Genomic DNA, 144,179 nt, shown 5'->3' on the forward strand with positions numbered 1-144,179 from the left:
CACCTAAAATCACTTATTGTACCTCTGAGAAAGATCATATTAGTTGCTTTAGGTGCTGGTAGTAAAATATCATTAACATCTTACTGGTCAGCTGTAATATAAATTAACTATTAAAAATCTTTAAATGGGTGAATTTTTTTCCCCACAAATGTTATATTTCAGGTATCAGCATAGGAAGCTCTTAAGCTTAGGTGTGTCTGTAGATTTTAAAATTTTTTTAAAAACTAAATTATAAACCATAAGGATGACTAGATGGATATCCATAGGACAGAGGGCAGGGCCTTCATGGCATAGACACTAAATGAAAGTCAGTGTCTCAAAGAATGTTTGCAGTTTCTAGGAGAATGACCTTCTTTCTTTAAATTTGTACTTTTATCAATCTAGCAAATCTTGGGACAACCAAGTTAAAGATTTTTCTGCTGAACAATATTAAATTGCTATTTGCTCTTATTTTTTTACCTACAAAATTGATGTTTTAGTCAGCTTTTTGCTGCCATCACCAAAAGACATGACAAGAACAAGAGGAGGAAAAGTGTATTTGGGGGCTTATGGTTTCAGGGGTGTCAGTCCACAGATGGTTGACCTCACCGTTCTGGGTCCAAGGTGAGGCAGAACATCATGGTGAAAGAGTGTGGCAGATAAAACTGGCTCAGGACATCACACCAGGGAGCAGAGTAAAAACTCCCCTCACCACTGACAAAATATAAACCCTATGAGCATGCCCCTACTGACCCTCCTCCAGGGACACACGAACATCCAGTTGATCCCTATCAGAGGATTAATGCACCAATTAGGTCAAGGCTCTCATAACCCAATCATTTCACCTCTAAACTTTCATACATTGTCTCACAGAGGAGGTTTTGGGGGACACCTTATATCTAAACCATAACAGACAGTTTCATATGTTCCAACCTAATAGCTTCTCTTGCTTAAAAAAAAAAGAAGAAAAGAAACTTGATTCATTACCTGAAGAGTTGGTATTAACAACTATTTCAAATATTGTAAATCTTAACTTTGGTTATATTTAGGATAGTTTCAAAGATTGACAAAAACTTATGACATCCATTTTTGAAAAGCACTTTTAAATATTTTTCTTTTAACAAAATTCCTTCTAGTATCTTATAGAAATAGAAATAGAAAATTTTCTTAAAAGGTACATTAATAAAGTAGTAGTATGAAAGGCAATTTTTTTCAAAAGTTGAGAGCATTATAAGCTATAAAACAGATTAGAAATAATTTATCTAGGGGCTGGGGATGTGGCTTAAGCGGTAGCGAGCTTGCCTGGCATCCGTGCAGCCCGGGTTCGATCCTCAGCACCACATACAAACAAAGATGTTGTGTCTGCCGCACACTAATAAATAAATATTTTTTTAAAAATAAATAAATAAATAAATTGCTGGGGGGTCTCACTACTTGCTGAGGCTGGCCTTGAATTCTTGATGCTCTTGCATCAGCCTAAAAAAAAAAAAAAGAAAGAATTTATCTAAATCCTATTTATAATATAATTTTAAAATATTCTGGAGAATAAAAATGAAATAGAGCAACATTTTAAAAGGTATTGGTTACCCAGAAGTTGTTTTTATCTTTTGTAATTCATAATCTCCATACGTAAAGATAATTATAATTTTGTTAATTTTCAGCTTTTTGTATTAGCTTTTATATCATTGATATCTAGTAGTAACTATTAAAACACATTTAAAAGAATTTTCTAATGAAAATTGCTAAAAAATATTGTTCTCATAAAAATATTGGATTTTTTCTCTCTCTTTTTTTTTCTAATTCTAGAACTATCACAGGTTGGTAACTTGTAATCTCCAATGACAATAATAAAGCCAGTTCTTAGCTAATGGCCAACACTCTCCATATTATCACCTATCTCTTCTTAATAAGAATATCAGCTCACCATAGACAATACTGCTTTTCCCCTTCTTAGTTTTCACTCTTTTTATCTGCCTAAATCAATCTGATTTTTAAAAATATTTTTTAGTTGTAGATGAGCACAATATCTATTTATTTAAATATTTATTTTTATGTGGTGCTGAGGATCAACCCAGTGCCTCATGCATGCAAGGCAAGTACTCTACCACTGAGCTACAACCCCAGCCCAAATCCAACTTATTTTTAAAAGTTGAATTTAAACTTTGTTTACATAATCAGCTTTTTTGCTGCTGTGTCTAAAAGACCCAACCAACACTATTGTAGAAGAGGAAGTTTATTTGGGGGCTCACAGTTACAGAGGTCTTAGAAGACAGCCAGCTCCATTCCTTGGGACTCCAGGTGAGGCGGAACACCATGGAGGAAGAGTGTGGTGGAGGGAAATGGCTCACATGGCGATCAGAAAGCAGAGAGAAGGATCTCCACTTGCCAGATACAAATATGAACCCCCAAAGCCACATACCTAATGCCCCACCTCCAGCTAAATCCCATCTGCCTCCAGTTACCATTCAGTTAATCCCATCAGATAATTGATTCACTGATTGGGTTAAGGCTCTCTCATATCCCAGTCATTTATTCACTGAACCTTCTTGCATTGTCTTACGTGAGCTTTTAGGAGACTCCTCACATCCAAACAATAACAAACTTCATCTCTGTGAAACCAAGTACTGAATCATCTTTTAAACTATTCTAACATTAATCATCTGGTCCCTTATTTTGTCCTATCTTCCATTCCTTAAGTAAGGTTGCAACTCCAGGGTAAAGATAGTATGGACACAGTAAGGTGCTGTCCACAAAGTAAATATAGAAAGAAAGCTTTGACAGTGAACTAAGAAGTTCTGAATTCATTTTTCCCATCTTAAAAACAAAATTCCTCTTTGCCCCTTGTGTTCCCAAAGGAATGCTGTTTTCAAGATCAACATTGAGAACGTACATTGCTAAATCCAACAATCATTTCTAGTTGTTATGCTACTTGACTCATGAGCAGTATTTAACAGTTGATGTATTGCCTCCTATTCCAAGCATTTCTTTGCCATGCTTCCATGACAACCCCATTTTTATTTATTTCTGCCCTGATAGGAGATAGCCATTCCTTCAGTCTCTTCATACCCCCTATCTCCAAACTGGAATTCCCAAGGCTCAGTCCTCAGATTTCTACCCATACCCATTCCTTAAGTGATGTCAACTAATCAGGTGACTTTAAATATCATCTCTGTGCTTATGACTACCAATTCTATATAACCTGAATCTTTTCCCCAAAATTCAGCCTCACCTCCACCTGCTTACTTTATCCCATCTGAATAGCTAAAGGACATCTCATGTGTAAGAAGCCTGAATACAAACCCCTAATATTCCTATTACTGTCCCCACAAAAACAGACAAATAAAAGCTCCCACAGTCTTTCCCATCTTAGCAAATAGCAACTACATAGTTTAGACAAAAGATTGAAGGATCATTTTTATGCCTTTTTTTGCACACCCCATGCCTTGGGCTAAATAGTCTTTCCAGCTTCCTTTTCACAGTGTATCCATATTTAGCAACATTTCATTACCTCCAATGTGATCATTTTGTTCCAAAACAGTATCAACTGTTGTTTCTTGGATTAATGTCCATAGCTGACATACCTAACAGTTGGTTTGATTTTTAATTTTCCATCTCCCTCCTTTACAATGTGTATTTCTAAGGACAAGAATCTTTCTGTTTCATTCTACTATAGTATCCCTGGCTGCTTTAACAATGCTTCTCTCAGTTACCATTTCCTGAATTAGTGAATTGATGAATGCTGTAAAACCATTCCACTTACTAACCCCAGTTTTTGAAGCTGCTAGACAGCCCTGCATTTGATGAGACATTTGGAAAAAAAAAATTCTTTTGGGATATGGACAAAAGGCTAAAGATATATTCTATTTGGCTGTCATAAAAATATAATTTAATATATAATATTATATAATTTAATATATAATATAACCCCAATAAAGTGGGGTCTTTCTACTCAATGGCAAATGCCTGTCATAGCAAAGCACCAGCCATACCAGGTAGAGCATAACTCGCCCTCACTATGGTTCCTGACATTTCCTTTTTTCTCACTTTCTATTGGGGTCAAATGTGAGGTGTCATTTGTTATTGTACTTCACTAATTTTTTTCTTGTAGTAGTGAATTATTTCTTTGACTCAATTATCTGTTAAAGTAAGAAGATGAAAAAGTAAATCAAGAAAGCCATGAGAGGTAGGGTTGTGGCTCACCTAGCATGTGAGGCCCTGGGTTCGATCCTCAGCACCACATACATACATACATACATACATACATACATACATACGTACATACATAAATGTTTAAAAATTAAAAAGAAAGCCATGAATTTAAAAGAGAGATTACATTTGTGTGTGTGTGTGGGGGGGGGGGGTAAGTAAAAAGTTATTGCTCTATGCAACCAATTCTTTGACAGGACATCATTGTGTCTCTTAGCAAAGTGCCTATGCATAAATAGTAGGTACTCAGAATATTTGTTGAATGAATGAATAAAGTGTGTTTTCCTTCTGGGCAAGATCACAATATAAATAAAACATGATTCTTACAATTAAAAAAATTCTCCTGACAAAGGAAGGCCCAGGGCTGGATGGTTTCTCCACTGTGTTCTACCTAAGTTTTAAAGAACACCAATTCTTCTCAAATAATTCCAAAAAACTGAAAGGTAGGGAACTACCATACTCATTCTAGGAGGCAAGCATTACCATGACACCAAAACCAGATGACAACAAAAAAGGAAAACTATGACCAATATTCCTGATGAACACAGACACAAAAATTCTCAAAAAACTACTAGTAAATCAAATCCAACAGCATATCAAAAAGATCATTCACCATGGTATTTATCCAAGGGATGCAAGGATTGGTCAATATATACATATCAGTAAAGGTAATAAATAATATCAACAGAATGATGGATAAAAATCATATTTCAAAAGATGCAGAAAAAGCATTTGATAAAATTCAAAACTTCTTCATGATAAAACCCTGACCAAATTATATATATGAAATACTTCAAAATATTAGCTACAATTAGGCAAGAGAAAGAAAAAAAGGCATACAAGCAGAATAGGGGAGAAGTAAAATTATCACTGTTTGCATATATGATTATATAATTGAAAAATTAAGGACTCACTCCACCAAAAAAACTGGTAAACAAATTTAGTAAACTTGCAGGATGTAAAATCAAGCTATAATTAGTATCATTTTTATATAATAATGAATTGGCTGAGAAAGAAATTATTAAATCCAACCTGAACACAATAGCTATTAAATAAATAAATAAATAAATACCTAAGAATAAACTTAACCAAGGAAATGATTCTTACAATAAAAATTACAAAACACTGATGAAAGAAATTGCACATACACTTATAAAGAAAAGACATCTCACATTCATTTATTAGAAGAATACCAAATGTCTACATAACTCAAAGTGATTTACAGATTCAATGCAATTCTCAAAATACCAATGATATTCTTCATAGAAGTAGCAAAAACAATCCCAAGGTTCGTATGAAAGCAAAAAAGACCCCCCAAAATAGCCCAAATAATCTTAAGCAAAAAGAACTAAACTGGAGGCTGGCAATTCTAGATTTCAAGACATTCTACAGATCTACAGTGATCAAAACTGCATGGTACTGGTAATAAAAAGTAGATACAGTTCCTAGGAATGATATAACTGGATGGTTCTTGAGAACATATATAAACTAAAAAATTCTACATTTAGTGGAAAGAAACCCAACTTTATAGTGTCTAGAAATTTGCCCATTTATTCTACGTTTTCCAACTTGTGAACATATGGTTGTCCATAAAGGCCCAATGATCCTTTGTATTCTTGTGTTATCAAGTGTGATATCTGTTTTCATCTCTGATTTTATTTGTTTAGGTCTTCTCTGTTTTTTCCTGGTTTGTCTAAGTTTTGGGTTGTCAATTTTTGTTTATCTTTTAAAAACCTAACTCATTTGTTTATTTGTATCTTGACTTTCTTCATTTCTGCTCTGATCTTTTTTATTGCTTTCACTAATTTAGGGGTTGGTTTGCATTTTTCTTGTTCCTTGATTTGCATCATTAAGCTGTTTATTTATTTATTTATTTATTTATTTATTCAATATAAGAGCTTATTACCAAGAACTGCCCTCTTAGTACTGCTTTTGCTGTATTCCATAAGTTTTGGTATGTTGTGTTTCCATTTTCATTTGTTTTAAGAAATTTTCTAATTTTTCTTTTAATTGATGACTCATTGATTGTTCTACAACTTGTTGTTTAGTCTTCATGTATTTGTGTAATTTCTTAAGTTTCTTTAGTTGTTGGTTTCTAGTTTTATTTCATTGTATTCTAGAAAGATACATGCTATGACTCAAGTATTCAAATTTGTTGAGACTGTTTTGTGGCCTAAATACACAGTCTATTCTAAGACTGTTCTTTGTGTTAATGAGAAGGATGTGTATTACAGCTGTTGAATCAAATGTTTTGTAAATGTTTAGGTCCATTTGGTGTATAGTATTGTTTAACCCTGAATTTCTGTATTGATTTATTTTTGTCTGAATGAACTGTTCATTGATGAAAGTGGGTTTTGAAGTCCCATTATTGTCGTATTGAAGCCTTTCTCTCCATTTGATCTAATGTTTCCTTTATAAAATTTGGTGCTTCATCATTAGGTACATACACATTAATAATCATATCTTCTTATTAAACGAATCCTTTGATCATTATATAGTGATCTTCTCTGTCTCTTTTTATAGTTTTTGTCTTAAAATTTATTTTGATAGAAGTGTATCTATCCTGCTCACTTTTGTTTTCTATTTGCGTGTGCTGTTTTTTTTTTTTGTTGTTGTTTTTCCAATTTTGCGCTTACAGTCTGTGTGTGAAGTGAGTTTCTTACAAGGAACATTTCTCTGGGTCTTAGTTTTCTAATCCATTCAGCCAGCCTGTATTTTTTCAGTTGGGGAACTTAGTCCATTTACATTCCAGTTTATTATTGATTAAAAGACTCTTATTATTTTATTAATTTTCTCTAGTTTTTTTTTTTTTAACATCTTGTGTTGTTTTTTCCTCTTGCTCATTTTTTTCTGGTTTGGTTTTACTGTATTGATAAGATTTGATTCTTTTTTTTTTTCTCTTTAGTGTGTCTGCTCTTCTTGTGCATTTTATACTTTTGTTTTCATGATGGTAGTTATCTTTCTTTCATTTTTGAATGTAGAACTCCCTGAAGCATCTTTTGTAGGGCTGTCTGGTGGTTATGAATCCTCTCAGTTTTACTTCAATTCTATAGTGTTCTGCTGTGAGAATGTTTTCTGGTCAAGTACCATATGGACCTCTTAGGTCTGGACCTGGACCATATCTTTCCCAAGTTGGGAAAGTTTTCAGATATTAATTTATTGAAAGATTTTCTAACTCTTTTCTCATCAGATTCTGGAACTCCCCAAATTTGACCATTTGTTTAATGGCATCCCATAACTGAGTCTCAGAGGCTGCCTTCACTTTTTTATTTAATTTTTTTTTTTTTTTTTTTTTGTTTGACTGGGATATTTCAAAAGACTTGTTTCCAACTTCTGATAGTTTTTTTTTTTTTTTCTGCTCAATTTAGTCTGTCATTGAAGCTTTTAGCTGTATTTTTTTAATATCACTTATTGAGTTCATTTCCATGATTTCTGTTTGGTTCTTGTTCACAATCTCTGTGCTAAATTTCTCATTCATATCATAAATTTTTCTCCTACTTCATTGAACTGTCTCTTATCTCTCATTGAATTTTCTTATCATTCTTGTCAATTTCTAATCAAGCATTTCCTCAATCCCCTTTTCTTTGGGGTCTTTTGCTAAAAAGTTATTATGTTCCTTGGAGCCATCATGTTATCTTGATTTTCATACCTCTTGTATCCCCACGTTGATACTTGTGCATTGGTGGGTTTGTTGTTTCTATCACTTTTAAGGGGTAGCTATTGTAGTAAAAGCCTTTTCTTCTGAATATGCATCTTTGGATGTCAATTGGGCAGGCCACTTTACTTTTTACTTTTGCTTCCAGTTAGACACCATGATATGGTCTCCCTGTAGTTTCTTCAGCTGTAGCTGATGATGGCAGAAACAGGGATTTTAAATGCATGCTCCCAATTCCATTGCTGATGTACAGACCAGCAGCACCCAGCAACAGGGGCAGGGTGCAGGCACAGGGGCACTCACCCTCAATTCCAGCATCCAATCACAGGCCAGAAATGAGGCTGTTGGGTTTTTTGTTTGTTTGGGATTGGGTTTTAATTAATTAATAAAATTTCTTCATTTTATTTTCTTTCTGCCTCCATAAGTTCTTGATTTTTTACTCAATTTTTTTTCATAAAATCAAGTAAAACAAGCCAGTACTTGTTTTATTTTGTTTAATAAGCCATCCAAAGAAGGAATGTGTCCTTTTTGTGAGATAAGACTAGAAGATAATTAATATTCTGAGTAGCAAGAGATTTGGGGGGTGGGGTTGTTTTGTCTTTCAGGGGGTGGGTAACTCAGGAGAAAATAGTGGGTTATTTCTAGTATAGAGAGAAAACAGGAACTAAATTAGAACTAAGAATTTGCCATTGATTTTCTTGCCTCCTTGCATCTTGTGCCCACCTTAAGACGCTGGCATTAGAAAAAGTGATAGAAGAAGCATTTTGTTGAAGTTTGAGGGATTCATCACTTCCAAAGTGCATGCATGTGCAAAGGAAATGGAAGAGAAGCTTTTTCTCAGAGACTGTAAAATTTAAAGTGGAAACTCTGAAGAGGTGATATATGGGTAAGAATATTCTGGGAGAGGTTTAATGGAGTAATGGGAATGGTAGACATACAATTGGATATTTACACACATTATTAAGTTACAGTCATATCAAGATGAAATGGATACAAGAATACACACACACACACACTCAGAGAAAGAAAGGAAGCCTGGGAATGGATTTTATTATAAAAGATATTAAAATAAGGTAACAGCTTTGTTTTACATTATAGGGGAAAGATAGAAATATTCTTTAAATAGTCCCGGGACAATTGCTTAATTATGGGGGTAAGAAGATTAGATTCCCATTGTTATTCTTTATATCAAAAGAAATGAAAATGATTAATGGGTTTGAAGATATGTAAAATAAGACATAGAAAATGTAAGTGAATATCTCATTTCTAGATGAGAAATAGTCCATTAAGAACAAATCAAAAGGTAAAAACAGAATTGCTACATTCCATTACATGAAAGCATGCCAGGAGACATAAATAGAAAAAAAAATACAACCTGGAAAATTTTATCATATGGATATTTAACAAAAAATTAATATCCTGAGTATATAGAGAGATCTTATGATTCAGAAATACCAGGATGTTTTCCAAATTTCAGTTGGTTCCTAATTTTATACAAAAAGGTCACTTCATTCAGATACCTTGATGTATATTTCGCAAATAATTTAACTTGGAAGAACGTCAAGAAACCAGAGTATCAAAGCTAGGCTTTCTAAGGATAATTTTTGGGAATCAGGAAAAAGGGGACAAATTTTCTTAATGGCCACTATGTTATGCCTTCCTAAACATTTTCCAGTCTAAAATCAATTAAGAGTGGGTTTTACTGAGTAGGAATTTGGAAACTAAATGGCCCATCTGTCTGTGTAAGAGCATGAATTCAATTTTTTTCCCCCTAAAGAGAATTTTGGCCTAACTGTAGAGAGTTATATTCTTAAGTTTCCCCAAAAGATGTCACTCCTACACCATCCAGTGTCCCGCTGAGACCACTCTTTCTTTAGAACCCCAAGATACTTGAACTCTAGCTATAAGACATCCATTACTGAACCACAGCTAGCTAATATTTATCATCAATGAGATTAATTGTGTCAAAAACTTTATAATGGACTGTTAAAAATTTGCTTTTTATTACTTCCTCAGATTCTTTAAAATATACCCCAGAATTAAACACCTAGCAAAGATCACCTGGACAATAATTTCCCTCCTTACCCCTGAATTCTCTTGAATTTGAAGTCATTGATCAGAATTGGAGGACATTCTACAAGAGTTCTATGAAATTAGTCATTGTGTCAACTGTAAGAATATTGTTGGTTATGTTACACAATGAGCTCTTTTTGTGGACTTCCCATTATTTCATTCTGGCCATATTGGAGTATTTGTGCTTCTTCTGAGTTTGCTACCATGTTCTGGACACTGTGACTTGGCTTTTTATTTTTGCTGATAAAAACTTAAGATAAATTTGTGCTTTATCCCCAAATCCAGGACACTTTGGTATTCATTATTTATATTAGCATTGTTCTCAGTTTTTTTTTTCCTTTCCTACTTCAGATGATGTTGTCTGATTATAGTTTGCCTTGACCTATAAACTGCTTTACATCCTTTCTTGAAATTAAATGTCTTCAGACCACACCAGCCAGGATGAGTAATAGAGTCATATTATACAAATAGTACTAATTTCACCTTAGTGCTCATGCTTAGACACTTAGTAACTTATCTCCCCATTATTCTTCCTGCTGGCTCCTAAAATGTCTCCATAGCAGATATTCAGCTTTCTGCAATTCTCTTTATAAAAATAAGGCTGTTCATTTCATGTATTCCTTCCTTCTCAGCCAATTTTATTTTCCTTTTTTTTCTTAAGATTATCAAAAATTCTAGTAGTATCTATTCCTATTTCTCCCCAAATTGCCAATTCTGTTTCACTTTTTTAAGGTTGCTGCTCTGAGGACCCAGTGCCAGGCTACAGCCTCAAGATGGTGGTACACACTTGCCCTCAGTACAAAGCTGTAACCTCCTCTGAGGATATTTGCTTCTTACTGCCACTTTGTCATGCTACTGCCCGGGAAGTGGCTCACTTTAGACCATGAGTCAGATGCGCTCTCTCCACTGGAATGTCTTCTCAGTTGCCTGTATTTCTTGTATGCCAGGGGATGCCAGAGGATTGAGGGAAAATGCTGTTTCTTGTGGCTTAGTTTTCCAGGCCCTTCAGAAAAATAGGAGACACTGTAACAACCCGATGTGATGGTGTGATGGTACTTAGAAGGAGGAAGGTCTTCCTCTCATTTAAGCCTTACCCTATACATGGCAACCTTTGGAGAAATGGCAATATTACTTATAGGGGAGCTCAAATTTATAAATTTCCAATCTATGATCTGTGGCAAAATGGGCAGCTACCAATGGCAGCGAAGGGAAGAGTAAGAAGTAACGTGGAACTCAAAGGTGTTGAGTAGACCACTCAAAAGGGTAGACTATTTCTCTCCTTATCCCCTTTTCCAAGTACACTAAAAAGAAGCAATATTAAAGAGGCCTCTTCTATGCATAGGTCAAGAAAGAATACAGTACTGAATATAATATTGAAGCTCAGGGACATTCATATATTGGAAAGCAATTTTTTGAAGAAAAACAATTTTAGTTTTGGTACCAATGGGAGAATCAAACTTAAGTTATTTGCAGTTTTTTAATTGTTTTTCTTAGTACAATGCCTGTTCGTTTCCTTTATCTTTTTGTACTATAAAGGCTTATCTTGGTGATCTATAACCATTCTTTGTATAATAAGTATGACAACCTTTAGTCTGATTTTGCACATAACATTTCATTTCCCAGTTGCTGTTTCTTATCTCTTATCATGAATAATTTTAACTTCTTACATAAATTTTAATTTTTAAAAATCAAATCCATACATGTTTTCTGTTTTTGTACAGCCCTTTCCTACTTAAGGCCCTTCTAAAAGCTGGCTTCTTTTTTTAGCCCTTGGTGTATAGCCAGAGAAGTTTCCTGAGGTGTGGATGGTGTTGCTTCCAGAATTTGAAGCAGATTCCCATGCTCTAGGCGCTTCCTTCTTTGTAGTAGATGATACAAGTTGCAGCAATGTGGGGTTGGTTGGCTTTGCTTGTTGTTATTATTGTTTTTGTGCACATGTCTGTGCACACTCCTGACTGCTGAATTCCTAAAATGTTTACTTAGAGCTGGGTGCCATGGCACAGGCCTGTAATGCCAGCAACTAGGGTGGCTGAGGCAGGAGGCTTGAAAGTTCAAGTCCAGCCAGGGTTATTTAGCAAAACTTGTTTCAGAATAAAATACTAAAATGGCTGGGGATGTAGCAGAGTGATAAATCACCCCTGAGCTCAATCCCCAGTATCAGAAAACATAACAGAGTTTATTTAAGAGCCAGGTTATTAATAGTTTAATGGCATATTTTCCTCACTCTAGAGTGCATATGTTTTACCAAGACCTCCAGTATGGTACCAGCATGATGTTTTCAACACATCAGTGCAATATTTTGTGAGATGTCTGAAGAGTCCAGAATTTCTTCAGAATACCTTATGACAGTGATGCGAGTTACTATAGCCCAGATGCAAATGAATATTGTTTCTTTTATGTGAGTGCAAACTTTTTCTGGTTGAAATAGAAGGAGCACATTTATTAAACCAGGTTACATGTACCCGAAGCCTCACATGTCTGCTCTAGCAGTGAAACCATGTCTGGGTTTCACTAATTTCACAAATGTGATTGGGTTCCCACTTGGTTGTAGTATACTGTTAATCCACATGATCCATCTGGTTTCTGCAGGACCAGACTGGTGAATTAACTAGAGTTCTGAAAGGTCAGCTCTGCACCTTTTGGAACTTGAATGGTTGTGCTAAAAACTACCACCACCCCTGAGATAGGAAATTTTTTGAAATTTACCATCATTTCCAGTGGAGGAGTGGTATCAAAATCTTCCACTGGGCCTTATCCTCTGTGATAGCTCTCACCTTCTAGGCAAAGGACCCAACTGGGACTAACTCTTGCTTCCAAGTATGTAAATTCCAGTTATGCACTCAGAGAAATAAGCACTGGGTGGATCCATGGGTCTATGAACTCACTTTAGCCAGGACCCTATTTACCACTTAACCCGTGGGTCCTCCCTACTGCCCTGGGTCTCAGCATGTCAATGTCAAATAGGCCTCAAATGTCTGGTTATCCCACTTTTCACAGCAAAGATCACATGAGTAAATGTCCATATATACTCTATGGTATATAGTTTTACAGCTTCAGAGGGCCCTTTCTCTTGGACAACTCTTTAGTTACTGGGTTCCAGATCTGAACAAAGTCTTAAGTTTGGAAACTAAACAAGAGATTTCAATGGTGACATTTTACCAGGCTGCTTCTCTCAACCTTCTTCTTCTCCATTCTTACCTTCTGGTTGTAGATGTTAAGTAGCATAGCAGTACCTGCCCATATATTTCCCCCTGGTATATCATATTATCTAGCTATACTACTACTTGTCACCAATACTCCTTTGACTTTTCCTAAGACTTCAATGGTACAGTTGTTCTGACAATATGTGCCACCGTCTATATTGTTTGAAGGCCAATGAACTTTATCATGAATAATAAGCCTAGGTCTTCATATGTCCCCATCTGTGTTGTAGAGTCCCAGGTTTCACATATGGGATACTCACCTAGCATCACAGACCTGCCTTGGCTGAGCATTTAAAGCTTTCTGGGGCTCCATCACTCAAGTTATTAATCCTGAACTTCATCCTCAGCTTGTCTGTTTTCTCACTGCCAAATAGAAATCTCTCTTTGTGAGTTAATTTTTGGTAACTCTGTGGCTAGAAAACTTAGCCTATGTCTGTTAACTGTCCTCAGTTTCCTCATTATTCATCTGCAGAATATACATTCAACTGATTTAAAAACCTACTATTTCCACTGTTCTTGTAGTCATTGTTCTTCCCCAAAGCTTCAAGTTCCTCAGTGGTCACATTTATGAGAGTTCTCTCCTCCACGAGGACATTGCACCAAATCATCACCAGTGAAAACTTCAGCAATTAAGCCATCATTTTATGCGAAGGACTCCACAGTCTACATTCTACTTACTAAGGGATCCTCATTGCCAGCTGAGCATGAGTGAGCCAGTTACCAAGTTTCATTTTACCATCTACATCTCACACCAGCTACATCCAGGCACCAGTGATGTTGATTTAGGTCCCCTGGAAGCAGATAGAATTAGACGTGCAATAGTTTTGCCAAGGGAAATACCTGTGGAGAGTAAAGGAGAAGTACCAGGCCTCATCAGAGAAAGTCATTAGCTCACAATTCAGATCTGACCTTTGCATTTGGATGCCAATGCAGGCCTGACACTTAAAGAAAAGTGAGGTAAGATGTCCCTCACAGTGCCGGGCAGCTTTAGGAAAGTTGACTAGAATGATGGAACCCCAGATCTAACATTGTCTATCTGAGGTGTCAAAGGTTGAGCAGCAATGTACTGGCTCTGGTACCCCCCTGCCATGTCCAGTCAGGCTTGGGATCAGCAGCCCAGGGAAAGTCAGCACTTCTCACAAAGTCCAGCAGTTGGAGGTCCACCTACTACCCTCCTCCTAGTGTCATGTTTAAAGGAAAATCTGAGCAGTGTGTTTCCATGGCAATCACAAAGAATAATGAGGGAAAGATTTGTTGTTAAGAACCCCAAAATTCACAATTAAGTTCATATGCCACCTCTAAGAAAAACTGGGAATAGAGTCATTCATATATGTGTATATATACATATATCTCAATATCATAGTACAGTGGACATAGAATTTTTAATAAGCAAGAAAGAAAATATAGTATGTGTCTTATGTATGACAGAGAAAGTATATCTTAAGCATAGAAACAACAGAAAGCAAAATGTATACGATAATACTAGTTTATAAGAGAAATGTTTCTCTTAGTTGAAAAAAATGCCATAAACAAAATTTAAAATCAAAATTGAAGAAAATGTTAAAAAAAGAATAGACCTACTTTTCCCATCCTTACATAAAGGACCCTTATAATTTTTTTAAAGAAGGTTTTCTCCAGCTTATGGCCGGTCTGTAGTTTATGATCCCACATAGTACCTTGCTTCATTCCAGGGCTTTGGTCTCCATTACATACATAGTTTAACTTGGAGGGTATATCAGGAAGCAGCACCACTCAAAGCTAGTTCTTCTATGGAAGCTTTATGGAGTTCTGTCTCTGTTTGAAATGTTCTGCAGTGGACTTTTGGTTACAACGTCCTTAAACATTTTATGGAAAAAAATTATTGAGTCTGTGCTATATGGAGCAGAAATTTGGACCTTCAATGCCCCATCTGTCTCTGAATAGAAAAAAATTCAAAGTTTTTTTTTTTTCTTGAGGAAAATCTTGGCCAGATCTTACCCATCGCCTCAGCTTATCATAGTGTAGCTGTGTAACTACTCTGGTTAGGATTTCAATATGCAAAGGAAACCTTCCTCCTAACCCTATCTCCCTAAGTAGATAATTCCTGAATTTACACTCTCAGCCAACTTAACATAATAACTATGCCCCAGATATTTGTCAGGGGTTTTACACTTTTAAATTTATTCTGAAAAATATATTTTTTAGTCTTACTACTTGCATCTTATTTATGATTTTTTTTATTTGTTTATTGCTCTTTAGTGCTGTGACTTATTTTTCTTTTCTAATGTTGTAACAGTCTGGTTTTCTTTTCTATAGATTTGAACCTTTCGCGCTGCTTCTACCATACCAGTGGTTATTATTCATTCTTGCCTTCAAGTTCTAATAGTATTTGAGTGGAGTCACATATAAGGAACAAATATATTATGGGAACAGAAATTAAAATTGTAGCAAGTACATCATTTTCCACATGAAGCATGTGTGACTTCATTTTTGGCAAGGTGCTAGCTTTGAAAATACCAATGGAGTTATAAGAGGAGATCTGAAAGAAGACACCAGAGGATTGCCAGGCTCCTCTCTCTTAGCATTCTGGTCATTAAAATACCAGGGGAGCTATGTGGAGAGAGCAGAAATAGGAATGTATACTGCCACCAGCCTTGCCCTCTAGGGCTTCTTCCAAGGGCAAGTCCTCCATTACTTCTTTTGACACGTTTATTTTTGAACAGGTAATGTATTTAGATAGTTCAAAAGGCAAAAATATTAAGGGCAAAAAGTGGAAAGCTAATTCTGCCTAATTCTCATGACTACTGCTTATCAACTCCATATAGCCACACCGAGTGGCTTCTTCTGTATTCTTATAAAGTTCCTTTGTATACTACAAGGAAATAGGAACATATACTCCCTATTTTTCCTCTCTTTAGCATAAACTGTACCAGATTCTATACTTTCTTTTCATCTAACAATATTCCTTTGAATCTTTTCCCATCAATGCATAATTTGCCCATTCTCTGTTCCTGATGCATGGTGTGGATGGTATGGGTGTTATATTCATCAGTCCAAGTTCCCTACTGATGGCTCGTTCCAACCAAGTACTATTAAATATAATACTGCATTGAATATCCTTATTTACATATTATTTTCCACTCATAGAAGTTTCCAGCTGTGGAACTACTGGATCATAGGGTACATGCATTTTTAATTTTTATATACTATAAAGTTAGATTGCTTTCCTTAGGGACCCTAGGAATTTATACTTCCAGCAATAACACATCAGTGCTGTCTCCACCAAAACAACAGCTCCCCTCACCTACCCCACCCGAAGAGCCAAAAAAACAGTGATACTTGAAGCCATGAAGTTTTGGGGTAGTTTGTTACGTATCAGAATTGTAGCAGTGGATAACTGACACATTAAGAAATAAGGTATATGGCATATTCTGTTTGAAGGATACCTCCCCATCCCATTTTTCAATTTTTATCGTACTTGGAATTTCTCACAAAATAGGCTTTGTAGGAATGTGAGTCATTCCATTGCAGAGTTGGTGGACACATTATGTCTTGTTAGGAATTGCATGGATAATCAAAAAAGAACTCTTCCATCTCAATGACCCTGCTTTTCTTGGCCTGGAAGCTCATGGTCTCAATATTCAGATATCTGAACATAAGAATGAGCAATTTTAATTATTCATTTCAATGTTCCAATAATTTTCAGACACAAGAGATCACCAGAGATAAATCAGGTCATAACTCTATTTGCTTTTGAAATGTGTTTGCTCTTCTTCAGGTTTGTCTAAGATAGCCTTGTGTTACACATTCACCTGGAACAAGACCCCTGGACTTCATTATCTTCATCCATGGATCTCACACAGAACCTTTGAACACTTCCCACTGACATAGACATTACCAAGTATTAGCATACATGGCTTGTTAATGTTTCACTATCTGTTGTATCCCATAAAATTTGTTTCAGAGGATTACTACAAACTTATATACACAAAAATTTGGCAGATAGATGACATTGAAAACTTCTGAGATGGCACATCAAACCTGCTCTTTGCCTTAATAAGAGATGGCCTTTATAGCTAGGAAAAAATGTTCAAAACTGAACTCCTGATTTTATCCTTGAATATCTATTCTTTTCCCAGCCTTTACAAACTCAGTTAATTAATTAAAAATGTATATATACCTGAGAAGTAAGGTCATAATTCCAGAAGTCATCTTGATTCATCCTTTCCCGACATTTCTTTAATCCTGACATCAGAAAATTCTATCAATTCTACGTTCAAATTATTTCTCAATGAGAAGCACTTCTATTCACTTCTTCTTCCATCTTAAGCACAAGAACAGTTTCTCTTTCCCTTTTGCATTAATTTCTTGCTGTTTCATTCTTGTGGTTTTAAGAATTTTCATTGTGAGATAATTTCAGATTTGCAAAAAGTTCTAAGTGTAGTATAGCTATTCCCAAACATTAATATTTACTAAATATGAATATTTTACTGTACTTGCTTTATTCCTTTCTATCTATAATTCATCCATGCATGCTCACAGTTTTCTATAATAGCTGACAATAAGTTGCAGACATGATTCACCCTTTTACCTTTGGTCTTAAAATTAGCATTCCATTATGTGATCTCAGTTTAATCATCAAAACCAGGAATGTTAGGAATCTAACATTCATATAATCCTATTATCTAATCCACATACCTTATTCACATTTTAAAAATTGTCCCAATAAGGTAACTTTTCTGATTCAGGATTCACTTTGAGCTCACACATTGTAAGTAACTAACATAACCAAATGTTAGTCTCCTTTAATCTGGATTATCAGATGGAGATCAATTTTGGTCTCCATGAGCTGGATAGTTTTGAAGAGTAAGACTCATTATTTTATAGAACATCCTTAAATTTGGTACTGTGGGATTTCTTCTTATTTGGATTTATGTTAGGCATTATTGACAGGACTACCGCAGAAATGGTGTTGTGTTGCCTTCATTGCATCATATCAAGAGACACATGGTACCAATGTGTCCCATTGTTGGTCATGCTAACTTTGAACACTTGGTTAAAATAGTGTTTATTCAATTTTCTTCACAGTAAATTGACTGTTTTATCCTTTGTAATTGCTTGAGTTGAATTGTGTTCACCCAAAAGATGTAGATCAAAGTAAGATCTCACACAGATATTTGCACACCTGTGTTCACTTCAGCACTATTCACAATAGCCAAAGGGTGAAAGCAACCATGTGTCTATAGACAAATGAATAGATAAAGAAAATACACGAGATACATACAATGGAGTATTATGCAGACATTCTATACATGCTATAATATGGATGAGCCTAGTGAAATAAGGCAAACATGAAAGAACAAATACTTTATTATTCCACTTATATGAAGACTGAAGTGATAAAGTAGAGAGGTGGTTACCAGATGGGGGACAATTAGTGCTTAATGGTATGAATTTCAGATTTTCAAGATGAAAAGGTTTTATCTGTTGCACAATGATGTGAACGTACTTAACACTACTAAAGTGGGGCCGCAACTATTGAACTGTACGTCAGAATGTTTAACACAGTAAATGTGTTAAATAATGTTATGTGTTTTTTTTTAACCATTATGAAAAAAGAAAAAGGTCAGAATGCTAAGACAAAAGTGCTCATTCTAAGTGGTAATCAAAGAAATATTGATTGAAACCAATACCATCAGTAGATGTTATTAATTTTGTCATTTTTGCCAACCCATCTTTGTACAAGTAAGGGTGTAAAATGGCTTTACTTTTTAAAAAGCATTTGGCAATTAATTTATTAAATGTGAAAAAAATATGAAGTCCTAACCCCCACTACCTAAAAATATGAATTTCTTTGGAAATAGGATCATAGATGTAATTAGTTAAAGATGTGGTCATTCTGGAGCATGGTTGGCTCTCAACCCAATTTGACTGGTATCTCAGTAAAAAGAGGAGAATGGATTGGGATTGTAGCTCAGTGGTAGAGCACTTGCCTAGCATGTGCGAGGCACTGATTTCGATCCTCAGCACTACACACACACAAAAAAAAATAAAGTAAAAGTATTGTGTTTATCTAAAAACTAAAAAAAAAAAAAAAAGGAGAAAAGACACAGAGACACAGACAGAAACAAGAGAATGTCTTTTTCTGACAGAGACAGAGATGCAAGCACTGCAACCTCAAGCTAAGGCACAGTAAAGATTGCCACAGATCAGCAGAAGTTAGGAAGAGGCAAGGAAAGATTCTCCCTGACAGATTCCAGAGGGAACAAGACTCCTCTGGCACCTCGATTCCATTCCAGTTTTCCAGCCTCCATAACTGCAAGACAATGCATTTATGTTATTTTAAACCAAGTCTGTGGTATTTTGGTACAGCTGCCCTAGAAAATTAATGGGAGATCATTTTAGGCTAGGAGATGAATCTGTTTTCCACATGTATAATTTCCACATGTATAATGATTGAAGGGGTGTGTGTGTGTGTGTGTGTGTGTGTACATGTATTTGTTTTCTAGCTCTGTCCAGTAGGATGGCTTGAAAGCAATAATATCCTACAACACTTCACATCCAAATCTTGGTTTCTAGATCCAGGACTCTTGGAAGAAATGAATAATTTCAGGACTGTAGTAGGAAAGTACTAGATGAACCCAAAATATCTACTTGTTCTAGAGAAGGAGAAGATGCTCAAAGAATAATGAAGATTTGTCAAAAGAATTCAGATGTCAGCAAGGCATTCACCATGGCCAATTACAAGCCAACTTGATTAATGAAATAAATACAATAAAGTGCTATGGACTAGGGATGAATCCCAGCAACTAGATAGATGTATGTATGCACACATGTGTGCCAACACACACACACACAACTTCTATGAGTTTATTAAAAGCTATGGGATTCATGACGATGACTTCCAATACCAGTCCAATACTGCAGAGTTTAACATTTCCCCTTTCCTTATTGTAACTCCCTTTACCAAAGACAAGAAAGGTAACTCTGACTCTCCATAAAATCCTTCCTTGTGTACACAATCTGAAAGAAAAATAGCTTTCAGAATCATGAACCCACACTGCCATTAAAAAGTAAAACTACATAAATGCATATAACACTACTAGAGTGTTATATGTTTACAGTTCTTTTCATTTTTGTGTTGATAGTCAAAACACTGTATTCCAGTTAAATAAAGTTAGTTCTAACCCCATCACTTGAGTATGGTTAAGTTATTCATTTTAAGTGTCTTGAATTCATTGGTGATTGTTTCTTATTGTGGATGTTCATATCCTTGGGACATTTATTTACTTATTTTATTTGAGTATGTGAAACATTAATATGAGTCTAAATATAAGACAAACACCAAAATATAAAACAAACACTCAAAGAGGAGTTATCCTTCACCTTTCACCCTTTCTTCTCCATTTCCATCCCCACCCTCCTTAGGCAGCCAATCTTGGTTTGGGGTTTAATCCTTCCTGTGGGGATGCCCTCCGCCCCCTCCCCTCACCCCCGCCAACAAGCAGAGTCATCATGAATATTTTTCTTATTTCCCATTGTTTTTCTTCTTTCTTTCTTTTTTTTTTTTGTATAAAATACTATAGGAACTTTTCTACTTTGCATGTATTTAACAATGTAGCTTGGAAATCACTTTGTAAAGCAATTACTAGAGATAGTCTTCTTTTTTACTTTATTATATAGATATTCATTATATAGATTTCTAGATATGGGCCTTTAAGTTGTTTCCAAAATACAATTGCTACAATGAACAACTGTGCAAACCTATTTCAATACTGTTGGAAATGTGTATTACTGCAAGTGGGACTTCTGGGTCAAGACACACACACACATGTAGTTTTCTTAGCTATTTCCAAATTCTCTGAAGCTGTTGCATCAATTTCCTTTTTCACTACCAATATCTGAAAATATTTGTTTCCTTACAACGTAAGCGATAGAAAGTTTTGTCATCCTTTTTGAGTTTTTACTGATCTGAAAAGTAGGAAATAGCATCCGAATGCAACTTTAAATTGAATTTTCCTAATTATGAGTGGATTTGAACATTTCCACGTTTGACCATTTATAGAGCTTTAATAATTTGTTCATGTCATTTGTCCATTTTTTGGAATAAACTATAAATATGTAGTTTCTGAGTACTGTGAGTTCTTCTAGTGAATCATTGAAGTTTTCATTGCAGTTATTTTCCTGTTTACTTCAGAATTTATTTGTTTCTTATCATTTGTCTCTCTTTATTTGGGTGAGAGATTGTTCTCATTCTTTTCCTTTGGATGTATTTAAAATAACTGTGTTAAAAGCCTTGGTCTAGTAGGTGCAACCTCTGTGCTTTCTGGAACAGTTTCTTTTCCTTTTTCTTTTTAGTGATTCTGGGGCTTAAATATAGGGCCTTGAGCATGCTGGGCAAGTGTTTTTCCACTGGTTTCTTGACAGTTCCTGTTGACTGCTTTATTTACTGTGTATTGGCCAGACTTTATTTCTTTGTTTTGTTTTTGTTGTTTTTGTTTTGTTGTGTGTGTGTGTGTGTGTGTGTGTGTGTGTGTGTGTGAAAACTGGATATTTTAAATAATATAACACGGCAACCCTGGAAATCAGATTCTCCTCCTTGCTTCTGTCCTCCACAGAGTTTATTGCTTGTTTTGTGAATTTTCCAAACTAATCCCATAAAGTCTGTGTTCTGTCGTGTGTGGCTACTTAGTCTTTGCTTAGTTATTTTAGTGGTCAGCTAATATTTAGATTTCCTTAACTGCTTTTGCCAAGGGGCTTTGTGTGCATGCTTGCAAATCCTTTAAAGACTCAAATAAGCCGGTGGTAACTCTGCTTAGTGTTCACCACCTGATTGCACAGAGCCTCCAAGTCATGAGCATGCATACAGCCCTCTGCATGCCTGTGGCCATATAGATTCCAGGACCATATTAAAACTTTCCAAACCCTCTATGGACATTTCATTTCCCCCAGGTTTTCCTTTTAAGCTCTTTGGTTACTCTATTGTTTTCCTCAACTACCTCTGGTACCTGGAAATTTTTTGCCACATGTCCCAAGGAAAAAGTTTTCCTACTGAGAGAACTTTTGAGTCAGTGTCAAAGGCAGCTTGTAAGTAGTTCATTCAGGGATCCACCAGATGGGTAAAATAAAACACATGTCCTCAGCAGAAGTTCTAAAGGCACTCTGGCCTCATTTTGTCCTGTTTGGTGGCTAGCTCCTTGCTAGCTTCCACCGTGATTGCCTGCTGTGTAGTTTGCAAAGCTACTGTGTGGAGCTACAGAGGGAAGAATGGGAGTGCAGTAAAGTGACATGAATCTTGCTGTTCTTAACAAGCTCTCTTAAATAAACCCTCCCTAGGTTGCTGCAAGGATTTGATTAATTTCCAGAGTTTTGAAAATTTTAACTCTCACAATTCTGGCCAGTTTTCTCCTTTGCTAAGGAGAGAATTTTCAGCAATCTTTACCATCTTGGTGGACCCAGTGCAATTTTTAAATATAAATTGGATCATGTTACTTTTCAACTTCAAATGGTTTCCAATGCTCTTAGAATAAAATCCAAACTCCTTGATCCATGAGTATAAAACTAATAGAATTCTGTTTGCATTTCCAGAATTATCCCTAGTCCACTTCCCCTCTTTCAATATACTTCAACTTTATAGAGCTCCTTCATGTTCTTAGGACTGAAGTGTCCCCCAACCCAATGGCCTATCATACATAGAGAATTGGCTTCTGGCCATTTTGCTAGTCCTCCCCCACCCCCCAGTTGGCCTTATTTTCACCCAAGATTCAACTACATCAGAGAAGAGCCCATTCCCCTGTCAGCCATCATAGGAAAACTGAATTTTATCTCAGAGGCTCTCTGCTCTGAGAGGTCTAAACCCTGTCCATCAGGATGCAGGGTTCTGATTAGCCAGACCTGAGCACCCGTACCAGGTCTCTTGCCAAGGCAAATGGAAGCACCATATTGCAAGTATGGCAGGGAATGATGGCCAAGAGAAAGACATGCACATATGGTTGCCAAAGAAGGGTGAATCAATCCTGGGCAGAAACTGCCACCTCCTGCTTCCACTACATTACCTTTGGGTTTGGACTCAAGCTATTTCCTCTGATGAGGGTGCTAAGCACAACTGGCACATGCTCATGTTTTCTCTTCAGATAGACCTATTCTGATCATTCAATCTAAGTAGTTCCCTTTCCTCATTCTTTATTACAATCCTCTTTTTAAATCTTCATAACCTTGAGATCAGACATCAGATTAATTCCCTCAACAAATATTTATTTAGCACCAACTAGTGTCAGATAGTGTACTAGACTTTGTTTATGGTCTTTCATAACACTCTGTTTTATTAACCACTGCATGATTCAATGCCTAGAGCATAAACAAATATTCACTCAATGAATGAATGAATGAAATGGCCCTGATAGTTAAATTGATTCAGTAAGATTTTGAAATATTTAAAATAGAAATAGGAATCTATTATTCTGCCAAACCAGTGTATCTCAATCTTTCCTCATCATCTCACCACTTATTTCAGAAACACTTGGGGACCCCCAATTAAGGTAACCAGGAGAATCTTAATCACCTAAAATCAAACATAAAAACTACATGATACACTAAGAGGAACTGTGAGATGAATGGAAAGTGAGACAATCTCACCACAGAAATTGTTGTAGCATATGAACAAACTTTAAACATGTAAGATTTATTAACAAAGGAATAAAATTTCTACAAAATAATAAGCAATATTACATTTTAATTTGTGAAATGTTAATTCAAATACCATTCCTGACTTTCTCTGACCATTAGATTCTGGCAATTATGTAGCCTCACATGACTTGTCCTATCATAGGACTCACTGCAACACATTTCAGCTACCTGGGGATACTCAGGGGACTCATCAACTCCCATGGCTTCAATGACTACCGATGCTCAGGTGACTCATCAGTCACAGCACCAGCCCACACCTCTATTCCAAACTTCAAATTCATATCTCGACTTTCCTACTTCTCTTATTTTTTTTTCAAAGGTACCTAAAGTTCACCTTGCATAAAATTGAACTCATATAGTTTTCTTCAGTCCTGGTTCTAACTCAGCAGTGTCTATCACAACTATAGCACCACTGTTTGACCAAGAAAACCTAGGCATCAGAATTGATCCCTTTTTGTTCCTTGACACCATTTCCAAAGTATCAATGTATAAGCAACCACTATTTTACCTCTTAAATAGTTCTCAAATCTCCTACCACTATCATTTCTCCACTTATATCTATGATAACCTTGGTCTATCCATACCCCGTCGCTCACCTAATTCATCTATTCTCTACACTACTGTTGGATTACTCACATAAAAATGCAAAATATATGTGACAGAATCTCTACAATTTTTTTAACCAATAAGTTAAGGATTATCAGGCTAAGCAACAATCAAGGGGACATTATTTGAAATTTTCCTCTTCATCAAAATATTAAGTCAGAGGAAAGATCACTTTTTAGGGGGATTTATAGAGACTAAAGTTATTATCAGTGATTTGTAAGATGCAAGCCAATGGTTTCATCCCCAATTCCTCAATATGGCCATTAAAAACCAATGATAACTCCAATTGCATTTTCTAATCCTCAGCACAGCACTTTACTAGAATAGGTGAGTAAAGTTCTTGATTCTCGATCCACAGCTCCTTGTTTGTTGATGGTGCATTACCTTATTCCTGCTCACTTGGGCAACCAGAGCACTGATTTCACCTGGCAGGGGCAACAGTTTGTTAAAGCTGTCTCTGTGTCACAGTGGAGTCCTCTGGAGCCTTGATGACCTAGAATGTGACCCTGACACAATACATTTACAACCTACAGCTGATTGCTCCTGGAGAATAGTGAGTGACAATGCCCTAGTTATCTTAGAAAGAAATGAGTTAGAGATCCCTCTTTAAGAAACAAAAGAACCAACATTCTCTGGTAAGTCCCAGAAAGAAGTGGGGGTTCCACTACCAATGACATGACAAAGTATTCTTCTCAACAGAAGGCAAGCTGCTGCACAAAATAAAAACAGTGAATCTTTTTGGATTTTGGAATCAGGTTGAGATCACATTTGTGTGACTTCTGACCAATTAACAGGTAACACAGAAATGTGCCCAGAGCAGAAAAAAAGGAGGTTTTCCTGATGGTCAAGTTTGCAATAAAAGCTTCCCTGCTAGCTGGCCTGATGGCCATATCAAACAAACAGTGTCCAAGATGCATGCAAGAGACCAACATGGTATGAGGAAGCTCTGTAAAACTATGAACATCAAAGTTACCAGGGGAGACCCTGTGGCACTTAACCATATCACTATCAGTAACTCTTCTTTCTGTGCAAATACCTCCTGGGCTGTTTCTAAAACCAAATATCTGATTATGAACTCAGGTAAGTATGTACCCTGGGCTATCCTGCTTGAAGCAGATGTTATCAGTTCCATAATCTACATTAACACTGGGTTTCCTTTAGAACACTCTAAGAAGTATGATATAAAACAACAAGAGCAAGAACAAGAATATAGGTGAGATTATATCCACACCTATAATCCCAGCTACTTTGCAGGTAAAGGCAAAGCAAGTTCAAGGCCAATCTGGGCAACGTAGTTGTCAGACTCTGTCTCAATGTGAATTTTTTAAATAAAAGAGTGGAGGATAGAGTTCAGTGTTAGAGTGCTTGGTTACCATCATGAGACCCTGGGTTCAATTCCCAGTACCAGGAAAACACAGATACACACACACACACACACACACAAAAAAAAAAAAAAAAACAAGCTTTTCAGTCTACAAGAGTTAAAGCACTATTTAAATAGGTTGCTCAGTTAGAGTACAGAAGCATAGCCTTATATAGTCATAAGAATTACTTAATAAAATCTTGTTCAGTGAAGATGAATACATGAACCTCTTCCGAAGTAAATTTGACCAGACATTAGGCTCCATTAATGTTTATTTTAAAGATCACTTTTTATTGTAACAAATATAAAGTCATCAATGTCTTACAAATTGTCAAAAATGATTTAAGTACAAAAAAAATACATTAGTAAAACCAAAGTTATATTGTATTATTTGGTACATAATTAATACTGTCAACATGCACACCATATGCCAGAAAAGCTCATGCATTATTGGAAGAAAAGACAAATAAGATGCAACTGCTATAACTGTGTGATTATAAATTCATTGCTTCAGTCAGTTTTCTTTCTTCAGGGATACCATTTACCTGCAAGGTGCAAGAATGAATATGAGCATGAGTTAGGCAAGATACAGACACTTTTAGATTCGGGGCAGTGTGAATTATGGCAAGAAGAAATTTTCTATCTTCTTAACATAATTTAAAGTAATTACATTGCATTATTTCTTTGCATTTCATTAAAGAACAATTTCTAAATTAGCCGTCCCCTCCCCTTCTTGGACCAAAGCTGAAATGTTCTGTATTTCTCAAAAGGTATGGCCTGAAAATTCCTCCCACAATAAACAAACAGAAAGAGGTTGCCTGCGGGATGTATGACTGTACCTTTTAATCGTGGCTTTTAAAAAATACCATGTGGGTTGGAAGGGCAAGAGAAAATGAGAAAACCTGAAGGGACATCAAACCTAATGGCCTGGGCCTGGGCCAGAAGGCAGTGCTATTGTCAGCTTCTAACTGCTCTATTATCCCAGTTAGTGCTCAAGTCTAGGAATACAACGCCAGCAGCTACTTCACTTCTTAAACTTTAGATGAGAATTTGAAAGAAAACAACAAATTACATGAAACAAGCTTCAAAATCTACTCTCCCCTGATAACTTCCATTTGGTAGCTACAAATAAAATTACTTGCTATCCAAGAGACAAATTTGTGCCTAAATTACCTTCATGGCATAGTGCTTAGAGGTACTTGGAAAAAGACAGTTATTGTTTCATGATAATCATGTACAAATGTAGCTGCCTCATTATGGTAGGATAACCAGGATGAAAGAACAGAAAGACTCAACCACCGTACTCATGAAAGTACATAAACAGCACCGCATCCATGCATTTGCAGACAGAACAGAATAATTTAGAAATAGAAAAACATTTTTTTTTTCATTTTTATAATGAACAGAATGGGAACAAGGAATGTAACTGTGCCCACTTAGCTCCCCTCTCCAGGAGGCCTGACTCCACTTAGTTACCAATGTGTCAGAGGTAGAAACACAACAATTTTTCATAATTATGCAAAATGCTAAGGTGGCCTCTCTTCTGAAACAGACACTGGAGCCTCATTGATAAAACAAGAAAACAACCAAGAGGAGACAGTGCATTTCAGTCAATAACATGATCCAAATCGCAGAAAAACATAAGGAAACAAGAAGGTAATTGGTCATGGTGCTAACTGAAAATGAGATCCATGCTTTCTTCACTCAAGCAAAATGCCTGCTCCCCAAAACCTGCTTTAGAAAAATAATTTTGAAAATTAACTTGAACATCCTGAACTCCCCTAGGGCAAAGGCTTTGGCTCTTACCACATTGGCTCTGGCATAAATTCTCCTTGTATTTGGAAAAGTTCCCTATTACTAAAAAGCTAACAAGTCTACTTGCTAAAAATCTATTGTGATTATCAAACTCGTAACGTCTGTGAAAATCATCCCTAATATTATCTACGTAAGCTTTCTACTTCTCCTCATGAGTAAGTAAAATATGGATCTTTAAGATATTTTTATATACTTTTTTTTTCTAGTAATTATCTCCCTTTTCCTCACCTGTCTCTGAAATAATCAAGAATCAGAAGACAAATATTTCAGGAGTCATAAAAGTCTATGAGATTAATGAGGAAGAGGTTCTCTTATTCCTATTATAGAAATATTCCTTTAATTTTTTTCTGCTTTTAAAATATAGCCATGAAATTAATGGTAGTAAGGATTCATTTTTTCTCTATTTAGGTGACATACATTTATAACCAAGTTTGTTTCTTCATCAATCTCCTGAATGCTTACAAAGTAAGTACCACCACATCAATATATTGAACAGTCTTGTTGGAACATATTAGCATTTAATTAAAACAAGTATCAAAATTGTGGGGAAAAATTCTGATAAACATAATATCATAATTAAAATCTGATGAAAATTTTTATTATACTTGCCTCAAATCTTTGAAAAGTTGTCAAACGAAAATCTCCTTAAATTCCCGAAAGCAGTAATAATAGAGAAGATAATTTCTGAATGAAAACATCCAATACATTTCTACATGTGCTTGAAGTTTTTGAGACTAACTTAATAGTTTCCCTACCACAAAGCCACTATTCATACTTAGAATTCCACACCCAACTTACATTTTTAAAACTTTTCTTGCTTTTCCAAAAGAGCTACAAAGGCATTACTGGTTGCCTGGCAATTAGAACTAGGAATCAACCACTAATTAGAAGACAATCATGAATAAGTTATCTACTTGGTACTGAAATGAATGAAATAATTGGCTGTGGAAAATTTTTAGGGACACTTGAAAGACATAAACTTAAAGAAAGCAAGTCTTAGGGAAATAGAATAGTTTAGGGAGAATTGTCCGCCATCTTGTCGTCACTGGTCATGTTATAACAGCTTTCTAAAGCAGCTTTAAAACCAGGACAACCATTTTTCACTTATCCCCCTGAAGCCTCAGTGATTAGTCACAAAGGTTTCCTTTTGTAAGAATCAGTTTCAAGCTGCTCACTTACTGAGACAAATCCTGGATGCATCCAAGCTAAAAATCTTTCATACCAAGGGGAAGAATAGGGTGCTTGGCTGAAGGAAGGGGATTTTATTCAGTCTTCCTTAATTAGACAGGACCTCCATGGATGCTTTTGCTGTAAGATCATTTACTCTGTGTTTATCATTCTGATGCCAATCTATGCAATAATCTAAGCTATTATTCTGAGGTTCTAAGTCTGATTAAGAAATGATACAAGTGTTTTGCCTTACTTGGTGAAGCAAAACCTTCATAAATTATATAGTGCTACAATTATCTTTTAATCTATTAGCTTCATCCACAAACATCTACTTAGTATTTTTAGTACTCACCTGTAGTCTGCTGCTGGGGAATCTGAGTCTGGTGTGGCAAGTTCCTAGAAATGATTAACATTATTGAGTAAAACAGTGTTTGCACACATGTAAATAGAGAGCAGACATATTAGGACAAAAATCTGCAGGAGATAAATTCCCATGTCCTGTAATCCAACATAACTCCTCTCCCACTTCAAGAGTTTATGGATGAGGAAACAGGCCTAAGATGGATAAATGATAGCAATGTTTGATAATATTCATGGAATTTTTACTACATGCTCTAATTTATCTCCTAACAACCCTAAGAGGTAGGTATTGTTATTTTTTTCCATTTTACAAATGAAGAAATAGGCTCAGAGGCTCAAGGCCACGTGGCTAGAAAGCAGTGGATAAAGATGTGAACACAGTAATTCCAGAAATTGTGTTCTTAACTTTCATTCTTTCAGATCTAGATCTAGAAACACACACACACACACACATTCATACATTCATACATCATCCCTGGTCATGTCACAACAGCTTTTTAAAAGCATATTACCACCTTCAATCACTTTTCCCAAAACTGTGCTTTTTTATCCTCATGCCAGGGAATGGCCACACACCCAAACATGTTATTCGAAATGCAGAAGTCATCCTCAACCCTCCCTCTCGTTCAGTTCCTACATTCAATCACTTGGGATCTTAATACCTTTCTCCTGATCTCAGCTGAATCTCTCCCCTGCTTCCCTATGGCCACTACCAAATTGGTTGAAATCATCACCATTGCTCATGTAAATTCTCACAATCTGTCTGACTTATTTCATTGTTCACATTCCTGCTCCCTATAATCCACTCTGTGTATTGCTGTCAGAATGATCTTCTAAAACACAAATCTGATTTTGTCATTCAAATAACACACATCTCATATTCCTTATATCTACCTGCAAATTGAGTTTCAGGTTTCTTAGTGCAGCCATCAATATTCTGGTCTCTATGAAAAATACTTCATCAGCTTGAAACAGAACAACTAACCACCACAGCCACTACCATGCCCTACATCCAACTAAGTGCACTGATTTGTCTTTGCAAAGTCAACTCAAAATTGGTTACAGCAGACATGTATTACTCTTATGAGTGAAAAATTTCCATAAGGAATGTTATCCAAATATTTATCATATTTTTTTCAATTAAAAAATAACATGCCTCCTCTTCTCTAAGCACCCCGCCCCTAATTAGGTTACCATTTAGTAAGCATTCATACACAGGTTTTCATGGTATTTCTCTACATATTTCATCGCCCCAAAGTGCCTAATAAATAAGGATCATTCTATGTAATATCTCCAATAGGAATACGCAAAGTTTTAGTGAAGATGCTTACAAAGACTCACACAATACACGTATTTGTGAGCATGCAGATATATCCACTTGATGTTTCAAATTCGGTTATTTCTACTAGTTTAGGAAAATGTGCAATTTGAGTTCTATGTGGAAGAAACTCCAGGAGCCTGCTCTTGCTGCAGAGTAAGGTTTGATCTAAGCCAGAGAATTTCAGGTTTTTGTTTCTCTTCAGCAGTGGAATTCCTTTTAATTAAAATCCTAAGCAGAACTCTGATGTACAAAGGAGATAAATGTGAGGTTTCTCTGGGCTGAAACAAGGGAGCCAGAATTCCTGCCTGCTTTGTTTCCTTTGCCCTATATGTTGGCCCCTAAAGCCTGTCTAAGAAACCTCCAAGAAACAAAGTTTGCAAATCATTGATCTGAAGCATTTCAGCCAGGCAAATATTATGTTCCAAATATAATGATCTAAAGTGAAAAACGGTGCATGCCAATTAAATAGTGTTTAAACTCTTAATCTAAGTTAATGCCTTTGAGTGATTTTTTTAAAAAATTCGGTTTCATTTTAAATATATTGTTTAAGGAAAAAACAAAATCAATGCTAATTTAAGGAAATTATTTAATAATCTATTCTAATGATGACATTCTTTTTTGCTGTTGTGTATTAACCACACTTATGTTCATGTGGTCTATGGGAGTATTTCTTTTGCTTTGTTCTTCAATATACCACACAATGTATATCGGTTTGGGTCACAAAAGTAAAAAAGATGAAGTTAGAAGCCACAAAAAGGAACTAAGTTCAGATTTAAAGACGGAAAAGCAACCACCTTTACTACCAAAATCACAGTGCAATTACATGAGCATTGGGGGTTGGGGAGGAGATTCGTAATTGACTGGGCTTATTCTACATTCTAAACTGATCCCTCTGCACACCTACACACACCACATATAAGCACTTCTTCACTATCATCTTTAATTCTACCTTGTCCATTAAAGAATTAAACCAACACATTTTTGACAAAGAGGACCAGGAAAGCATAGAACACAGCTATCGAACACAGCTGTGGTTGGTAAACAAAGACACAGGTTTCTTGAAAGCCTAGATTAAGCACACTCCAAACTCAAAATCAGTATTGGAATGACTGGTTGGATCCCCTCTTGTTGGCCCTCCCAAAGTCCTCTTCTGTGGAATTCTGCTTGGAAATCACTCATCAGTCAATCCACGCCCTGTCATTTCTTCTCTAGCTTCCACATTTTCCTCTTCCACAAAACTGCTAAACTTTCTAAATCACAATGGGCTTAGCTAGGTGACAATAAATGGTTGGTTAAGAAAGTGTCATACACAAACTAGCAAGAAATTCAGAAAAGATACCTGAGAAAGTGATTGTGTGTACTACCTTGGTTTGGGGATTTAAAAATATCTGCAGTGTGTGTCACAGTTGGCTATGTTTGCATGATGCACATGCACTCTGAAATTGCAACTGAAACGATAGATGAGTTATATAGCAAAAGTGCTTATGTGTGCAAAAAGGTGCTCAACCAAAAAAATGTTGAGATTCAACTTCCCCGGTCTAAGGTGTGTACATCTAGCTATTTTTGTGGCTGCCCAAACTTGTGACTGCCTGTGAGTCTGAGTGTCAGAGTGTTAATGTATCTATGATGGACATATTCAAAGTGGTGTATTCCACTAAAGAACTGAAGGGAGGTACCTCCAAAGAGCATTGCTTCAGGCATACTGGAAAAATGCCTACGACTAACTCTACTGGAGTTAAGACGCAGAGAATGCAGGAAGAGAGTGGGAGTGTTTCCATCCTTGCTGAAAGCAGGCTGCTACAGTCAATTATACTGGAGAGTGGGGGTTGACTTCAAATAGAGGCCCTATAATCCTTCGAAGAAAAGACCTTTATACAGTCATAAAACTACTTAGAATAATTAAGTTATTAATGGACAAACTGAAAGGTTATAATGTGTAAACCGCAGCATTACGCAGAAAGTTAAGAAAACTAATTCTCGGAATTATTAGCATTAATTATTTTCTAATTTTATTGCCATAATTACATGCATTTAAACAGAAAATTGTGTAAATTAGTCATTGCAAAAAGTTCATTCTTTAAGAAAGCAAAGGTAATAACTTGCAAATTAAGAAATAAGTGATTTGGAGGGAGTACACAATTATTTGTTATTTGTACAATTGTTTCAAGGTAATTTGACATTCTTGGATACCCTGTAGAGTAATTCTATGAGTAAGGTGGATGATTATCAACCAATTACATTGCTACTTGCTCAAAGACTCAAAAGCAAAGTAATTTGCATAAAGCCATAGAATCTATGCCAGACTTGAAAGAAAACGACATTAGTTATGTAGAATACAAAACATTTCTCGTTTGAAATCTTATGAAGACATTTAAAAATGAAAATAGTAATATATTTTAAGAATTTCCCACTATTTAAGGAAAACTTATATTCCTCAAACCTTGATTTTGCCACACACACACACACCAAAAAAAAAAAAAATCTGTAAAAAAGGTGATAAAAAGGTGACTTAGGTCTACAACTACTTTTGTTAAGGAATCAGGTTATTACCTGGAAGATGGAAGGGAGGGAGGAAGATCACAAAGAAACTGTAAACATAATTCTTAATTTCCTTGATTTTAGTTAAAATTAATGTAGTATTCTATATGACATATAAAGGAGAAAGAGACATTCATCTGTTTCTTTTAACTTTCCTCCTGCTTGTATAAAGACAAGCATAAACCTATCACAGCTTTAAATTGAAGCAGTACAAACCTATAGACTCAAAATCCATCAAAGAACATTGCATCTATCCCTTTTAGGGTTTACTCACTGAATTAAAAAAAAAAAATTAAAATCAATGCCTCTGAAACATCCCTGGTTGCTTGATAATTTTTGTCAACAGGAAATCATTATCTTGCTCCCCTGAAACAGTCTCTCCAACTGATCTCAACTTTTAGTTAAACTTAATTTTTTATTTATGGAATTTTACCATGAATAAAATGTTGGTTCTCATTACCACCAAGGGAAGACATAATGATACAATACTTCAGTAAAAACTAAAATGATTAATTACTACCTGTAATTAAAAGGCATAATTCTACCTTTATACTTGTTAATTTGCAAAAGATTAGGCACAATCTACCTCCTGTTTTCGAGGGACACCCAATTATCCTGGATTAGGTATTTAATGAATAAGGATGATTTTTGTACAGTCAATTAAAATCTTCCTGGAAAATGTGGGGCACTTTCCCATAATATTCCCATAATATTCACTCACTACATAAGTGTACTCTATGAAGACACCTCCCACTCAGGAAAAATCTGTTGGTAATGAAGTGGTTAAAAGAAAATAATAATAAGGAGGCAGATTTCCCCCCTAAAAGGCAACATAATTCCTCACATATTTAACAATATCTTATTTTTTAGAATACTGAATATTTGGGATTCTCCACTAATGTCTTTTTCCAAAAGCATAAAATTGCCAACTGACTATACTTCCAGAGTAGTTTTTAGGTTTTCAGGGGATAGCATTTTTTTCTGTCCCATTCAGACACTGTTTTCTAATCAGGGCTAATCTCTCACTTGCTCACGATGTTTAGTTCAAGCAATTTAAGGAGGTGTGGAAAAGTCTAGAGACTGATATGCTTAAATCTACAAACAGCCTAAACTTTCTGGACAAAACCTACTGCCCTGCTTCTTGTTCATCCTTCCACACATAGTCCTCAGGGGCATTTAGAAAAAAAAAAAAAAAAAAAGTTCCTCCTTTAAAACTCCAGGTGGAGGTCTGTGAGAAAACAAACACTTCTTCCCACTCTCCCTATACCCCCACCAGAAACACCGGAGGCTCTGGATTTCCAAATCCTAAACTTAAGTCCTTTAAATCAGGGATTCTCTACCTTTTTCCTGTTCTTCCATAACATATACCTCCACTAGATTCCAAATCTCCAGACTCAGGCCCCTGAGATCTGCACTATAGAAGTTTTACAGCAACTGACTTGCAATGGTGGTTTGGGAACAACTACATTAGACTTTCAACTTAAAGATATAAATTTCTATGAGTTGAAATATTTTTTCATTTAAATATTTACAAAAGTTTATCTTGAGGGATATCAAGCAAATCTGTAATAGATTTTTGATGTTAAGCCTTTGGTCACAAACATAATCCGTATCCACAACAATGATTCTTTGGGCAAAGGCAATGTACACTTAAGAATTACTTTACAATGTGATTTCCAGAAATGAATTGTAAATAAGGAGACTGCCAGTGGGGATAAAAAATTTTTTCTACTATCCATAGTAACATTTATTTACTACAAAGATAGCTGCAAAGACAACTTAGTACAGGTGATGCAGAAAGTCTGACCGGATAAGAGGATGCGGACATTCTACAGAACAGCCGGCTGGAGCCTCTAACCACAATCGAGGCCACTGGATACAAGGAAGGTCTAACAAACTGCCCAGACCAGAGAAAAGTAGGGAGATATGATGACTGCTGTGTCCTAGAGAGTATCTTGGAAAAGAAAAATAACAGTAGTGGAAAAACTAGTGAAATCTCAAAAGAAAAGTCTGAATCTAGGTAAGAGTAAAGTACCAATAACAAGTTCTTCGTGGTGATTATCTATGTGCCATGATCTACAAGGTGTTCACAATGGGAGAAACTAGCTGATAGTATTTGAGAAATGTTTGTATTGTCTTTGCAGCTTTCTTGTACCTCTAAAATTAAAAATATATATTAAAGAATAAGTACATTAGCAAAGTAAATTGACCTTATATTTCTAAGACTATGTGATAATTTATAGCCTGTTCATAATTCTTCTGTGATTTGAGAAGCAAAAGGAACACTACAAAATGAAAGCTCTCCTTTCTATGTGCTACATTTTCCAATTCTACCCTAGCTTCCCTTTCTACCACCTCTTTACTCTAAGCTAGATCCGAGATCCCTGAAGTCAATGACCATACTATCTATCCCTGAGTAGAGATCAGGATAGGTAAATAATCTAATCTCAGCACTGACCTAATTTAGTTTTGTCTCTTATCACTGTCTCAAATAAATCATCTACAAATGATTAAACACTTTTTTTTTGCTGGATAATTCACAGTGCCAATCTGGAGCCCTGTAAAGCATTTTATCAAAAAGGAAAATATTATTATGTAATTGACAACAGTGGCAGCCCCTCATTACACAGCTGTCATGAATTCTCTATACCTCTGATGTGAATCAACTTGTTCAAAATACCAAGCTAACATCTATGTATATTTTATTTTTCCTTTCTTTTTTGCAGTGGTGGGAATTGAACTCAGAGGCCACTGAGATATATTCCTAACTCTTTTTATTTTTTCGTTTTCTGAGACAGCATCTTATTGTGTTGCTCAGGCTGACCTTGAACTTGTGATCCTTCTGCCTCAGCCTCCTGAGTAGTGGGATTAACAGGCATGTACCAACTTGTCCAGCTATACTCAACTTTGAATGTTCTTGAGTCTTGCTTAGACACCCACATAAATATTTAGCCATATCCTTACACCAGAATGTTTCTGGTGTCAAGTCTGAAGAATAAACACACAACATCCAGTAGCTGGCCAAGTTATTTAATAATGATAAATTCAGAACACTTAGTATGACTATGTGAATATGTAAAGATGAAACTCATGCCCTTTTGAGAAAGGGTTAATTAGTAAATACAAGGTAGCATTATCCAAGCACATACCTAGTTATCAGGTACTGTAATGCCTCATCAAATACAATATCTCATTTTAGTTCTGAGAATTCAGTTCCATCCAAATGACCAAAATATTTATATGTCTATTTGATGCTGAAATAAAACTTTTAGAAAAACAGTTATGTTTTTCAGTTGAAGAGTAAAAGTTGAATTTGTGTAAAGGACAGCTATGATGAACCTGATACAATGAGTCCCCTATTATCTGGCATGGTTGGAAAATGAGGTTAATCACATATTCTGGCTTATAGGGAGTTACCATAGAGACCATGCACATATTATCCATTTCCAAGAATAAAAGAAAGATAATATACACTCAAAACTGAAACGACACCGAATGTAATTTAATTTTCCTCTGATGAGTCAGACACACTTGATGATCCTGCAGTACCTCAGAATAATCATTGTGAACATCATCAATTATCTATGTACCCTATTTATATAGAAGTGCTAGTTAATGGAGCTTTTCCATTAGCAGAAATTTGAATAATACAAAGGTTTTCAGAACTTAAAAACACATGTAGGTTGAAATTGTTGCAAATTCAATATAATAACCTATCGCATGTGCAAATAGATCTGATCGACATAATGACAGTATTGATGGGGTTATGGAAGGACCAGGAAGATTCGTTTGGTCTTAAACCAGACAGAAAATTTTGCTTGTATATTACAGTAAAACATTGCAAAATTCTAGTCACAGGAATCAAAATAATTTTGATGGAACTATTCTTATTCTCATATATATGGTTAAAAAGGGTAAAATGGTAAAAGTCTTAAATGATACAAGTCTTAAAAAAACGACAAAAGTCTTTTTTCTCCTCCCTTAGAACTTAATTAGCAGTAGAGTTTTAATTATTTACAAACATTTTCAATTCCCCTGCTCATTATAGTAGTTTTGTATTCTATAATTTTAGAGCAATGTTAGCTTAATACCAACCTTGTTTCATGGGTTCACAAAACACACACAAAACCTGGTTTCCAAGTATATTTGACTGTTTCATTTCCTTTTTTTTTTCTGGTACTGGGGTTTGAACCCAGGGGCATTCAACCACTGAGCCACATCCCCAGCCACCCCACCCTTTTTAAAATTTATTACAGACTGGAATTACAGGTGTGTGCCACCATGTCCAACTGGCCATTTCAATTTTAAAGACTACCTATTAGTATTTCACTGACACTCTAAACAATGTAAGAAATATTAGTCAAAAAAAAAAAAATAAGGAAAGCTAGTCTCAGCAACTCAGTGAGGTCCTAAGAAACTTAGCAAGACCCTATCTCAAAATAAAAAATGAAAATGGCTGGGGATGTGGCTTAGTGGGTTGGATCCCTGGTATCAAAAAAAAAAAAAAAAAAAAAGAACATATTCCTTTCATTTTAAAAATTAATGATAAAGTCATTCCCAATTTTCATTTCAAAAAGGCATAAGATATGGCTAAGTTGTGCATTATTACAATGTTCTTGAAATTTTACTAATGATAATCCGTGACTGATCTTTAGAGAGCATAGAAATCTCTCTCATTCATTCACCACACCTAAATTCTGTGGAACTGAAATACTTAGTTCAACCTGGCATAATGTTTCCAAAAATCCCAGATTTTCTATGTCTAATTTTCCTCCATCGTTGAAAAAAAAAAGACTTGAAGTAATTATTCTCTCTCTCTCTGTCACACACACACACACACACACACACACACACACACACACATCTATCCTTTGCTTATATGACCCCAAGTAAATGATGTTAGAGAACTTTAGGAAGGTATTTATAACATATTTGAATTTCCAAAGTATTTTGAACAAGTTCATCTAGACTGACGGTTTACACTATCCATCTCCATCATTGTTTAATCTTTAAATATTACGTGCATTTTACCTGATTACAAAATAAGCACTCTTGATGGAAAAGGTACCCAGCCTGGTTTCCAGACACATTTTTAAACCATGTTTATTTTCATATTATAATCTAAGGTGTGTGGGTAGTGGGGAGAAAGAGAGAAAGGGAGATCTTTTTTTGCATATACATTCCATTTACCTTGAAAAATAAGGAGGACCTCATAAGTCACCTTTGTGACTTTCAGCACTTTGGGCAATTGAATTCAAGTAATTTAACATATGATTTAAAAAAAATATTCTTAAAAATAAATGATAGCTTGTGCTAGGGTTGTGGCTCAGCAGTAGAGCGCTCACCTAGCACGTGAGAGGCACTGGGTTCAATCCTCAGCACCACATAAAAATAAATAACTAAAATAAAGGTATTGTATCCAACAACAACTAAAAAATAAAAACTTTTAAAATATGATAGCTTTACCCACTATTTTATGTATCAAACTCCAGCTCTGAGACACAGAAAATTCCTCAGCCTCCCTTCCCATATACAGTCCTTTTCACAGTCCTCCGGCAGGTTCTCTGACCAGATCTTCCAAAAGAAGAAAAGGTTTAAGATACTAAAATATGTTTATAGTTCATACTGAAACTGCTCATTTTGATATACAAGCAGACCACACACAAAAAAAAAAGAAAAAAGAAAAAAAAAAACCTAAAATCCCTGTATCCTGAAAAAAAAATGTAGATGACATAGGGCTATGATAATAAAAAGAATAAAAAAGATTAACAAAACCAAATAGTTCCAACATTCTAAAAATCCATCAGTTTGCAATGCTTTCATACATGGTTCTCTTTTCATAATTAACTAATTTTTAAGCAAACATATATAATGGTTTATTATCAGTATTAATGTCTTAAACATTAAGGTGAATGTAGTCTTGTTTGGATTACTGAAGAAGAAAAAGAATTTCCTGGAAGTATTTCTACTCTGTTTGTTTCAGGCTAGTAAGAATGCTAGCTACATTATCAATGAACTTTTTGTATTGTCTCTTCCAATTATAAACAAAAGCAAAATCAAGGAAAGCTCTGGTCTTTATAGACATTAGTAAGTATATATGGGCACTTTAGTGGCTCTGGTCTGAGGCAATACTTACTGCTGTGTTTGCATCAGGGGCATATTCGTGCTATCGTAGCTGTCTGTGTGTAGAGGAGGAATGATCTCCCCAGTTACGGGGTGAAACACAGGAAGTGTCGACAGGGGCCATGCTATCTCTCTGTTCTTGGACATATCTCGTAGCTCCTTTGTAGATTTCTGAATAGCACTATGATGGACCAATTGGATGCTATGTCAAAAGAAAAGAAAAACAAACAACAACATATATTTAAAATCACATATTAGCCTGCTACTTCATCAATTTAAAAAAGTTATAAAAATGATTTTTCTTCTAAAATAACAAGACATTATTGTACTTTGGGCATTTTATACATCTCACAAACTTTTAACAGAGCAGAACTGAAAATCACAAACTGATTCTGAAGTAATCTCAAATTAAACTAATCTATGAAGCACTGTGTTCATATTACAGCCCTTAGTAACAAACTAGTTTTCTATTTAGTTTCTACGATTAAGATACAACTACAATAACTTTTATTTTGTGGCTTCTGGTGGGGCATTTATAAATACTCACAGGAGTTTCATTTTATAGTAGGTTATTATTGTAGATTCAGGAAAACTTGTATGAAAGGTCTTTTCGTCTGTTCTCTGGTTTATAGAAATGCAGATTGGGAAATCACATAATATAAATGGCAAGTTAATATTCTGAATCTGAAGTATTTTAGGTTTAACTTTTTATCTAGGTAAGCTTAGTTTTCAAACCCTTTTTATGTTTAGTTTCTACCCCTCCTAAATATCTCTATTTAGAAAGCAGCTTTCACATTCATAACATAAACCATAAAAGATGATGAATGAAAAAAAAAGCATGACACACATGTATGGAGCATGATGAGCAATGGAGAAGTGGAAAAAATGATAAAGAACAGGAAAGAAGACACTTACTCTGGTGTTTGCATGTTTCTCTTTTCCCTAGAAACAAAACAAAATTTATGAATTAAATAATAGCATTGATATTTGGAACATTAAGACTATATGCTCATGGAATCTTGCATGATGTGGAAATGCTGACAGTGTTACTTTTAAATGCAACCAGGCAGCGTTTGCCACCAGGTTTATGATATTACTTGGATGAATACACACACAGCGATGGAATACTGATGAGAAACACACAGAAAATGAAAAAAAAAATGGAGATTAAGAATCAAGCTCTTGATTGAAATAAATTCTATGACATAATGAAATCAGGCTATATGTAAAAAATGGAATAACTTGTTACTTGCTGCTTTATTAATTTTTTATCCTTTGCTTTGTTACCCTGACTTCCAGATAATCTCAGGAGGTTACCTTAATTGACATAGATGTCCTGAAAGTACTAACTATTCATGAAGACTCATTACTCAAATTTTAGCTTATTTTTCTTAATTAACTCCTAAACTGTTTTTTTAAAAGATATTTTAAACATTTAGATTGTGACACCCTGTTTGACAGCAGAATGATTTCAAGAATGCTGACCATCACTCTGATCAAACTAAGACAATTCGTTTATTTAAAGTGCAATTACCATGTCAATAGATTCCACAGTCTCTGCTCACAAAAGATGGCTTGTGTAACCAAAGTATCTAGTCTCAATTATTCTTGGGACTGTTTTGCCAGCATGAATTTATATCTAGCCTTAATAATTTTTGAATAAAGTAATTATGGACCCTAATTTGGTTTACTAGACTCAAAACTATTTTAATTCATTTTAAAGGAATAAAGTACTACAGTTTGACTTGAACACAATTTCAATTCATTTATAAAGTATCATATGAATTAAATGAAACTTTGCTCTTAATGGAATCATCTAGGTTGCTATCTTAGCAGGCTCTCTAATTTTTTTATTAGTGTTTTAAAGTACTCACACGCCTTCCCGTCGGCAGCACATGATATAAGCAAGTATTAGAAAAAGGACCAGTGCTACTGCCGAGGGCACAGCCAGTGTAATTAGGAAATCCGTGTAATAGTCTCTGCTTTTCAAAGAATCAGAAGGGGGTTTGTACTCTCCACCATCAGGCAAAATCCCCTCTCCACGAATCACTTCCTGATAAGTGGACACTTGCTTTGTTTTATCAACCTGATACAAAAGAAGACAATTATATACCAAATTAATAGCTGCAAACATTAATGAGATTTTTAAGATCTAGACACACCAAAACATTCTTTGACAAATTACCTTAAAAAGCCATCTTTTCCAATTATGTTATCACCTTGAATTTCCAATTATTTATTGGAGTCAGGGAGAGATAATGAATGAAAGTAATAAAGGCTTTATCTTGGCCTATTTTCTGCATAATTCTCTCAACATATATACATTTGCCTCACGTGTAGACATACATAATAAGTGTATGTACATGTGTGTGTAATTTTCTGTTTCCTCCAAAGCAGAAGTTCTTTACAGTACTGTGTAAATTTCTTGTTTTCTAGTGACAAACCTCAGTGCAGATGTTAACAAACCACAAAATGGCTGATGAACTGGTATGAAGGTTTAGTTTCTAAGGTCAATCAGTGAAAGAGAGGAAAAGAAAAACAAAAAGGATAGTTTCCCAAACTGTTCTTGATCTTTCTGCAACCCAGCTAACACGTTTTTAGAAAAGATAGTTATGGAATATGAAACCCTTCCAATGCTATAGTTTTACTAAATTCTATCCCAGGATCCAAGAAATGCAGACTTGCATTATGTTAATTTACCTCCATGTTAATGAAACTGCTCTCACAACAGAGTTGTATTTAATGATAGTATGGTTTTTAGTAAAGGATGCTAAAAAGGTACCTGTGTAAAATCTGTTGCAGCATTTTCTACCAGAAAAAAAAAGTGTTGGGGAGAATTATTTATGGCATTACTTAATATCCTCTCCCAAAAGACTCCACTTGAAGAATTTTGTTAATAATGCAATGCTTTATTTCTGCCAAGGAATTGATGTTCTGTGTCCTTCTTAAGAATGGGAACTAAATAACTGATGAATTTCCTTTTTAAAAAAATATTTTTAGTTATACATGGACACAGTATCTTTATTTTTTTAAAATTTATTTTTATGTGGTGCTTATGATCGAACCCAGTGCCTCACATGTAAGAGGCAAGTGCTCTGCCACTGAGCCACAACCCCAGCCCTGAATTTCCTTTTTTTATCCTGGACATTAGTATACTTGTTTTCAAACATGACTTTACTATCTATTATAAAGTTTAGGTCCCAATATTATCATTTTTTAAATTCTCTATTATATTTATTATATGACTTTTATTTAAGCCTTCTGAAGTCTTTTGTGGCATATAAACAACTACATGTAAAATTAAAAAATGAAAATTCCCAACCTTTCCATTATCGTAAAAACTAAAATCTTCAGCATAAGTCATTTTTAAGCTTTCAGAAATCAGATAATATTCCTACACAAAGGCTCATGTTACAACCCCAAGTAAAATAGCATTGCTAGGGTCTGCCTCTGACTCTGTTGAGAGGAATCTATTTAAGTTATGATAGCAGCTGCTCAGTCCTTCACACCCTTGTATGTTTAGTACCATGACTGAGTTTTTCAAACTCAATATTTGCCTCTAATGCACATAAACCATAGCAAGAGAACAATTTAATTTGATTTAAGAAGGTAAAGGGCATTATTTCTCTAAGATGCCAAAGACATGAGAAGAGTAGTTCAGGGCAATAGGCCACAGGGAGTGCTAAGTATTGCAACGTGAGTAACATGTTCTCCAGTACTGGAGCCTGGCAAGCTGCCTGCAGTGGGCTCTCTAAGACATGAAGTGACAGTTGTGTTTATGTGTCAATAACTTTGTTCAAATGTCAACTTTAAACTTAGATCTAATTCATTCGCTGCCAATCATAAAGAGCTGACAAAAGTTAAATCTAAAGGTCACAAACAAATTAAGACAACTTTGGTACCTCTCAGCAGGATCACAATATTATATAGAGATATACAAAAAATACAACTAGTATACACATATAAAAGTATTTTATATATATAATAATATATATAGATATATATTTATATATATAAAACTTAACATTTTTCTAAATCTTACAGCATGCAAATTAAAAAGTGGTATAAAATATAAAAATATTTGATGTTTATGAATTTATTCTTAAGAATGTAAGTAAGACACTAACTTTCCTCACTTGGAATTGTTTCTTGAACCTTAAACTTTTCACACAATTTGTGTTTCCAGGACATTGATAGCATAATATTGGCTTATTTTCAGATTTATTATAGTACTCCATTCTCTCCCTCCAAAGTAAGATAGTGGGAGCAAATTTCAGAAGAGACTTTTACACAAACCATGCTGACTCCATAAGCTGTGCTGATTAACAGCAACCTGCAAGTCCAACAGGTTCATTTGGACCACCTGTCAAGCTAATCCAACCTCAGCAACTATTCAAAGGTAAAGTGAGAACAATAGTGGAGATACTCTTTCCTAAATGGAGGCAGTGTCAATGAATTTACCAAATCCTTAAAGTCAAGCAAGTCCATTGCAGTTAACAAAGTAAACACAGGATTTGTTTCTAAAAGCTATTCAGGTTTTAGTCAAACATTATGTCCAGCCACATCCCTCCTAACTAAATTTGCAAAAATAAAAGTAAGCAAAAACTCACCAATGAAATTTTGCACCAGTCAATGTAAAATTGAGTACGAAATTTTTTATCACATGTTATTACAGGCTCCATTTCTTGACTGCATCTCAATTGATTCTGTGGATTTTCAACTTCTCGTAAACAAGAAGAAAATGGGACATCGGCACCAACCATGACATAAACACTGTAAAAATGTGAAACTCTCAAGTTATCCTTTAAGAAAATTGAAAACACTGAAAAACAATCTCCCCTGAAAGCAGGATTTATCCTTTTGAATTGAGGGATTAACTAGAATCATCCCTAAGGTAAGAGCCTAGGCTTTAAAAGCAGTGATTCATGTAGGGGCTTCCTTTCAGTCATTCCTCCATTCAACCAATATTTACTGAATGCCTTAGTACCAGATACTCTCTGCATTCTACATTAATTTCCAGAAATTGTATTTCATCCTTTTTATTTCATTCAAAATAGTCATGGTCATATTCTGACTACTATATTTCATAGACTACTTACATTAAAAAATATTCTTAAACTGAATTGTTTAGAAAATTAACTATCACTAAAATAATAAATAATTATAAGTAAAACATTTTTACTTGATTTCACTATATATAGTAAGATTGTGAAATGGCATCCCTGGAGATATTAGGCTCCAATCATGCTTTGTTATTCTACGCAACCATCCTGTCCACTTTTACAGTACACAAACCCCTAACACTTGGTCTCTTGTTATGAGACATTCTCTAAATCATTTATCTAAAAACTTAAGAACTGTTGTTTGGTAATCACAAACAAGAAAAACAAAGTTTATATTTTTGGTGTGTATCTTAGAAATGATGACCAAAGAACTCTACTTAAATGACATGATTTCATAATAAAACAGAACGTAGTTAGCAGTAGCATTCAAATAATCTTGGAACAGTTTGAGAATATGGAATCTCACTTGCCATTCAAAGGAAAGAAAAAAAACAAGAAATTACTCTAAATAAATATTATTTATTTTCTTAATGTTTATAGCTAATTATAAAATGAAATAAAACTATTAAAATTGCAGCTATCCTTTTTGCAGAAATTTACAAACTTACCCTAAAATTCACATGAAAATTTCAAGAAACCCAGAGTAGGCAAAAAAAAAAAAAAATGTGACTAAGAAAAATAAATTTAGAGGACTCATAATTGATAATTTTAAAATTTACACAAAGCTACAATAATCAAGACAGTATGGCACTGACATAGAGACAGACATGATCAATGGACTAGAATTCAGAGTCTAGAAATAAACTCTAGTATTTAGTAAACCAATTATCATCACAGATACCAAAACAATTCAATGGGGAAAAATTTTTTACAACTAATGGTGCTAGAAAAACTACATATTCATGTACAAAAGAATGAAGTTTGATTCCCTATCTCACACCACATATACAAAAATAAATCAAAATAGATCAAAGAAGACCTCTGGTTTCTGATCCAGTAAATAAAAAGCTTGGAAGGTACTACACCATACTAACAACAAGTTTTTAAAAACTGAACAAATTGAGAAATAAACAATTATTTTTAGATCTGTAGGAGAAGAGAGTTCACAAGGCAAATGGCTGCCCCTAAATTTGGAGAGACCAATAGGCAAATACAGAGAATCACACTTTACTGTAGAAGAATCTTGCAAGTTAAAACCTCTGGAGAACCAGTGCTGGGGTAGGAAAACCTGAACTATAATTGATAGAGGCTCATTGTAGAAAAGTCTGACAGTTAAAACTCCAGAGGAATCCAGTTATTGGAAGCCCCTCTCCCTCAGCGACACGTACACACACCTATGTGAGTTTTATCTCCAGGAGCTCTACCAGGTTCTTATACTAATATTCACAGTCTGCTTTTGCTTTCAGCAGGAGGAGAGAAAAAATGTATTATGTATTAAAATACATAAAATCATTCTGTTCTTCTTAACAAGACTTGTCTTTAAGAGAAACTTACCAGAGACTAACCTGCTAGGGATATATTAGAGCCTAACTGACTGGGGAAGGGAAATAACCAACTATGACCAGCTCTATCCTTCCACAAAGAGAAAGGTAAATGCCCAATTCCAGGCTACTTCAGCCATTGTGTCCAACATAAAGTGTAGTTCACATGAGAGGCACGGGTGATAGTCACAGTTCAGAGACATAAGCTCATTAAAAGACAAAGAAATAATCCATGACTATAGAATGGTTCCCTGCCACCACATCTCATAACTAAAGGCCGTAATTTATTTCTATTTACCCAACATTAGTCCAGTTATCAAGAAAAAAATTACAAAATTTACTAAATGCATAGCTTGATGGGACTGAATAAGCATCAGAAACACACTCTCGAAGATATCAGGAATGCTGAAGTCATCAATATGAAATCAGAACAACTACTACTAATATGCAAAGAACTCTAATGAATAAAGTGGACCGGCCTTGTAAGAAATGTTAAAAGAAGTTGGTTAGAGCGACAGAAAATGATATAGGTCAGAAACTCAGATGCTTATAAAGAAAAGTGGGGCATCAGAGAAGGAATAAGTGAAGCTAAAATGAAAACTTTTGTTTTTATTATTCTTAATTGATACAATAGACAATAACTTGTTCAAAATAATAATAGCAACAATAACACTTATATATAGCTAAGTGTGTATGGGTGCTTATATATAAGCAAAATGGTTGAAAGCTATGTTACAAGAGATGTGAGGGAGGAACAGGGACTATTTTATTATTGCAAAATATTTGTACTATCATGAAGTTTTACAGTGTTACCTGAAAGTGGACTTGGATTAGTTGTACATACATATTGCAAGTTCTAAGGCAACCACTAAAAAAGGGAGAAAAAGAAGTATAATATGTAGGAGGAGAAAAAATGGCTCAGGAGGCTAAGACTGGAGGATTGTGAGTTCAAAGCCAGCCTCATGCTAAGCAACTCATTGAGACCCTGTCTCAAAAAAAAAAAAAAAAAAAAAAAATAGGGCTGGGGATGTTGCTCAGTGCTTGAGTGGCCCTGAGTTCAATCCCCAGTACCAAAAAAGAAAAAGAAAAATCCCAATTAAAATTAAAAAAGTAGAAAACAAAAATATGAAAACGAACAAGGGCAACTAATAGAAATATAGTAGATAGTAATTTAATTAATAGTTATTTTAAATAGCAATGGTCAAATTCACCATTTGAGACAGATTGCCAGAGATTTTAAAAACAAAATACAATTATATGTTTTCTATAAGAAATCTATTTTAACTATAAAAACACACCAATGAAAGTACACGGGTGGAGAAAGATATGGCATGCTAGCACTAATCAAAAGAAAGTGGGAATGAGGCTGGGAATATAACTTCGTAGTAGAACATGCACTTATTATGCACTGGGTTTAATTCTAAGCACAAAACCAACACAATAGTAGGAATAGCTATAGCAAGGAAAGTTGTCATGGGGGAAAAATGGGTATTACCTACTAAAAAAGGCATCAATTCTCCAATAACATAAAACAATCCTTAATGCATTTTGTTAAATAATAGACCGTCAACATACATGAGTCAAAAACTGATAAAAACTGCAAGGAGAAATGGATGAATTCACTATGATAGAGATTTCCATATTCTTCTATCAGAAAGAATACTGCTGGACACAGCCAGCAGATGGAAAATCAGTACACACATAGTTAAGCTCAACATCATCTATTAGATTAACTAGATATCCATAGAGTATGCCATCCAATAACAACAGCAACAAACATTCTTCCCTAGGTCACATGGAACATTCACCAACATTCTGGGCCATAAACACACCTAAAAAAATTGAAAAGTATAGATAGCATGCAATATCATGCTCTCAGATCCCGGTAGAATTAATTAGACATTAAGATAAAAAAAAAAAAACTAGAAAATTCTAAAGTACTTGGAGATTAAGCAAACACACTTCTAAATACGCATGTATCAAAGAAGAATCTTAAGAGAAATTTTTAAATATTTTGAATTAAATGAATTGAATGAAAATATATCAAAATTTGTGGAATGCAGCAAAAGCAATACTTGGCAATGAATTACGGCATAGAAAGTATATATCAGAAAAAAGAGAGACCTAAAATCAATTAGCTAAGCTTTTAGCTTAGGGAACTAGGAAAAGAACAAAAGGTTAAATCCAAAGTACAGAGAAGAAACAATAAAATTATAGAAGAAAGTTGGGCATAGTGGCACACGCCCATAATCCTAGAGACTTGGAAGGCTGAGACAGGAGTATTGCAAATTCAAGGCCAGCCTCAGCAATTTAGCAAGGTCCTAAGCAATATAGTGAGACACTATATCAAAATACAAAATACAAAAGGCTGGGGATGTGGCTCAGTGGTAAACTGCCTCTGGGTTCAATTTCACTATCAAAAAGAGAGAGAAGGAGAGAAATAAAACGGGGTGGGGGGGATTAATTAAACTGAAACAGCTAGTTCTTTGGGGGGGGGCAATAAAACTGATAAACCAGGAAAACTGGAAAGAGAGAATTTCTAATACCAAAAATAAAGGACAGACATCATTAGAGATATTATGGGTATAAAATAATAATCAAAGAATATCACGAACAACTCTATATCCACAAAGTTGATAATTCAGATGAAATAGAAAAATTCCTTGGTAGAGACAACCTGTCAAAAAACTCATACAAGGAGAAATAGACAATATTTACAGGTTTTATCAAGTAAACAAATTGAATTAATAAATAATAAATAAAGCTAAAAAATGAGCTTCCAAATAAAAAAGAACCAGGCCTAGAGGGGTTCATTATTGCATTCTTCCACATGTTTAAGGAAGAAACTGCACAAATTCTCTAAAATCTCCCAGAAGATTGAAGTCAAAAGAATATTTTCTACACCATTTTTTTTTTTTTTTTGCTTAAACAACATAAATTTATTTCTCATAGATCTAGAGTCTGGAAAATGTGAGACGAGGGTTCTACACCATTTTTTAAGGCCTACATTTTAATACTAAAATCAGACAAAGACATTATAAGAAAACAAAAGACCAATACCTCTCATGAAAATAGATACCAAATTTTCAACAAAATATTAGCAAATTGAGTCCAATTTTGTATAAAAGAAATTATAAACAATGACCAAGGAGTTATGCAAGGTTAGTTCAATAATTGAAAATAGATCAATATGATTTATCAGATTAATGGAATAAAGAAGGAAAAACACATAATCTTATTAGTAAATAAAAAGAATTATCTATTAATTAAGCATTATCTATTATTAAGCATGATCCTATTAATAGAAAAAACATTTTAAAAAATCCAATATCCATGCATGATAAAAACTCTCAGTAAACTAGGAATACAGGGGGAACTTCCTTAATTTAGTACAGATTATTTACAACAAACAAACAAACAAGAAGAAGAACAAAAAGCCTTACAGCTAACATTACACCAAATGGTGAGAAACTGAGATCTTTCCTATTAATATCAAGAACAAATCAAGATGTCACGTCTCACTACTAGTTTTGAATGTCATAATGGAAGTCCTAACTAATGCAATAAAAAAAGGAAATTAGGGGCTACGGTTGTAGCTCAGTGGTAGAGGGCTTGCCTACCATGCATGAGGCACTGGGTTCAATCCCCCCACCACATAGAAAAAAAAACAAATAAAATAAAGGTATTGTGTCCATCTACAACTAAAATATATGTATATATTAAAACAAAGAAAAGGAAATTAAAAGTATACAGATTTGGAAGGAAGAAATAAAACAGTCTTTGTTCAATAAATGATATGATACAAAAGAACAGATTTAAAAACCCCTAATAGGTCTGTAAGATTGTAGAATACAAAGGTTAATATACAAAAGTGAATTATTTCCCTACATATCAGGATGAATAGGTGGAATTTGAAATTAAAACACCATTCCACTTACATTAGCATTCAACAAAAGTAAATACTTAAATAAAACAAAATGTGTACAAGATACAGATGAGTAAAATTATAAAACTCCAATAAAAGAAATCACAGAACTAAATAAATGGAGAGACATTTATTCTCATGTTCTCTTCCATGGATAGGAAGACTCACCACTATCAAGATATCATTCTTCCCTAATTAATCTACAGAGCCGATATAGTTCCAATAAAAATCCCAGCAAATCATTTTGTGGATACAGACAAACTTATTCTAAAGTTCACATGGAGAGACAAAAGACAAAGAATGTCCAACAGGATACTGAAACAGAAGAACAAGTTGGAGAACTTATACTACCACAACTCAAAAATTCCTGAAAGCTACAATAATCAGAGTGGTATTGTACTAACAAATAATAGGAGATATATATATATATATATATATATACACACATACATACATACACACACACACACACACACACACATATATATATATATATAAATTATTTTGTGTATATATATGCACAAAATGTATATGTATACATATACACATATGTATATATACACAAAATTAAAAATAATAAAATAAATATAAATAAATAAAATTAAAATAATAGGAGAATAGTTAATGGAACAGAACAGAGACCCCAGAAACAGACTCACATAAAATTGATCTTTGACAAAGGAGTCAAGAAAACATATTGGAAGAAATTAAGTCTTTTAAATAAATGATTCTAAGCATCTGGACATATACCTGAAAAAAAATAAAACTAGACACAAACCTTATACCCTTCACACATATTAATTCAAAATGGATTATAAATCTAAGTACAAAATGAAAAACTATAAAACTACTAGAAGATAACAGAAAAAATCGGTATAACCATGAGTTTAGTGATAATTTTTTAGATATAACAGCCAAAGCATGATTCATGAAAAACAAAGAACTGATAAGATGGACTTCATTAAAATTAAAATTTCTGCCCTGCAAAATACATGTCAAGAAAATGAGAAGACAAGCCACAGCCTGGGAGAAATATTTGCAAAACACATAACTGGTTTTCAGAAAAACCTGTTATTCAAGATACACAAAGAACTCTAAAACAATAAATGAAAAACCTGATGTAAAAAATGAACCAAAGATCTTAACAGACCCCTCACTTAAGACATATGATGGCAAATAAGCATATGAAAAGATGCTTCCCACACATGTCATCAGGGAAATTCAAACTAAAATAACAACGAAATATAACCATGTATTCAAATCCAGAACATTGTCAACACCAAATGCTGGTGAGGATACAGAGTAACAGGTGCTTTCTTTCACTGCTGATGGAAATAAAATATGGTACAGCCACTTTGGAAGATAGTTTGGTTGCTACTTACCAAACTAAATATACTCTTCCCTATGATCCAGTTATCCCTCTCCTTAGTATTTTACCCACAGGAGCTGAAACTTAGGTCCATACAAAAACCTGAACACAGATATCTACAGCAACTTTTTAAAATTTGTTCTAATTATTTATACATCATAACAGTAGAATGCATTTTGACATCATACATATATGGAGTATAACTTCTCATTCTTGTAATGTCTGGGAACTATGTAATAATGTCCAATTCATTCTACTATCCTTCCTACCTCATGTTCCCTCCCCTACCTTCACTCCCCTCTGCTATTCTAAAATACCTCTATCCCCCCAACACCCTAACTGTGAATTAGCATCTGCATATCAGAGAAAACATTTGGCCTTTGGTTTTTTGGTATTGGCTTATTTTTCTTAGCAAGATATCCTCCAGCTCCATTCATTTACCTGCAAATGCCATAATTTCATTCTTCTTTAAGGCCGAGCGAGTAATATTACACTGTGTATATATACCACATTTTCTTTATCTATTCATTTGCTGAAGGGCACCTAGGTTGTTTCCAAAGGTTAGCTACTGCGAATTGAGCTGCTATAAACATTCATCTGACTGCATCACTATAGTATGCTGATTTTAAGTCCTTTGGGTATATACTAAGGAATAGGATAGCTTGGTCAAATGGTGGTTCTGTTCCAAGTTTTCTGAGGAATCTCCATACTAATTTCCATAATGGTTGCACTAATTTTCAGTCTCACCAGCAATGTATGAGTGTAACTTTTCCCCCACATCCTTTCAAACATGGCTGCATTCTGCCTGGAGTGAGATGAAATCTTAGAGTAGTTTTGATTTGCATTTCTCCAATTGCTAGAGATGTTGAACATTTTTCAAATATTTGTTGATTAATTGTATTTTCTCCATCTTGGGACATCAGCCAGGGTCTATTGAAACTTTATTCATAATTGTCAAAACTAAGGGGCAAAAAAAAAAAAAAAAAAAAAAAAACCTAAGGGGCAACCAAGATGTCCTTTAGTTGGTGAATAAAGTGTGGTATATATCCAGAATATGAACTACTATTCAGTGCTAAAAAAGAATGAGCAATCAAGCCATGAAAAGACATGGAAGAAACTTAAATGCATATATAAAAGAAGCTAATCTGAAAGAGCTAAATATTGTATGATTCTGACTATATGACATTATGAAGAAAGCAAACTATGGAAACATTAAAAAGATTAACAGACCCCTCACTTAAGACATATGATGGCAAATAAGCATATGAAAAGATGTTTCCTACACATGTCAGGGGGTAGGGGAGAAAAAAGGGATGAAGAGATGAAGCATAGATGATTTTTAGGGCAGTGAAATTATTCTGTATGATATTATAAAAGTGTATATAGGCTGTTATATGTGTCCAAAACCTACAATGTATACCACCCAAAGTGAAAACTAATGTAAACTATGCACTTGGGATGATGATGTGTCAATTGAAGATTCATCAGTTACAACAAATAGACCATTCTGGTGGAGGATGTTGATACTGGGGAAGGCTATGCATGTGTTAGGACAGTGTTTTATATGGGAAATCTCTGTATCTCTGTTAAATTTTTCTGTAAACCTAGAAATCTTCTAAAAATAGTCTACTTAAAAATAGGTATCAAAGACTAAAATTAAAAGTGAAAACTATGAAATTCTGAGAAGACAACAGGCATAAATCTTTGTGACGTTGGATCAGGCAATAGTTTCTTAGATGTGACATCAAAAACTCCAGAAATAACTGAAAAAAATATATATATATAAGTAAACTTTATCAAAATTAAAATATTTTATGTTTCAAAAAATATCAAGAAAGTAAATACAACTCACAGAATGGGAGAAAATACTTGCAAATCATCATTTATCTGATAAGAGACCTGTATCTAGAATACATAAAGGATTCTCATAACTTAAAAGAGACAAATAATCCTATTAAAGTGGCAAAGAATCTGAACAGACACATCTCTAAAGAAGACATATGGAAAGATGCTCAACACTGGCTATTAGTAAGGTAGAAATTGAAACACAATGAGATACCTACCACTTCATTCCCACTAGGAGAGCTATAATGAGACCCTGTCTCAAAACAAAAATAAAAAGGATTGTGAATGTATTTAAGTAACATAGTTTCCCTGGGTTCAATCAGCAGTGTTGAAAGTACAAAAACAAAGAAACAAACAACAATAACAACAACAAAGTGATAAAAGCCAGCACTGGTGAGGATGTGAAGGAATTGGAATCCTCCTACTCTGCTGTTGAGAATGTAAAATTGTATAACTGCTTTGGAAAAACAGTCTGGCCATTCCTCCAAAGGCGAAATACAAGTTACTGTATCACCCAGCAATTCTATTCCTAAGGATATACCTAAAAGAAATGAAAATAATGTCTATGCAAAAACTTGCACATAAATGTTCAAAGCAATATTATTAATGATGGTCAAAAAGTGTAAACAATCCAATAGTTCACCAATTTTTAAATGGATAAACAAAACATAGAATAGCCATACAAGAGAATAAATTCAGCAATAAAGAGAAATAAAATCCTGATCTACAACATAAATTAAACTTGAAAACAACAGTAAATGAGAAAAAGCCAGTTACAAGGACCATATATAATGCATGATTCCATTCATCTGGGATGTCCAAAATATACAAGTTTATAAAACAACAAGTAAATTTGTAGCAGCCAAGGGCTGGTGGGGGTGGTGGGGCATTAAGTTACTGCTTATGAGTATGCAAATGAAGATGAGGGATTTTGAGATGACAAAAATGTTCTGAAATTATTACAAAAATGTGTGTATTTACTAAAAACCACAAAATTGTATGTGTTAAATAGGTGAAGAGCTTAATATGTGAATTGTATCTTAATAAGCTGTTGTTTTAAAAAAGAAATGAAATAAAAATGTACCACAAAAATTAAAAGCTAGTAAGAAATAACTATGAAGTCATGGCTGACCCTGAGATGACAACTGTGTTCCAGGATACAATAACAAAAATTCATTTGCTCTTTATGTCAAATTTATATTAGGACTTAAATTTTATTTAAAAGAACATTTTTTAAAACTATGGCACCTTTGGGAAACAAATATTAAACAAAGGACTGAAATTAATGATCAAATTTAAAATGCAGAAAAAAAACTGAGGCGAGAAACTAGTGGAAAAGTTTTTAGATGATCACTGAATATAAACACATTCCATTTAAACAAGTTAATACTTTTAAGCTTCACATAAAGCCAATTTCTATCTTATTACCTGCTTGGCCAACACCATATTTTTTCTTTGTTAATTGTGAAATATGTTTGTAAACAGAGACAAATGGATGTTTCTTGCAACTGTTAACAGCCCTCTTGCTTGAACATGACAGTAATTTGCATTTATAATAAGATTTTTAATTAATTTATTTAAAGACAACATAAATGGGCATAAGAGTTTTTGGTGCTGTGCAATGTTTTTTTTCTCTTAAATTATAAAAGCAATATAATAATATTACAGAAAACTTAGGATATAAAAACAAAACTCATTTATATTACCAAGCTAACTATTTTCATTTTCCAATGTACCTTGCAGAATATTTTTCAAATGCTTATATTTTAACATAATTGCAATCATTTCTAAAATATAATTTTGTATCTGCTTTTTTGCTTAATGCATCATAAGCATTTTCCATATTGTAGTCTTCATAATTATAGCTTTATGGCAATATAATTTTTTAAGTGCACATGATTTATTCAGCAATTATTTCAGAGTTGGACATGTAGTTGCTTCCAATTTTTTGATGTTATAAATAATATTGTAAAGACTCTCTCTGCATATTCTTTAATGTTACTATCTTAAAAGAGATGCCTAGATGTGGAAACATTTTTATGACAGTTGACATGTACTGCCAAATTACTTTCATCTGCAGTTGGATGATCCATAAACTTCTCTAACTTAATATGTTCCGAACTGAGCTCATCATCACCCCACCCCACCTCCACCTGTTCCCCCTTCTGTCTCCTTCTCCCTCTGTGATTGGCATTCCCAGATGCTCAAGTCATGAACTCAAGCACCATCATCTTTGACTCTTCTCCTTCTCTCTGCATTTCAATCCATCATCAGTCTCTGACATGTACCCTGAAATAACTCTCAGGCACATGTGTCCACTTTATTCCATTTCCCTGCTACAACTCTGGTTCTAGTCACCATAACCTCACACAGGGAATAAAGCAACAGCACTGTAACCTTTCTCCTTAAACCCAGTCTTTGCCATTGTCCTAAGGGAGCCCTTTGCTGAATGAATGAATGAATAGCATTTTACGAGTTAAAAACACAAAAAAGAACACAAATATTATGTTCAAGAGCAGTAGGTGTTGAATTTGCCTTACAAGTTAAAAAAAAAAGTAAATTTATTATTTCCTTTGTAGAATGAGTAAGTTTGAACATGTTGTCTTTTTAAAATAAATACATAAATTGTATGAGGCCTTATGTAATAAGAACAACTCTACACTATACATGCTAAAATTACATTTTTCAAAATCTGTTTGCCTTTTAGCTAAGTTTTTGATATGAAGAAATTTAAAATTTTTATGCAGTGAAATGAGGATGATCTTTAACTTTTTGACCTTAGCACATATGTGTTTTCAATATTTCAAATGTGTGTTATTGGCTTAGATGGGGTTATATTAGCAAGTGCAAGGCCCTCAATGAATATTAACAAAACAGGGTGCTTCAAAATGGTAGGAAATCGTGTACACTAGATAGAATTGTTTCTTATGAAGAATTTTTTCTTCCAATTTGAACAATTCAGTTTTCCTCCCTTGATGTAGAATGTATTTACTAAGGCCTTTGAACATCCAATGTGAAGGACCAAGTAAAAGGCAAATAATTTAATTCAATCTCTGCTTTTTTCATCAACAGCCAGATAAATAAATCCAGTGACTGTGTGTTTTTCCCTAATTGTCCAACTCATGAATACATTCTACCTGTTATTTTGTGCATAAAAAAGTTACAAGACCAACTTGGAAGAATGTGTCCATATACATGTCCCAGGTCCCTGGAAACACCTGAGCGGCACAGGACTTTTTGCCTTTTTCCTCACCCCACTTCTTTGTTCTGCACAAAGAACAAAGGGATGTGATTATTCCTTAGAGAAGTAAGGGTTTTAAAGGCTCTAAATTCTGTAAGAATTGGCTTGAATGCTCACATTCCTCTCATTTGTGTTTCCCTGGCAGAAAACATGGACGTCACTAGGTCACCTAAAGTCCCAATACCTATCTCATTACAGCATTTCTTCATTCAGTCTTACCCTAACTCCACAAGTGTGATCTTTTCTAAAATAAAAACTTAAACATCAACCATTTTCTGCTACAGTCCCTAATGCTTCAGGATAAAATTCACAACTTTTCCTAGCTTACAAGGCCTTCATGGTCTCTGGTCTTTGTCCTCTGTATAACAATCACTTCTGAATCCCTTTCCCCAACTTCTACACTAAGTATGTTTTCAATTCCATTACACTCTCCTCAGAGTTCCCCTTCCTCATATTCTCCACAGGCTAATTGGTACTCATATTCCAACTCAGATCATGCTTCACTTCCTCTGTGAACCTTTCCAGCCACAGACAAGAATGAGAAAGGAGCCCTTTCTGTGAACACCTCACAACACTGACTTCAATTATCTGATTACTTACCTAGTCCCTATAAGCTTGTGAGCATAAGTTGTATTTTTTAAAGTCACTGTGCCCCACGGACTAACACAATATTCTCCCACTTAAAAAAAGAAAATACTTAATTTTAAATTATGGGGAAAAATGGCAGAACTTAGAATAGATATTAAACATAGAGTTGCATAGATCTAATTTATTTTTGCTATAAAAATGGACTTAAATGGGTTTCTACTTTAAAGGCATCTTCAAACATTCCTATTTCATGTTACCACTTTTCCAAAAAATAAAGGATATTTGCACCAAAAATATAGGAGGGACATTATTTAAGGATAATAAGTAATCCTATAAATTATCAAGCATGAGGATAATTTCAGAATTCTACAGACTGGCTCAGGATATGACTTTCCATTAGACCAATATGTGACAGCTATTGACTTACATCCTTTTCCTCAAGCACAACTTTTCACTGAGGACTCTGACATAAGGCAAAAATCAGATGATTACTTAGAGTATTTTTTTTTTTTTGAGATGGTCTAGAAAACAAAGTAGGATTATCTGTTGCTGATTGAGGCTAGATCTACATGCTTTGGTAACTAGAGGAAATAGTGGTAGCTTTGACAATCTCTTATGAAAAGTGAGTATATTCTTTAATCCTCACACCCAATCATTCCCTTCATAGTCACCATTTACACCACATCATTCACCAGTGGTTGGCAGCTATGACATGCCTAGAATGAAATATGAACCTGCTCTTCTTTCCACCAGCTTTATCCCAGGCTAAATACATCCACAAGTCCTCAGTCTCTGGCTTGGTGTCAGGAGCAAAAGCAGCACCAAGAACATGCCCAGAGACAGCACAGTTGCACTGGGGTTATGAATCTGGCAAGTGAAAATGAATCTTTTCAGAGGGCTCAACCTTCCTTTGCAGAAGCTTACTCACTTTGAAATAAATCTTTATAATTGTTTTCTATTTGATTTAGAAGTTTGAAAGCTGTCAATGAGTTCTATAAAGATGAAAAAATACACATCAAGAAGGGTGAGGAGATGGGATGCTGCAGAATGGGTTCTTAATGATTGATATTTAATGACCCATTAGGCTATAGAAGGACACTTAATGTATCCAAGTAAATCCTACTACTTGTATATAGTGTTAGACCCCTTGGATAGAGTCTACTACTAAGAGCTACACACAGTCATCTGCTGTTTATTTGATTATGTATACCAAATAAGGAAAAATATGCAGTTAGTAGATTGTGGCTGCCATGACATACTCTAAGTATTAAGCAGAACACATTTATTAGGTGCTTGGTTAATACTTCTGAAGCATATAGATACATTTTTAAATAATTTTAGAAAAGCAAGGGAATCAATTTCTTGGCTATCTCTGATCCTCACTCTTAGTTTTTATAGTATTTCATTTTTTTAAAAAAAAGGATCTATAGTCTATGATATTTTCATAAGAAAATACAAAGGCTAAAGGTATATTAAGTGAAGTAAAACCACAATATACATCACTAAAAAGGAAGGAAGGCACCAACAATGAGTTAAGCACAGAATGTATTTCTAAATTTAAGGCAATAGAGCTTAAAAAAATTGTTTTTGTAACTATGACCTTAGATGCCAACTAAAGAAAACATGCAAAATCATTCCCAGGGATAAACTTTTCTTTTGGAATTACACTTCAAGTAGGATCCTATTTCATTGGGGCTTGTATAGGAACACTGAAGTAATAGAGTTGGCATTGGGTACAATTTATAGAAATGCTATTTTTAAAGACTTCTCATATGAATACTTTGTAAAGGTTAAGGCTTAACATTAAATTAAAACTCATGGAAAGCATTTCAAGTTTGGAAGGGATCTGAGACAAGAGTCTAAATAAATGCCACAGGACTGACTCTCTCAAATAGCTGACAGCATATGCCACCCTCTAGCAGGTGTTGGGGGTCAGTCAGCTAATGATTGAATTCTCAACAAGTACTTGGAGGACGAAAATTCTGTTCTTAATTTAGAGTCACATGCTCAGGCCCAGCCCTAAGCTCAAAAAATAAGAATCTCTAAGTTGTATCAGAGGCTAGCAACCTATCTGTATTTTTAATCATGTTTTACTGGTGATTCTCAAGCTGGACATGGTTGGGAAGCACCACTTTAGGTCAGTTTGGTTTAGAGATTGCTTAGTTGAATTTAGTTTAGTTTAGATTCTAAAAGTGGTGTCTGTATGACTGACTAGAGAAGGAGTGAGCCCAAGAGAAAATGTAACTATGAAAGACTTTACTAGTACTTGGTTTTCCTACTGTTTTCTCCACCATTTTCTCAGTACAGTGCTGAGAATTGGACCCAGGGGTGCTTAACCACTGAGCTACATCCCTTTTCTTTTTTTTTTTTTCCTTTTTTTATTTTGAGACTGGGTCTCACTAAGTTACCAAGGCTGGCCTCCAACTTTCAATTCTCTTGCCTCAGCCTCCCCAGTATCTGGGGTTACAGTTGTGTGCCACCTCGCCTGGCATGGTGGTTGTTTTAACAATCATCAAGGGACACAATAAGAAAACTACTGAAAAAGCTCCATATTGGAAGAATTTTTTCAGAAGGATTTCCCTGCTCATCTGGTTCCCTGGTTCTACTTTTTTAATTATTCAGTAGGAAACAGGTTCGTATTTTAACTCTACAGTGAAAATTCGAGCTTTAGAGTTATATTTTCATATAGAAAGTCAACCAGCACAGAGACAAGAGATAAGCCAACTATTTTCCTCAAAGCACTTCTTACATGTGCTTGAGTGACTTCAAAATCCATTGCTATCCCATAGAAGATAAACTTAATTCTGAAATTAAGTTGGACTTCACAGATCACTGCTTTTCTCCATCCCCCTTCTGCCTACTCCCTCAAACTTCATTTATTTGTATTTGTGATCTTTTCTGTTATTTCCAACAAAGTTCTCTTCAAAGCTGCCCTGAAATCTAATTCTTACTAATCCAGGTATCCTAGTTAATTTCAGATATCACCTGTATGAAAGTGTGACCAGGATTATGGATGAAGAAGTTAGAAAGAGAACATGTTGTGCAAAATGTGATTTATTCCACATACTGTACTTATAGAGGATTGGGGGGAAAAGCAATTCTGTATCAACATACAGATTAGAAATTAAAGATGGAAGGTTTGGCTCGATATTGACACTGATGCTTTCAATTTACCAAGGCAGCAGTGTCATTGACTCCTCCAAGGCTACAGGTCATACTTTGTATTCCTACTGCTTGAAAATTGACAAATCCCTTTTAAATGCTTTGTCTAGTTTAATCACTATAACAACCCTGCAAGAAAGTGTTTCCCCAAGGAACAGAAGAAGAAATTGAGGCCCAGAGGACTTCAGCGTTTGCCTGATGTCACCCAGTCTGTGAGTGACAAGGCCAGGCTTTAGGCTCTCGTGTCACAGGAATGGTTTCAAATCCACTCCAGCTATCAGTCACCAACACATGGTGGAAAGAATGTTAAAGGCGAAGAAATAGTTTCCTAGAATAAAGTTACAGCAGTCAGTGCATCCTTCTACAGCAGATAACTGGGGCATCAATTTCCTTTGAAATTCATGGCCCTAAATAATCAGCTTCTCTAAAGAAGGTACAAAAGACTTGGTGCTATAATTTATTATGCTGATCTGATCTACAATTAGATTTCACAGGACCTGAGACTCCAGATTTAAAGAACCATTAATATAACCTCTTTTGTCAATATAGAAAATTGCTAGTATGTTGATATCTTTACAATATCTGTTTTTTATTAAAAAGAAAAATGTAATAGGCCATCTTCCATCTACAGTAAGTTTGATGAGAGCACCATGTTTAAAAATCCATAGTTAAGGCAATGAGATAAAGGTCTGCTTACCCCTCCTTCATGTCATTAATGGGAAGCGGCACCCTGCCGCCCCTGTCTAGGGCCGACGTGATGTTTATAGCATTCAGGCGCTCAGGCTGCCACACATTCTTCACTGCCCCCAGAAAGTCTCCAAGAACCTCACTGGCCAACATTTCTTCCACATTCATATTTTTAATGAAGAATTCTGCTTGATACGGCAACGGGAAGTCTATTTTGTTTGTGAAAAAAGGGCACACATGATGTTAATAAAGTAGTCTTTTTAAAGGGAAACAAAAATAATTTGATTTCTGTTAAGTTCTGTCACAACTCTGGCAGTAGGAGTGATACTAAAACAATCAGTCCTCCACTCCCACTGGTTGAACATCCTTGGATTAAACCAACTGCAGATCAAAAATACCTTTAAAAATTTTATCTGTCCTCAACATGTACAGGGTTTTTCCCTAAAAAAATATACTATTCCCATGGCATTTACACTGTATTAGGTATTATAAATAATCTAGAGTTGAATTAAAGTATAAGAGAGGAGATATATAAGTTATGTGAAAACACTGTGCCATTTTCTATGAAGGTTGAGCATTTGCAAATTTTGGTGTCCCCTGGGGTCTGGAAATAAAACCCCTGTGAACACCAAGGGACAAGTGTTTAACACACCTTAAACACAGAACTGCGTCTACAATATAATAACATCTAAAGGCAATTTATGATTGTAGAATTTGTTCCAAAAAAAAAAGAAAAACTAAATCTGTGTTTTTAATTTATAATATTACTAATATTGTTTAGAGTATTCTAAAACATTCCTTTTAATGCAATAAACACTGATTATATATACAACACGAATTCTAAATGCCAGAGCAATTCTACTATTTTGATCACTATGATTAAATATTCTAGGAAAACTATAAAGTTCTCATGCAATTCCATGTCTCACATTGTTAGAGATTTAGTTAGCTTTTTTCATCCCAAAGTTTCATCAGAATTCTCCTTTAAACACTTCAAAATTAATATTTCAATCAACCCAATATCAAATTCAGATTGTCAATGTAAAAACCTCTAAATAAATATAAAACCACTTCAGCTTCTCAAGTGTTACTCTTGAATTACTAATCATGTTTATATCCTATGTTTTGATTGTTCTATTAAGATAAAATAGATTTCTTTTTTATTTAATACTATTTTTGTAATAATAAAATTTCATTTTTTAAAAAGTATTTCACAAGGCAGACCAAAATCAGAGAATTAGATGAATTATAACATAATTCTCCCTACAGGAATGAGGGTGGATTCTTGTATTTTTCCTTAGGCTTTTAAGATGGGAAACCTCATCTTTAGAAAAGTCCAAGAGCTTACAATAATTTGAACTTACCCCATGTGATTTTTCCTAAGCTAAAGGATAAAGGATGTCTCTAAAGTACTCAGCAAAGTTCCAAACATGTAGTAAGAACTTATGGAAGACTAATACTTGAACTTTTATTATAATGATATGAAAAGGCTGGTTATCTGAAATCTTACTTTAAAATGACAGGAAAATATTTCCAGACTTTACAAAGATTTAAAGTCCCCAATAGTAATTATACTATGGGTATCTTCTGATTTATTTCAACAAACTTCTTGAATCCATAAAGTTTTTTTCCACTCTTATTTACCAAATGAAAAATAAAAATAACATACTTAGCACCTGAAATCTTGATGATCTCATTTCTTATGGAACCTCCTTGACATTAAAGGACACTGGATGCCAGAGTTGAAGTCAGAGAACTGGTTTCAGAGTTTACAACAAAGTTGTCCAGAGCATGGTCATCTCTTCCTAAAGACTTAGTCCTTCAAGGCTCTAGTCACAGAAAGTTCTTTACTTATCTCCTATACTGTCATTAATTCTCCTTGTGATTTTTTTTTAGATTTGCACACAAAAAAAATTTTGTTAATGCACAGCCTATCTTGCAGTCTTCTAAAATATAATTTATTCTCTTTCATGCAGATAAATCTCCTGTTTATACACATTTCTTTTCTACTAGAGATAATCAGTATCTTAATGATAGGACATTTCCCCCCATGCCTAGAAATATTCATGTAAAAATGAATAATAAAGAGTTTCTTGATGATAAATAATATTATAAATAATACTAAGTATAGTTTTAATGTCAGAAGTCTATCATTCTTCATTTCATTCAGTGTTTTTACATTTAGTTTTTTTAAAAGTTTGTAAAATTTCTTTCATATGATTAGTGCTACTTTTTGGAGAAGTGTTGTTTGGCTTCTCTTGATCCCTGCTCCATGACTCCCTATTTGATCCCCACTGTGAAGCCTGTTGCTACCACCACACCCCTCAGAGACTTTGGGCTAAACAGCTGCCTGCTGTCTACTGGGCCAAGAGCTGCTGTCAGGCCTCCCAGAGATGAGTCATAGCAGCTTTCTAACTCTGGGGAAATCCCATGCCTGCTATATTCGGAAATCACAGAGGCCAAGAGAACAGTAGGCCAACAGATTGGTGGCAGGCCTCTGAGGCGCTAAACCCAATTTAGAGAATCACTTTATGTACTCTCCTTGAGCTCCATGCTGAGTGAGTCTACACGACTAATTTCCCATTAGGTCTCTCAAAACCAGGAGACAGCTGGGCAGGGAGTTGGACTGAGCATGATTACCCTGATTTACAATGTTGTTACTTCTTTTCCTAAACCTTATCTGGGACAAACAGCATGAGTGAAGGCCATGCTCAAAGATGCTCATCCTAGTGTGCACACATATTCTGTCTAGACCAGCAAGGACAAATGCATGACCTTTAAGTTCAGTGGTTTCCAAACAATTTTGGGTCACGGAACCACATATACAGGGCAGTGGAGCAGCTCTGCTTACCTAACATCAAAGTGGAGGCTTCCAAAAGCCCCTCTACTTTTTCTCCTTCATGTGCACAGCTTCAGAACCCCTGATTTAGATAAACCCCTACACAAACTTTAGATCTTTTGGTTATCTAGCAGTCTTCCATGCTTGTTGGGTCCCCATATATCAATAACAACACCTATTAAGAAGCCCTGTGTTCTGTTTCTACCCTACTGAGACTAGGCTGGAAAAGGAGGAAGGTCAAGCTGTAGACTAGTCAGTCTCAATTTATAGGAACTCCCATATTTGACAAAAAGTTTTGTGTCCCACTGAAAGCACATTGGATGAGATCCAATGGCCCAAGGCCACTGCAATATAACAGCATAACTCTTGTGATGTATTCCTGAGGAGAAAATTAAGTGTGTCATTATTCTGCTCATTAAGGGCATCCCAATACCAACAGGGACATCTCAGATTGGATACAAATATCCAATCACAATTGTAATCAAAACCAAAAATCTCCCTAATCCAAACATAAATTCCTATCAAAAGCCCTTGGGAAGTGGGAACATGGACAGGGAGTCCTCTGTCTAGGCCCATACAACTAAAGCTTGGACCTTAGTTTCATGTATGAAGGCCATTAACTTATACATTGATACTGCTAAAACACCTGGGAATATTTCACTTAAGGAGGTTCAAGTCTTCAAGTAGTCTCTCCATGTATGTATTATTAACTTTACTGAAATTGCTTTCTTTCATATTGTCTAAAGGCAGTTTTTTTTTTTTTTTTTTTTTTGGTTGTTGTTGTTTAGAACATAAGGGCATGGAGTTATTTTTGATGTTGTTTTTTATCAGTATATATATATTTTTTTCAAACACTTGCATATTTGCTGATGCAAGTGTTTAAAGGCAGTTTTTAACCCAGCCCTTACTGAATTAGTACATCCTAGTAAAATGTTTTGTGTTTGCATGCTTGTTTGTAATTGTTCTGGTAAACAGAAGCAAGAATTACCCTATAAAGAATGCATAATGGTTACTATTTTTAGAGGGGAATTTTTCCCGCTAGTTCCTCTCCTGTGGCCTTCACAAATGATGTATAGTACAGATAGGATCATCCCATGACTTAATAATTTCAACTACAAAGATTTTAATGGTGTGCACTCTTCCCAACTGCCAACATGGGGTCAAAATATTTGAAAGTGTAATTCTTGGAAAGGTTCCGTTGTCCCTAACTTCAAAATCCTAAGAAAATCACTTACCATTTGGGATATTTGTCTCTAAACTACATACAAACTGTTGTCATTATTGATATATGATTAGCTAATTCAGCAGGGAAATTGCCCCAAATTACAGTTTATCTTCATATACAAAGGAACTACTACCTATTGTAAATATTAAAGTAAAATAATAAAAGTAGCTAATAACTACTAACTGTGTACACTGTGATCTTTTCAAACACTTTTCAAGACTTATCTCAAAGAATCCTTACTACAGATATATAAGAGAAAATATGTTCCTGGTAGCATCTTACAAATGAAGAAAACAAGGGTTTAAGAAGTGGCATACTTGTTCAGCCCCCTATCCTTAGTTCTTCAGAGTAACATACCATGTTGTTTTACATATTTAGATATGTCTCAATTTTCTTTGCTACATTTACTACTTCATCAGTTGAATTAGGTTTGTGGTGTTTTAAAATTCTTAACTATATTTTATACAGTTATAAAAGATAATGAAATGCTTCTTGTAAATAAGGAAATGATCAACATATTTTTCCGTACCTACCTTCTGCTGACATTATATTAATTATCAAATTATGCCTTGCAGTCTCAAAGGTGCGCCTATTGTAGGCAGTTATCTATTAGAAAAGGAAAATCATATTAAAGAAGTGAAATGTTATTTGTAAAATGAAATTCATTAAGGACAAAAAGGAAAACAAATTGTCGTTCTTTCCATTTTCATTATTTGTTGATAAACTTACAATATATTTCTTTTCTGGGCAATAAAAACTCAGGGCTTTTAGCAATATTATAGGAAAATAAATAATTAGCAGGATCTACTTAACATGCTAAAACAAAAAGTTAAATGCAGAAAGACCTTTTCACATAATGGCCATTAAGTACAGGTAGTAATGCAGATGCATCATTAGCAAATGGATTAACCATTATGGATTACTTACTGGTGACTTTCTAAGATTTCAAAGAATCTAAACAATGCATTTTTTGTACTTTTAAATGGAGTTTAAGGATTTAAAGGAAAGTACACTTTGAAATAAGCACACCTTTGTGTTATTTGCATTTAGTTTTAAACTGCATACCAGTCAGTCAAAAAACCTTGTAAATAACCCTTTGGAAATCATATCTCACATATAGGAGTAAAACAGTAGGGATCATAGTCTATACAGCTTATGGCACATGCTCAAAAACACAAATCAATTCCTCCATGGAGGCAAATATTAGTAAACATTTGCAGAGCCAATGAACTTACATCAAAGTCAACTCAGAAATGCCACTGCAAACAACAAACAAAGCAAAGACCAACAACGGGATATGACTTCAAAAATCAAGGAATAATTAATTTTATAGCAGATATTAAATCATTCAGACACAACTGTAGTACCTCAAAAAAACAAATGATTGTGTCAAAGTCTTAGAATCCCAGCACTAGACTTCTGCAGTAATTTCAGCTGTAGTTGACAGTGAGACAAAAGGGTAGGATAAAACTGGCTCCAACCAAGAAGAAAAATCTTGTGCATTTAAAAACAGATATCAAAGATTTCTATATATTACATATGATCTTCAAAAGAAATAACTGCAATCATGAGTTATTGAGAGAAAAGTTAAGAATCAGAATTTTGCAATAAATAGTTCCAAACCTGGACACAATATTTAAAAGGTCTATATTCTGAAAGGCATATTATTCCACAAAGTTAAAAGGATTTCTGTCTCCAGTTGGTGAAATTTCCATTGAATCAAACACTTCTTTGCTGCTAGGCTCATACTGAACACTAAAATTAAGACCAGTCACTAAAGAAAAGTAGAAATTATTGTTCAAACAAAGCCAATAAAAAAATACATATAGTAGGTTTTATTTGAGAATTTTCATGGCTTACAGAGTTTACCCTACAAAAAATGTTTTTAGTGAGAAAAAAATTACCAATCTTCTCTTATTTATTATACCTTATAGGTTCAACTAAAAAAATGTACTTTCAACAGTTTGGGGTCTCTATTATTTTATGGGTTTCTAGTGTCTTGCTATAATAACCATATTTTCATGTCTAACCTTCCCATATTTCTCACAAATTTCATTACTTTTTCATAAACTCTAATAAGTATTTTTTTTAAATCACAAGCTACTGGAAGGAGTGAAGAATAGTCCTTATTAGGAGGAAAATTTTATTATCTGAATTTATATTTAATGTTTAATTTCAACATTTATAACAGAATGTAGTCCTACTACTTCTAATAAGATATTTAAGTACTGTAATAATATTAGCCAAATTATACTTATGTTACAAAGAAGTAAAGCCCTTCAAAGCTGAGGGGTGTGTGTACAGTTTATTTCTGATCCTCTACTTCTAATACAATGCATGATCTATTTTAGATATTTAAATTCTAAATATTATAGATAAGTATCTACTGAATGAATTAATCTATATATTTATAACATTAAATAATAGGTGAAGATATGCAAAACTTTTGCCTAAACTAATAGAATGATGTTCTTAAAATATCATAGTGATACCAACACATGGATGTAAAAATAAGCTATTCACAGATAAATTGCTATTTGTGTTCTTTGAAAACTATGCTAAATTTTCACCATTATCTTTTCAGCCTATCATATGATACATATTCATAACATTATATTCAGTAACAAGATCTAAAACCCATTTATTCGTTTTGCCAGGCAAGCATTAGTTCAGTGTTAGGCTTACCATTCATTGCACCACTATATCATGATTTATTAATCTATTCTCTTGCTGATAGAGTTTTGGGTCTCTATTATTTTGTAGGTTTCCAATATCTTGCTATAAAAATATTGTTTAATGAGCATGCCTCCATGTAAATATCTGAAAGTATTTCTTCTGGTTAAGCCAAGAATTAGGACTGCTAGATCATAGGATACAATGATACTTAAATATGTGAAACAGTCAGTAGTTTTTCAAAGTAGTTATGCTAATTCCCACATCCACATGCAGCGGATTTAATGATGGTAACATTCTCATTGTGGTTTTAATTTAACTATTACTCATTACTAGTAAGAGTAGCACTTCTTTTTATATTTCAGATACTCACCCTTAATCAGTTATATGTATTACAAATGTTTTCTTCCAGTTTGTGGCTATTTTTAAATAATTTTTTTTTAGGAAAAAAATTTACAAATATAAGGAAATTGATCCATCTTCTTCCTCTTAATTTAAAAATATTTAGGTCTTACTGGATACATCCTGAGCTGTGGGTGTAGCTTACTGGTAGATTTCTTGCCTGACCTGTATAAGGCCCTGGGTCCAATCCCCAGTACTGGAAAGCAAGAAAGAATTCTTTCATACTTAAAAAGAGTTTTTCAAAAGACGTTTTGTTTTTTATTGGTTGGTTGTTTTTGTGCTGCAGATGGAATCCAGAGTATTGCACATGCTAGGCAAGTGCTTTACCAAGTGCTGTCTCCTCTGCCCAAGATAGCTTTCTTCTTATATCAGTCATCACAGTGCTGGCTAAATATCTGTTTCTTTCCCAGTGCCCAAACCCTGGACCAATATGGAGGGACTTAACCATTACTCATCTTTCTAGCCCTAAGTACCTGCACAATCCTTGTCAAATATGATGTCAGCTGAAGGACTACACTTCAGTGAACAAGAAATTTGAATATAAAATACAGAGCAAATAATTATTTTAAGTTTGCATTCAGTTTCTTAAAAATAATTTACATTCTAGTAATATATTTCTTCAAACATTTCATTTAATTTTTAATTAATTTAATTATCTTTTCATGTAAAAGCTAAAACAACAAACTTTATAGATGAATGGAAATGTGAACTGATGTTTTCATGCACAAAATATTAAAATGATTGCCATGTAATTTTAATTTCAATGCTTAAAATTTTCTCTCTCTCCCCCCCCCACACAATTTTATTCTTTTTAAATAAATTACCTCAATGATAGTTGGTTTCCCCACATTTTCAGCTGTTGGAGAACCATATAGGACTCCATCACTATATGGAGTTCTTTGGATATATCGAAGCCATCCAGGTCGATCTGGGTAACCCATTAAATTTGTATTGAACGTTATGGGATCATTACTAATCTCCCCTAGATAAGAAACACAAAATTAAGACATAAGACAGTTACTTTCACACATGTTGCTTTGATAGTTTCAATCAAAACATTCTGTCTAAAAAAAAAAAATTTTTTTTTACATTTGTAGAAAATTAAATACACAAACAAAAAAGTCCATCTGGGAATTTAGAGTAGGGCTCCATGTAATGAAAAATTATTTTGGTTGTTTAATTTGTCTAGAAATCTGATCCAACTGGAAAAGCAAATTCATACAATTTTCTTGGAAAATTTTTGGAGGGAGTAATTAAGAGTACGGCTGTTACAGCATGATAGAATAGCTCTACATCATCATAACCATACTGATAAATTCATTCTTTTGAGAAGTATTCCTTTCATCAAACTCCAAATATCATCAAATTAATGCTAAGAGATGTCCAGAAAATTAAAAAGGTACACCAACATAAAAATAACATAATTTTAAAACTTGGGGTATTAGGATGAAAAAGATGTTACAAATCCAAAACAACTGTAGTAATGACATTTACTAATAATAAACATTAATGACAGCATGATTTATTAGCATGTGCCTGGCCCTTTGTTAAATGCTTCATAAACACTGTGTCATCTGATTTTTAAAACATACATATGATGTAATACGTAATTTTCTATATTATGTAACTTCTCCATGGTTGGTCATATTAAGTGGTAAAACTAGACCTTAATCCTGGCTGAGTTCAGAAATTTTGCTCTGAACTGCATGTTTGCATCTCAAAGTGTTAGAGCTACTTCTCTAAAGGTTTAATCATATAATTTTGCAAACACTGGATGCCCCATAAGGAAACATTTTTTAAATAATTGATGAAAAGACTACCTTTTTGCTCAAATACTATTAAGAACATGTCTACCTTTATTTTATGAATGTTTTCAGAGACTCTATTCATTATACGCTCCTCCAAAGAAATATTTATATTAATTCTAATGCGTAAAATGTGTTCTAGCAAAATACAATTTTCAGAAAAGTCATTTTTGTTACTTGAGAGTTATAATTTAATGTGTTTTTTTTTCTTGCTAGTGTCTCTATATCTTCATTAATGTGATGGCATTTGTGATAATTCAAAATAACATATTTAAACTAATAGTGAATTAAATAAGACTCCATAATTGGTATTATTTTGAAGGAAAAATTAATCTTCATTATATTACTATGAATTTTTATAAAATTATCTGATATTATAAAGGCTTTTTGAGAATGCTTACTTAACATCATATTTTATTCTCTTCTATAACATGTACAGTTTTTCAAAAATCAATATAAGAATGTAATTCTTAATATGGAAAATCACAACTGTTCAGTTATAATTATTTCTATGTGAATACAGGTAGATCATTTGTCAGAGGCATAAAACTTCAAATTAAGAATTGAAAGATATTGTTTTCTTTAAAGTTCAAAAATATGGGGAATAAAATTGATCAAAGTATGTTATATGCATATTTGAATATGCCACAAAACCCACTATTCTGTATAATTACAATGCAACAATAAAAAATAAAATTCAAAAGTAAATTATTTCCTTCTGAAATTAAATTAATAATCTTAAAATTATAAATAATCTACAACAAGCAATTTATTATATATCTAAATGATTTCAAATAATGTTAATGATATTTGATCATATAGATTATGTACAATAAACAAAAAGGAACATTCTGTAATTAACCACCTTTGATTACATAAAGAACATACCAGGTTTTGGGTAAGGTGGAAATTCCCCCTTAAAATATTCTCTTTCCAAAACATGAACAAAGAGGACACCTGCAGATGGGTATACATTCCGATCAGAGTGCACCTTCGAGAAGATAGTGTACACTGAAAATAAAGGGGAAAGATAAGAGACAGACAAATAATGACATACACCCTTGATAATTCAACATAGCCTGAAAAGCAGGGTTTCACTCTATAGAAATTTCTGAGAAAACTGAAACAACATGAAAAAGCACTGTTAATAACAGTTTGTTTTTAAAAGGAAATGATTTTAGTATAAAACATGGACAAACTCTTTTACTTAGGTTTAGAACTTGCCAAACACTGTTAATAAAATTACATACATTTAATATTTTAACTGTTATTTTAAAAATGAAGAGATCCATAATATTGTTTTGGTAATTTCTTTTTTACTTGAAATTCTTACCAACAAATACATCACATGAACTGATCAATTACATAATAACCATGGTTTGTTTTTTTTCCTCTTTACTTTTTTTAAAAGCAAGTACCTAGAGTAATTTTTAAATGATGAGAATCTATACCATACTAATTATTTTCTAGAAAAAGCATGTCAGACTATATAATATCATTAGAATACATAAGAAAAACTTGAATATACTTATAAAAATGCATTGGGTACTTTTTCTGAGTATACATTCCTCATCTCTCTTTTAGAAATAATTAATTTACTCCATTTCCCCCATCTTGACATTTAATAACTCAAACAGTATAATCTATCATACTATTCCACATCCTAAATAAGCAATAACAATTACACAATACAATGCAGTGCAAATAATTTCTTGAAGTAAAATGAGGACAATTTCATGATTTACTGTTACTTAAGACATAAGATGTGAATCCATTAAAATGGCCAAATTGGCTTGAGTAGTTTCCACCTATTGTTTTTCTTCTGATATCATCATTTCTACCAACACATTATTGCCATTACCCTTGTCACCTCTACCATCTCTTTTGGTTTTCTATCTTCCTGATTGGCTAGTGGCTGCAATTTTTAGACAGATAAACCCTATCAAGCCAGTTCTTTCTCTTAGTCACTGATGGATTTGTAAATGTGGTAATTAACCTTAAGAACCCCAAGGCTGCTCACACCAAGCTCACAACTTACTAAAAGCCCTGGATAGCAAGATCATTGACAGTAAATTTTTCAGTGTAAAAACAGAAACTCCTGCAAGATGTTTCTTTATCTGAAACATTGTCCCTGCCATTCTGTTGATGGCTACCAAAAAAGTCAAACTCAACTAAAATATTTGGCTTATAACTTCCCATATCTATAACTTGACTACGAAAAACATGACTTCAAGGGCTATGCAAAAGAAGAAAAGAAGCTACAAATTAGGTTTAACTGGTATGTAGGAAAACTCTCTTTCCCAACTAGTCTTCATAAACAGTCTTCCTGGGAAGTTTAGAGTGCCCAACTTCTACCCACAGATTGTTTACTCACCTGTAGAAGTGATCCCAATCCCAAATAATGAAGATAAATGAAACACAAAAATATAGTAAGGATGGAAATTTGACTTTGTTTTTCAATACTGCAGTGTGACCTAAATCCTCGGTGCTTTAGGGAATTCGATAATGAGACCCTGTCCCTGCTTTCATGAGTTCACCATCCAGTTTGGAAGACCAACACATACCTATGTCGTTATTGTTCCAGAGGTATAAATTGCTCTGGCAATACCTAGAAGGATGGGATGAGCAGTTGAGGTTGGAAAGTTCTGAAAAAGATCTTTGGAAGAAGTAGAACTCAGTATGGCTTTTACAACACTAGTCGGTTTCCAAATCTTAGAGATGAGCAATTCAGACATTCAGCAAAAAACACACATTCAAGACACAATAGTGGGATACTATGGGGCCCTTTCAAGAAAGCAAATTAAGTCAATTATGCTAGATCCTGGGTTGGGTTTTGTTGTTGTTGTTTTGTTTTGTTTTTGTTTTTTTGTTTTAAGGGGAAGGAAATCTGGGAAAGAAAGAAGAGTCAAATTGTGGAGAGTTCTGGACTCCTGCTGGGAAGTTATTTCACTTTATGTTAAAGGTGTTTAAATTTCAGATCACAACCATACATCCAAAGCACAGGAATATTTGAGTAATCTAAATGAATCTCTTCTGAACTTACCTAATTCACTCTTTCTAGAGATTAAAAACACCATGAAGTACAGAGACAGTTTACCTTGTCATATTCTCAACAGATAAGAGTGTTGAGCATGTGTCTACGGAATGGATGAATACACTCTAATACAAAGCACTGCAGAGGCAAACACAGGTCTCATGCTAGTGGACTAAGCATATTAAATTTTTAATTTAAGGTATTGCATCTTACAGATTACTATCCTCCATTTACATCACCAACTACTAATAAGTTTCTTAGTTTTTGCTGCTATACAGTGGTTAAAGCTAACTTATAAAGCAAAAGAAAGATTGTTCTTATTAAATAATATTAAAAGGATTCTGTTTTGTATACAGCCCTCCACAGGTCCTCAAGTGGAACCATTAAAGGGTACCTGTACTCCATATCACCTCACTTCTAAGGAATAGCATTCAACATCTCAGATTCTGCCTTCATTAAAAAATATATATATATATTTCTGCGATCTACAGAGTCAGGCCACAATCTACCACGGCCCTCCTGGGTTTTAAGATGACATGCACATTTCTTTATTCATGTGTACTCAATTGCCTTTCTGCAATCTCCTGAACTGCATACTTGCTGGTCAGTTACCTTGGCAACTCCACAGTAAAGCCTGCTTCACTTTAAGTATAGTATGCCATTCACTTCGAGAAAAACATGATACAGATGTATGACACATTCATCATCCAGAAATGGAAAATGACTAAGCCACTATGTTTTGTTTGGGAAAATAATACTTCCTTTCTGTAGCATCAGTTTAAATTATGGGCACCCACACAACATTTTAGAGAAGAGCCTTCTCCTTTTCCCTTTCCCATTTGTTACTTGCAAAACAAATAGCTCTTCAACAGAGGCTATTTGGGCAGTATTTACACCTATCCTTCCTTTCAAAAACAACAAATGACACAGACAATTTGAAGCTCCAGGCTCTTGTTCTAAATATGAGCCATATCAATAATGCGGATAGGTTCTGCAGCAACACCCACAGAGGCTGTTACTAACAGTTAACACATGTTACAATCATATATGCCTAGACAGTACTCACAACCCGTAAGCTCGAAACATATTGTTTTCCTTAAGAGCAAGTCTTGAAAATCAAATTTAAACACCCTAAGAATCCTCAACACTAAGATCTAATAATCTCTGAAATATACATGTGTATGGTGCCATGCTAATCAAGCCGAGGTCACAGGGTCTGGCTTCTCTGCGTATCGCATGGTTTTGCAATCTTCTACAGCTGCAAATCCATTACCTCTGCAAACACATGCCACTGGATACAAATGAAACTGGAAACCAGTGTGTGGCTAAATCCGTGTAAATCTATCACCATTAATGGGAAAAACAATTAAACCAAAAGTCCAACCCACAGAGGATCAAAAACATTATCTTCAAATAGCAAAGATGGTTAGATTTGCAAAGATTAAAAACTTCTGACGGCAAGTTGATGTAAGTCATAGAAATGTTTTTATGGCAAAAATCACATCTCTGAGTAGAAAAGAGCCAAAAGGGTACGTCAGCAAGTAGCCAGAATCATTATTTCATCCTCTCTGAGCTCTGATCTCTCTCCTAACCGTGCTACCAAAATCTTGTTCACAGAACTATTCTTGATATGTTTTAGTCATAGGGTATAGAAACTACAGACCATTTCAACAACTGTATATTATGTGACAGCACAGAGCCAAGAATCAAATAACAGATTGTGATAGCAGTAGCAATAAAGTGAGACCTCATGCCAGCCAAATTGCATCCTGTCTTCTCATACTAAGAGTCCATTGGAAATTTTCTCTCCACGATAAAAATATAAGGATGTACATTTGTGTGTTTACAATTACCTAAAAACAAAAGCAAATTTGGATGTACTTGGTAAACATTAAATTTTGAAAGTACTATGGTGGTGCACTGCTAATGAATCTAAGACATATAACTTCACAGTTAGCACAGTGATCATTATTAATGGCGTCTGCACAGGAGCAGACATGCATGCAGTCCCTTTTCTTCAAAAACTCCAGAGGACACTTACCAGACCTTTTTCTACGTCACCAAGAACAAATACGTGGCCATAAAGATAAAATAGCTGCCGAGTGTGAGACTTGAAAGTTCCAACTAGACTTAAATCTTAACGCTGTCTCCCTTTTGAAATCTTTGAGAAGAAAGTCATAAATTATTGTCAATATTCATGTCCAAGTGGCATTTATTAGGTACCAATTATGTTCATGTCTCTCTTATACATGCTTTACCAATGAATTAATCACTTTAAAAAGTTCAATTTATATCATCATTTTCTAATTTTTAAGGCTTACAAGGATATAGCAAAATCTCATTTTACCAGGCACCCCACTGAACGAATTGTTTTAGAGAGCTGATTTTTTTTTTTTAATGTACTCAGCGGTAGAACCTTTTTCACGACATGTATAAGATCATCATCTTGCACATCAATTATTGCACTCTGCTCTATTATGCAGTGATGCCCTTATGGACTGTTTGGTTGCCTTGTCATTTACCGATCACACTAGTGGGTCCTAGTCCGCTAAAGCTTTTTAAGGTTGTGTGTTTTATAGATTTTCTGTTTTCTCCTCTGTAGACAAGTTGTCAGCTGTCATTTCTCATTGCTATCAGTATGTTTCCTGTAGCAGCTTCTCTGTCCCCTCTAATTTGCTATTATTAATCTGCTGCAGGTTTAGAAACCAGACTACTAAATGAGATGGGATTGTGTGTTAAAGTAAGAACAAATACATGCTGTTTGAACACACGCAGTGCTCTACTAGATGGAAAAAACAAAAACGGGAGCCTGCATTTGCAGTATCTATTTTAGCTGCCCAAAGACCCTTTTGTGGCATATTTCTTGGTCCTTATCTAATGCAGTATACTTCTAAATAGATAATCTTACCATAGTTGGGATATAGCCATTACTTGAGGCAATAACAGCATGTGTATTAAATACATTGAGAAATAAAAAAGTATACAATTGAAAGACTTAATTCAATCTATAGATTATACAGACATGAGATATCAAATCAAAATGGATGTAATATTTTGTATAAAATAATTTCGTACATGTTTGATATGTGGATAATTTAAACAAAGATCTATGGATTAAATGATATATTATCCTTAGCAATATCTAAAGCAGCCTAAGAATATTGTAGTAGACTGTAATAATTAATATGAAATTAAAGTCTGTTTCTAAAAGCATTTCAATTTTGTTAATTTGTCTCTCATGTTCAGAGAGTCTCAGGATGTAAGTTATTCATTGGGAAGCATCACAAAGGTGATTTGAGTCCAAATTACTTAAATAAGATACTGCACATTTCTCAATAATTCATAGCATTGCCTTTTTAAAACTGTAAGATTGTACCTTTATTTCTATTCATTGTTTTACAGTTTGCAATTTTTTAAATATTTTTATTGGTGCATTATAATTGTACTAGGGTAAATTTGTTGTTTTATATGTGTATATGCATACAATAAACAATATAATTTAGCTAATATAATTCTCCAGTATTTCCCCTTTCCCTCCTCCTGGCAGCACTGTCTTAATGTTAAGTATTATCTGGAAAAAAATTTGAATGAGAATGATGATGATTTTCAAATATGTTTTAAGATTTTTAAAAAGCATTAAATAGCTCCCTATCTTATACAGCTTTTAAAATAAAAATGTTATCTAAGCACCTAGACACAATTACCCTGATAATTAAAAATTTTAAGCACTGATATGAAAAATAAGTTTCATACTACAGTTTTAACAGGTTAAAGTTCTTTATGAGCTCAAAGCTCAGAGCCCTTCATACACAGTACTCCAAGCAGCTACCAATTCATCGGCACCGATTACAAGAGATGAATCCCATTTGCTATCTATACTGCATTAAGAGAACTCATTTCAGATTTCCAGAGTCTTAAATACTTACAGGTTCCTTACTAATTTATTTTTTAATATTTTATTACTTTAGACAAATTGAAATGTAATTATTATATCAGAACATTGCTGCAGAAAAGTATTTTAAGAGATTTCAATATCCAGCCAAGTATACAACCTGTGTTTTTGTTTTTCTAGGATTTATCTTGTGTTTTATCAATTCAACTTTTTAACTCTTGGCTTTGAATCAAAAGCTTTTCTCAGCAGCCTGCCATTCACCTTTGAGTTTACTCAACATCAAAGTGCTGCCCGCAGTTCACCTGAAGGTGGGCAGCTATTGTTTTTGTTTCAGTCACACAGGGTCCATACCTAGACTACGGAATTCATCACAAGGGCCTGATTAGATTGCCTTTGTAAACTTCATTTCTCTAAAAGATACGGCCACTTGTCTTTACATGAGGCAGAAGGGAAACCATTGCTTGGATCTTTTTTCTACAAAAAAAAGCAGAAGAGTTTCTTCATGAGATTCCCCCCCGCCCCGCCAAAAAAAAAAAAAAAAAAACTTACTTAATTTTTCCAAATTGGAATTAAACATCTTGATCATTTTATTTTGCATGTATTTTTCTTTTTGTTTCTAAAATGTCAATGGGAAAGGAGTTGCAAAGCATTGTTAATTGGTGATCAATAGAACACTATTCTCACAGAACGCTAAAAAATTGAAAAGGGTTTTAGATTGTCTGTCTGGGCATGCCAAATATCTCTACTAAGAGACAGATCACAGCATTACTTCCAACCTGGATATGGCCTCAGCCCCCACTCAACCCAGGATTCCTGACAGTTACCACCAATTGGAGGTAGCATGCATTTGTTCTCCTGGAGGAGTCAGTCCTTCACCTTACTACACAGAGGATAATACTGAACTCAGAGGGTTCAAGCATATAGAACTAGCAAGAAGAGTCAGGACTTGAATCAGAATAGTCATGTAGTTAATTAACTTCAAAACACAAGCTAATACATTTGGTGGTTATACATTCTACTATTTTTTTCCCACACAAAAGCTTATTATATTGCTTAAAAGCTTAATTTTCTTAATTTTCTCTCCTTGTTATTATGAAGATAATCCGAGTTTATTTTATTATTTTATAAAGTGAGTTGACAATCAAGTTTCAAACAAACATTTGTAAAGAAAGAAACACTCCTGAAGGTTAGAAGAAGAGACATTTCAGCCCTGGCCAGAGCTCAGGAGGAGAACTTCCCATCTCTGGTAGATAGACAATTTTTTCCAAGTCCTGGAACTCTGTGATCCTTCCCCTGACTCTGCCACCCTTCAGAGGCAAAGGAGTATTTTCAGTCCTAGGGGCACTTCCTGCATCCTCTCCAACCACGGAGGAAATTAAATTATCTAGAGAAAGACTCCTGTCCTCAAGCCAAGTAGTCCTTTGAGGGTCAATAAGCCAAGAAGGAGGCTCCTTTGTTTAAGATGATGGAAAAGAAGTCTGTCAGTTTATCTAACGTACATATTGCTTCATTCCCATGAGTATTCAGTTAAAGTATAACATTTAAATTGAAAATAATTATTAATTCTGGGCACAATCATATTTTACTTAGCTTTAGTTTCTTAAGAAAACATAATGAAAGTTTATCAGTAAACCTCTAAGACTGACCCATCTTAGAATATGAGTTTTCTAAGTAGAAAAGGAGAATTTAAAGATGTTTAAATAAAGGAATATAAATGTGAAGGCTTAGTCCTTTTTGTTTAAATTATTTCACTAGTAAACTTAAAAATTTTAAGTTTTTCACTCTCATCCCAGAGGTGGCAAAAGGTAATCCATACTTAGGGTACTCTTTATGACTTCTACTATTACTTAATATGTGTCAAGGTAGAATGATATTCAATTTGCTGATCTGAGGCAAATTCCTCAAAATTTCTATTTATAAAAGAGGTACTATCTTACTGCTTTGGTTAAGAATCAGAATATTGTTTAGAAAGTAAGTTACAAAAAAAGTTGTTAATTTATTTGACTTTTTTTTTTTTACTCTTACAATATGTTGTACTCTCTTGCAATTGCCAAAAGTAACTGATTGGAATTCATGGTCAAGAACATTGAGAAGGGGTTGGGAATATAGCTCATTTGGTAGAGTGCTTGCCTAGCATGCACAAGTCCCTGGGTTTCTGATACAACATTTAAATTGGCTTTATTGTACAAGCTACAAGTATTTGTTAATATAATTTTAAAAGTGATTAATTTTTTCATACAGTTGATGAAACTTACACCTGTCTGTACAAGTTATTTTTATAATTCAGATCTGTATTGATAGGTAACTAAAGATGAGCTCAGTGGTAGAGTATGAGCTTAGCATGCATGAGGCCCTGGTGAAAAAAGAAAGAAAGAAACTGTAATGGTAATGATGGGACTTAAATAGGAGGAGGTGACTAGGAAAGGAGGAGGAAAAGAATCTAAAGATGAGATCAGGAGAAACAGAAAATAAGAAATCATGATGATCTGACAGGCTACTTCAGTAGATTAAAGATGGATCGTCTATTTGTATTTTGAGAACTATAGTTCTCTCTCAAGTCCCAAGGAGAAAATTAGTTTGACGTCCAATAGGAGCTTGAAGTTTGAAGAAAGAAAAGACTGCTACTCTTGGAGATTCTAGAAAATGCTAGTAAAGGTCTTGGAATGGATTTCACTAAGAACAACATCAAAAGAGATGACTAAGCTGGACCCTTTTCATAAATCGAACAGCAACAGGAGTGAGATGCTCAGAGAGGACAGAAGTTCTAGGTATCAAAGTTAAAGAGAAAGAAAGTAGGAAATGGAAAGGATGGCTGTATTAGAGTACAAAATATTGTGAAATCCAGAAGAGTCATCTTTATTTTTATAGACACTTTGCCCCAAAGCTATAGAAACCAGGCTACTAGAAGGTAATGTTCAAGACCACATATATCCAATGTTGTAGGTCAGGGTCATAAGGATGAGTAATCAAGAAATATTCAGTGAAAGTTCATAATGATAATTGATATTTTGAAAACAACCAATATTCATATTAAGTGAGGCTTTTCCTCCCTAATAAAATGCATTATTTCAAAGGTCATGGAATATTGCTAATGGACATATTTGTAGACTAGAGAAGAAAAATTTAGAAGGATCAGGTCATCATTCAAGGGTCAAGTCACCTTTCCAACAGAAAGCAATCATCAACTAATTATTTAATAGCAAAACATCAACTTGGTCTTGCAACAAAAATCCCAAACTAGACAAAATATTTTATATTTTTTCTAAGTTTATATAAATGCTGTTTTAAATAATATATGTTAATTATACTTTTAAAATGTTTTTAAATGTTATAAATAAGTTGTTATATTAACCACACTGGGACAATTTTTAAAGTGGTGAGCTAGTAACTTAATAAGGGGCAACACAGGTTAAAAATGGGCAAGACTTTTAGTTTTTAAAAATTGGATTTAGTTTTTAAAACTTACACAGAGGACAATATATAAAGCTAGTGCAAGGGAAATAATTGGTTAAGAACATAGAGGATCATAAATTTTAGAAGTGTAGGAAAACAAAATTTTATTTTTTTCAACTGACTCATTTAAAAAAACACACACACATATACACACACGACTAAAAATGCAAAAGGAATACTGAAAGCAAACATTTAATTGACTCCCCCAAACAGATTCACATTTACAACCTAAACTCACCATCTTTCTTCCCAGCAGCCATTTTTCTGCTGATAATAAAACTGTTGGCCTGTTTGGTCTTCCAGTTAACTGTTCCATTTATGTCATCAGCCCAGCTTAATAAAAAAGCTTTTCAGAATAAAACAAATGCACAAAATATGAAATTAAAATGAGGATCACAAATCACCTATTAACTGGAACCAGATTACTTCTAGCCAAGCAGTTGTTTAGTTCCAATCAGCAAATGTTGCATGCCAATACAAGGGATGTGTGGGGATAGCCAGTAAACAAAACACAGTTCCTGCCCCTAAGGAGCTTACAATCTATAAAGATTGACAATTTATATACAGAAATTTAAATGTATTATGTAATATAAGTGATATACACACCTAATGATGGAAAACATAAGTGCTAAAAGAACACTAAAGGAGAAACAATGATCTCTGGCTAGGAATATTGCATTAAGTAGATTCACAATTGAGTTTGGAAACTACACTGGTAGTAAGAAATATGATTAGGGTTAAGAATACTAAATAGGAGTCTATCACAAGAGTGTAGGGTAGCTGTGAGGTTGAAGCAAAGGAAAGAAAATGTGGCATCAGTTATAAGAAACTTAAGAGATACATTGGCAACACTTTTTCAAGTTGCTAGATATAGATATAGGGCTAAAGGAGAATCAGGGATGGGTTTGAATTTTTTATCTAGAATGACACAGAACTACGATTCATTAGGAAGCAAAGGTCAGCTTCAGGAAAAAAATGATTAGCTTAATTTGGGAGTTATTAAATATAGGGTACTAGATGGACATCCAAGTGAAACCATCTAAAAAGATGAGGATAGAGCTTTGGTTCATAAGAGAATACAACTGGGCTTTTGATATAGATTAGAAGTTCTTCTCCACAGAAATCACTATGGAAGTCAAATTTCCAGTACAATTCTTAACAATACCACGCCTCCAGGTAATATACATGAAGCCTTATGTGTGAGTGACCAGGAGAAAATATGTGTTCACATTGCTATCCTGTTTTTCTTCATCCAAACTGCTAATCTTATGGCTTACTCCCTATTTTCCACCTTTACCTTTCAGATTTGATATATCTGGACACCATTTTTCTGACAATAACATCAGCTTTTCAGCCTATTCTCCCTTCCTCTAGCCAGTACAGTTAAGGCTAGGTTCAACACAGTCCCTCAATCCTATAGGGTCTACCCCACAGACTTGTCCAAGCACATAGACTAAAACGTAGTAAGAAAGAATGCACAGAAAGTAAAATGAACAGGAAAGGCAGAGAGAAGAACATGTTAATAAACACACTTGCATAGAGAAAGCAAGGAATTATTCAGCAAAGGGAGAGGTAGTTAGAGAGGTTAGACAACAGAGTCTAAAGTGTCATGTGTGCCAAAAGAAGAAAGATGTCAAGGAGGAGAGTGTGATCAACCTCCTTGCTTATTTCAAAAAGGCCAAAGGGAACGAGAGCCTAGAAGAGACTTCTAGATTGGAAAAGTGAGAAGTTACTGGTGACTCCTTGAAAGTGGAGTTCCAATAAAGTCATGAGAGCAGAAGCCAAACTACAAAGGTCAAGATGAGGATGCTGGAAATATAGTTAATCTTTCAAGAGTGCCAGCCAGAAGCAAAGAGATCAAATGATAACGTTGAAAAGAAACAAGGTGGAAAGAGGGAAGGTTATTTTAGTACAAGGAAAGTTAGATTTTGTACACACACAGAGGACAATATATAAGAGGAGATAAAAAAGACTAAGGATAAAGAAAATGAGCATAATTGATGGGACCTAAAAAAAAAGTTGACAAGATAGGACCAAGCATTTACTCTACACATAAAGACAATACATCAGGAATGAGAAAGTAAGGAAAAGTGAAGACAGAAACATCCAGTGAAATCCAACAAAGTTAGTGTAAATAGAGCTTCCCACCTTAATAAATTAGGAATGTACATTTCCTTTTCAGTCTGAATTTTCAGTAAAAAATGTTTAACTTGAACTAAATTATGAGAAATAGCAAATTATTTTCTAAAATGAAAAAAAGAATGCAATTTAAAACTTAGGTTATAAAAAACAATCAAGACCTCAGGTGATCATTTCAGTAATAATGGGGACTGGTAATCAAAGATCCTAGCACTCCAACAAATAAGAAACTTAACTGGTATTTCATTTTTAGACTATGTAAATTTCCCTATACTAACTTCATCTATTAAGCAACCAATCTTATGAATGACTTGCCTAATAAATTCTGGATTAATATAATAACTGAAATTACATGCTTTGAAATCTGGATCAAAATACAGTAGGCATTTCCTAATAATTTAAGCTAACACAGGATCAGAAATGTTTATAGTGTCTGGGAGCACAATACTCCTCTCCCAAGATTCCAATCACTAAGTCTCAAAAGTAACATGCTGGCTATATAGGAATCACCTGGGAAGCTCCCCCAAATACATATTCACACATACCCCAAAAGATTAATAATAAATGTAAGCACATATTTATGACTCCACCATAGAGAGAGGTGTAGATGGGCTGTACAATTTCATCAGGTGATTTCTCATATACAATTCTAAAAAGACTGAGACATGAATTAGAGAACCAAAGGAATATAAGACATTCATGTAATTCCCTTAAATGTACCAAAATAGGGCTGACCTTAGAACTTAGAAAACCCTACCCTTCTACCTCCAACCACAATATGGCCAACTTGCAAAAACATGGAAGTCACTGCTGGACACTGAGGAAGCCCAATTCATAGAGAGCAAGGAGGAGGCCAACTTCTTCTCTCTTTCCCAAGTTCAACATATATGTGGATCTGAAAAGCAACCTTTAGATTTAAATCATCACCAGATCTGGAACAAAGTGCTTTCACACATATTATCCAATTCAATTTTTACAAAACCAAATTAATCTATTAATGTGTCTGAAGATTGTAGAAGCTTAATCAGAAGGCAAAATGGAATAAGGCCTGCAAGCAAGCAGACACTCTCATGTTCCCCACCTCTTTGGGGACTAATGTATAGGCAGTTCCTCTTTCATTCTTTCCTTTATTCTAGCACAGCCATTCTCAGACTATGCTGCACATAAGAAATGTTGTTATACACACGAAACTACAAATACCATACTTTATGAGCAATCTGAAGGATTTACTAGGATAACTCTAAGTCTGGGATTTTTGTCCTATACTCTTGCTTTCAAAACCTAACTAAACCAGCATAAGATTTAATATCACTGCTTGTTGAATTAATGTATGATCACTCATGCTTTCCAGGTCCTGTATAAGGACAGTCCAGTTAGTGTTTATGGGATGCAAAAAAAAAAAAAAAAAAAAATCAAGTCTTAATTGTTCAAAATTAAGGCAGGGTATAGTGGTTTAAACATGTCTCAAGATGTTGCTCTGTTTTAAGGGCAGCACTGCTTTGAGTATATTCGTTTTTTAAAACTTCACATCCATCCATCCAAAGTCCAACTATAACCACAAAAGACTGAAGCCCTATAAATCTAAATAAAAGGACAATTTTTTGTGGTTCTACTCATGAGGCAATGTCATTAAAGGCAAAACATAATGCCGAGGGTAACGGAGCTGCTTAAACATTCAAGTCCCTTTCCTTATTAGAGAAATCTCAATAATATGGAAATAACTATTTGTTTTTAATTGTGTGTTCAAGATCATGGATGCACCTGACTAACTTCTAATATGGGAAATTATTGTAATCTCTACACTGACAAGTGGAGAGTCCTCACTGAAAAAGGCTGGTATTTTGTAGTTTTATTTTCATTAGAAAAGGACCAATGTTTTTTGGTTTTGCTTTTCTTGTTGTTGTTTGTTTTTTTCAGTGAGAACAAATTTTCTTAGGATGGGAAAATATGACTCAGTTTTTAAAATATTTACCTTGTTTACAACTTTTCAAGATTAAATATAATGTGTAAAGAAATGTCAAGTTGTATAGACTGGTTCTTGGACTAACTCCAAAGATCATGGACCATCCCCAGAAACCTGAAAAGGAAGAGAGAACTACACTGTGTTTACCAGGTTCGTGATAATCTCTGCTACAGTTATACCTGGGTGTGAGTTTTGCTCTAATTCATAAAAACAACAGCCAAGAATGCCCTGCATTCTGCCTTTTCACAGCCGAAACTAAGGAAACTTTTATACAACTAGCCTGGATATTCCTGCATACAATTCAACCAACTCTTCAATGCTCCCCCTCCAAAATAATCAAAGTCTGAAGTAATCCAAAAGTGGCTGCCATGTCCTCAAGTTCCCTAGAAACTATACAATACTTAAAGTTTGTCTTAAGATTCTGTGATTCATTCTGAGTCGTGTAGCAGCATGACTACATTTCATCTGGCCTGGGGCAAGCACTCTCTCCAGAGATATTACTCTTTCCCAAACCTGAATAATTTGCAGGCTGGGGGAGGAGGGGATTGCTATTTAATAAAAGCAATTGAAGAGCTATGAATAGTGACTGATTGCTGATGAGCTAATCAGAATGTCAAGGGACAGAAATAATAAATAATAACTTACTCAGACATCACTGTCCAAGTAAACAGCAGGACATGCCAAATGAAAATTAATCTGATTAACACACTCACCTTAGAAGCAAACCGTCAAATCTTTCTCTGTCCACTCTTCATTTATCTCTTTTCATATTCTACTCTAAGAGAATCAAAGTCCTTGTTTTCAGAAGTTGGTTGCATAGCTCACATACCCTGCATCTCTTCTCTTCTCTCACCACCCCCTACCCAAGTGGCTATTTTGCTTTTACACCCTACACTTTTCTCTTCCCTTTGTTTATCTAACTCTGCTTAATACTTTAAAGTTGCTCCTTATATTTAAAAACTTGTTCATATTTTTCTCTTCAAAAATGTTAGTTTACTATTACTTCTTATTAGCTACTATGTTGTGATTGCTAAAGTGTTAGATACTACACTTAGGATTTTATACATATTAACTAATTTCATTATTACATCAATTATATGAAATAGGTAGTATTAGTTCCATTTTACAGGATTGGAGATGTAGCTCAGTGATAGAGTGCTTGCCTGGCATGTGTGAGTCTCCGCGCGTTTGATCCCCAGCATCATACAAAACACAAACAAACAAACAAAACCATTTTACAATAAGAATAAGAAGTCTTAGGAAATTATGTAACTTACCACCATTCATATGTTTATTAAGTGGCAAAGTTGGATTTTTAACTCCTTTCATAGCTGGCTGCAAAGTCTATGTCATCCACCCATCAATACTACCCCCAAACAGTTAAATAAAAAAGCAATTTGTAAACCATATATTTTTATGTAATTTGATATATTTATCATATTCAACTTATTATTCTCTTTAGAAAAACAACCTGGATTAGAAACAGCTAGCAAGGAGGCAATGCTATTGCTATGCAGTGGAAATTAATCCCAAGCACTGTGTGTACCAAAACAAAAACAAAACACAAAACAATTCACTGAGAGAGGAAAGCTAAAATGTTAATGAGAACCTATGGAGGAAAGAGGAATGCCAAAGCTTTGCTGAGGAAAACTGTCCACTATAACCTCTGAAAGATATCAGGAAAAGATATTCCTAAAAGAAGTATAATAGCAAGACATTAAACCAAAAATACTAGAAGAAGTGGCTTTCAAATTTTGTTAAAACAGAAAAGCCTGGCATAGGAGAATGTAAGCAATTGTTTCATAGAATTAAAAATCATTAGAAATTTTGTAATTCTTAGCCTGTACTAAAAACTTGATTAAAATATAAAAGATTTTAGAGTGACATAAAATTGGAGTGTAGAAAAGCAACATTTGCTATCAGAGTAGAGTATCTGGATTCAAATCTCAGTTTTTGTCTGTTAGGCAACTACTTCATATCTCTGTGCCTTCATTTTCTTATCTGGTAAGAATAGAGCAGTACCCGCATCATGCAGGTATTGACCATAACCTGAGATGACACATTAACAATCTTTAGAAGAATGCTTAGCACATAACGATGTGCTCAAAAAATTGAACTATTATATTTGTGTTTTAAATAATTTGAAGAAAGATGTGGACTTCTATAAATGTGATTTTTAAAAAAATAATCTTCAAATAGAAAATATTATCATTACAGCTAGCATTATATGGCAACCTTTGTTTTTTTTTTCCCCAAAATTATGGTACATAAAAAAATGATAGTATTTCCAAGGCAGAATAGAGTAAATGCTAGAGACTACCCAGCAACATGGCCAGCAGCCCAGGAGCTCCAACCAGACCAGATTCTACCATGTGGCTTCCCCCAAGTCTGAGAAGCCGGCCTCTCAGCAAGTCCTCCTTCCCTGCCCTGCTTAGACACACTAGTCGAATGCTGCAGTTTAACCCTTTTGAAGATAGCCAGACGTAATCAGAAATGAATTATATTGATATCCATACTCCTCGACTCGCATAAACTCTTTGGTATTTATTCTGAGAAAATAATGCGACAAAAGCAAAAAAAAAGGAAAAGGAAAAGAAAAAAAAATGCCATAAGCACAAGGTTCCAACTTTGCACTAAACATAATACCACAATAGGATGGAAAATTAAATGTCCGGTATAGGAGCTGTTGGTTTGATAGACTAGTTAATGGAGAAGAAAAGGTTATTCATTTCTCTTGGTAGCTTTTTTGTTTGTTTGTTTTTTGTGGGGTTTTTTGTTTTGTTTTTTGCTCAAATAGCCTAAGGAGAAAAGTTTGAGTTTTCCTTCCTAGACACAGTAATATCCATAGCAGAAATACTAGTTAATAAAGGAGTACTAGTGGGATCTTCAATAAAAGGGATATATAATGTATGCAGTAGTTACATATAGCATTTCAAATTAATGCCCTCATTTGCAAAATGTAAGACTCTTTTTAAAGTAATAAAATTAGTGAAAAGCAGAAAATAAAACAGTATGTGCTCTACTATGTGAAATCTAGTGTAATAGTGCATTCTAGTGGAAATGGGATTAAAAGGCAAAATGTACGTATGAGCTATTGGGCTAGGGAAGTAAAGCCGTAGGGAAATTTTCCTGTTCAAAATTAAAAAATGCAATAATGCTTATGTGATATTTCTGATTAAGATACCTCTAAAAGAAAGATATTCTTAATTTGGGTGTTTGCTTTAAATGTCCTTGCCTGTCTTTATCATAGATGCCATACATTCTAATTGTGATACATTTCAATGTTATAACCAGGAAGGTAAAAACTATAAAAATGCCCTCTCACACCCTTATTGCCGTCCTACTAATGCCACTACCTAGAATACAAGCTCTTAATAGTCTCTACAGATTTTCATATTCTATGCATATGCAACATATATTTGTACACATAAATACACACACACACCATGCTCTTCTTTAAATAATGTGATTCACACTTTTTTCACTTAGACTATATCTTGAACCTGTTTACATGACACCACATTTTAAGGTTACAGAGCTTTCTATTGTCCCAATCACAATTTATTTACCATAACCTTGAACTCATCCTGACCAAACAAGAACCCCTGATTGTTCCCTTACAATCTGACCCTCTCTCAGCATTCTTCTTCCCATGAATGACATTACATCTACACTTATGCAGATGACAGAAATCTAGAAATCATCCCTGACATCTCATCACTCTTCCTCAAATTCAATCCAATACCCTCTTTCATCCATTTTTACACTTCAAAATGTCCCTCTTATCTTCATTTCCTTATTTCCACTAGAACCCACAATGTCATGGTCTCTATCCTGGGTTACTGTAGTCTAGGCTGGTAGTGCATCTATTTGGGCTCCTCCAACCTCTTCACAAAGCAGCTGAAGTACTCCTTTTGAAATGCAAATCTGATCTTGTCCTGCTTACAGCCCTCTGGAAGACTTCCCTGTTGGCCTTAGTATAAAGATGAAACCCTTTATGGTCTCCTAGGTCCCACAAGACTTGTTCTTGACCCCAGCTCTAGCCTCATTCATAGGGCACTCGCCCCTCTTTCTGCTCCAACATCTCTAAACTTTCTTCAGCAATTTCTTTTTGACATGCTCTACCTGCCCCAGGGCCTCTTGCAGACCTCTTCTTTTTTGCCTTCCCCACTGTACCTCACTAGCATTTATTCATCCTTCACAACTCCTCTACTTCTTGGAAAAACCTAACTCTCCCCTTCCCCAACCAAATGCAACCGAATCTTCTACTTAGATGTTCTAATAATGTTTATAGCACTTATCATACTTCTAACGGCATGTTTACCTGTGTAATAATTTGATGATTCATCACAAAGATTAATTTGAAAAAGCAACTTGATTAATCTTTGTCAATTCCACTAGTGTAAGAAGCTCTGTGATGGGTGGAATTGTGTATTTCCCAGCTTCTAACACGGGGTCTCAAAAACACTCAGCACTCTCTCCTCCAAAAAATAATAAATAAAAGAATTACTAATTCAAAAATACAACCAAGATTTTTTCCCAGTTTTTCCTTATTTACTATCAATACTGCAATAAACATCCTTATCTCTATCTTTGAACTCTTTCATCAATATATCTGTAAGCTGAACTTTTAGAAGAAAAATGGCTAAACACAAAATACTGTACATTTCAGATTTCTGATATGAACATGTAGCAACCTGCTCTGTTTTCACTCCTGCGGTACTGGTCTTTGATTAGAATCAACTATGTACCTACAGAAAATGAAAGATGTTAAAGGTGCTACATTGATTAACTATTTCATAAGAGAGAAAAGCCGATGTCACCTTACCACAGAGGGAGAAACGCTAATTTGCTAAGAAGGAAAAACAAAAAAACGTGGGGCTAATTTTTTTTCTTTTCTTTTCCATTCTGAGGTAAAAGAGCAACTATATTTCTATACCTACTGCTAAAAAAAATAGGGAACTAAACTATTTCACTTTAACTGCTATGGAAAATTAACTGTGATCTCTTCTTTCAAATTCACAGTGAACCCCAAATCTCCATAATAATCAAAGTGGTGACCAGATGAATGAGTGAAAAGCTAAAGAATGGGAAAGAATTTACACTGAAGCTGCCTAACCCCTAAACATTTTTTGAAATGAGCGGCTTCATTTATCAGAAAAGAAAGTCTGTCCTTCTATGTCACAACAGATGCCGTGGCGATTCCCGTGGCACAGGCTGCCAAAGATCTATTCTAAAAATCTGATTAGCCTAAGGTAATTAGATAGAAAGTGAGATGTGCTAAAGATGAGTGATTTTTAAATAATAAAATGGATTTAAATCACTACTGCATAAATATTGTATTAAAATTCTTAGATGAAGATTAAAAAAAAATTTTACCAGAGAGGGATCCAAGAAGAAAAGAGTGTTTTAGGTTTTACCCACATATTAATGTTTCTGAGAATTTAACAGTATTTATGCCATCAAGGAATATTTTGAAACTATTTATTTATTTCCCACGATAACTTTTACAACTTAAACATTATGGATCATTACTTCCCAAGCTCTGGTGCAGGAAACAGCCCTGCATTCAAGGAATTGCAAGTAGCCGCCTGTGGATCAGGTGAATGTTGACAAGCCAGAACCTCACCTTTGAGCATTTCTTTCTCGGAAATATGAGCTCAGCCCAAGAACGCCTGTGGCATCTTCAACAACTGGGAATAAAGCCATCCCTAGTTGCCGTTTGCATTATTACAACCCCTACAACCCCACAAAAGTACATGGCACTTTCACAAAAGACAGAGGGAATAAAAGGGGAGAAAGTTGTTCAACATTTAAAAAAAGAAAAAAAAAAAAAAAAAAAAACACTGCACACAGACAGTGAGCATGTTATTTCTAACCTAACAATTGAAGTGGAGGAGAAAGTTCTGGGTATAAGGAAGGAGTAAAAGCAGCAGATAAAAGTTGGTTAGTGAAGATGAGAATAGTTAGTCTCTCCTTTCTTCACATCTCTCATCAGAGTCCTCCATAGTTTACAAGACTCTCGGGCATAAAAATGGTTTCTATAGTCACAGTGCTACTCGGAAAGGGGGTCCTGGAAGGAAGTCTTGTATCCTCCGCAGATTAAGTTTTAGCAATCACATTTTCAAAGTTAGATCAGATCATCAAAATAAACAATCAATAGGCAGATGGGCAGACATGAAAGAAAAATCTGTTCCAAGACATGTTGGAAACACTAAGAATGTGCCCCCTGAGGTAATCAGAAACCAGCTAATCTGACATGGAGTGAAGTTATTTTGCTATTGAAAAGATAAAACAAAACAAAACAAAAAAAACTGTAGCCATAAGTATTGCAAGGAAATATATCATAAGAGAGGGGGGCAATGACTGAAGGGAGAATTGCCCCACATTTTCCTCTGGGGAAGAAACAGCCAAGGTTTGAGCTGTCCTAAACGAGAGCAGCCAGCATCTTGCCTGCTCCCCTGTACCCCTGGGTGTCCCCAACATCCGCAGCCACTCTGCCTGAAAAGCCTGCTCTGCTCCAACAGACAGCAAGAAATAATAGGAAAGCAGTGACTCCAGGATGCAAGCTAAGAACAGGGCATTTTGCAGGGGAAAAAGAATCTTTCATTTTCTTCTCAGATTTTCATGTTTGAAAATGGAATACAAGAGAGAGGACAGAATGTGTTAAATTACCCTGTCGGCGCTATTTTCAGGTTGTAAGAGATCAACTTGCAACACATAAGACCATTCTTTTTACACAGTTGATGAGAAAAATCAAATAAAATGTTTCTACCACAAGTATCTATGTCAGCTACACTAAAATGTTATCATGGCCTTCAAATAAAATATTCATTGCAAGAAAGGTGACTACTTCTGCAATTGTAAAAGAATAGAACAAGTAAAGTTGATTTTCTTGTTGAGCAGCACAAACTGTTAGAAAGGTCTCAAGTTGAAATCTATCTGTACCTTTCACCCACTGATGCTGGTTCTGCTTTTCCAAGCAAACAGAAGGGAGTTCATGTCTACTTTTACTCTGCTCAAGCTAAACACTTCCAGACCCTCTGAGAATACCTCCTATGACAGAATTGCCAGACCCCTCACCATCCCCACAGACTGCTCTGGAAGTTGTCTAATTTGTCAACGTCTCTCTTTAAATGTGACAGCCAAAATGAACACAATACTACAGATGTGGTTGATTAGAGCAAGGTTTACTATTAATTTTTGTGACATATGGACACTATACTATTAATATAGCCTAACTCTGACATATATATATATATACATATATATGTATATATATATGTGTGTGTGTGTGTATTTTTTTAACTATATCATGACATGACACTGGTTCATATTAGCCTTTTTTCCCCTAAAGAACTGCCACATACTAAGTCATCTCCTTTCTTCCACACCAATGAATTACGATGCATTTGCTGCTATAAAATATCTTTTTGCTTTCAGCATAGCATTGCACCATATTTGAATGGTGTTTAACTCTAAATTCTGTTATCTGTTTGCAACAGCTATCCCTTCTCCAGTCATCCATAAATTTTAAAGCAAGCCTCCTAGATCTTTGTCAAAATCATTCATGCAAATGCTAAAAAAAGAAAAAAGAAGAAGAAGAAGAAGACTAAGACCCAGGGCAAAGGTTTGTGACCCTACTAGGGTTACTCCCTTACCAAAACCCAATAACCCACACACCTAGCTAGTACTGGTTTCAGCCTGCCTCCCATTCACCCAGCAATTCTGCTAATTAGTCCTCACACAAGAGCAGCCAGAAGCCTTGACAATTACTTTGCTGAAAGCAAGAATTGCTTATCTTTAAAAACCAAGTGTAAAAGATCTATACATATTAAAATTATAGTTGTATCAAAATATGCATGCACACAGACCAAAGACCAGAAGAAAAGGAATATAAGTGGAAATGTTTATTCTAGTGTCAGGGTGTGGAGATTGTGTGTTGGGGGGGGGGAGTGTTATATGTTGTTTTAAAATTCAATATTGTCTTCAATACTTTACATTATTTGAAAAATCAAAATGTGGTAATTATGTAGAGATAATTTAGCTTAGGAGCAATCTATGTGAAATAGTTTTGAGAGCATTGAGACTCTATCTGTTTCTATCAACCTGAAAACTCCGAGCAGGAAAACAGTCATTTGAAATGACTTGTTGATCCTTAGAAACACTGGCTTTAAAAAAAAATTTTTTTTTAATTAAAAAAAAATATAGTACTTAATGTTTCTAGGGAGACAGACAGAAGAACTGAATCCTAAATTTAGAAAACTGGGATGTTAGATGTGTGTGTCCATTTGTCTATCTGTCTCTTGGAAAGGTTAGGAAAGTATGGAAAGAAAAGAGTCATCACGTTTATATTTCTGTGAAGCTCTGAACTAAAATGCAGCAAAGTGAAAAAATTTCCTTTTCCAGCCCAAGACTCTCTAACAGACACATAAATCCATATCATCTATTCACCTAGAGTTATTTTTACACTAAGAGTAGGAAATAAGATAAATAATAGAATATTCATTTAGGTGTTTATAGAGTTTGGAAGAGTAAATTTTAAGAAAGGAAATTGATTGTAAGTATGTGTGGACAATTAGTAAGAAATAAGAAGGAAGAAACAACCACACAGAGAAAGAGGCAGGCTGATTATTTTGGAGAAAATGTGATCTGTAAACACTGGTCTTATCAGAAACACAAACAATCTGGATATTTGACTTGAGAATTTTTAACAAGACAGGATTTCTTCATTGCTTCAGTATTTTGTTTAGAGGATGATTTTCATCAATGGAAAACCGAGTGTTAGAAACTGGAAACATGTTATCTTTATCTCTTTGGGGTTGTCTCTAATCAGTTTTTTCTGGTACTATTCCTTGCTATTTTCAATGTCTGTGAGACAAGTGAAAATTCTACTCTGCTTAAAAATATAATTTGACTACCATACTAGAAGTTATGCTAAATACATGAGATAAATCAACAGCTGTTAGATTTATGGCAAACTGTTATAAAAATTGATAAAATGAGTATTACAAAGTCCAGTTACTATTTGCCAAATGAAAATTCTACTTTGCTTAGAAATAAGTTTTCCCTACCTTCTTAGAAATTAAGACAAATGCAGGTGGCAAATCACAAGGCTCATAGATCCATACAAACTGCCCTTTTAAAAATGGATAAAATGTCCAAATAGAAAGTCCAGTAATTATTTGACATAGGAAAATTTTAGTTTCTTTTGAAATGCAATTTCCCACTCCACTAGAACTAAAATACATGAGGTAAATCAACAGCTTCATGATACATGGCAAATTGTTATAACAGAGGTAAAATATCCAAAAAGAAAGTCTGATTATTATTTGACAAGTGAAAAATCCCTCTAGGTTTTCAAATGCAATTTTCCGACCATACTAGAAGTTAAATATAGGTGGTTAATCAACAGCTTGGTACATTCAGGGCAAATTCTTGTAAAAATGGATAAAATGCCCTTATACAAAGTTCAGTTATTATTTGGTAAAGTATATAATGACAACTAACACCTTGTTCACTCTACATTTGACCTTGTAAAAATGGGTAGGAAACCATCAACATCGGGAATAAATATCTGAGAAAATCTAAAAGTCATTTAGATATTAAATATCAAAAGTCTTTAAAGTCCTTATCTACTAATATTTATTGGGCTTTTTTGTTTTTAAATTTGTTTTTAATAACACAAAAATATCTAAAGTATCTACTGATGTTTGTTATTTTTAATATTGTGTTGTTTTAGATAGCAGGAAAGTTTTATCTAAACTAATTATCTATTGATATTGCCTTTTCCCTTAGAAAAATATACTTCTAAGCAAAGTGAAAAAGATTTTTTTTTCAAATGTAGAGGGGAAAAAAACAGGAAATACAACAAAATGACAATTATGTATATGTTAGAATAGTGAAAACAGAAGAAATTCTACTGTTTTCTGGTTTTAAATATTTATATACCAAGGTTGTTCATTAAAATATTTAATTAGAAATTAATATTATTTCATTTAAAGAAAACTCTGAAAATTTAATATTATTTAATATTTAAAGGCTATTTGGAAGGAAAACCCTTGAGGAAAATTAACTTGATCCCATTTTTTAATTTCCAGAAAGTATATATGTAATCATGAAAAATATATATTCTTTAGATACCTATATAAGCATAGAGAAAGTATAAAAAAGCAGATTCTATAATATTTACTGGTATTATTGCAGGGTGAAAAGGTTACAGGTGATCTTGATTTTCTTCTTTATACTTTTCTGGGGTTCTTCCCCTGAATTTTGGACGATGAGTAGAAATCATTTTATTATGTTAAAAATACTAATTACGTTTTTTAAAATTTTACAAAAATAAATCCTGGCTAACATTTTGAAATTAAAACATCAAACTGATTTAAACTTTGAAAGTCTCGGATGGGTTTTTTTAAAATTGAATTTTCCCCATTTTTCAACTACACTACTTTTTAATTCATTTTTTTTTTTTTTTTTTTTTTTAGGAGAACAAAGTCTATCAGTTAACAACTAGGTGAAGTAACTTGGGTTAAAAAACAAACTGCTAAGAATTTGACAGTCGGGCAGTCACCAGAACAGTGCTCTACTAAACATAAGAAATCCTAGAATTATTATGTATTGCAGAAGAGGCTTAGATTAAATTAAAAGTCACTTCTAAAAAGTATTGTGTTCTCCCAACTTCTAGAAAAATGCCTTTCATTATTGGAAATCTGCACTTCATTCATTCAATTGTTCACAATTCCTAATGGTGAACATTTATTTCTAATAAGATGTAAAATCTCAATAAATGGACTAAGTTTACTTCATTCCTAGAAAGGTTCGCTTTTTAAACGGAGTCCCTACCACTTTGTCAAGCACAATGGGTAAAATTCTCATTTATCCTCTAAAATAGGTTGGATCAATGTTACTAAAGTATGTTCAATTTTAGTCTCGAAAGACTAATGTGTTTCATCTGTGTTTCAGAAATATCAATTGTAAACAATTTTATTTTCTCACTTAAACTTCTTTTACTAAGATTAGCAACAGATTGTCAGTTTTCCTAATGCATAACACTTTGGGGCGGTTTAAATGGGAATCTGCACGAAGGCTTTTATTTAGCATTCTTTCTCATCAGCAATTTTCCCCCACTTAAAAAAAAATGTTTATTGGTATACATTCACACAAATATTTGGGGCCGAATCTCGGCAACCCGCTTCAAAGGATTAGATGTGCGGTTACCATAAGCAAACGCATTCATTCACCCTAAAAGATTTAAGAAAATGTAATGTTTGTAGGGAAAGCGAGGTCTCTCTGTAAACCTCCGTAGCTGAGAGCCTCCAAAGCCCGCCAAGCACAGTGGAAGCATCCACAGCTGTTTTCAATTGTTTTTGCTTTCTCAAAATAATGCACTTGGTGGAGCAAACGGTGCTGTTTGCAGCATCTCTAGCCCCCAAACCGGGGTTAACCCTGACCTGAATGCCCTGTTTGGCTCCCGGCATCGCATGATTTCGCTTCCCTGCTCGGTAAAAACCTAAGAAAAATGGGATTTCCACCTCTGAGAAAAGCGTTTAGGAAGAAGGGTGAATTAGGTGTTTTAAATGTCGGGTTTTAGTGTTCTCTCTCACCCAGATTCAAGAAAAAGAGAAAAGATGTTATTTGTATAGGGGGACGCGGTTTGACACCTATTTCCTTTGGCTCCTATCTAGGCCAAGGGGCCCCAATAACGGGGTAACATCCCCCCAAAATGGGCAGCGACCCCCAGGTCTTTGCTACAAGATCGAGAGAGGTCCAACTAGGGGGCTGGGGTGGGGGGTGTCAGAGGGTGCTGGGAATGGAAACTGGAGCTGAAATTTCTGCGCCCGCTGGTCAGGGAGGGGCCAGTGGGGGTTCAGAGAAAAAGAAAAGGCCAGGGGTCAATCCTGGAGAGGGACCCACAGTCCCCAAAAGTAGGGTACAGGGCATTCTGAAAGAGGGATACAATGGGGGCATCAAGAGGGGCTGAAGCCCAAAGGGCGAGCCCCGGTACCCGAACCCGAGTGGGGGAGGGGGAGGCGGCGGCCTGTTTGGCCCAGGACCTCCACATCGCGCGCAGGCCACTAACCTGTCAGCAAGAATGTGCCAGTGGTCGCGGGGCTCATCCTGCGTGTCCCCCGACCCTGTCCAGTCCAAGCACAGGGGTCTCCCAGCTCCCACCACCGGGGCAAAAGCATTCTTGGCCTGGCTAGGCCGGCCGTCCTCGATTCTCCCCTCCCCTCCCTTTCTTCTTTCCTCCCAGCTTGGCCAGTTCAGCCTCAGCATCCAGCACCCCCTCCCTAATCCCCTACTCCCTCTAGCGGCGGGCCACTGAAGCGTGGCCATCGCCCCCCTCCCCCATCCCCCATCCCTCCCGCCCCCGCACCCCCCTCCGCCCCCCAGCCCGCAGAGCACGCTGGGATTTGGCGCCCCCCTCCTCTGTTCAGCCTATATAAGGCAGGCGGTCTGGGCTCCGGGTACACGCGCTTCAACTTCGGTTGGTGTGTGTCGAAGAAACCTGACTGCGACCTGAGGAGAACATCGGAGAGGGTCCACTGAGCCTCTCGAGAGGTCCGCTGAGCGGGCTCGCGTCCGGAGCCACTCCGGGCTGCGGAGCACCCAGTGGAGCCCACGCCTGGCCAGGTGTGGGACCCCTTCCTTCCTGTCTTCGCAGAGGAGTCCTCGCGTGGTGAGTATGCGGTGAGGATGTTTTTTATTTTTAAGATCACATTCATTCCCCGTTTTTATCGGGAGCTGCGGGAGATGGAGTAGCGCCCCAGAATGTCTCCACGCAAACCTTGCCACGCCTTCACTGGCAGAACCCCAAAACTGACTGGGGGAAACCAAGCCTTCAGGGCTCTGGTTTCCAGGACCCAAGTCCAGATACGGTCTGTAGACAGACATGAGCTGCAGACAGGAATGAGCTGCAGACGCACATGAGCTACAGACTAATTTGCAGATAGCTCTACAAATGCTACAAAGTGCTATGTGCTAAAACTAATTGACGCTTCCATGCGCTACAAACTGATAAGCGCTTCAGTTGCGCTACAAACTTGCGCTTCATGCGCTACAAACTGATGGGCGCTTCATGCGCTACAAACTGAGGGGCGCTTCACGCGCTAGAAACTGATGGGCGCTTCATGCGCTAAGGACTGGCGCTTCATGCGCTGGAAACTGATGGGCGCTTCATGCGCTAGAAACTGATGGGCGCTTCATGCGCTAAGGACTGCCGCTTCATGCGCTACAAACTGGCGCTTCATGCGCTAGAAACTGATGGGCGCTTCTCGCGCTACGGACTGGCGCTTACATGCGCTACAGACCTGTAAAAACTGCAGCGATATCTGAGCTGCAGACTAAAGATTAGCTTGCGCTTTAAATGCGCTTCAAATTCTGAGCTGAAGACTAGCTTTTCAAAAGCGCTACAAAAATGATATTAGCTATACAATAGCGCTTCAATGCGCTATAAGGCACATGAACTGCGGAACAATTTACACCTAAAAGGCTTGCAAAGTGGAAACTGCTGCAGAGGTACATGAGCTGCAGGCTGTTTGGCGCTACAGATAAACCAGGTATAGAAGGAAAAGGGCTGCAGAGTACAATTACTCTGCTTCTTAGATGGGGACCCCACCCTTTCACCTTTTCGAATGGCTCCCACTGTATTTCTTTGCAGGATGGCTCTGTGCATGATGGTTCTGTTAGACAAAATGGAGCCTTGGGCAAAAAAAATTAGTGTTTAACATTCTACCCACACCATTCCTGCTATGGCAGTGGAGTGGAAGGGCGCTGACTTTTGGGGATGGCAGATTAGGCTGCCTAGTTATGTTGATTGAAGTGGCTGTGTAGTTGTCGTGGTGGCGCGAATCGGTGTCCAGCAACAGTTTGTGGAAACTGTCGGTTTGCTGAGTTGGGGGGGGGGGGGGCTGGATCTGGGGTGATTGCTCTTGCTGCATGAGATGAATCTGGCTGTTGGAGGTTGGTGGGAGGGGTTTGGGGGCGGGATCTTGGGAGTGGCGTGCAGACACTCTGCAGCCCTGTAGCAGCCAGTCTCTGGCCTGCCCCGCCCATCCTAACGCGCCTTCTCTGCAGTATCTGCTCAGAACGCGCTTAGCGCCTCCCTTCCTCCCTCCCAGCGCCTACTCAGAGCGCGCCTCCCCTGCAGCGCGCCTCCCCAGAGCGCGCCTCCCCAGGCCCCGCCTCTCCAGCGCTGACTCTTGGAGCCAGCCTGCCCAGACCCCGCCCCTCCCTGAGCCCCCTCCTCTGAGGTGGCCTGCCCAGACCCCGCCCCTCACTGAACCCCTCCTCTGAGGTGGCAGCCCAGATCCCTCCCCTCACTGAGGCCCCTCCTCTGAGGTGGCCTGCCCAGACCCCTCCCCTCCCTGAGGCCCCTCCTCTGAGGTGGCCTGCCCAGACCCCGCCTCTCTCTGAGGCCCCTCCTCTGAGGTGGCCTGCCCAGACCTCACCTCTCCCTGAGGCCCCTCCTCTGAGGTGGCCTGCCCAGACCCCGCCTCTCCAAAGCTTGGCTCCACCCTGAGACTGCCTCCTCTGAGCTGGCCTTACAGCCCCGCCTTCAGCAGAGCCTTCCTGCGCTTGCGCAGTGTGAGCCCCCGTCCCTCCCATTAGGCCTTGTCCTATGCGCCTGCGCGCCTTCATTGCCTGAGCCTGGCTGCACAGACCCGCCCCCCTGCGGTTTCTCTGCTGCGCGGTTTTGCTTTTTGTCCACTAGTATCTAATAAGTACAAGAATAATAAATAAGAACAATTAACAACAATTATACCTGGCATTTGCAAACACTTTTTATAAGTGTTTTGCATATATTAAATAACAATCTTACAATTTAAACTGATATTTATGATGGGAATGTCTAAGCTGACTTGGCTGTGCACACTCTAAAGGCAATTTAGCCAAATGTTTTTATTATAAATTAAAAAAATAAAATTAAAAAGTATTTTCACATTACCTTTTTTTTAAAAGACACTAGTGGACCTACTGGAATTGAATGCTTTGGTGAATACAAAACAAGGAACAATTTGGGCGGTGTTTGTTTCATAGGAGTTTTAAGTGGCACATTGGTGCTGCTGGTTTGGCCTTTGAGCAAGGATGAAGTGTGTGTGTGTCTATGAAACTGGGGTTTATTTTCCCCATTGGAAACTAAGGGATTAGCCCTGGCTAACCTGCCTACATACAATAAATTATGCCTGGCACGTGGTAGGCATTCATTAACATGTGTTAAATGACCAGAGTAAATTGGTTTATTTGTCTTCTTGCTTAGTATTGCAGGTCTTTTCTGTTTTCTTATTCTGCTTTGGTGCTTTGTTGTCCTGGGTTGTACCTTCACATATCTAAGAGTTTCTTTAAAAAAAAATGCATTTTTGAACATTAATAATGTAAGCTGTAATTATAAAGACACTAAATTAATTTAAATTATTCCAAATAATTAGCTTTTTTCATAAAAAGCTAATTATTTAATATTCCAAGTAATTGGCTTTTTTCATAAAAAGCTAATTATTTGTTATCCCAAGTAATTGGCTTTTTTCATAAAAAGCTAATTATTTGTTATCCCAAGTAATTGGCTTTTTTCATAAAAAGCCAATTATTTGTTATCCTAAGTAATTAGTTTTTTTCATAAAAAACTAATTATTTAAATTTTGGGCAAATAGGTTATTAATGCTATACATTGACATTTAAAATTTGTGTAATGAAACATAAAATAGTTACAAAATATAGACTGTTTCAACTGGCATAATTAAACATCTGTATTACTTATTGCCAGTCAAATGTACCATGTAAAAATATTCTAATTAATGAAGAAATTAAAAACCTGGTTCTCTATATTACAAACTATGAGCCAGGAGTTTTTTTAAGGGGAGAAATGGAAGTTTTTTGGCTTCCAAAAGTCTATCACCCCCCCCCAATTCCCTGGCCCCTTAAAAATATACAATCTATGGAAAATATGTGCATATAATTACAGCTTTAAGTCTGTTGCTTCTTTGGGAATTCTGTGTCTGCATATTAAAGAGGTTCAAAACATTGGTTTTAAAAAGGTGCATATTAATAGAACTTGAATTTTACAAGTGATGCACATAATACTTTAAAAAATTGGACATTTTGAAAATTTAAAACAATTAAGAGTTGCTTAATGGTGTTTCATTTACTAATGGGATGTATATGTATGGGGGTTTTGTTGTTGTTGTTGTTGTTTGGCTACTCTTGCTCTTTGGTGGATTTGGGGAATAAGTTTCTAGAAGTCATTGTGAAAAGTTGATAATTAATCAAATGTACTTAATTACTAAGTAGACTAAAACTGAAGTATTTATTATGACTTCTGTCCCAGGCAGCTTGGCTTTTTGCAGTGTGACCTCTCAGTTTTCAAGAATGGGACCTCTTGACCCCACCTCTCCAATCCAGTCCCTATAAGAGGGACTTTAAGGAGCCAGAGTTTTATTAGTCAAATCAAGTTGAAATGCTCCTTGCATCCTGTGAACTTGCACTGTACCTGGTGCTGTTAAACATTTTTGTAATTTACTTAAATTTAGTATTAACCTGCTTGCCCACTATTCTGTTAACTTTTAATGGGTTAACTACTTTGCTTTGGTCTTAAGAGTCCCACCCCAAAATTGCAAACCCCAGTGGGGGCTTGAGTCCTAACACTGGTAAAGGTCAGAGGTCTTAAACTGGTGACTTTGCAAGCCAAATAAGGCCTCAATTTTATATGGATATATATTAGTGCTATTCAAACAAACAAAATGTAATGTCTGGAGGGGGGCAGAGGAAGGGGCATGCATTCCCCAAATAGATAATTGTAGCCTCTCCCTGTGATCTTAACTCCAGTCTCCTCACTTGTAAATTACCTTTCTGTATAATGAAGGCATTTGAATTTTTAATTCTTGTTGATTTTGTTTCCCTAAACAGTATATTATTTGATGATTTCCCAATGTAATTTCTGTCCCATCATTTTTTTTATAGATGGTAAAATCATCAAACTTCAGCTTAAATATAGCCTACCCCAGTATCTGTTATTGACACGTAGATTAACCTTCCTGACCTGTGTCAAGCTGCACTAGGCCATGCTGTGACTGCCCTGTAGGAAGCCTTGTCTGTTTTGATTAAAATGTGCACACAAGCTAAGTGACACCTTAGTCACCTGACCTTTGTTTATTAGTTGTTTTTTAATGAGACATTAAAATTCTTAATTTAATAAATAAAAATTGTATTATATTGTGCTTTGCATTGCCATTGTTACCTATCCTATTGTTTTTAAAGAGCTGGACATGAGACTGAACATTACAAGTTATGATGTGTTTGTTGTGTCTTCTAATTTTTGTAAGCTTGATAATATATTATCTTGAATGTCAATTATTCATTGTGTTTGTAGCCTAAGTTACTAAAGTAATTAAGTTAAAATTATTAAAATTACACACTAACACTTGTCCCTTAAGGACCTTGCTTGCTCTATTGCCACATCTTGGAGAGGCCATATCAACAGCAAAGAATGCAGGGGAAAATGAGGTGGTATAGGGGATAAGAGGGGTATTAGGAAAGGGGGGGGGCTCATGAGTGATTTATTACCATATCCCCTTTTATCTTATACCCTAGAGGTTGAAATATTAGTTATTTTCCACTTAACTTCTTTAATTAACATTTTTTTAACTTTATGTAATTTATTTAATAACCACTTTTGCTTTGATAGGTCAGAGAGAAACAAGTTATGGTTTAAAAGTTTTGTTTACTTAAAAGTTTTGAACTTTTAAACTACAAAGTGTTTTAAACATTTTTAACTAAATTTAAATATTTTTTGAAAACTTTTATACTGTTTAAAACTTTTCTTAAACTTTAAAAAGTTTAAAACCTTTTTAAAAACTGAACTTTTTTAAAGTTTTGAACTTTTAAAACTTTCAGAACTTCTCGAAGTTGTAAACTTTTCAAGTTAAAAAAGTTAAACTTCTAAAAACTTATTAAACTTTCTAAAGTTTTAAAAACTTTTTAAACTTTCATATACTATATATTAAGTTTTAAACTTCTTATGTATTTAAATTTTCCAGATTTGGGATTTGAAATTATTGAAATTTTAAATGATTAAATCACTCTAAATGCACTTAACACTATTTTTCAGGAAGACACTTTATTATGACTTATTGTGTGATTTATTAACATCACACTCATAATTAGAACATTTAATTCTCTTATACCACCTCCAGACACATCCATTCACCCTACCCCCCTACCCACCCAACTCTACCTTCCACCCTTACCCCCACCTTTCACCCCCTCCCCCCTCCCCCTTCTACCCTCTATCCCCCACCTTCCACTCTCTACCCCCATCCCCCACCTTCTACTCCCAAACCCCCACTCCCTACCCCCTACCTTTTACTCCCTATCCCCCACCTTCCTCTCCCTACCCCAACTCCCTACCCCCTACCTTCTACCCCCTATCCCCCACCTTCCACTCCCTACCCCCCACTCCCTACCCCCCACCTTCTAACTCCTACACCCCCACCTACCAACCCCAACCCCCAGACCCCCCAGCCCTGAGTATAGCTTTGTCTCACCTGAATATTACAAACCTTTGGGGTGGGGCTATGGTGACAAATCTTGATTAAGAACCAGGAATTGCAAACTGATGACCTGAAGGATCAATAAAGTCCTGGAGTTGTTTGACCAACACAGTATTTAAGGGGGGGGGGGGGACAAACAAACAAAAGAATAGCTTTAGTATGTAAATGGGTGCCCAGGTCACTATAGTTGCAGCCTCTCCCTATTTAAACAGAAAGTTACCTTTCTGTTTTCTAATTAATAACCTTATTAGTGCCAACAGACAGTTGTTGAACATTTGCTATGTGGTTTATCTGCATGATATAATTAAATTGAATTTTAATAAATAACTATTATAATTAAGTCATAATTAACTATTATTGGTCATCTTTGGAAAAAAGTCTCATTTTCTAGCCTAGTTCTTGTTAGGAGGCATCAATTAATATTTGTTGAATGACTACGTAATGAGGAAGGAAACTGACATATACATGTTGCTTTAAGTGCCATTTCTGACCCAAAGAGAGTTCTCTTTGGGAAGTTAAATTATGGTCAGAAAAGTAATTAGACAGTCTTGTGTTTTTTGTGGTGGTGGTGGTTGTTTGATTTGATAATCAATTATGTTCTCTGTAGAAGTGGACAGAGGTCATGACAATTGGCATGTGTTCTTTTTCAGAGCTGATAAATGCAGGCATCTCTCTTGTTGTGTGGTTGTTTTAGTTGTTGTTGTTTAATTGGGATATTAGCTGGTTTTCACCTAATTTCTTTAATTGCAAAAGTTATTTTGGAATTGTTTTGCATAATTTATTTGGTATCTATCTTTGCCTAAAAGTTTCTTGCTTCATTCCCTCCATACAAAATTACTTATGTTCTGTGTCTTAGCATTCTTTATAGCCTATAAAGGTGAGCATAGTGATGTTAAAGTTTGCATATTGATGAATCAAAATGAAAAGGTGATTTTTGAGGAAGAAAAGGTCATTTGAGCATCAGAGAAAGAAGAGTGCTTTCATTATTTGTTGTCCTGATTGATGACTTCATTTGCTTTTCTTTTGAGGATGTGTTTTCTTTGTTGGCTAATTATTAATATGAGCAAGTAGATCAGAGAGGTGCATTAAATACTAAACCTTCTTTGCATTATGCCCCTTTAGATATATATGTTGAATGTATACTCTTATCTTCATTTACAGAAATAAGCGGGTTTTGAAAACAAAGAGAAGAAGGGGTGCAAGAGGGGGCCAGGATCCAGGCCTCCACCCCCACAGAAGTGAAGCAACACCTGGGAGGTCTCCTCCCACACCAACCGTCACCCTGGGTCCCGACTGCCCACCGCCTCCCCCTCCCCCTCCCCCCAACAACAACAACAACAACAAGCCCAGCGGCCACAAGAGCCCCTGCGTCCCAAACATGACGGAACGCAGGAGGGATGAGCTCTCCGAAGAGATCAACAACCTGAGAGAGAAGGTCATCAGGCAGTCCGAGGAAAACAACAACCTGCAGAACCAGGTGCAGAAGCTCACAGAGGAGAATACCACTCTCCGTGAGCAAGTGGAACCAGTCCCTGAGGATGATGAAGACGACATTGAGCTCCAAGGTGCTGCAGCGGCTGCTGCCCCACCCGCTCCAATTGAGGAAGAGTGCCCAGAAGACCTGCCAGAGAAGTTTGATGGCAACCCCGACATGCTGGCTCCTTTCATGTCCCAGTGCCAAGTCTTCATGGAAAAAAGCACCAGAGATTTCTCAATTGATCGTGTCCGTGTTTGCTTCGTGACAAGCATGATGACCGGCCGTGCTGCCCGTTGGGCCTCTGCCAAACTGGAGCGATCCCACTACCTGATGCACAACTACCCCGCCTTCATGATGGAAATGAAGCATGTCTTTGAAGACCCTCAGAGACGAGAGGCCGCCAAACGCAAGATCAGACGTCTGCGCCAGGGCATGGGCTCTGTCATCGACTATTCCAACGCTTTCCAGATGATTGCCCAGGACCTGGATTGGAATGAACCTGCCCTGATTGACCAGTACCACGAGGGTCTCAGCGACCACATTCAGGAAGAGCTCTCCCACCTCGAGGCCCCCAAGTCGCTGTCGGCGTTGATCGGCCAGTGCATTCACATTGAGAGAAGGCTGGCCAGAGCTGCTGCTGCTCGCAAGCCACGCTCCCCACCCCGGGCGCTGGTGATGCCTCACGTGTCAAGCCACCACCAGGTAGATCCCACCGAGCCCGTGGGAGGTGCCCGCATGCGCCTGACCCAGGAAGAAAAGGAAAGACGCCGTAAGCTGAACCTCTGCCTCTACTGTGGAAACGGAGGTCACTACGCCGACAACTGTCCTGCCAAGGCCTCAAAGTCTTCACCGGCGGGAAACTCCCCGGCCCCGCTGTAGAGGGACCTTCAGCGACCGGGCCGGAATTAATAAGGTCCCCACCAGATGATGCTTCATCTCCACACCTGCAAGTGATGCTCCAGATCCATCTTCCGGGCAGACACACCCTGTTCGTCCGAGCCATGATCGATTCTGGTGCTTCTGGAAACTTCATTGATCACGAATACGTTGCTCAAAATGGAATTCCTATAAGAGTCAAGGACTGGCCAATACTCGTGGAAGCAATTGATGGGCGCCCCATCGCATCGGGCCCAGTTGTCCACGAAACTCACAACCTGATTGTTGACCTGGGAGATCACCGCGAGGTGCTGTCATTTGATGTGACTCAGTCTCCGTTCTTTCCTGTCGTCCTGGGGGTTCGCTGGCTGAGCACACATGACCCCAACATCACTTGGAGCACTCGATCCATCGTCTTCGACTCCGAATACTGCCGATACCACTGCCGGATGTACACTCCAATACCTCCCTCGCTCCCACCACCAGCACCACACCCGTCACTCTACTACCCAGTCGACGGATACAGAGTTTACCAACCAGTGAGGTATTACTACGTCCAGAATGTGTACACTCCAGTTGATGAGCACGTCTACCCAGATCACCGTCTGGTTGACCCCAACATAGAGATGATACCTGGAGCGCACAGCATTCCCAGTGGGCACGTGTACTCCCTGTCTGAACCTGAAATGGCAGCTCTCCGAGATTTCGTGGCGAGAAATGTGAAGGATGGCCTGATTACCCCAACCATTGCACCAAACGGAGCCCAAGTTCTCCAAGTCAAGAGGGGGTGGAAACTGCAAGTTTCTTATGATTGCCGAGCTCCAAACCATTTCACCATCCAGAATCAGTATCCTCGCCTATCTATTCCTAATTTGGAAGACCAAGCACACCTGGCAACCTACACCGAATATATTCCTCAAGTACCTGGATACCAGTCGTACCCCACATACACCACGTACCCGACCTACCCAGTAGGATTTGCGTGGTACCCAGTGGGACGAGATGGTCAAGGAAGATCTCTCTATGTACCTGTTATGATCACTTGGAATCCACATTGGTACCGCCAGCCTCCGGTGCCGCAGTATCCGCCACCGCAGCCGCCGCCGCCGCCGCCGCCGCCACCGCCGCCTCCATCTTACAGTACCATGTGAATTCCTGTCATGTCCCTTCAAGATCTCTTCCCTCAAAGATTATTCCTGTGTAGCTTCTCAATCAGTGACTGTGTGCTAAATTGAGCCACTGTATCTTCAAGCCACATCTTCTCTGAAAGGCTACAGAAGGTCAGGGCCACCCTGAACTGGCACACATCTTAAAGCACCAGAAGACCTTCAAAATAATATTTACCAAGAAATTATCTCAGTTTTTTACCTTGACTGCCAATTAAAAAGTTTACTTTCCAAAGAAGTCTGAAACCTCTGTCACCATCTAAATTAATGGCTGCCAAATTTCTTTACAGAGAAGCTGATGCAAACACAGGAAATGCTGATTTCTTAAGGGAGGGGGAGACAAGGAGGAGGAGGACATGACCCTTCTTGCAGCTTCGGGACTCACTGGAGGACCGAAGCCTTATAAAGGAAGCCACAGTTTTTGGTGCAGTGTTGAAAGGCTTCCGTGATCCTCTTGCTGCACCCTTAGAAACTTCACCATCTTCAAACTCCACTTTCATGGTTCCGTTAATTCTCAAGGAGCAGCAAGTCGACTGGTTCTCCCAGAAGCAGGCAAACACCCCTGCGACATGTAACACCTCAGGCCTGAAAAGAAAGTGCTCTCAGACAGACTCTTGCATGTTAAGAGTGTGCCTTCATATCCTGGTGCAAATCACGTGTACCCAAGAACTCTGGCTTTGACACAACATCTTACCATCATCATGCCAGTAATGGCTCCAGGTGTGTTAGGTGTCTGTGAAATGTTGTGACCACCTCTCAATCATGCGTGAGGGCTAAAGATCAGCAAATCAAAGGACTCCTAAATCCCGTACCCAACTCTTAAAAGAGGCTCTGAGTTAATTGTTACCAACTTGTGCTGGGACTTCAGAAAGAATTCTCACGAATGTTGTTAATTGGCTGGAAAAACACCAGTTGAAGTTTGGGAAGCATCTGTCTACGTCTCTGCCTCCATTTGCATCTGGGCATTCCATCATCAGTCCCCTCATTAGACTGTAGCATTAGGATGATTGGAGAGGGGAAATGATTTTGCACCCAGACCCACACTCCTGTGTATGGGAGGGAAGAGGAATTAGAGCACTGGGCACTGTCTTGAGGATATGGACTTCTTTAATGAGAAGATGACCTGAGGGTAATCACCTCGAAAGAATCAAGCTGCCAATGGATGAAAGGCCTCACAAAGCAACTGACAACACAAGAGTTGTCTTCAATCCAGTGACACCTCTGGTGTCTCCTGGACTCTTTGTGCTAACCTAGGACTGCCTGACTTCTTTAACCTAGTCCCTTGCTACTACCTTGAACCACTTGTCTAACCTCTCTTTCTGTTTAATTCTCTACTACTGCCATTAACCCTGCTACAGGATTTATATTCCAAATTGCCTGAAGAGGAGTCTTAATGGTGAAGTTTCCTTTTCATCAGCCTCATCTTTCATATATTCATTATTATCCCCCACCCCTTATCCTTGCATGTTTAAATACTTAAAACTTCTATCTATAGTAGTGTTCTTTAACAGTGTTTTAAAGTGTTGGCTATGCTTTCAAAAGTTTCCATTGAATGACAAAGTACTATTCAATTCTTATTGTTAAATTAAGTACAAATTTTAAAAAACATAGCGTGAGATATCTCTTTACTGTGAACTTCTTACAATACTGTGAATGAGAGGCTCCTCAGAACTGGAGTATTTATAACAAATCTTCAATTTATTGGACTTTTTAAATTGCACAAAAGAAAAACCTAATTGGCTATTTAGTCTAAAACAACTTTTCCTTATTTTCTTCAATGGAATCAGAAAGCTTGTCAATCACTTGTGTGTTTTAGAGTATTTTTAAAATGGTGCATTTGTGCTTCTGGACTATTGTGAAGCGTTACTTCCGTTTACCTCAAATCTCAATCCATCTTCCATACATTTGAATTCAAATTGCTGTGTGTCAAATTTACAGTTTTCAATTGATCTTCAAGCTGCAGAGTGCCTAGAAATGGGTCATTTTCTGCAGCCCTGGCATGTGCACACGGACATTTGCCACCATTGCAAGCAGAAGCCTGGCCAACAGCAAAACGATCAGGGAGAGCATGCTGGCGTGGGTTCACCACTCACAAAATCCCTGACACGTCGGACTGTTTACTAAAGCTTGTGATTGACTTTTTGGCAGTGTGTACTATGCTCTACTCCTATCTATACTATCTTTTAGGTGTTAAGGATAAGTAATCTTACATTTATTGCTCTATAGTATTGAAATTTAGTTAAGTTTCCTTTCTTAATTTGGTAAGTTTCCTTTCTCAATTTGGTAAGTTTCCTTTCTCAATTTGGTAAGTTTCCTTTTTCAATTTGATAAGTTTCCTTTTTCAGTTTGATAAGTTTCCTTTCTCAATTGATTTATTTTGTTTCTGTTGATCAAATTTATGTTAATTGGATACTTTAAAACTTTCTTTTGGCATTTCCAACAAAAATGCCTTTATTCATAAGGAAGAGACAAGAAGTTAGAAAGGGAGCAAAATAAAAACAGGAAGGAGATAGATAAATAAAACATCAGAATTTGCATTCTTCATTAATTAAATCAAGGAAGAAGATCTAAGAGCTCCCATTGCGAGTCAAGCCTGAAGATAAGTAAGTATGGTCATCATATTAGGATATTGAAATAGAGAAGGTTTACATACATTTATAAAGGGTCAATTCAGTTTGAGCGATGATGTATTTGATTCAATCATGGGAAGACATACAGTGAACTTGCAGGTGCACAAAATAAGATGGACACATCTAAATGGTGCAGTCTGGAATTTTGTTTAAGTTTGTAGGTACCTCTTGGACTCCTGAATTGATCCAGTCATCACCCACCACAGACATCTCACATCAGATCCCATTCCAAGATGGCAGCAGAGAACATCCTGCTGGAAAGACCTGAGCAGCAGTGAAGGACCACCAGAGGAAAAGAAGAACCATGTGACATTTTCATCTAAGAGATCACGTGTCTGATGGGACTGAAAGTTCTTTGTTGTTTCAGATTGTAGAACGCTGTTAAATTGGTCTGTGGAATTCTGCATTGTTTTTATTTCTTTATGTAATCAGTTTAAGTAGTAGGGGATATATAATCATAGTATTTTAGGATGGGAGGGACTATTAAGAAATCTTAAGTGGGTGGGACTATTTAGGATAAGTTAGGATAAGATTATGTATTAGATATTGCTAAGTGGACACGTGTACTTACTTATGACCCTTTACCCCATACCTCTTACCCCTAATGATTTCAAATAAATTCAGAGGGAACTGCAGGGAGATCAATCTATTCAGAATGAATTGGACATGGATTAAATGTTAGTAAAAGTTCACATGTGATTGGATTAATTTCATAAAGGCCCTGGGTATTAACTTAAGGGATCAATTTGTGGAAAGATAGGTGCCCCTTGAGAGTTTGTTGCTAAAATGAAATTGATGATGATGATGTGGTTAATATTCATGAAATTTGAAAGAAAGTGATGAATAAACCCTTGATTTTGCCCCTGTCAGTAGCCCTCCTCCTTACCCCACCCCTTCACCCTAACCCTGCCCCTCCTCCTTACCCTGCCCCACCTCCCAACCCCTACCCTTCCTTCAAACTATTATTGTATTCTCTTTACTCTATATTTCTCTGTATTGACTAATATTGCATTGATGTTCTAATAAAAATTCAATAAAGATTTAGTGGTTAAGTGCAAACTGTGTCCTGATCATTTCAGCGTCTTCCTTCAGGGCATGAGGTGGGGAGATGGGGAGGGGGAAAAAGGTCACAGTGGGCAGGGGGAGAGTGAGAGGGTGGGAGTGGGGTGCATTTGGGAGGGAGATGGTGTATGAAGAACATGTCAATAACACCACTCAATATCAATGACATATCAAGAACACTTCAGGAAACCAAGTATATATTCCAGCTGCAAAAGCCATCATATAAAATAAATCAACCAATTAACAGTGACTCTGGTGACAAAATAACAACATTTATCTTCTAATCCGAGTATGACTTGGAATAATTGAAATTTATTAATAATAGGGAGGGTGGGCACTGGGGAGGGTGGAGAGTGGGAGGAAGGACTAAGGGAGCACTAGGAGGGTGGGAAGAGGGGATGGGGGGGTGGGAGATAGTGAATTTGGGATCAGGGTGGTGTATAAAGAACACATCAATCAAACAACCCAGGGTCACTTATATACCCAAAACACCTCCAGGGAATCAATTAATTTATCCCACCAACACTTCATTAACATATAAAAAAGCAACCAATTAATAGCAACTCTAGTGACATGACAAACTTTATTACTAATATTACTTAGAATAATGAGATTTATTAATTACACTGGGGAGGGTAAAATGGGGGAGGAAGGCAGATGGATCACAAGAGGGGATGTGGGAATGGGCAGAGGGGTCATAAAGGTGGGAGGGGGCGACTTTGGGATGGGCATGGTGTATAAAGCACACATCTATCACACAACCTAATATCAGTGACAAACCTGGAATACCCCAGAAAGTCATATTATTCCAGTTGTAAAACATTAACATATATAATAACAACATCATCAATAGCAACTCCAGTGACATAACAAACTTCATTATTAATATCAATATTACCTGAAGTAATCAAGACTTATTGATTAGAGTGGGGAGGGAAAATGGCGGAGAATGGAATCAAGTGGATCACAAGAAGGGTTAAGGGCATGTGGGGATGGGCAGAGGGGTCAGAAAGGTGGGAGTGGGTGAATTCAGGATGGGGGTGGTGCATAAAGAACACATCACACTACCCAGGGGGTCACTTATATACCCAATACACCTCCAGGACATCAATTAGTTCCTTCCACCAGCAGCTTATTAACATATAATATAAAGCAAGCAATAGCAGCTCCAGTGACCATAACAAACTTTATTATTAATATCAATATCACTTAGAATAACTGAGATTTATTAATTGGAATGGGGAGGGTAAAATGGGGGGAGAGTGGAGGTAAATGGACACAAGAGGGGACAAGGGGGTGGGGGGATGGACAGAGGGGTCAGGAAGGTGGGAGTGGGTGAGGTTGGGATGGGGGTGGTGTATCAAGCACACTTCACACAACCCAGGGTCACTTATGTACCCAAAACACCTCCAGGGAATCAATTAATTTATTCCACCAGTAGCTCATTAACATAATAAAGCAACCAATAGCAACTCCAGTGACAAAACAAACTTCATTATTAATATCAATATTACCTGAAGTAATCAAGATTTCTTGATTAGAGTGGGGAGGGAGAATGGGGGAGAATGGAGTCAAGTGGATCACAAGAAGGGTTAAAGGGATGTGGGGATGGGCAGAGGGGTCAGAAAGGTGGGAGTGGGTGAATTCCGGATGAGGGTGGTGCATAAAGCACACATCACACTACCCAGGGTCACTTATATAATCAATATATATACTTATATACCTCCAGAATGGGGAGGGTAAATGGGGGGAGAGTGGAGGTAAATGGACACTAGAGGGGACAAGGGGGTGTGGGGATAGGCTGAGGGGTCAGAAAGGTGGGAGTGGGTGAGGTTGGGATGGGGGTGGTGCATAAAGCACACATCATACAACCCAGGGTCACTTATGTACACCAAACACCTCTAGGGCATCAATTAGTTCATTCCACCAGCAGCTCATTAACATATAATAGTAAAGCAAGCAATAACAGTTCCAATGACCATAACAAACTATTATTAATATCAATATTACTTAGAATAACTGAGATTTATTAATTGGAATGGGGAGGGTAAAATGGAGGACAATGGAGGAAAATGGATCACAAGAGGGAATGTGGGGATGGGAAGAGGGGTAAGCAAGGTGGGAGGGGGTGACTTTGGGATGGGCATGGTGTATAAGGCACACATCTATCACACAACCAACTCAATATCAATGACAAATCTGGAAAACCCCAGTGACATAACAAAATGCATTATTAATATAAATATTACTTAGAATAATTAAGATTTCTTAATTAGAGTGGGGAGGGGGAAAGGGGGAAAATAGAGGCAAATGCATCACAAGAGAGGGTAGGGGGATGTGGGGATGGGCTGAGGGGTCAGGAAGGTGGGAGTGGGTGAGGTTGGGATGAGGGTGGTGAATAAAGCACACATCATACAACCCAGGGTCACTTATGTACCCAAAACACCTCCAGGGAATCAATTAATTTATTCCACCAGTAGCTCATTAACATAATAAAGCAACCAATAGCAACTCCAGTGACAAAACAAACTTCATTATTAATATCAATATTACCTGAAGTAATCAAGATTTCTTGATTAGAGTGGGGAGGGAAAATGGGGGAGAATGGAGTCAAGTGGATCACAAGAAGGGTTAAAGGGATGTGGGGATGGGCAGAGGGGTCAGAAAGGTGGGAGTGGGTGAATTCCGGATGGGGGTAGTGCATAAAGAACACATCACACTACCCAGGGTCACTTATATAATCAATATATATACTTATATACCTCCAGAATGGGGAGGGTAAATGGGGGGAGAGTGGAGGTAAATGGACACAAGAGGGGACAAGGGGGTATGGGGATGGGCTGAGGGGTCAGAAAGGTGGGAGTGGGTGAGGTTGGGATGGGGGTGGTGCATAAAGCACACATCACACAACCCAGGATCACTTATCTACCCCAGACACCTCTAGGGCATCAATTAGTTCATTCCACCAGCAGCTCATTAACATATAATAGTAAAGCAAGCAATAGCAGCTCCAATGACCATAACAAACTTTATTATTAATATCAATATCACTTAGAATAACTGAGATTTATTAATGGGAATGGGGAGGGTAAAATGGAGGACAATGGAGGCAGATGGATCACAAGGGGGATGTGAGAATGGGCAGAGGGGTCATAAAGGTGGGAGGGGGCAACTTTGGGATGGGCATGGTGTATAAATCACACATCCAATTTCACAACGCTGTATCAAATGACAGACTTGGAATATTCCAGGAAATCAATTTATTCCAGTTGTAAAACATTAACATATATAATAATAAAGTCATCAATTAATAACAACTCTAGTGAGATAACAAACTTCTTTATTAATATCAACATCGCTTAGAAAAATCAAGATTTTTTAATTAGACTGGGGACAGGAAATGGGGGGAGAGTGAAGGCAAATGGACACAAGAGGGGATGAGGGGATGTGGGCATGGACAGAGGGGTCAGGAAGGTGGGAGTAGGTGAGTTTGGTATGGGGATGGTGTGTAAAGAACATATCACCCAAACCAAGACAATTTTATACCCAGAATACCTCAGGAAATCAACCAGTTTATTCCAGCTATAAAACATTAACATATACAGTAGTAAAGCAAGACTTTAATGACAACTCTGGTGACATAACATTTTAATATTAATATTACTGGAATACTTTAGATTTATTAAAAAGAGGGGAGGGAGGACATTGGGGAGATTTTGAGGGAAAGTGGGGAGGGCAAGTGATGGAAAGAGAATGGGTAAGTGGAAGGGGTTGGCGTGGTGTATAAAGAACAAATCAATCACACAACCCAGTATCAATGACATACCTAGAATACCCAGGAAATAAATTTGTTCCAGTTGTTAAATGTTAGCATATACAATAACAAAGTCATCAATAGAATCTGCAGTGACAAAACAAACTTTGTATTTAATATCAATATTACTTAGACTTCTTGACAATTGTCAGTTGGAGTTGGGAGGGTGAAAGAGTTGGGGGATAGTGGACGGATCCCAAGAAAGGTTGGAAGAATGGGTAGAGGTGGTAGGAATGATGGGAGTAGGAGTGAGTTTGGGATGGGGGTGGAGTACAAAGAACACATCAGTCACACAGCTCAGTGTCAATGGCATATACCAAGAATGCTCCAGGAAATTAATATATTCCAGCTGTAAAACATTAACATCTAAAATAAAGCCACCAACTACTAGGGACTGTAGTGCAGTGACATAAAACAACTTTATTTTTATTATCAATATTATTGGAATATTTAAGATTTATTAATTTGAATGGGGCTGATGGGACAGTTGGAGAGTGCAGGTAGGAAGAATGGGTAGAATGGAGAGGGTGGGGGTGGGAAGAGAGGGTGGCATGTTTGGGATGGAGGTGACTTATAAAGAACACATCAATTACACAACCCAGCATCAATTACATCCCCAGAATACCCCAAGAAATCAACTGACTTATTCCAGCTGCACTGGAAGATCAAAAATATATATAATAATAAAATAACCAAGTGATAGTGACTCCAGTGACATAATAAATTTTATTATAAATATTACTTGAAATAGTTGACAATTATTAATTTAAGTAGGAAGGGAGGGAGTGTGGAGAGAGTTGAGGGGAAATGGAATCACAAGAAGGACAAATGGGAGAAAAGAGGGGGAAGAATGGGATGGTGTGAGTGGGGTGGGGGTGGTATATAAAGAACCTATCAACCACACAGGCCAGAATCAATGATATACTGAGGATACTCCAGTAAATCAACTAATACATAACTGTTACAACAGGTTAACATATAAAAAATCACCAATTACAGCAATTCCAGTGACATAAACCTTATTCTATATCAGTATTTCTTGGAATACTTGAGATTTATTAATTGGATTAGGGAAGGAGGGGCCACAGAAGAGTGGAAGGTAGAAAGGAGTGGGATGGAGAGAGTGAGGATGGGAAGAAGAGTGAGGAGGTTGGCAGTGGAATGAGTTTGGATATGGGTGGTGTATAAAGAGCATATCAATCATATAACCCAATGTCAATTATAACCTAGAATATCCAGGAAATCAATTAATTTATTCCAGCTGCAAAACATCAACATATAAAATAAAGCCACCTGTTAATAGTCCAATGATAAAATAAGACAAAGTCCATTAAATACCAATGTGGTTTGAGTATTTGAGATTTATTAAAGGATTGAGGAGTTCAGGGGTAGGAAAAAAGAAGACTGGGAAATGTGGGAAAATAGAGAGGATGGGAGGTAAGGAAGAGAGGGTGATTTGGGGGTGGGAGTAGTGTATAATGAACATATCAGTCAGAATCCTGTATCAATGATATACCCAGAATACACCCAAAAATCAACTGGTCTATTTCAGCAGCAAAACTTCAAGATCTTGAGTAGCCACCAATTAGTAACAACTCTAGTGATAAAGTAAACTTTATTTTTAGTGCCAAATTAATAGAAAGTTATAAAACATTAGTGAGAACATAATATACACTAAATGCAGTAGAGATGAGTTAAAAAGTAACATGCAGATTTAGTTTTATACCAATGAACACTAAAAAAAAAATTAGCATGAGTGATTTTCATCTAATTAAAAAGTGGCAAATGGAGTCACAAGATACTCATTTCATTAGATTTTCAAACGTAATGACATCAGTCTGAGTTAATCTGAAGAGAAAATCTTATTTTACCATTTTCAAAGTATTGATGGCTTCATAAGACATAGGAGTCACATAAACATGGTGGCTTATCAGGAAGATGGTGATTAAAAGGAAAAATTGAGACTAATGACAAAAATTTTACAACTAAAAGCTGTGTCCTCTCAGAAGAATGCTCTGAAGAGATGTCTATCCAGCCCAGCATCCTCAGATTCCCATGGTATGCAGGGTGGTGGGTGGAGAAATTGGGAGTTGGCCAAGAACCACTTAGCTATCAAATGTTTTCTTGATGTGTTACTGATAATTGAAATAATTCTGTGTAAAATGATTAGCAAAAATCACTTGGAAAGGGCTGAGATTGTGGCTCAGCGGTAGAGTGCTTGCCCAACACCTATGAGGCCCTGGGTTCAATCCTCAGCACCAAATTAAAAAATAAATAAATAAAATAAAGGTATTATGTTCAACTATAACTAAAAAAATAAATATTTTTAAAAATCACTTGGAAAGAAAATTGAGATATCATATTCATTCGTGTTTTGTTACACCTATAGTACTTGCCATCTGTACTCCCACCCCTCTTCATAATTGACAAAATTAAACTTAAACAACTACCACAAAATAGGTGCTGAGCCTCAAGATTGTATAAAATTAGGCTATGTAGCTGGATCACGGGCTAGTTCCTAACATTAAACTTATGTTACACAGCAATGGAATTAAAAAAAAAAATTTTATGAAAGAAATCCCTCTTATCTAGTATAGTGAATGCCACTAATTAATCAAAATAATTTTTTATGTGAGATTCACACTGTTAAATTTAAACACATAAATGTACATTCATTTGTCAACCTTGTTAGAGGCCTATTTCACAGATTAGAGCACTCAGTTGCTTTTTTGAATAAATTATATTAACAGCATAATGTAGAAGCAACACAATATGGAAAAATAACTTTTTAAAAAACATAAGAAACAATTAAATATTTGTTGAGATTAATCACTTTTGATCCACATCTCAACAAGTACACTAACAAATTTCAGATAAATCAAGAACTATGAAAAGGAAGAACTTATCAGTATGAAGAAGGTAAACAAAATAACAATAACAATAACAACTTAGATGAATGGTTTTGAATTAATAAAAATAATGAACACACAACTGAATGAAAAATACTCAGTATGTACCTATAAAATATTTTAGAACTATCATAGTCTGTTTTGTGTTGCTAACACAAAATACATGAGGCTGGATACTTTCTAAAGAAAAGAATTTTATTTGGTCATGATTCTGACTCTTCAGAGTCCAAATGGCATGGCACTGCCATCTGGTGAGAGACTCCTGGGTATATCATAACATGGCCAACATGGCAAAGAATCAAAATGGGAAGTGGTTATGTACAAAAGAGACCAAACATTGGGGTGGCCATGTATTATAACAACCCAGTCTTTGGGTAACTAATCCAGTCCTTTTTGACCTAACTCACTTCCTCAAGATAGACATTATTCCCCTCTGAGAGTGGTGGCCTTGGACCTAGTTAGCTCACTTAAAGGCTCCACCACTTTAATACTGTTATATTAAGGAATTAAGCTTCAATATGAGTTTTGATGGGGACAAAACACATTCAAACATAGTACTAACTTACCACCCACAGTACCTAATATTTTCCTGCAGAGATTAAGTAACAGTCCCTATATTTTACTCCTTTTCTCACTTCTTTGAATATTATGTGGGGAAGAATTGGATGGATGGATGGATGGATGTGTGTGTTCAGTATAATGTATTGATTTATTTTGATGTGCAAGATATTAGGCTAGGTTTGGAAGGAAACAGTTCTGGGCACAGCTCTTGAACTGAGATACCTAATGCAGGGCTAGGGATATAGCTCAGTTGGTAGAGCCTCTATGACTCTGCATGCACCAGGCTCTGGGTTCAATCCCCAGTACCACAAAAAAAAAAAAAAAAAAAAAAAGAGAGAGAGAGAGAGATACCTAATGCAGTTAAGAGTGAGCATTCCAAGATTATCTAGTACCCCTAGAAGCACTACTATAATTGCTTTTAGGCAAGATAGTTACCCAAATCATTTGTGATCACGCACTTTTTAATTTAGTCTAACAGGTATTGCATAATATTTGACATTTGAGTTATTTTTGGGGGGATACACTAAAGTTCATAAACATTTATTCATTTTTACTAGTGCTTTTCAAATGAGGATTAGAAAGTTTGGGTGGCTTTTTCCTCCCAAATTATCCTCTCAAGCAACCCTTTTAACACATGAAATTCCTTAGTTCTGTTCTCAGATAATCCCTAGAAAGAGTTGATACTTGTATATTTAGAATCTTAGGTCCCTAGTAATTCATAACAATTTATAGAATAACATTTTGACTCAAGAACACACTTCTAAAGAGACAGCAAGTGAACCTAGGGAAGATCATTAATTACTGTTTTATACATAGTCTTATAGTCCTCAGATGAGAAAAATCCCTGAATAAAAATTAATTATAATTTACATAAATTCATAACACTGGCTAATTTTCTTAAGTTGTCCATGTAGAAAACCAAGAAAGAAATAGGTGGAAGTTATATTCAGAGGCTACCTCTCATAAATTCATTATAGGTAAAATTGTTTCTGTAAACAAGAACATATTTTTAATACTATTTCTAAGCAGTTTAACATTATTTAAACCTCATTTACATCAACCTGAATTAGAATGAGCCTAATAAAATAGCACAACATCTTACCTTCTAGACCTAGGTTGATTTCAAGATGGTGCATTATTCAGAACTTTGAATCACGTAGGTACCATCCCAAGTCTCTCAATGCCTGACGTTCTTAAGGTTAATCAGAGTAGGGTAAGGGACATTTTACTAGCTATAGGGTCACATGATTGGCACCTCAAAGTACCCTGTCAGTCCAAAATTGAAATAATGCCCAATTCTGAAAACCTTGTTGCAACCATCTCAACCTCATCAAAATCAGGTTTGATTTTGACTAATAACCTTTAACCTCTTTTGAAGAACACAGGAAGTTAGGTGTGAATTAAAATGCATCTTTATTAAAGTCGGCTATGTTGTAGAATGCAACTTGGGCCTTGTGTTAAAATTAGCCTTCCTTTTCCTTTTCTCCATACCAATTTTGGTTCTGAAAATGAGAAATGAACAGAGTTTACACCTACATAGCCCCTTGGGAGAGGCACATGAATTACTTCATGCCTGTCAGGGCAAAAGCAAGACAGATGTGCATAGGAGTTGACCTTTCTAAGACAAATCCTATGCAGATTGCATATGAGCAGAGTATGGAACTTAAGCTCCAGTCTGTCCTCAAGACATTGTCAACACCAATATAAAAGAGTAGGCTCTATTCATACTTATCATCATGAATAGTAGGCTCTATTCATACTAGATTGTACTTATTTTCATACATGCAAAATTTACAACCAGATGTCTAAGGGTAGCCGAAACACATGTACACTCAACCTATTTGGGTTCTCTATGTATAAAAGTCGTGGTCATTCAGAGCTTGATGAAAGTCACTCTGCTGCAGAGTACCTATTGTCCCTTTGTTCCCTAACACTGGAAGATAATGTGTCTGAGCCGGTGATTCTGGGATTCACTGTAACAATGTCCCTCATAATAATTCTGTGATGGCCTAGATAGCTGCTTTGAAGAGAGCATTTCTACCTATAAGATGATTGATGGACTGTCATAGACACCCACCTAAAAGTTGAAATGTAGCCTTCTACTTCTACCCCAAAGAATGTGTGTAGCACATTGTATATTTGCTGATAGAAAAAAAAATGTAGGTTATATGGATTAGATAGGTTTTTTTGTATTTATATATCCCACATAGTCAACCTATCTAATTAATGTATCTAATATATTTATTTTAGATAATATTGTTCCCCATGCTTCCTAAATCTGTATGTTGAAGCCCTAACCCCCCGATATCGTTTATTTAGAGAGTGGATTTATCAGGAGGTAACTTGGGTTAAATGAGACCAGAAGAGTGGGGTCTTCATCCAATAGGACAGTTATCCTTCTAAGAAAAGGAAGACACCAGGAACACCACACAGAGGAGGGCCGTGTAAGGTCACAGCAAGGAAGTAGATATCTGCAAGCCAAAGAAAGGGTCCTCTTTAGACACCAAGCATGGTAGCACCTTCATCTGGGACTTCCAGACTCCAGAAATAGGAAGGAATAAATTCCTGTTGTTAAATCTATCAAGCCTTAGGTATTTTGTTATGATAGCCCTTGCAGACCAACACAACACTGTTGTTATATTCTATAAATTTTATACTTATTATAATATACAATAGTATAATAAACATATGTATAATATAGTATACTAAATATTAGTGTTATATATAATATTCTATAGTCATTTGATATGCTCTATATTATAAATATAGTACATAATAATAAATGTAAGCATAACACAGCATAATATATAATAAATAAAGGTGTAATAAGTATAAATATGTACATATACTATTTGGTACATATTATCAGTAAGTCAATGTAAGTAACTGAACAGCTTCCCTGTGGCTGCTTCTTACAGTTCTAGATCAAAGACAGTGGAATATCTGTAGTGGCTTCACCATAGACCTTACAGACCCCTATAGCTCTGCAGCCTTGCTCATGACCCTGACAGACATTGTCTTCTGAAATTCAAGAGCTAAGTTGAAGAAATGGACCGTATTGTGTTTTGATCAGGCCTCAGTAAGAAAGTGCAAGGGCAATGTGTTGGACCACAAAGGAGAAGTCTCCAGCTGGACATGGTATTGAACCATGGAAGAGATAGAGTGCAAGGGGGAAAGGTCTTTTAATTAGTTATTAGTGCTTACCAGAAAGTATCCACCATAGAAAAGTCAGTAAGCGACCCAGGAAACAAAGTGGTAGATTGCAACTTTACATGAAAAGTTCAACTTCAACAAAAGCTGTCAAGCCTGCATCAGAGTTAGAATTCTACCTTTTCCCAGTCCTACTTGTTTCTCCTCCTTTCCATGGGTGTTGATGCCAAGAGACTCCCTAATTAGCATCAAGCACTCTAAATTCAGTCTCAGATTTTGTGTCCATAGATGCCAGCTCTTTTAATTTCATATTTTATCATTTCCATGCCTGTTTCTATAGAATTATTACACATGTACAGATAATGTATTAATATGTGATTTATTTTTATATAGTTTCAAATACTGTTTTATGTTTGGATAATTTCACAGCTTGCATTTTTGTGTCAATATTTTGGTAATATATAAATATATCTACACTCCACCTATTTTAATAGCTGCATACTATTCTATGTCGATTATTCATGTATTTCTTCTTTGTGTCCCACTATGGCAGAACATCTCAACACTTGCTCTCCTCACAAGTAGACAGAAAAGGGCCAGAAAGAGGCAAATTCAACTTTATTTCTATTCCCTGTCATTCCTTACATCTTCCTTCTTCCCCAACCCTAGTTTCAGAGCTTTACCTAAATAGCAGATGTTAGTCAGGAAAAAAAAAAATTTTACTGGTAAGCGCTCACAAATCAGGAGATTATTTTTGTAAATGACATTCCCTTTACCATGATGACAGAAGAAATTCATATCCACTGAGAAAATTTCCAGTGGCAGGGTCTACAATTCATTCCACTGACATCCCTCCTTTCTGTTTCCTCCAGGAAGATAGGCCTATTGGAATCCTGGAAGAGTTGCCTGCCAAAGTTTATATAAAGAAATGGATCTGAGTAGTGAAGGGATGGACTGTAATGGGTGTAGAGTGGGCATCTCTCCTAGCTCTCCACTCATTAGTAATTTTCTCTTACAACATTGCATGAAAGCCAACTGAACCTATCTGGTTCTCCAGCATATCTTATACCCTCATTTCCTCTGGGTCTCCATTTGGCCCTGTCAGTCTTATTTGAAAATATTTTCTCTTTAATTATTTGATCGTGTTTTGTTGCTGAAGAAAATTTAGACTGATAGTTTATAACCACACTGATTTGAATCATGGCATACTAATAGTCTTCCTTTTTTCATTCTCCTGCTTTCTTACTTCTTTCCTTGTTTTTCTTTTCTTTTCTTTTTCTTCTTCTTTTAACTTTAGTGGATTTCCATTCATGAACAAAAGTAGTAATACTGGTGGGGCTGGGGCTCAGCAGTAGTGCACTCGCCTGGCATGTGTGATGCACTGGGTTTGATTCTCAGCACCACATATAAATAAACAAAATCAAGGTCTATCAACAACGTTTAAAATTTATGATGATTATCCCTAATTCCTCCCACCATCAAAATATTATACAAGTTTATAGTCCCAACAATAGTATGAGAAAGTGGCAGATTCCTGTACTTTCAAAAATGCTGGGTAGTATTGGTATTTATTTTTACCAATTGAATAGACAAAAATATAATCTAATTGTTATTTATTTATTTATTTATTTGATCATTGGAGAGTTGAGCTTCTTCTCTTATTGGCCTTTTGTTTTTCTTCTTCACTAGACAATCATGTGGTCAAATACATTTTATCAGTTCCTTGATAATCTCTGGCTATATAGCAAGCTTAAAAAAAAACTCTGTCAAAAGTCAACTAACAAAAATACATTTCAATATATTTTTTGTTTTGCAATGTTAATAATATTGACATCTAACCTTTTAAAAATATGTCACATTAGGGATATTTATTTTACATTGTTAATCCACTTTTCTGTCATCATTTGCTGAGCAGACCCTAAGATCCATGGTTTCCCAAATGATCCACAGACTCAGTGCAAATCTTAGAACCTGGATGGAAAAATTTTACCTTTTATTTTCACTAACATCTGATATTTATGATTTATTTCAATAATAAATACACAAAACAAATTACATTCACAACAACAATATCCCTGACTTGATTACCAACAGAAATTAGAGGTATTTTCATATCTGATTATAATTTGCATGTATTTTAAAATATCGTTTTCACTTATCATTGCCTTGAAATTATTGCGTTTATTAAACTTACTGCTCAAGTTTTGGCCAAAACAATCCTACTGGAAAATAAAGCTTTGTATTCTTTGCCCAGATAGAGCCCCTATAATGTTGGGTGATGCTTCTGATTTTAATTACTTTCAGGAAAAATTGCTTAACACATTCACTTTCAGTACTTAGAACAAAACTCTTCCTACTATCTTAAATTTTACCAACTGCCATAGAACTCATTACTTAAACAAAAAAAGGAGTCTGAATCATTATATTTAAGAATTTCTTTTTTCAGGGAAATTGGAGCAGATATGAACTCTATAACAGAGATGTTTGTTGGCCTTGAAGAAAATAAGTCTTGATATATTTGTTAAGGTAAAAGTTACACATTTTCCAAAACAACTGCAATAACAACAACAAAATCCTCTTTGAACACTGTCTTAGTCCATTAGTGGCTATAACAAAACAGTCTGGGCATCCATAAACAACATAAATTTATTGTCCATAGTTCCAGGGGCTGGGAAGTCCAAGATCTAGGAACCAACAGATTCAGTGACTGGTGAGGGATGATTCTACTACAAAGAAGATGCTCTTCTGTTGAGTACTCACATGGCCAGAGGCCAAACAGGCTCCCTGGAGTCTCCTTTGTAAGAGCTAATCTCAATCCTGTGTGTGGCACCCTAGTGACCTAATCTCTTCCCAAAGCCTCCCAGCTCTCATTAACATTGCTTTAAGGTCAGATTTCAACATATGCATTTTTGGAGCATGCCAACACCCAGAACACCCAGACCACAGCAAACACTACAAAATAAATCATTTTGTAGAAGTTTGATTTTGCATATACATATTTTAAATCATTTGAATCAATTAAATTATTCAAATAAAGATTTCATGTAATTAATATAGTTGCTGTTGAAAAATTACAAGTTTCCTTAGATAGTTTACTGATAGGAAAGAAGAGATCTGAGATTGATTCTAGCAAATTTTAACATGCAAGAAAGTGTATTTTACCAAGATACAAAATTATTTGTAGAATTTTCTCAAAGGAGGACTCTGAAAATACCTGGAAATACTTTAGAAATCCTCCAAAGTTAGTCCTTGATGACATTCAGGCTTGACTTCTGCATTATTTTTTTCATGAATCATACTTTTTTATTTATAGGAAGTTTAATAACAAATTATTAGATTAGGATTATGAGCTTTATTGTAAAAGTGATTAATGTCTTTTTTTGTTTGTTCTAATTAGTTATACATGACAATAGAATACATTTTGACACATCATACATAAATGGAGTATAACTTCTCATTCTTCAGGTTGTACATGATATAGTTACACAGGTCATGTAATCATATATACACATAGGGTAATAATGCCTGATTAATTTTACTATCCTTCCTGCCCCCATAGTCCCTTCCCTCCCTTCACTCCCATCTACCTAATCCAGAGTACCTCTATCCTTCCCTAGCCCCCGGTATTGTGAATAAGCACCCACATATCAGAAAAAACATTCAGGCTTTGGTTATTTGGGATTGTCTTATTTTGCTTAGCATGATATTTTCTAGCTCCATCCATTTACCTGCAAATGCCATAATTTCATTCTTCTTTAAGGGTGAATAGAATTCCATGATGTATATATATACCATATTTTCTTTATCCATTCATCTGCTGAAGGGCACAGAAGTTGGTTCTATAGTTTGCTTATTGTGAATTGAGCTGCTATAAACATTGATGTGGCTGTGTCCCTGTAGTATGCTGGTTTTAAGTCCTTTAGGTAGAAACCTAGCAGTGAGATGATTGGATCAAATGGTGTTTCCATTGCAAGTTTTCTGAGGAATCTTCATACTGATTTGCATAGTGGTTGCACCAATTTGCAGTTCCACCAGCAATGTATGAGTGTACCTTTTACCCCACATCCTCACCAATACTTATTGTTGCTTGTATTCTTGATAATTGAAATTCTGACTGGAGTGAGATGAAATCTCAGTGTAGTTTTGATTTGCATTTCTATAATTACTAGAGATATTGAACATTTTTTCATATATTTGTTGATTGTATTTCTTCTGTGAAGTATCTGTTCAGTTCCTTAGTCCATTTATTGATTAAGTTATTTGGGGGTTTTTTTGGTGTGAAATTTTTTTGAGTTCTTTTCTATCCTGGAGATTAGTGCTCTATTTGAGGTGCATATGGTAAAGATTTTCTCTCATTCAGAAGGCTCTTTAGCTTCATGTTATTGATTATTTCCTTTGCTGTAAAGAAGCTCTTTAGTTTGATTCCAACCCCTTTATTGATTCTTGATTTTACTTCTTGTGCTTTAGGAGTCTTATGGTGAAGATTTAGGCCTACTTTTTCTTCTATTAGGCACAGGGTCTTTGTTCTAGTGTTTAAGTCCTAGATCTACTTTTGAGTTGAGTTTTGTGAAGTGTGAGAGGGGTTTAATTTCATTTTGCTACATATGGATTTCCAACTACTTTTATTTGTTTTTATTTTTATGTGGTGCTGGGGATCGAACCCAGTGCCTCACACATGCTAGGCAAACACTTTACCACTGAGCCACAACCCCAGCCCCAACTTCCAGTTACTTTTGATGAATTCTCTAAAAGTTTATCACAAGACAGAAGCTCAATTATGCTTTTTTATAGAAGTTTTATAGAGCTACATTGTCCTAGACGTTTCATAATTTTGATTTTTACCTTTAGTTCTACAAACTATTTTTAATTTTTTGAAAACTTCAAAGCTTTTGGTGAAAGGTAAATGTCTAGATTTCTTTCTTTTCTTTTTTTTTTCACATGTGGACATCCAGTTGTTCTATCATTTCATGAAAAAACTATAATCGCTACATTGATTTGCATTTGTTCCTTTGCCACTGTGTCAAAAAACAGTTGACAATATTTTTGTGGATCTATTTCTGGGTTCTCTAGTCTGTTTCATTGAACTGTGTGTCTTTTTTTTTTTTTTTTAATAATATCACAACGTCTTGATGTCTGAAATTTATACTGAGTCCTGAAATCAGACAGAATCTGTCCTCCAACTTTGTTCTTTTTGTTCAATACTATGTTGACTGTTAAAGTTCTCTTACCTTTTCATAAAAACTTTAGAATCAATTTGTCATTATCTAGAAAATAACTTGTGAGCATTAGACTTGGATTGTGTTGAATCTACAGATTAAGTTGGGAAGAATTGATACCTTAGCAGTATTGAATCTTTTCATCCATGAACATGGAATATTTCTTCACTCACTTAACTCTTGTTTGAACTTGTTCATCAGAAATTTTCTGTACCCAGATATGTATTTTTTGTCTGTACATTTTTTATTAGATTTATAGTACTTAAGTATTTTATTTGGGGGTGCTATTTTAAATTGTTTTATTTTTAAAATATCAATTTTTCATTGCTGGTATTTATAAAATCAAAGCTACAAGATTAATTGTATGTTAACCTTGTATCCTATAACCTTGCCATATTTTCTTATTTATTTCAGATACTTTGTGTTGATTCTTTGGGATTTTATATATCTAGAAAATTGAGTTATCTGCAAATAGAGCTTTCTTTTTTTCTTCCCATTCTATATACTATTTGTTTCATTTTCTTGTCTTATTGCAGTAACTAGAAATTACAGAATGATGTTAAATAGGATTGTTGAGGGAACATCTTAGCCTTGTTATGAATCTTTGGCATCCAGTTTCTCACTGTTAGGTAGGTATCAGGTATAGGTTTCTGTAGATTTACTACAACAAATTTAAAAAGTTCTCCTCAATTCTTACTTACTGAGAGCTTTTATCATGGATGGGTAATAAATTTTGTCAAATGATTTTCTGCATCAACTGGTATGATCAGAATTTTTTTTTATCTTGCTGATGGATGATTACATTGGTCAAATTTTTGAAGGCTGAGTTAGTATGCATAACTGGAAAATATCCCTTTTGATTATTTATTAATTATTGTATAATTCTTTTCATCTTACTATTTTTTAATTTGCTGACATGTTTTTAAGGATTTTTGCATCTATGTCTTCACAAATCTTAATCTGTAGTTTCCCTTTTTATGTTTTTATTTGGTTTTTGGATTAGGGTAATGTTGACTTCATAAAATGAGTTACATTGTGTTTTTTCTAGTTCTATTTTCTGGAAGACTTTGTACGGAATTGGTATCATTTCTCTATTTACTGTTAAGTACGTTAAATCTGGACTTATTGCTTTCTCTTTTGGAAGCTTATTAATTATTGATCAAGTGCCTTAATAAATAAAGACCCACTTGGATTATCTATTTCTATTCATGTGAGTTTGGGTGGTATGTATTCTTCAGCTATTGATCCAATCCTGATAATTATCAATAAGTGATGACTGTTTTTATTTCCAATGTTGGTGATTTGTATCTTTTCTCAGTTACCCTGGCCAGAGATTTATCGAATGTACTTATTTTATAAAAAAAAAAAAAAAATCTTTGGTTTTACTGATTTTCTGTATTGTTTTCTTCTTTTCAGTGTCTTTAATTTCTGCTCTCATTTTTAGTTTTTAATGTTTTTAAAAATCAAATCAATTTTTGTAACTGATACATAACAAATATTTTAAATATTTATGGGGTACCATTGGTATTTTGATATATATATATAATGTAATATTTAAATCATGTTAAACAAGTATATTTCCTTAATATTTATCATTTATTTGTGGCAAAAACATTCAAAATCCTTTCTTTTAACTTTTTAAACTATGTAGTACATTATCATTACCATTATCTATAGTTACCCTGTTGTATAATAGAAGTTCTTACTTCTATCTTACTATAACTTCGTACCCACTGATCAACTCCCACTATCTTTTCCTTCCCTTTACTCTCCCTAGCCTTGGTAACCATCATTCTCAATTTCAACAAGAGCAGCTTTTTCAGATTCCACATATAAGTGACATCATGCTGTACTTATCTTACTAGGTCTGGCTTATTTCACTTAACATAATGATCTCCAGTTTCAGCAATATTGTTGCAAATGACAGGATCATTCTTTTTCTTATTGAATAGGATTCCATTGGGTATACATACTACATTTCTTAAAATCATCAATTGTTGGTTAGGTTATTCACCTTTCTTGATTGTTGTGAATAGTGCTACAATGAACATGAGTGTGTACATGTCTCTTTGACATACTAATTTCATTTTCTTTGGATATATACTAAGAAGTAGAATAACTGGATCATATGGTCATTTGTGTTTTAAGTTTTTGAGGAACTGCTATAATGGCTCTACTAGTTTACATACCCATCAACAGTATGCAGGTGTTCCCCTTCCTCCATATCCTTGCAAATACTTGTTATCTTGAGTCCTTTTGATAATACCATTCTTACTGAAGTGAGGTAAGAATGTGTTTTCCAGGTTATTTGTTTTGCGGGGGTAAGCGGGGGTTGTTGATTGTTTTGTTTTGTTCTTTGGGGTTTTACTATAGAGTTTTTAGTTCTTTGTATATTCTAGATATCAATTCCTTGTCAGGTGCATAATTTGCAAATATGTTCTACAATTCTATTGGTTGTCTCTTTACTCTTTCTTTCCTTTGCTGTGTCTCATTTTTATATATTTCATTTTTTATTGCTTTGGGCATCCAATGATAATTCCAGTTTTCTTGGACTTGGATCATTACATTTTTTTTCTTTTATACTATAGGCCTTTAGCCCTTTAAATTTCCTTCTGAGCACTTCTTTTGCTGCATTCCACAAATGTTGAAAAGTTCTATTTTTATTTTTGTTTATTTAAAATATTTTTATAACTTTTTATGAAACATCTTTATTAATCCATGTTATGTATGTATGTTGTTTAACTTCCGAATTTGGGAGGATTTTCTAGCTATCTTTATCCTATTGATTTAATTTAATTCTATTGCAGTGTAAGAGTATGCTTTATGTGATTTCTATTCTTTAAAAAAAAATTAAAGTATGTTTTATGACCCAGATTGTGGTCCACTTTGGTTAATATTTTATATGAGCTCGGGAAGAATGTGTATTTATCTGCTATTAGACAAGAGTGTTCTATAAATGTCAGTCATATCAGGTTGATTTATTATATTCTGATCAATTATATTCTTATGGACTTTCAGCCTTCTTAATTTACATAATACCAACTTTCTGTTCATAATGAAGTTTGCAATAAAATAGTGGATATTTCTTTTTCTCTTTACAGTTCTATCAGTTTTTGTTTCCTCCTGCATTTTGATGACCTGTTGTTGCTGCACACACATTGATTATTAGGTCTTCTTAGGGAATTGACACCTGCACCATTGTGTAATGAATATCTTTTTCTTTTAGCTGTTGATGGACCTTTATTTATTTTTAATTTATTTATATGTGGTGCTGAGAATCAAACCCAGTGCCTCACACATGCAAAGCAAGTGCTCTACCACTGAGCCACAACCCCAGCCCCGTAATGAATATCTTTATTCCTAATAATTTCTTTTCTGAAGTTAGTCTTTTTTTCTTGAAATTAATATTGCTACTGTAGCTTTCTTTTTTTTAGTGTTAATAAACTTTCTCCATTCCTTTACTTCTGTGTCTTTATATTAAAAACAACCTTCTTGTGAGCCACGTATGGATGGGCTTGGGTTTTGGCCACTCTTACAATGTATTAGTTACTGTATTTAAACCTTCCACATTTAAAGTGGTTATTAATATGTTTTGGTTAATATCTACCTTGTTTATAACTTTTCTATTTAATGCCCTTGTTTCCCCCTCTGCTTTGTTTTTTCTTCTTCCCTTTTTACTGGTTTTAATTGAACATTTTATGATTCTGCTTTATCTCATCTTTTAGCAAGATAAATATACTTTTGTAGAAATAATTTAGTAGAGACTCCCTGGAGATTACATTACTAATTTTTAACTAATGAAATTTTCACCTACAAATAACAAGGGAAAGGAGAAAACAAGCTTCTAGTTTGGGTGAGGCTCAAAAGGTAAGAAATTCCTAAAATTTTAGAAGGATGTTTAAAATTGCTGAGCAAAAGTTGGAGGTATAGCTCAGGGGTAAAGCACTTGCCTCGCTATGTGTGACGCCCTGGGTTGCATTCCCAGTAAACAATATTCTGAAAAGCCTAAAGGAATTACAGATTCCTATTATATATTCATCATTTGAAAAGATTTGTCAATGTTTGTTTATCCAGAAAAACTATTCCTTTCCATGTTTCATAATTCAGGAACATAGTTCAGTAACAGACTTCTTTCTATGGAACTTAACCCAAAGGAATTCTTTATATTCCAAAATCACTTTGTACTCTAAAAGATACCAGCCTTCTTCATCTCCTCAAAATCTTTCCTGCAATCATTATTTCTGTAGAAATCTGCATATGCCTTTTTTTCTGGTTCAGCCACAGCAAACTTACAGAGGGCTGTGACCCCGGGCACAACAAATGAAATCACAGACACTTGACCAGAAGGCCTCCACCTCTGAAGTTTCCTCAAAGCACCACGAGTCTTGGTAGTTACTGCCCTCAATATCCTATGTTTTCCCCACCTCTTTGCTTAGTACCTGAAACAGTGAATTTCTTTCTACTTTATTTTCTAGTCATTAGGTCATTCTACAAACACTTCATTCTTCTTTAATTCCACTTTTTGGTTCTTTTTCTAAAATATCATGATGCCATGATTTTGATTTCTAACAATCCCCTCTTATCCAATAGCTTCGTTTTTCGGCATGCAATAACATCTCAAATCTATTTGAAGGAATACATTAAACTTTTTAAAGATCATATTTATTATTCTCTATATTTGCATATCCATTTTAAGTATCTCTCTTTCTTGCTATTTGTTTTTCTCAAAATGCCAGGAAGTTTATTTTTTTGTATTCATCAATGAAGGCCTTGATTCATAAATGCAGGTGTCCTGGATCTCTTTGGGCATTTTCTTCTAGGGTTAACTACCCTTCAGAGGGAAGCAGTAATTTATGGGCTCCATCAATGAGGTGGGGAAAAGTTTACAGGAATGTTTCTCACCAGGAGATAAAGGAAGCATTTCTGAAGGGCCCATAGGTGAGAAGCAGATAAACAATACACTGCCCACAGTAAAATAAGGAAAGGATCACTGTGGTCCAATTTGTCTCAGCACACAGCTGCGTGGCCTTAATATCGTCTTCATTCCATTCTGAGGGTCACATTTTACCTTTGTACCTTACTTTTCTCAGGAGCTCATGGAGAGTCTTCTTTTTCCATGAGTCAGAAATTCCACTTTAATTCTCCTAGCGGGATTTAGCCAGTGTGCTGCAGAACATTCAGGTTGGGACTGTCCTAACTGTTGCACAATTCTTCAATGAAATGACTCCCTGTTTGGCTGATGGCCAACTCCCAACACCAAGCTGCTGACCCAATGCTTTGCATTCCTCTGAGATTTCTAGCACTCATCCTGCTATCCACTGTATATTTTCAAGAAATTCCTCAAATTCTAAGTATGACAATTACACTCTTGTTTTGTGTCTAGCCCTGCTCTAGATTTGTTCTTTTTCTTCTATCATCCCTGTTTTCTAAAGTGATTTTATGGATGAAGAGAACTCATGTTCATCACCTTGATGTGAGGAGCATTTTGTCTTTCTATCACACAATGGGTGAAGAAATCAATGGGTAAAATTAGAACTATCAAGTTAGTTTAGACTGGATAAAATGAACAAAAATGCACTGGTCTGATTTAAAATGCAGCTTTTTCATTGGTGTATTTGGAATTTGTGTTTATGCCAACAGAGTCTTAGGCATGAACATCTTTACCATGATATTTTAAAAATGTAAGTTACCATTTAATATTTGTACCATTCATTTCCATATATAAGCTGAAATGTTATTTTCTTAACTCTTTTACAAAAAAAGTCCATTAGCCTAAAAGTATATTTTTTCATTGAAAAATAAAATATTATGTTTATTCTTGAAGTAAATATTAAGTAATGTTTATATTTGTGTATTTTATAAATATTCTACAATAAACATGTATGTAATTAGAAGGAGAAATTTAAAAATAAATGAAGCTGCTTTCATTTAAGTTTGCTGAATAAATGTTATGCCTGTGGTTGCACAGAGAAGTAATCACATTTTCAAGTAGCAAATTTAAGATACAGAAAATTTAAAAGCATAAATAGCCTTATATATTGTCAATGTTCCCCAAAGGCTCATTGCTCATGTTTAAAGGTTTGATCCAAATGCAGCAATGTTTAGAGACAGGACTTTTCAGAAGCAATTAGATCATGAGAGCTCTAACCTCATAAATGGATTAATTCATCGATGTATTCATGGCATAATGGACTATTGGGAGGTGGTGGAAACTGTAGGTGAGACCTAGTTAAAGGGAGTGGGTACTTGGGGACACGCACTTTGGGACTAGATCTTGTCCTTGGCCCCTTCCTTTCTCTGACATGATATTCTGCCTCACCCCCAGCCCACAGCAATGGGACCAAGCAACTATGGGTGAAAACCTCTAAAACTGTGACAGAAATCCTCCTCTAAGTTGTTTTTCTCAGTTATTTTGTCACAGCAATGGAAAGCTGATTAACACATATATACTGATCATATACAGCTTTTTTTTTTCATGTGTACTATAGTAGAACAGGCAAGTTTAAAATTTCATGTATTATTTATTCTCTACTTTTCCTGCTGGCTTAAAAACAACATATTTTTGAGATGACTCATAAGAATCTGTGTGAAATAAAACATTACCACTAGAAGTTTTTCCCTCCTTAGATAGCTTAGTACTACTTGGCAATAGTTTACAAAAGAAGAACAAAGTTATAAAAACTATTAGAAACTCATCCTGTCAGCACACTTAAAAGAACTATAAATTTGTTATGACTGTGCAATAAAAGAATCAATGTTAACTATTCATTTAACAATAACATTTATTATGCAGAAGAAATAGTACATCACGAACATTAAAACCTGAAATGTTTTTTAGTCTTCCAAGGCCTACTGTGGCAAATACAGAGCTCTGTGGACTCCAATATAATTGGGCTAATAATCCCCCCTTTAAATTTTCTATAATATGAAATTATATGCACAAAGATTATTTTATGAAAATATTACAATAATAATATTGACCTTTTTTAATATTTGGAACTTCTATAAAATTGCTTATTTGTCAGGGACATAAAATGGACCAAAATTTGAAAATAATATCAGATATATTTTCCAAATATGGGGAAAAAATGAAGATTACAAAGAATTAACATTTTTATTTGCTACCCAAAAGCAGGCAAAATTTTAAAGTAAGACAAAAGTTTAATATCTTGTTCCTTTAGTGTCACTCTCAGGTCACAGTCACCCAAGTATGATTCTAAGGAAATGATTCTCAAACTTCAAGGTGCATTCAGAATCATCTGAAGGACTTGGTAGATCACAGATTTGTTGGACTCATTCAGGGTTACTGATTCTGTACATCTGGCACGCAGCCTGAGAGTGTTCATTTCTAACAAATTCCGAGGTGATACAGATTCTGGTGACTTAGGAATCACAATTTCAAAGCTGCTGATAGGAGAAAATATCTACCTAGACTTAGTAGACATTGTAAAGTAAAGTTCCCAGGCATTAATTTACAGGCTTTCATTTAGCAACAATTGGAGTGATTCCTTCCAGACAAACAGATAACTCAGATAACTGTCCCATCAGTCACTACCAGTTTTGTATCTGACCTAACCATCATATCAAAACATTGGGGTGTGTGTGTGTGTGTGTGTCTGTGTGTGTGTGTTCACATGCATGCACATATAATGAATTCACAAGTGCTCCTTGAGTTGGTTTTTCATTTCCTACTGATTCTCTCGCAAATAAGTGAGTTTGATACCACTTTTTTTCCCATGTTCATGTTATAACAGTCATGATTGTAGTTTGTAAAAATTATACTGTAACATATTTGAGTGATTCGTTTTGACTCAATTTTGGTGCTCTTCTGGATATTATATAATTTTAATCACAGAGCATCCAGATAACATCTTTTGATAACATATATTTTAAGTATCTCATTAAATTACTTTGAAATTTCTTTTGGTATTTTAACAAACTTCTGGCCTCAATTTATATGTTTTTTTTCATTTTCTTAAAACATTATCAAGAAGTTATATTTCTATAATTTTAACTAGAAATCATTTTCTCTGATGAAACTTATAATCCTTTCCATGATCCATGGAAATATACAAATGACTATGTATGTTCATCATAAAAATAAGGTGGCATCCATTTTAGGTAGATAAAACGAACATATTTTAGCACAGAGAAATAATAACAGAACATGGAAGTCAGGAGTTTATCTGTGCTTCCAGGAATTACATAAACGGATGGGGGATTTATAGTGACTAGTTCCATTCCCAACTTATTAATGATTTCCTGTGAGTCTTGGGGAAACACTAAGCTTATTCATTCTTTTGCATTATTTGCCAAGTATTGTAATATTTATAGGGCTATGATATAGTAATTTATTAAAGATGTAGGCAATGTTAATAAATTAGATGGCCTAGTGAAAAAAAGTACTGTTAAAAATATAAATCTTCTAGGGCTGGGGTTGTGGCTCAGTGGTAGAGTGCTTGCTTTACATGTGTGAGGCAATGGGTTTGAGTCTCAGCACCGCATCTAAATAAATAAAATAAAGGTCTATTGACAACTAAAATAATATATTTTTAAAAAAATATGTAAATCTTCTAAATCATAATGATATTATTCCACATGTTAGGATGATTATTTTTTAAAAAAATTAAAGTGTTGGCAAGGATGTAGGGAAATTAGAACCCTTATACATAGTTGGTAGGAGTGAAAACCAGCATAGCTACTGTGAGAAACAATATGAAGGTTCCTCAAAAAACTAAACATAATTACTATGGGATCCAGAATTCCCACTTCTGAATGTATATCTGAAAGAACTGGAGTAGGATATCTAAGAAATATCTGCACACTTGTGTTCATGGCAGTGTTATTCAAAATAATTAAGAAGTGGCTAACAACAGATAAATGAATAAACAAAATGTGGTTTATATATACAATGGATTATTATTTAGCCTTGAAAAGAAAGGAAATTGCTTCACATGCTACAACATGGATGAACCTTGAGGACATTATGCAAAAAAAAAAAAAATAAGTCAATCACAAAAAGGCACATACTATGTGGTTCTGTGTATATGAGATATTTAAAGTAGTCAAATTCAGTAAAATCCTGGTTGCCAGGGACTGGGAATAGGGGGAAATGAGGAGTTTTGCTTAATAGGTATAGAATGGGTTTTGCACTATAAAAACATTCTAATATGTACTGCATAACAATGTGAGTATACTTGAAACTTCTGAGCTATACACTGAAAAGCAATTAATATAGTAATTTCTGTCATTTTTTTAAACACAATTCAAAGTAGAAAAAAAATGCATCCGTCTTTCTGCATAGAATTAATTGTATGGCTTTATAAAAAGGCAGCCACTGGAGCATGAGCTCAGGCTCACCATAGGATCCCCTGCTCATTGTGTCTCCTTTTTTAGCCTGTTTCGGTCTTAAATGCACCTTGGGGGCATCATTCCTGTGGTTAGGAGCATATTCCCTATTGTGAATAAATACCTAACAGAACCCATAATCAAGAATTCACATTTTTAAGAACACTCATGACAGATTATCAAAAGTGAGCCTTGCTAGAACACAGAAAGGAAAGGAGCAGGAGGGCCCAGGATCTTTGGTGAAGAAATAGCAGGAGTTTCATGGAGCCTGGTTATTTCCCAAAAACCTACTACTACTTAACTCCACACCAGGCCTGCAAAAATATTTTCTCTTCCTATTTCCTGTTGCCCTGGGGAAAGTTGCTGTTGCCATAGAAAAGGGATTCTGTGTGTGTAACCTATGCATTCCTTTCTAGGGGCAGACAAAAGAAACATTGTGAGTGAATTACTTTCACAGCCCTTTAGCTCTGTCCCTCAGCAGGCTCAGTTTTAAGCAGCATTTTTCCCTTTCTCCAAGTTAAACCCCTGATTGACTATTTCTTCTCATTTGCACATCTTCTTTTAATTCAGTGGAGAAACATTATGTTATGATTATTACAAAGGAGCCAGAAGTGCCAATCCATCATGATCAAATCACAGATCTTGTGCTGTGGAACTTATTTCTGGTAGAAACCCTCTTCTTAACTTTGACTTTTTACATATGTATGAAAAAAAAAGTGATTACCATGGAAACTGGGGAGTAAGGAAGGTGGTAACTTTAACAGAAATGCTTACTTGCTACTGCCAAAGCTGGAATAACAATCTTACATTTACCAGGAGAATACAGGACTTCTTATTGTGCAATTGGCTACTTTTTGTTACCAGGTGCTCCATAACCCTTCAAGTACATTCCCAGTGTGGGAACAATAGTTTCTGTGTTATTGACAGTGGAAAATGTGTGTTGTATTTACATTGCAGTATGAGAATTGGTGGGGGAAAAAATTAAATTAAGACAAGACTTATATTAACTTCTGTGTCTACGTCTTTTCTGTCTCTTCTGTGTAAGGCTTTAGAAGGGCATCCTTTTATTTGTAATTAAACATTGAAGTAATCCATCATACAAAATTTGGGGAGCACAATAAAATGTAAATAAGAAAAAAAAACTATAAACTCATTATCTTCACTATCAATTTTGGTTAATAATTGGACCTATGTTTTTTCTTAGTGTTTTTTCCCATATATATATATATATATATATATATATATATATATTTTTTTTTTTTTTTTTTTTTTTAACATAGCCATGATTGTTGGTGGTTTTCATGGCAGTTGTAAAAGGAATTGCACACTCCCTGCTTAAATGGTTTGGAAACATGTATAAAGCTGCTTTGTTTAGTTTTTCTTTACCTTTATTCTTCAGCAATAGAGTTTAGCTGAGCCACCAGCCTGTTGCTCTCACTTTTGCCTTAGAATGTTTATTTTCCCTGTTTGACACATAGGTCTTTTGTAACTCTGGAATTTATTGGATGAATAAATACCAACCATATGGGAGGAAACTAAGAAATAGGTTTGGGCCTACAGTGTAGAAGTCTGGATCTATCTGAAAAGCACTCAGGTAAAGGTTGTGGTACTTAAGATGTCAAAATAACATGATGAGGAGATGCAAGTTCTGTGGTTGTGCCTTCTCTGAGGGAGGGAAGATTTTCTTTTTTCCTACTTCTGTATTGGCTTCATTGGCTAGGATTTTGTAAGTTAGAACGACAAAAGACAAACTAACAAGAGAAAAATGAAGAAAGTTTATTAACCTGAGTAGCATACATACAGGAGCACTCAGTGATGAGTAACCCAAAGGGCAATTATAGGATCTTAATCAGTTTTAGGATGATCAATTTAGAGGTGTGACCAGACAAACAAAAAGGACTTTTGGGTTCCTAGCAGCAAATTGTGGGAAAGTAAATATGTGAGGGGACTGATGGAAGTTAAGGGTGAAGTTAGTAGGGTGGACCCATTCCCTGGTGCTGTTGCTAGGCTAATTACGGTTTAGAGTTCTCTCCTGCAATTACTTCCCAGTGGAGAAGAGAAGGGGACACCTTTATAAATTTATGTCAAATAGGACAGCAGACAGCTTTTCTTGGATCCGTTTCTTCATTGTCTTCAGCTCAAAATAATCTGTATGCCAAAGAGGCACACGTTAGGGTAGCATATTCTGCACTCCCTTTTCAGTGTTTCTTTTGATACCACCCTGAGTTGTGATTGGCTCTTAAAGAGATGGGGTGGAGGATGTGTGCAACTGAGAATGACAGAAGCCTGGGAAATGCCATAATCAGAGAAAAGATTATTGACTTCTATAAGCTTCCACCAAAATGTACTCTTCATATAAAGACTATCAACGATAACAGCCTTTTTCTCAGGATACTAATACATAGTATTTATTTATTTACTGACTGTGGTATGTCAGGTTTATGACATTTATTATCTCATGAAATCCTCTCAACAGTCCAATAAACTAAGTAGTTATTTTCCTCATTTTAGCAATGAAGAAACCAGGTTACAGAAAAAGTAAATAACTTGCCCAAAGTCAATAGCTTGTTAGTAATAAAGTCAGAATTTGAACGACAGCAATCTGGCTTGAGAGCTCCTGTTTTTAATCATGGGTCCCATCTGGTAGAATCAGATCAATAAACCTTCTGACAACTTCGATTCTTGTCCTCAGTCTTCTGCAAAAACTACTGTTACCAAATGTCAAACATAAAGAACATTTATCAATATTTAGAGTCTCTTCTCTGAAGAAACTTAAATTCAAACATTTAAAAAATGGAGTTTTTATCATCTGTCATTTGAACGGGACAAAAAGATTATGAATATCTTCAATGGAAAGCAAGGCGCTTGTTTAGCCACACCATCGTCATTACTTGATTCTGTAGGTTCTCTGTAAAATCTGTCTTTGAGCTATCTAATAATTCTTGTAAGTTGTAAGTGACCAAGAGCAATTCATGGATGAATTGTGTGTAGAGGAAGTTTAATTGATTTCTCTCTAACTCCCAAGGAATGGGAGTACTTTACAAGTACTTAAATTCCAGCATATTTACTGCTTATTTATGTGTGACTGGTGAACTTACATTTCATAATCACTTATGATATTTATGGCTTCCTCATTAATTAGTGATTTAAATAACAGTCTTTGATGGGTGTCATTTCAAAACTATTTCTGAAATAGTTTCAGTGATTCTTCTTTTTCTGATAAAATATCTCGGTGCAATAATACATTCCTTACTTTAGCAATAATTGGTCTGCACTCGAAATTCAATTGGCTCTGCAGTGGCTTGATGCCTAGTCATATCTCTCCTTCCTTATCTTCCCTGTCTTTAGGTATTACTCAGTGACACTGAATAAATAGTTCATCACCTAAAGTTTATACTGTATGAAAGTTCAAATTAACAACATTTTACCAATTGAACCCTATCCTCTTATCACACTCACAAAATAATAAATAAACCTGAATGGTCACTAACTTTTATTAAGCAAGCTATTCATAAACTAATTAATAATTGTACTACCCAGCTATTTTTCAAAGCTTTCTTTGATTTATGAACTCACCTTCAAGTTTCTTAAATTCATTGTATTCATTTTTGTATAGTGAATAAGAGAAATGATTATTTCACATTAACATACCCAAATAATATAAATAATGTTTACCTAAAATAGCATTTTAGTACTTTAAATATTTAGAATTTTAATATCTAATAAATTTTAAATCTTAATGACAAATTCAGATTTCTTCCTATTCACTTAAAAATCATGCCGGGCTGAGGTTGTGGCTCAGTGGCAGAGCACTTGCCTTGCACGTGTGAAGCACTGGGTTTGATCCTTAGAGCCACATAAAAATAAATAAACAGAATAAAGATATTTAATAAATAAATAAATAAAATAATAAAAAATAATGCCACTTAATTTCCTTTAAATTATGTAAGACAAAGCCTGCCTTGCTTTATCATATTTTAAAATGAAATGTTTTATTTTGAGACAATTTATGCTAAAAATATATTGAAAGCCAGGCACCATGATGCACACCTCTAATCCAAGCTACTTGGGAGGCTGAGATAGGAGGACTGACAATTCATGACCAGCCTGGACAAGATTCTGTCTCAAAATCAAAAAAGGGCTAGAAATGTAACTCGGTTCAATTTGTAGTACCCACCACCAAAAAGAAAAAAAGAAAAAAAACCTTTCAAAATCTTCAAATTTTACCATATTCTTTAAAATTTCAGCCAATTTTTTTTAAAAAAAATTGTTGCTATGTAAAATCAAATTTTTGCTGGTTTTTTTTTTTTTGTTTGCACATTGTTTTGTTTTGTCTTTTTAAAAAGAACTCTTTAAAATGATCTCTGATCATTGGTGAAGAATGGTGTTGTATTATAATCATGAAAACAGCAGAACTGTCTGCTTCATAAACTAAGTGGATGAAATTGATTTATCACAGTAATTAACAACATAGAAATCAAGAAGAATAAACTTCTCCTTTGGGCTATGCTACATTACCATTTTGTAAGAATTCCATCAGTGTTTTTCCTTGGTTAGGATCATATTGTGGACAGTAAGTGTATTAACAAATCTCTGGAGCTGTCAACCCATTTTATAAAATGTACAAGCTCAGAAGTTTGTTTGAAATTTATTTATTTGTTCTAATCAGTTATACATGACAGGAGAATGCTGTTCCATTCATTGTACACAAATGGAGCAAATTTTTGACTCCTCTGGTTGTACCCAAAGTAGAGTCACACCATTTGTGCAATCATACAGATACCTAGGGTAATGCTGTCCATCTCATTTCACCATCTTTCCTTCAAAGCCAGTCTCAGCAACTTAGTGAAGCCCATGTCCCCTTCCCCCAACCTTTGCCCCATCCAAAGTTCCCCTGTTCATCCCCCACCCTATTATGGATTAGCATCCACTTATCAGAGAAATCATTTGGCCTTTGGTTTTTTTGGGATTGACACTGAAAGCACAGGCAATAAGAAAAAAGTAGATAGGCTAAACTAGATCAAAATTTAAAACTGTGCATCAAAGTACACTATCAGAATGAAAAGATAACCAGGGGAAGGGGAGAAAATATTTACACTTCATCTATCTGGTGAGGGGTTAGTATGCAATTTATAAAGAACTCCTGCAATCAGTAACAAAAATAAAACCTGAATAATGAGCAGACAAAGGACTTGAATAGGCATATTTGTCTAAGTGATATATACAAATGAACAATGAAAAGAGGCTCAATATCACTATTAGGGAAATGCAAGTCAAAAACCACAATGACATACCACTTCACAAGCATTAGAATGGCCATCATTTTTTTAAAAAAAATTATAAGATAAACAAGTGTTGACAAGGACATGCAGAAATTGGAATTTTTGTGCATTGTTGGTACAAATATAAAATGGTGCATCTGTCATGGAAACTAGTACAGTGGTTACTCAGAATAATTAAACTTAGAATTATCAGATGATCCAGCAATTCCACTTCCAAACAAATTAAAAGCAGGCCTCAAAAAGTATTTTTGTACACCCATGTTCAAAGCAGCAGTATTTACAATAATGTAAAGGTAAAAACAACCCAGGTATCCATCAATGGACTGGCTTATAAACAAATGTGGAATATACGTACAATGAAATATTATCCAGCCTAGCCAGGCATAGTGGTGCATGCCTGTAATCCCAGTGGTTTGGGAGGCTGAGGCAGGAGGATCATGAGTTCAAAGACAGCCTCAGCAACGTATGAAGCCCTAAGCAACTCAGTGAGACCCTGTTTCTAAATAAAAAAATAAAAAAGAACTGGGGATGTGGCTCAATGGTTAAACACCTCTGGATTCAATCCCCAGTACCAAAAAATAATAATAATAAAAAAAAGAAATATTATCCAGCCTTAAAATAAAGAAAATTTTGGTATTCTACAACATGGATAAACCTTGAAGACATTATGCTAAGTGAAATAAATCAGTTACAAAAGGACAAATACCATATGATTTTACCTATATGAGCTTCCTAGAGCAGTCAAATTCATAGAGACAGAAAGTAGAATAGCAGATGCTAGGAACCCGGGGAGGTTGTGAGTTATTGTATGAAGGATACAGAACTTCAGATAGAGAATGTGAAAACAATGATGAAGAAGGAGTGCAATGTTGGTGCACAACAATGTGAGTACACCTAATGCCACAGAACTAAATGCTTAAAACCTGGGTGTGGTGGGACACATCCTAATTTCAACTACCTGGGAGGTTGAGGCAGGAGGATCACAAATTCAATGCCAATCTCGGAAAGTTAGCTAGACCCTGTCTCAAAATATAAAATAAGGGCTGGGGTTGTAGCTCAGTAGTAGAGCACTTGCCTAGCATGTCTGAGGCACTAGGTTTGATCCTCAGCATCACATAAAAATAAATAAATAAAATAAAGGTTTTGTGTCCATCTATAAGTTAAAAAAAAAAGAAAGAAAAGGAAAATTAACAAGAATGTAGCATAAAAAATAAACAAGATGTAGCATAGCAGAGTGAACCAATACCACAAAAAATAATATAAAACAAAATCATAAATCTAAAAATGGTTAAATTGCAAATTTTCTGTTATATATATATTACCCCAATGAAAAAATGAGAAAATTCTATCCCAATTTTTTATTCCTGAATTTAGATCTGATCTTGAGGAAACAAAACAAAAAATTATCAGAAAGCACTTGTCATTTAGTTAACACAGGAGCATGGTTACCTATGAGCAATGACTAATTATAGCTTAATTTTACATAAATGAAAATGAAAACAATATTTTATAATAAAATTAGAAAAAGAAAACAATTATAAGGAATTTTAGCTTTTATGAAATGATTAACTATTTTAAAAAATAATCAATAACATTATTTACCAGAAATTACAGAAATTATTCTGTTTATATTCAACATTTCTGTTAAATCTGCAGATTATATAGAAGGTATAAAATTGATCTTGTATTTCTCTTGTTAAAAGCAGACTGTTGCAAGATCAATTTATATTTGAACAAGGAGCAAATAAAATTTTAGTATTCCATTGATTTACTTTTTGGCAGTAAAGAATATTAAAATATTTTTATAAATAAACCCATCAAAATTAAGCAAACTTTGCCATTATTTTAACATATTTCATCTTTTTTTTTACCACACTCAAATATTGTAATTATGGCAAATGAAATTCGTTTTCCTCAAACATTCTACAACTTTTTATATATACTCAGGTTCATCCCTCACTATATTTTTAATATTCTTGAATAAACTTTAATACTCTAGAACAAATCTATTTGTTTTTCCCCAGCAACCATACCAGACTGCTTCCTGATTGATGAGGGCTGTTTTTCCTTTATCATTTCTCTTATTTCATTTTTTCTTAACTTTTTGTGATTTGTTATATGAACCATTACACAGTTTACTTAGAGAATGTTTTGTGATTATTTGAATTATCTTTCTATAATCTTTCTCTTTATCTTAGGTAATAGTCCTTGTTTTGAAGATCTATCCAGTAATGAGAGAGGTGTGTTAAAGTCACCCCGTATTATTGTGTTATGATCTATTTGATTTTTGAAGTTGAAAAGTGTTTGATGTACATAGATGCTCTGTTGTTTGGGGCATAAATATTTATGATTGTTATGTCTTGTTAATATATAATTCCCTTAAGCAGTATAAAATGTCCTTCTTTGTCCATTCTGATTAACTTTGACTTGAAGTCTACTTTATCTGATATGAGGAGGAAACCCTTACTAGTTTACATGATCCATGTGAGTGATATGTTTTTTTTCCATCCTTTCATTTTAAGTCTATGGATGTCTTTGCTTATGAGGTGAGTCTCTCGCAGACAGCATATTGTTAGGTATTGTTTTTAATCCAATCTGTCTTCTGATTGATGAGTTTAGGCCATTAATGTTCAAGGTTATTATTGGGATATGATTTGTTGTTCCAGTCATATTGGCTTATTTCTAGTTTAAAATTTGAATTAGTTTTTCCTTTTATTTAGTGTAGTTCCTCTCTTTGCTTGTCTCATCTTTTTCTTTTTCTTTTTTTTTTCACTTTATCTTCATGGAATATTTTGTTGAGAATATTCTGAAGTGTAGGCTTTAGAGTTGCAAATTCTTTTAATTTTTGTTTATCATGGAAGGTTTTTATTTCATCTTCAAATTTGAAGCTTAATTTTTCTGGATATAAGATTCTTGGTTAGCACTCATTTTCTTTCAGCGCTTGGTTTATGTTATTCTAGGACCTCCTAGCTTTGAGGGTCTGGGTAGAGAAATTGGCTGAGATCCGTATTGGTTTCCCCCTATATGTAATCTTATATTTTTCTCTTGCAGCCTTTAAGAGTCTATCCTTATTCTGTATGCTAGGCATTTTCATTATAATGTGATTTGATCTGTTATAATTTTGCACATTTGGGGTTCTATAGTCCCCTTATATTTGATTTTCCATTTCATTCTTTAGATTTGGGGAGTTTTCTGATATTATTTCATTGAAAAGATTTTGCATTCCTTTGGATTCTATCTCCATTCCTTCATCTATCCTAATAAATCTTAGACTTTGTCTTTTAATGTTATCCCATACGTTCTGTTCATTGCTTCTTAACATCTATGTGGTCAAATCTATTTTCAAGGTGATATATTTTGTCTTCATTGCCTGAGGTTCTGTCGTCCAAGTGGTCTAGTCTATCAGTGATGCTTTCTATTGAATTTTTAATTTGGTTTATTGTTTCCTTCATTTCAAGGATTTCTGTTTGTTTTTTCAGAATCTCTCTTTATTGAAGTGATCTTTTGCTACCTGTATTTTCTCTCTTACATCATCCTTTACTTGTCAGATAAGTTTAACTATGTACATTCTAAACTCCTTCCTTGGCATTTTTTCCACTGTGGTGTCAATGGATTCTGACATTAGAGTAATTTGGTTTGCTTTGGGTGATTTGTTCCCCTGCTTTTTCATGTTATTTATGTGTCTACCCATCTAACAGTATGGATCTGAGGTAGTAGAGTTTCTACCCTGTGGACATAGTGTCCCTGAAGTTTTCTAGTACCTTACTGTTCAGGGGGAGACAAATTATAACAAAAACCAATGTAAACAATTTACAGCATTAAACCAAATAATTCCTGCTATGACGTCTACACTGTTAATTATCATAATAAACAGAAATGATGTGATCAGTTATTGCCTATAATAAAAGCAGCAAGTTTGCAAAAGGCTTTACATTTTCAAATAGTGGGCAGATAGAGAACAGAAGTGGTATAGGATGTGATGATTATGAGGGAGGAGGAGAGAAGACAGAAGTAAAAAATTAAAAGAAGAGTGAAAGAGAGAACAATAGAGATTGGCTGTTAGCAGAAGACAAGAGAGAATCAAGGAAAATAGGTAGGACAAAATATATATATATATATATATATATATATATATATATATATATATATATATATATAGCAAAATTTAAAAAAATAAAAATAAAAGAATACAAAATAAAACTAAAATATACTGATCAAACATCCTAGTTAACAACAAACTAATTTATGTAAAATAACTAGCTTCAAAAATGCTAGAAATG

The 144,179-nt window shown here is 35.4% G+C and overlaps 2 protein-coding genes across 3 annotated transcripts; one reads left to right on the forward strand and one right to left on the reverse strand.

Annotated features, from left to right (window-relative positions):
* Positions 1–26,020: 26,020 nt before the first annotated feature.
* Sgce (sarcoglycan epsilon) lies at positions 26,021–96,114 on the reverse strand. 2 transcript variants are annotated; one of them, XM_027955443.2, is made up of 12 exons: positions 95,946–96,114; positions 80,000–80,107; positions 70,271–70,393; positions 68,402–68,559; positions 65,036–65,108; positions 60,449–60,647; positions 43,688–43,850; positions 40,952–41,163; positions 39,993–40,019; positions 39,091–39,279; positions 29,088–29,131; positions 26,021–26,295 (listed from the first exon to the last, which is right to left on the reverse strand). In XM_027955443.2, the coding sequence occupies exons 1-12, from the start codon at positions 96,052–96,054 to the stop codon at positions 26,279–26,281; spliced, it is 1,422 nt and encodes a 473-aa protein (XP_027811244.1). In that variant the 5' UTR covers positions 96,055–96,114; the 3' UTR covers positions 26,021–26,278. The 2 variants fall into 2 exon arrangements, with proteins under 2 accessions (XP_027811244.1, XP_027811246.1); XM_027955445.2 differs by lacking the exon at positions 80,000–80,107.
* A 211-nt stretch (positions 96,115–96,325) lies between these two features.
* Positions 96,326–106,752, forward strand: Peg10 (paternally expressed 10). The gene is given in 3 exon segments (XM_027955455.2): positions 96,326–96,556; positions 103,570–104,735; positions 104,738–106,752. Coding segments are annotated over 3 exon segments (2,346 nt in total). The 5' UTR covers positions 96,326–96,551; the 3' UTR covers positions 105,913–106,752.
* Positions 106,753–144,179: the final 37,427 nt, after the last annotated feature.

This window comes from Marmota flaviventris, chromosome 1 (genome assembly GCF_047511675.1).
Source record: "Marmota flaviventris isolate mMarFla1 chromosome 1, mMarFla1.hap1, whole genome shotgun sequence".
In the NCBI taxonomy this organism is placed as follows: Eukaryota; Metazoa; Chordata; class Mammalia; order Rodentia; family Sciuridae; genus Marmota; species Marmota flaviventris.

What these genes read in the sequence shown, in the direction of transcription:
- Sgce (XM_027955443.2), bottom strand. Translation starts at nt 96,054, where the DNA reads ATGCTTTTGCCCCGGTGGTGGGAGCTGGGAGACCCCTGTGCTTGGACT. An exon ending in AGAAACATGCAAACACCAGA is followed by an intron (nt 39,280 to 39,992) that starts GTAAGTGTCTTC and finishes CTTTTGACATAG; the next exon opens with CATCCAATTGGTCCATCATA. An exon ending in CCCCTGATGCAAACACAGCA is followed by an intron (nt 29,132 to 39,090) that starts GTAAGTATTGCC and finishes AATCATTTCTAG; the next exon opens with GAACTTGCCACACCAGACTC.